General features: G+C 40.3%; 1 protein-coding gene and 1 long non-coding RNA gene across 2 annotated transcripts; one reads left to right on the top strand and one right to left on the bottom strand.

Moving 5' to 3' along the window:
* Positions 1-21783: 21783 nt before the first annotated feature.
* LOC129643456 (transmembrane protein 45A-like) lies at positions 21784-114396 on the top strand. The gene is made up of 6 exons (XM_055567937.1): positions 21784-22084; positions 83563-83754; positions 85096-85308; positions 87132-87316; positions 97531-97676; positions 111112-114396. The coding sequence occupies exons 2-6, from the start codon at positions 83565-83567 to the stop codon at positions 111203-111205; spliced, it is 828 nt and encodes a 275-aa protein (XP_055423912.1). The 5' UTR covers positions 21784-22084; positions 83563-83564; the 3' UTR covers positions 111206-114396.
* LOC129643458 (uncharacterized) lies at positions 111601-121093 on the bottom strand. Its single transcript, XR_008710315.1, has 3 exons — positions 120982-121093; positions 115135-115166; positions 111601-111735 (listed from the first exon to the last, which is right to left on the bottom strand). It is a non-coding gene; the product is annotated as an uncharacterized LOC129643458 (long non-coding RNA).
* Between the last annotated feature and the right edge of the window lie 803 nt (positions 121094-121896).

Raw genomic sequence — 121896 nt, forward strand, 5'->3', positions numbered from 1 at the left:
ATTTCCTTATAGGAACCTATCCTTAAGAAATAATAATTGTGGGATAAAATATTTTTGCATGATGATTTTCCTACAGCTTTGTTTCATTTAAAAACACCATATCATTTTGATATTTGGCAAAACTAATACAATTATGTAAAATTTAAAAATAAAATAAAATTAAAAAAATAAATAAAAACACCATATTAAAACAGCTTAATTAAGGTATAATTGGTATTTAGTAAAAATATGCAGATGACACCACCATTATGGCAGAAAGCGAAGAGGAACTAAAAAGCTTCTCGATGAAAGTGAAAGAGGAGAGTGAAAAAGTTGGCTTAAAGCTCAACATTCAGAAAACTAAGATCATGGCATCTGGTCCCATCGCTTCATGGGAAATAGATGGGGAAACAGTGGAAACAGTGTCAGGCTTTATTTTTTGGGCTCCAAACTGCAATCACCATCACTGCAGATGGTGATTGCAGCCATGAAATTAAAAGATGCTTACTCCTTGGAAGGAAAGTTATGACCAATATAGATAGCATATTAGAAAGCAGAGATATTACTTTGCCAACAAAGGTCCGTCTAGTCAAGGCTTTGTTTTTTTCCAGTGGTCATGTATGGATGTGAGAGTTGGACTGTGAAGAAAGCTGAGCGCCAAAGAATTGATGCTTTTGAACTATGGTGTTGGAGAAGACTCTTGAGAGTCTCTTGGACTGCCAGGAGATCCAACCAGTCCATCCTAAAGGAGACCAGTCTTGGGTGTTCATTGGAAGGACTGATGCTGAGGCTGAAACTCCAATACTTTGGCCACCTCATGTGAAGAGTTGACTCATTGGAAAAGACCCTGATGCTGGGAGGGATTGGGGGCAGGAGGAGAAGGGGACGACAGAGGATGAGATGGCTGGATGGCATCAACGACTTGACGGATGTGAGTTTGGGTGAACTCCGGGAGCTGGTGATGGAGAGGGAGGCCTGGCATGCTGCGATTCATGGTGGACACGACTGAACAACTGAACTGAGCTGAACTGAGGCTATTTAAAGCATACAGTTGCCCATAAAGTGTATTTAAAGTGTATTTAAATACTCTTATTTAAAGTGTATAATTTGATATGTTTTTCATTTTATTACTGTTAAATATTCATAACATAAATTTGCCAGTTATATAAAATTTGACATATATATATATATATATATATATATATATATATATATTCATGCCCCTTTGTAAGAACCTCACTTTTCTCCTTCCCGTAACCTCACCCTGTCCCAGACAACCTCTAGTCTACTTTCTGTCACTATAGATTAACTCATGTTTTCTAAACACGTGTACTAATGAAATCATACAGAACGATTTTTTTTGGTCTGACTTCTTGCACTCTGTGCAATTATTTTGGATTCAGCTGTCTAAATTATTGCTGAATAGTATTTCATTATATAAATGTACCACAGTCTGTTTAATCATTCACCTTGATGGACATTTGGGTTATTTCCAATTCAGTCGTTCAGTCGTCTACAACTCTTTGAGACCCCATGGACTGCAGCATGCTAGGCCTCCCTGTCCATCACCAACTCCCGGAGCATACACAAACGCATGTCCATTGAGTCAGTGACGCCATCCAACCATCTCATCCTCTGTCATCCCTTTCTCCTTCCGCCTTCAATCTTTCCCAGAATCAGGGTCTTTTCCAGTGAATCAGTTCTTCACATTAGGTGGCCAAAGTATTGGAATTTCAGCTTCAGCATCAGTCCTTCCAATGAATATTCAGGACTGATTTTCTTTAGGATGGCCTGGTTGAATCTCCTTGCAGTCCAAGGGACTCTCAAGAGTCTTCTCCAACACCACAGTTCAAAAGCATCAATTCTTTGGCACTCAGTTTTCTTTATAATCCAACTCTCACATCCATACATGACTATTGGAAAAGCCATAGCTTTGACTAGATGGACCTTTGTTGGCAAAGCAATGTCTCTGCTTTTTAATATGCTGTCTAGGTTGATCACAGCTTTTCTTCCAAGGAATAAGCGTCTTTTAATTTCATGGCTATGGTCACCATACACAGTGATTTTGGAGCCCAAGAAAATAAAGTCTCTCACTGTTTCCATTGTTTCCCTTTGCTATGAATTGATAGGACCAGATGCCAATATCTTAATTTTCTGAATGTTGAGTTTTTTTTTAATTTAAATTTATTGAATTGGAGGCTAATTACTTTTCAATATTGTATTGCTTTTGCCATACATCAACATGAATCCACCACGGGTGTACATGTGCTCCCCATCCTGAACCTCCCTCCCATCTCCCTCCCCGTACCATCCCTCTGGGTCATCCCAGTGCACCAGCCCCAAGCATCCTATATCCTGCATCGAACCTGGACTGGTGATTAGTTTCTTATATGATATTATACATGTTTCAATGCCATTCTCCCAAATCATCCCACCCTCCCCCTCTCCCACAGAGTCCAAAAAACTGTTCTATACATCTGTGTCTCTTTTGCTGTCTCGCATACTGGGTTATCATTACCATCTTTCTAAATTCCATATATATGCATTAGTATACTGTATTGGTGTTTTTCATTCTGGCTTACTTCACTCTGTATAATAGGCTCCAGTTTCATCCACCTCATTAGACTGATTCAAATGTATTCTTTTTAATGGCTGAGTAATACTCCATTGTGTATATGTACCACAGCTTTCTTATCCATTCATCTGCTGATGGACATCTAGATTGCTTCCATGTCCTGGCTATTATAAACAGTGCTGCGATGAACACTGGGGTACACGTGTCGCTGAATGTTGAGTTTAAGCCAACTTTTTCACTATCCTCTTTCACTTTCATCAAGAGGCTCTTTGGTTCCTCTTCATTTTCTGCCGTAAGGGCAGTGTCATCTGTGTATCTGAGGTTATTGATATTTCTCCCAGCAATCTTGATTCCAGCTTGTGCTTCATCCAGCCTGGGCATTTTGCATAATGTACTCTGCTTATAAGTTAAATAAACAGGGTGACAACATGCAGCCTTGATATACTCCTTTCCCAATTTGGAATCAGTCTGTTCTATGTCCAGTTCTAACTGTTTTTCTTGACCTTCATACAGATTTCTCAGGAGGCAGGTCAGGTGGTCTGGTATTCCCATCTCTTGAAGAATTTTCCACACTTTGTTGTGATCTACACAGTCAAAGGCTTTGGTGTAGTCAATAAAGCAGAAGTAGATATTTTTCTGGAACTCTCTTGATTTTTTGATGATCCAACGGATGTTGGCAATTTGATCTCTGGTTCTTCTCCCTTTTCTAAATCCAGCTTGAACTTCTGGAAGTTTACGTTTCATGTACTGTTGAAGCCTGGCCTGGAGAATTTTGAACATCACTTTGCTAGTGTGTAAGATGAGTGCCATTGTGTGGTAGTTTGAAGATTCCTTGACGTTGCCATTCTTTGAGACGGGAATGAAAACTGACATTTTCCAGTCCTGTGGCCACTGCTGAGTTTTCCAAATTTACTAGCATATTGAGTGCAGCACTTTCATTAAAGAAGTTCTCACACTGTTGCAAAGTTCTAAGGCCCACAACAGATTACTCAACCTGGGGGTCCAGCAAAGGGACTGAGAACTCCCAGGGACCTTTACTTTGAAGGCCAGTGGGATTTGATCGCAGAACTTCCACAGGACTGGGGAAACACTCTTGGAGGGCACAAACAAAACCTTGTGTACACCAGGACCCAGGAGAAAGGAGCAGTGACCCCACAAGAGACTGAGGCAGATTTGCCCGTGAGTCTCCAGGAGTTTCTGCTGGAGGCGTGGGTCGACAGTGGCCTGCCATGGGGTCAGAAGCACTGACTTCAACAGTCCTGGGAGCTGCGTGCGGGGCATGCTGGCATAAGTCCTTTGAAAGAGGTCACCATTATCACCTGAGGCTAAACTGCAGGGAGGGAACACAGCCACATCCATAAACAGAAAATTGGATTAAAGATTTACTGAGCACAGCACCACCCATCAGAGCAAGACCCAGATTCCCCACAGCCAGTCCCTTCCATTAGGAAACTTCCAGAAGCCTCTTATCCTTATCCTTTAGAGGGCAGACATAATGGAAACCACAGTCACAGAAAACTAACCAAACTGATCACATGGATCACAGCCTTGTCTAACTCAATGAAACTATGAGCTATACCATGAAGGGCCACCCAAGACAGATGGGTCATGATGGAGAGTTCTGACAAAACATGGTCCACTGGAGAAGGGAATGACAAACCACTTCGGTATTCTTGCCTTGAGAACCCCATGAATAATATGAAAAGAAAACAGTATGGACATCCTCAAAAACAAAAACAAAAACAAAAACAAAAATAGAGCTGCTACATGATCCAGCAATTGCACTCCTAAACATATATCCAGACAAAACTATAATTTGAAAAGGTACAGGCCTCCTTATGTGCAAAGCAGCACTATTTACAATGTCTAAGACATGGAAACAACTTAAATGCCCATCAACAGATGAATGGATAAAGATGTGGTACATACTTACAATGGACTATTACTCAACTATTAAACATAACAATATCATTTGCAGCTACATAGGTGGTGCTAGTGGTAAAGAACCTGCCTGCCAAATGCAGGAGATCTAACAGATGTGGTTTGGATCCCTGGGTCCAAAAGATCCCCTGAAGGAGGACCAGGCAACCCACTCCAGTATCCTTGCCTAGAGAATCCCATGGACAGAGGAGCCTGGCGGGCTACAATCCATAGGGTCTCACAGAGTCAGACATGACTGAAGTGACTTAGCACACATGCACACACGCACACATGCACAGGTGGACCTAGAGATTATCATACTAAGTGAAGTAAGTCAGAAGGGGAGAGACAAATACCATATGATGTCACTTATATGTGGAATGTAAAATACGATACAAATGAACATAGCTATGAAACAAAAAAGAGACTCACAGACATAGAGAACAGACTTTGTGGTTGCTGACATGGGGAGGAGAGCTGGGAGAGAGAAGGATAGGGAGTTTTGGATTAGGAGTTGCAAATTATTATATACAGGCTGAAAAAAACAAGGTCCTATTTAATAACCTGTGGAAATGGAATGGAAAAAATATACTCATTTAAAATCAACTATGCTTCAATAAAATTTTTAAAAATGGAGAAATATGAATAAGAAAAAGTCAGTGATCAGGATTGTTAGAGATGAAAGACTCTCCTTACAGGCCAAAGCAGAGTCTGTACAATCAAGCATACTTCCTGCAAAATGTAGAGTGATGCTTTATTTCCAGTGGAAAGGTCAACACAGAAACTTAGAGAAAGTCACTTGATTTTTGAAGACAGACCTTGATAGTTTAAGGGACTTGTTTAGCTGGTTGAACCCAGGACACTGTGTGGGAGGTTGGAGAATCTGAGGTCAGTACTGCCGATTAGCTTGTCTTGCTGCTTGGAGTCCTGTCCAATGTCAGCCTTAGTGAGATGCCAAGATAAACTGAATGGACTTGGTCCCAGTCCCTATTGGTCATGTTATAGACTAGTTGATAGAGTGGCACACTCTTGGGAAAATATGCTCCGAGTGAAGATGGCATTGAAGCAAGGAACAGATTCTTAGGGGAGGCAATTCTCCAAGTATGTCTCAGGTTTCTGCATGTTTTATGAGCAGATATCCCAGACAGTTTTATGAGCAATTATCGTGCTGCTAAGTCTCTTCAGTAGTGTCTGACTCTGTGCGATCCCATAGACGGCAGCCCACCAGGCTCCCCCGTCCCTGGGATTCTCCAGGCAAGAACACTGGAGTGGGTTGCCATTTCCTTGTACAATGCATGAAAGTGAAAAGCGAAAGTGAAGTTGCTCAGTCGTGTCCAACTCTTAGCGACCCCATGGACTGCAGCCTACTAGGCTCCTCTGTCCATGGGATTTTCCAGTCAAGAGTATTGGAGTGGGTTGCCATTGTCCTAGACAATCTGAATGTTCATAGAGGAAACAACTTCAGGAAATATATATAATGTTTCCTTCCAGAGTAGAGTGCATTCTATTCAATAATAAAGATAATATATTCTTCCGGGGCACAGATGGGAAAAGTTTTCTTATAACTCCTGACAAACTATCAGGATTTTCTAAGTTCAGGAACCCACTGCATGTTCAGACGTCAAGTAGCTGTCATCCTGCAGAATTTGGGGTTCTGGGAACCAGCTCAAATGCTATTAATAATATGTGGCTGCCATTATTACTGTGAGTAATAAACTGTCCTTTGCCTTTGACCCAGAAGTCTTATGTTCTTTGTCGTTATTCATGACACTGTGGCCAACTAACTTGTTAGCTTACATGTGGGGTGACATCTCAGAACATGTAGAGTTCTTGACAAGCGCACCATGGTCTATAAGCAATCACCACAGATCCCTGCCAGTCAAGGTTGCTACTCTGATCTTATTCAGATCAGTTGCTCAGTCGTGTCCTACTCTTGGTGACCCCATGAATCGCAGCACGCCAGGCCTCCCTGTCCATTACCAACTCTCTGAATTCACTGAGACTCACGTCCATTGAGTCAGTGATGCCATCCAGCCATCTCATCCTCTGTCATAACCTTCTCCTCTTGCCCCCAATCCCTCCCAGCATCAGAGTCTTTTCCAATGAGTCAACTCTTCGCATGAGGTGGCCAAAGTACTGGAGTTTCAGCTTTAACATAATTTCTTCCAAAGAAATCCCAGGGCTTATCTCCTTCAGAATGGACTGGTTGGATCTCCTTGCAGTCCAAGGGACTCTCAAGAGTCTTCTCCAACACCACAGTTCAAAAGCATCAATTCTTCGGCACTCAGCCTTCTTCACAGTCCAACTCTCACATCCATACATGACCACAGGAAAAATCATAGCCTTGACTAGATGGACTTTTGTTGGCAAAGTAATGTCTCTGTTTTTGAATATGTTATGTATGTATATATATATACATATATATATATATATATACACACACACACACATATACATTTTTTTTGTCTTCCCTGGTGGTTGAGATGGTAAAGAATCTGCCTGTGATGCAGGAGACCCAGGTATAATTCCTGGGTCTGGAAAATCCCCTGGAGAAGAGTATGGCTAACCAGTCCAGTATTTTTGCCTGCAGAATTCCATGGACAGAGGAGCCTGGTGGACGTCCATGGGATCACAAAGAGTTGGACATGATTGAGAAACTAATATTATCACTATATTTATTTATTTATTTATGGCTGTGCTGGGTCCTCATTGAACAGTTCTATGAAGACCTATAAGGCATTCTAGAACTAACATGAGAAAAAGATATCCTTTTCATCATAGGGGACGGGAATGCAAAGTAGGAAGTCAAGAGATACTTGGAGTAACAGGAAAGTTTGATCTTAGAGTACAAAATGAAACAGAGCAAAGGATAACAGAGTTTTGCCAAGAGAACACACTGGTTATAGCAAATACCATCTTCCAACAACACAAGAGAAGACTCTACACGTGGACATTAACAGATGGTCAATACTGAAATCACATGGATTTCATTCTTTCCAGTTGAAGATGGAGAAATGCTATACAGTCAGCAAAAACAAGACTAGGAGCTGACTGTAGCTCGGATCATAAGATCTGTACTGAAAAATTCAGACTTAAAAAGGAGGGAAAACCACTAGACTACTCAGTTCAGTTCAGTGGCTTAGTTGTGTCCGACTCTTTGCGACCCATGAACCGCAGCACTCTAGGCCTCCCTGTCCATCATGAACTGGAGTTCACCCAAACGCATGTCTATTGAGTTGGTGATGCCACCCAACTGTCTGATCCTCTGTCATCCCCTTCTCCTCCTGCCCTCAATCTTTTCCAGCATCAGGGTCTTCTCAAATGAGTCAGCTCTTCGCATCAGGTGGCCAAAGTATTGGAGTTTCAGCTTCAACATCAGTCCTTCCAATGAACACCCAGGAAAGATCTCCTTTAGGATGGACTGGTGGGATCTCTTTGCTGTCCAAGGGACTCTCAAGAGTCTTTTCCAACACCACAGTTCAAAAGCATCAATTCTTCGGCGCTCAGCCTTCTTCACAGTCCAACTCTCACATCCACACATGACCACTGGAAAAACCATAGCCTTGACTAGACGGACGTTTGTTGGCAAAGTAATGTCTCTGCTTTTGAATATGCTATCTAGGTTTGTCATAACTTTCCTTCCAAGGAGTAAGCGTCTTTTAATTTCATGGCTGCAATCACCATCTGCAGTGAGTCTGGAGCCCAAAACAATAAAGTTTACCACTGTTTCCCCATCTATTTGCCATGAAGTGATGGGGCCAGATGCCATGATCTTAGTTTTCTGAATGTTGAGCTTTAAGCCAACATTTTCACTCTCCTCTTTCACTTTCATCAAAAGGCTTTTTAGTTTTTCTTCACATTGTGACATAAGGGTGGTATCATCTGCATATCTGAAGTTATTGATATTTCTCCCGGCAATCTTGATTCCAGCTTGTGCTTCTTCCAGCCCAGCATTTCTCATGATGTACTGTGCATATAAGTTAAATAAGCAGGGTGACAATATACAGCCTTGACATACTCTTATCCTATTTGGAACCAGTCTGTTGTTCCATGTCCAGTTCTACCTGTTGCTTCCTGACCTGCATACAGGTATCTCAAGAGGAAGGTCAGGTGGTCTGGTATTCCCATCTCTTTCAGAATTTTCCACAGTTTATTGTGATCCACACAGTGAAAGGCTTTGGCATAGTCAATAAAGCAGAAATAGATGTTTTTCTGGAACTCTCTTGCTTTTTCCATGATCCAGGGATGTTGGCAATTTGATCTCTGGTTCTTCTGCCTTTTCTAAAACCAGCTTGAACATCTGGAAGTTCACGGTTCACATGTTGCTGAAGCCTGGCTTGGAGAATTTTTTTTAAAAATAAATTTATATTTTAAAAATGTGAAAAAATAAAATAAATGGAAAAAAAGTGTTGTTACTTCATTCCTTTCTATGGTAAAAGTATTCCCTTTTATGAATATGCCACACTTATCTATACATCAGTTGATGGACAGTTGGGTTGTTTCCCTTTCTTTCTTTTTTTTTTTTAAATTTTATTTTATTTTCAAACTTTACAATATTGTATTGGTTCTACCATATATCAAAATGAATCTGCCACAGGTATACATGTGTTCCCCATCCTGAACCCTCCTCCCTCCTCCCTCCCCATACCATCCCTCTGGGTGGTCCCAGTGCACCAGCCCCAAGCAACCAGTATCGTGCATTGAACCTGGACTGGCGACTCGTTTCCTATATGATATTATACATATTTCAATGCCATTCTCCCAAATCATCCCACCCTCTCCCTCTCCCACAGGGTCCAAAAGACTGTTCTATACATCAGTGTCTCTTTTGCTGTCTCGTATACAGGGTTATTGTTACCATCTTTCTAAATTCCATATATATGCATTAGTATACTGTATTGGTGTTTTTCTTTCTGGCTTACTTCACTCTGTATAATAGGCTCCAGCTTCATCCACCTCATTAGAACTAATTCAAATGTATTCTTTTTAATGGCTGAGTAATACTCTATTGTGTATATGTACCACAGCTTTCTTATCCATTCATCTGCTGATGGACATCTAGATTGCTTCCATGTCCTGGCTATTATAAACAGTGCTGCGATGAACATTGGGGTACTCGTGTCTCTTTCAATTCTGGTTTCCTCAGTGTGTATGCCCAGCAGTGGGATTGCTGGATCATAAGGCAGTTCTATTTCCAGTTTTTTTAAGGAATCTCCACACTGTTCTCCATAGTGGCTGTACTAGTTTGCATTCCCACCAACAGTGTAAGAGGGTTCCCTTTTCTCCACACCCTCTCCAGCATTTATTACTTGTAGACTTTTGGATCGCAGCCATTCTGACTGGTGTGAAATGGTACCTCATAGTGGTTTTGATTTGCATTTCTCTGATAATGAGTGATGTTGAGCATCTTTTCATGTGTTTGTTAGCCATCTGTATGTCTTCTTTGGAGAAATGTCTATTTAGTTCTTTGGCCCATTTTTTGATTGGGTCATTTATTTTTCAGGAATTGAGCTGTAGGAGTTGCTTGTATATTTTTGAGATTAGTTGTTTGTCAGTTGCTTCATTTTCTGTTATTTTCTCCCATTCTGAAGGCTGTCTTTTCACCTTGCTAATAGTTTCCTTTGTTGTGCAGAAGCTTTTAAGTTTAATTAGGTCCCATTTGTTTATTTTTGCTTTTATTTCCAATATTCTGGGAGGTGGGTCATAGAGGATTCTGCTGTGATGTATGTCGGAGAGTGTTTTGCCTATGTTCTCCTCTAGGAGTTTTATAGTTTCTGGTCTTACGTTTAGATCTTTAATCCATTTTGAGTTTATTTTTGTGTATGGTGTTAGAAAGTGTTCTAGTTTCATTCTTTTACAAGTGGTTGACCAGTTTCCCCAGCACCACTTGTTAAAGAGATTGTCTTTAATCCATTGTATATTCTTGCCTCCTTTGTCAAAGATAAGGTGTCCATATGTGCGTGGATTTATCTCTGGGCTTTCTATTTTGTTCCATTGATCTATATTTCTGTCTTTGTGCCAGTACCATACTGTCTTCATGACTGTGGCTTTGTAGTAGAGCCTGAAGTCAGGCAGGTTGATTCCTCCAGTTCCATTCTTCTTTCTCAAGATAGCTTTGGCTATTCGAGGTTTTTTGTATTTCCATACAAATTGTGAAATTATTTGTTCTAGCTCTGTGAAGAATACTGTTGGTAGCTTGATAGGGATTGCATTGAATCTATAAATTGCTTTGGGTAGTATACTCATTTTCACTATATTGATTCTTCCAATCCATGAACATGGTATGTTTCTCCATCTATTAGTGTCCTCTTTGATTTCTTTCACCAGTGTTTTATAGTTTTCTATATATAGGTCTTTAGTTTCTTTAGGTAGATATATTCCTAAGTATTTTATTCTTTTCGTTGCAATGGTGAATGGAATTGTTTCCTTAATTTCTCTTTCTGTTTTCTCATTATTAGTGTATAGGAATACAAGGGATTTCTGTGTGTTGATTTTATATCCTGCAACTTTACTATATTCCTTGATTAGCTCTAGTAATTTTCTGGTGGAGTCTTTAGGGTTTTCTATGTAGAGGATCATGTCATCTGCAAACAGGGAGAGTTTTACTTCTTCTTTTCCAATTTGGATTCCTTTTATTTCTTTTTCTGCTCTGATTGCTGTGGCCAAAACTTCCAAAACTATGTTGAATAGTAATGGTGAAAGTGGGCACCCTTGTCTTGTTCCTGACGTTAGAGGAAATGCTTTCAATTTTTCACCCTTGAGGATAATGTTTGCTGTGGGTTTGTCATATATAGCTTTGATTATGTTGAGGTATGTTCCTTCTATTCCTGCTTTCTGGAGAGTTTTTATCATAAATGGATGTTGAATTTTGTCAAAGGCTTTCTCTGCATCTATTGAGATAATCATATGGTTTTTATTTTTCAATTTGTTGATGTGGTGTATTACATTGATTGATTTGCAGATATTGAAGAATCCTTGCATCCCTGGGATAAAGCCCACTTGGTCATGGTGTATGATCTTTTTAATGTGTTGTTGGATTCTGATTGCTAGAATTTTGTTAAGGATTCTTGCATCTATGTTCATCAGTGATATTGGCCTGTAGTTTTCTTTTTTTGTGGGATCTTTGTCAGGTTTTGGTATTAGGGTGATGGTGGCCTCATAGAATGAGTTTGGAAGTTTACCATCCTCTGCAATTTTCTGGAAGAGTTTGAGTAGGATAGGTGTTAGCTCTTCTCTAAATTTTTGGTAGAATTCAGCTGTGAAGCCGTCTGGACTTGGGCTTTTGTTTGCTGGAAGATTTTTGATTGATTACAGTTTCAATTTCTGTGCTTGTGATGGGTCTGTTAAGATTTTCTTTTTTCCTGGTTCAGTTTTGAAAAGTTGTGCTTTTCTAAGAATTTGTCCATTTCTTCCATGTTGTCCATTTTATTGACATATAATTGCTGATAGTAGTCTCTTATGAGCCTTTGTATTTCTGTGTTGTCTGTTGTGATCTCTCCATTTTCATTTCTAATTTTATTGATTTGATTTTTCTCCCTTTGTTTCTTGATGAGTCTGGCTAATGGTTTGTCAATTTTATTTATCCTTCCAAAGAACCAGCTTTTGGCTTTGTTGATTTTTGCTATGGTCTCTTTTGTTTCATTTTGAGCATTACTTTACTAGCGTGTGAGATGAGTGCAATTGTGTGGTAGTTTGAGTAGTCTTTGGCATTGCCTTTCTTTGGCACTGAAATGAAAACTGACCTTTTCCTGTCCTGTGGCCACTGCTGAGTTTTCCAAATTTGCTGGCATATTGAGTGCAGCACTTTCACAGTACCATCTTTTAGGATTTGAAATAGCTCAACTGGAATTCCATCACCTCCACTAGCTTTGTTTGTAGTGATGCTTCCTAAGGGCCCACTTAACTTCGCATTCCAAGATGTCTGGCTCTAGGTGAGTGATCATACTATAGTGATTAACTGGATCTTGAAGATCTTTTGTGTATAGTTCTTCTATGTATTGTTGCCACCTCTTAATATCATATGCTTCTGTTGGGTCCCTACTATTTTTGTCCTTTATTGAACCCATCTTTGCATGAAATGTTCCCATAGTATCTCTAATTTTCTTGAAGAGATCTCTAGTCTTTCCCATTCTATTGTTTTCTTCTATTTCTTTGCATTGATCGCTGAAGAAGGCTTTTTTTTTTTTATCTCTCCTTGCTATTCTTTGGAACTATATGACCGGAATTAAATGCTTTATGACTACAAAGTGGAAGTGACAAATAGATGCAAATAAATAGATCTGATAGAGTGCCTGAAGAACTATGGATGGAGGTTCATAGCATTGTACAGGAGGCGGTGATGAAGACCATCCTCAAGAAAATGAAATGTAAAAAGGAAAAATGGTTGTCTGAGGAGGCCTTACAAATGGGAAAAGAAGAGAAGCAAAAGGCAAAGGAGAAAAGGAAAGATATACCCATTTGAATGCCGAGTTCCAAAGAATAGCAAGGAGATATAAGAAAGCCTTCCTCAGTGATCAATGCAAATAAAAAGAGGAAAACAATAGAACAGGAAAGACTAGAGATATCTTCAAGAAAATTAGAGATACCAAGGGAAATTTCATGCAAAGATGGTCAAAATTAAGGACAGAAATGGTATGGACCTAACAGAAACAGAAGATATTAAGAAAAAGTGGTAAGAACACACAGAAGAACGATACAAAAAAGATTGTTATGACCCAGATAACCACTATGGTGTGATCACTTACCTACAGCCAGACATCCTGGAATGTGAAGTCAAGTGGGCCTTAGTAAGTGTTACTACAAACAAAGCTAATGGAGGTGATAGAATTCCAGCTGAGCTATTTCAAATACTAAAAGATGATGCTATGAACATGCTGCACTCAATAAGCCAGCAAATTTGGAAAACTCAGCAGTGGCCACAGGACTGGAAAAGGTCAGTTTTCATTTCAATCTCAAAGAAAGGTAATGCCAAAGAATGTTCAAACTATGACACAAATGCACTCATGAAACATGCTTAGGAAAGTAATGCTCAAAATTCTCCAAGCCAGGCTTCAACATTACGAGAATCGAGAACTTCCAGATGTTCAAGCTGGATTTAGAGAAAGCTGAGGAAACAGAGATAAAACTGCCAACATCTGTTGGATCATAGGAAAAGCAAGAGAATTCCAGAAAAACTTCTGCTTCATTGCTTCCCTGGTGGCTCAGATGGTAGAGAATCCACCTGCAATGTGGAAGACCTGGGTTCAATCCCCGGGTTGGGAAGGTCCCCTGGAGAAGGGAATAGTTACCCACTTCATTATTATTGACTGGAGAATTCCATGTACTGCATAATCCATGGGGTTGCAAACAGTCAGACACGACTGAGCTGCTGTCACTGCTTCAAATTGACTATACTAAAGCCTTGACTGTGTGGATTACAACAAACTGTGGGAAATTTTTCAAGAGATGAAACTACCAGACTTCTTACCTGCCTCCTGAGAAACTTGTATGTAGGTCAAGAAGCAACAGTTAGAACTGGACATGGAACAATGGACTGGCTCCATATTGAGAAAGGAGTACGTCAAGGCTGTATGTTGTCACCCAGCTTATTTAACCTATATGCAGAGCACATCATGTGAAATACCAGGCTGGATGAAGCGCAAGCTGGGCTAAAGACTGTGGGAGATATATCAATAACCTCAGTTATGCAGGTGATACCACCCTTATGGCAGAAAGTGAAGAAGAAGTAAAGAGCCTCGATGAAAGTGAAAGAGGAGAGTGAAAAGCTGGCTTAAAACTCAACATTCAGAAAACTAAGATCATAGCATTTGGTCCCATCACTTCATGGTAAATAGATGGGGAGACAATGGAAACAGTGAGAGACTTTATTTTCTTGGGCTCCAAAATCCCTGCAGATGGTGACTGCAGCCATGAAATTAAAAGACACTTGCTCCTTGGAAGAAAAGCTATGACCAACCTAGACATCATATTAAAATAGAGAGACATTGCTTTGCCAACAACAGTCCACCTAGTCAAAGCTTTGGTTTTTCCAGTAGTCATGTATGGATGTGAGAGTTGGACCATAAAGAAAGCTGAGTGCCGAAGAATTGATGCTTCTGAGCTGTAATGTTGGAGAATACTCTTGAGAGTCCCTTGGACTGCAAGGAGATCAAACCAGTCAGTCCTCAAGGAAATCAGTCCTGAATATTCATTGGAAGGACTGATGCTGAAGCTGAAGCTCCAATACTTTGGTCACCTGAGGTGAAGAACTGTCTCATTGGAAAAGACCCTGATGCTGGGCAAGATTGAAGGTAGGCGGAAAAGGGGACGACGGAGGATGAGAAGGTTGGAGCCATCACTGACTTGATGGATGTGTGTTTGAGCAAGCTCTGGGAGTTAGTGATGGACAGGGAAGCCTAGCATGCTTCAGTCCATGGGGTGGAAAAAAGTTGGACACAACTGAGCAACTGAACTGAACTGATACTGTTTTCTATTTGTTCCATTCTTTTTTTTTTTTTTTTTTTTTTGGCTGCCCTTTGTAGCTTATGGGATTGTAGTTCCCCAACCAGAGATCAAACCTGGTCCCCAGCAGTGAAAGCACCAAATCCTAACCACTAAACCCCCAGGGAATTTCCCTGTTTTCCATAGTGGCTGCACAGATTTACATTCCCACAAATAGTGTAAAGAGAGTTCCCTTTTCTCCACACCATCTCCAGCATTTATTATTTCTAGACTTTTTGTGATGAACATTCTGACCTATACAAGGTGTTATCTCTTTGTAGTTTTGATTTATCTTTCTCTAATAATAAGTGATGTTGAACATCTTTTCATGTGTCTTTTGGCCATCTGTATTCCTGAACACTGATTTGAAGCTTACTTGAATGACTGAGGATAAAGGTAGTGTCAATCATCATTTCATCTAAAGTAAAAGGGTAAATTTTGCACCATCTTTTTAAATTGGGTAACTCCCATTGTAGGGGAAAAAGTAATGAGTCACTTATCCCTAGAGGAAATTTCTCCAAGTAACAAAGGTAGTCTTGTTTTGAGAGATGTACGTGGTCTATGAGGAACATGGTGATGTTTGGCTAAGCACTTGTAGATCTCTTATGTATATTTTTAAGATGCAAGTCACTGTGTTTTGGAAATGGAGGCAAGTTAATGCCTGGCTTCCACTTCAAGAAGTACGATATTGGGGATGTGTGCAGTGTCCTTGGACCAGGGTTGCTGCCAACTGTTGGAACTGTCCAGAGGAGGGTGGGGGAGTAGAGGTCGACAGAGCTTCCAGGGTGGCTTCTTGACTAATTGGTAAGCCTTAGGGTTCAGGCTAATCCTTTTTTGAGAAGACCACCTGAGAGTAGTCAGTCCAATCTGTTCTATTCATGCTGCTTGCTGAGTGATAGCTTTTCCGTCCCATGAATGACTGAGAATAAGAGTGAAGGGAACATTCAGAGGTATTGACAGGTGTTCCGTGGGGGAAATACTGGAATTGGAGTCATCTATTGCTGTTTTCAGGAGACTTTTGGTAAGGTTAAGGAGAATGGGTATCAAATTGTGGTCAGAGCTGCCTGGCAGGGAATGACAGACTCACAGTGTCACATAAGATGATCACAACAGTTTGGGATGGTTTCATCTATGCCTTTTCCTCAGGGAAAAAGTCTCCAGCACAATTGTGAAAGATGAATGATTAATGTTTCCCCCTTCTCCCTCTGCCCCAGGGTTTCTGATGTTCCTTCTTCTGGCACCGGGGTTGTTGCTCTCCCTCAACCTCTACAAAATCAGTGTGTCTGTTTCAGTAGCTATAACCTCACCTCTTTTCTAATCATGCCCTATTCACATCACATCTTTTATCTAGTGAGTAGGGTGCAAGAGGGACAAGCCCAGTTTTTCTAAAACTTGAGGAGATTCTTACGTCCCTCACGTGGGGATGCATGGGCTATTAGAGGAGAACTCAGTGGGCAGTGTACACAATCAAGCATCCATTATTCTTATGACCTAGGACCATGTCATCCAGTAAGAGAATGCAGGTGGCTGAACTAGAATTAGGTTTGAATCCTCTAGGTCCCCTTTGGGCCAGGCTGTCACCTTGAAGGTATACCAATCTAACTGGCCTAGTGGTGCTGTGAAGAAAAAGGATGCAACATCATGCCCAAGAATAGTCAACCCAGAATTCCAAATTTTCAGAATACTTCTGTGTAACCCTCCACTTATTTCATCTAGAATATTACCCAGAAAGTAAGTGGCTGATAGGAGATCCTCTCTTTCTGGACAGAGCTGTATTCGGTGACCAGACTGCTTAATAAGTTGTGTAAACCAGGAGGAGGTGAGGGAGATAGTCAGAAATCTTTTTTTTTTTTAGTTAAAATTTTTATTTTGAGATAATTATAGATGGATATACTGCTGAAAGAAATAATACAGAGAGACCTCAAGTATTCTTTTTTTTTTTTTTAAAGTTTATTCATTTGGCTGCTCTTGGTCTTAGTTATAGCATGTGGGATCCTTTTTTGTTTGTTTGTTTTTTCCAGCATGTGGGATCTTTAATTTCAGCATATGGGATCCAGTTCCCTGACCAAGGATCGAACCCGGGTCCCCGGGCATTGAAAGCGCAGAAGCTTAGCTACTGGACCACCAGGGAAGATCCAAGATTTCATGTACTCTTTACTCAGTTTCCTCTAACTGTAACATTTTGCATGATTATAGTACAATATCCCAACAACATCCCATGCATATAGTCAAACTAAAAAATTCTTCCAACACCACAAGGATCTTCTACTTTGCCCATTTATATTCACACTCATTTCCCTTCCACCCCACCACCTCTTTAACCCCAGGCAATCATTATTCTGTTTTCCATTTCCATAATTTTGTCATTTCAAGGATGTTATATAAAGAGAATCACAAAGTATGTAAGAAAAGCATCTAGTTTTCCACATTAAGTATAGTGTTGCGTGTGCTCAGTTGTGGCCAACTCTGAGACTACATGGACTGTAGCCCACCGTGCTCTTCTGTTCATCGGATTTTTCCAAACAAGAAAGAATACTGGAGTGGGTTGCCATTTCCTTCTCCAGGGGATCTTCCCAAACCCCGGATTGAACTTACATCTCCTGCATTACAGGCTGATTCTTTACCATAGAGTCACCTGGGAAGCCAAGTATAATGTTAGCTGTGGGTATTTTGTATGTGTTCTTGTGCACATTCTCCTCTCCTTTTTTATTTTTCTGAGCATTTTTCTGATGCTGAATTTTGTTGAAAGTGCTTATTCTACATCGACTGAACAGTTCAGTTAAGTTACTCAGTCATGTCCGACTCTTTGCAACCCCAAGGACTGCAGTGTGCCAGGCCTCCCTGTCCATCACCAACTCCTGTTGGTGATGCCATCCAACTATCTCATCCTCTATTGTTCCCTTTTCATCCCACCCTCAATCTTTCCCAGCATCAGGGTTTTTCCAATGAGTCAGCTCTTCCCATCAGGCAGCCAAAGTACTGGAGTTTCAGCTTCAGCATCAGTCCTTCCAATTAATATTCAGGACTGATCTCCTTTAGGATGGATTGGTTGGATCTTCTTGCAGTCCAAGGGACTCTCAAGAGTCTTCTCCAACACCACAGCTCAGAAGCATCAATTCTTCAATGCTTAGCTTTCTTTATAGTCCAACTATCACGTCCATACATGACTACTGGAGAAAACAAAGCTTTGACTAGATGGACCTTTGCTGGCAAAGTAATGTCTCTGCTTTTTAACATGCTGTCTAGGTTGGTCATAACGTTTCTTCCAAGGAGTAAGTGTCTTTTAATTTCATGGCTGAAGTCACCATCTGCAATGATTTTAGAGCCCCCCAAAATCAAATCTGTCACTGTTTCCATTGTTTCCCCATCTATTTCCCATGAAGTGATAGGGTTGAATACCATGATCTCAGTTTTCTAAATGTTGAGTTTTAAGCCAACTTTTTCACTCTCCTCTTTCACTTTCATCAAGAGGCTATTTAGTTCCTCTTCACTTTCTGCCATAAGAGTGGTGTCACCTGTATATCTTAGGTTATTGATATATCTCCCGCAATCTTGATTCCAGATTGTGCTTCATGCAGCCTGGCATTTCTTATGATGTACTCTGCATATAAGTTAAATAAACAGGGTGACAATATACAGTCTTGATGTACTCCTTTCCCGATTTGGAAACCAGTCTGTTGTTCCATGTCTAGTTTTAACTGTTGCTTCCTGACCTGCATACAGATTTCTCAAGAGGCAGGTCAGGTGGTCTGGTATTCCCATCTCTTGAAGAATTTTTCACAGTTTGTTGTGATCCATGCATCAGCTGATAAATTTGTGTAATTTTTCTTTAGTCTATGAATGTCATGGATATATTGGTTAATTTTTTAATTAGATAAGCCCTGCATCCCTGGGGAAAAAACCCAACTTGCTAATGGTGTATAATAATTTTTATATATTGCTTAGTTCTATTTGCTAATATTTTTGCATCTGTATTCATTAGGGGTATTGATTGGTCTGTTTTCTTTTTTATGCTTTGTTTCTTTGGTTTTGCATCTGAGTTCTGTCTTGCCAAAGTCAGTTGGAAAGGGTTCTTTCCTATTTTCTGAAAGACATAATGTAGATTTGGTGTTAATTCTTCCTTAAACATTTGGTAGAGCTCTTCAGTGAAAACTTCTGGGCCTGGAGATTTCTTCTTTGGGAGTATTTGAATTATGAATTCAATTTCCTTAATTGGTAACAGAGCTATTCAAATTATTTCATATTGAGTGAGTTGTGGGAATTTGTGTTTTTCAAGGAATTGGTTCATTTTATTTAAGTCAAATTTTATGTGTGTAGAGTTGTTGGGAATGTTCCCTTATTTCTTTCTGACGTCTGCAAGGTCTATAGTGAGATCCCTGGTTTTGTTCCTGACATTGATAATTGATGTCTTTTCTCTTTACTTTTTTTGTCAGTCATGCTACCAGTTGTTCATTATATTGATCTTTTCAAAGAACCAGCCCTTAGTTTTTACCTTATTATAGCCTGCTAAAGGTGGAAGTCTAGGACCCAGCTAGACTTTGCTGATGTGGATGTGGGGGAAGCCACACTTTTGTCTGGGGTGTTTGGCTAGAGCATACCCATTATTGTCTAAACTCATCTTGTCTTTCTAGGCTCCTCCTTCCTGGTTCTTTGGCTAAAAACAAAAGACAGCAGTCTTTTGCTAGGGTCCAAGTCTGGATCAAGGAACTCATGATCATGACATTCCTTTGGTCCCTAGATTCTAAGCCTCTCTGCCTTCTTCTTTCAACCCTTCAAAGTTGTTTTATATTTGTTTATATGTAAAGTCAGGGTTTGTGATTGTACTAGCAGGAGAAACAGGGAAACTTGTATCTACTCCATCTTCCTCCCTGGAAGTCTTTTTTTTTTTTTTTTTTAGTAGATTTTTGAGGAAGCTATGTCAGTGGTTAAAAATGTCAGGTGCCTGTTGATGGTAATAAGTGTAGAAGATTGATCATATACCTTGACTGTCAGGCCATTGTTGAATAACTTTTGAATTAAAGGTGTACCATTATCAGATTACAATGTTCCAGAAAGCCGAACTCATGATGAATTTCAAGGGCCAAGCTTCCTTCGTGAGTTTTCTTGACTGCTAGAGTGATTGAGTATTGTGAATCTACTCATGTATTTTTTTTTCCTTGGTGAATGGGACCCTGAATTTTGGAGGGCTTGCAGAGGAGAGATAACATGGAAATCAGGGCTATAAAAACTTGCTGTGTCTGACTAGTCCGTTGTGGCAGACAGACCCTAAGGAGGACTCCAGGCTCTCCACCTCCTGGCATCCAGGAACTTCAGGAGATTGAGACTAGTCTCTAGGAGGCAAGGGCAGCTGCTAGCTGACATCTAGAAAGAAGCAGGGGATGCAGAGCTACAGCCGCAAAGAAATGAAGCCTGCCAACAACCCAAGAGAGCCTGGAAGCAGATTCTTCCCTCCTCGAGCCTCCAGATGAGGATGTATCCTGACAGACACTGTGAGGGCAGCCTTGTGAGATGCTGAGTAGAGAATCCCAGTTAAGCCATGCCTCAACTTCTGACCTTTAAAAACTGCAAGAGTAAATGTGTGGTGTTTCAAGCTACCAAATTTGTGGTAATCTGTTAAACAGCAATAGGTAACAAACAGACCAACCAAGAATACATCATCTACAGAGTGAAAGCTTTGGACATCAGAAGGCAGAGGCACTCATAATAATAAACTCTGACCCAACTACTCCTGGCAAATGGCCTGAAAATTTATGTACGCATGATGTGAACACATATTGGAAACCTTGGTGGTGTGCTATGATAGACTGCCTGGTCTCTATCTTGGTAGCCTCATCTGCAAGTGGAGATAATTTTAATATCTACTTCATAGGGTGGCTGTAAGAATTAAACATGATAATGCAGGTAAAGCAATTTAGTGAAGACCTGGCACAGTTCATGGTGTGTGGCCCAATGAATGTAGCTTTTGCCATCTTAATGTTTCAATGAGGTCACATTGCTGTCAACATCCTCAAATTGTAAAGGTGACTGGTTTGCAGACACTCCCCCCAACTAATCAATCTTTCAACAGTTTCCCCAGGATCAAAGCATCGTTTTGCTGTCCTGTTTACATTCTCACAAAACAACGTTTTTCATTTTCCTACAACTACCATCACCCAGCTGAAACTAACCAAGTCTTCCAAATCTCTCCCATAATCAACTCTGGGCTTTTCTGCAGAAAGAACAACTTCTCTAGTTAATGAGGACTTCAGTGAAGGGTTCATTAAGTTTTTTTCCTCCAACAAAAGAATACTGTCCCCATGAAAAAGGCTCTTGAATTTCATTTTTTGCTCCCTGGATCAAGAGGGGAGAGTGAAGTTCTGAGACGTGGTTTGAGGCCCTTTGGGGGCGTGGGCATTTCGGAGCCCTAGTCCCTTCCACTCGGAAATGTTAGGGATTTAAGTCAGAGCGGGGCGTGCCTATAAATTTCATCCCAAGAACGGGTTAAAATCAAACTGTTTAAAGAAACCAGCCTAACCACCTGAAAGGGTGGGAGTAAAAGGAAGCAGGGCTGGGACTAGTCCTGGTGCGGAAGACCCCTCTCGGCCCCGGCCCCTCCCGGGCCCGCAGTGGCCGCCGAGTGCCACATCAGCACCCGCGCTCCACTTCCAGGTTCTTCGCAAGGATGCAGAGAGCGAGCCCTGGGGGCGGGGGGCGGGGCTTGAGGCTCGCGGGAGTGGCGGGCTGACCCGCCAATAGGCGGCAAGCGAGGAGCCCCGGAGACCAATGAGCTGGAGCTTCTGCTAGCGGCGGCCGCCTAGACTCATGCCCCGCGGGGGAATCAGATGAGACACATCTGGACAGCTGCGCTGGGGAACTGTGCTGCCCCTTCTCGGCGACGTCAGCTGAGCACGTCTCCCACGTTCTCTCCTTGCAGGCACTTATTATTATTCATTTTCCCAATGAAGCAACCTGGAATCCAAGTTTAAAACTTTTCTCCTCTAATGCGAGAGGGGGCCAGATCCCATCCTACTTGTTAAACGTTCTTGGGGCTCTGGGATCCAAAGGACAGAAACAGCAACAACGAAAGCCCAGCCGCTGTCTGATTTAAAACTGGCAAAGTGGGAAAAGTAGTATTGAGTAAGACCGATTTGGGTAAGTTTTGGATACGTGTTGGATATCCTGTTTATCGCTCTGTGATCTCTACCTTGCCTCTTTTCCTATTCTCACTAGCCCTCTCTTCATCAGGGAGAGAATACCGCTTGCTGCCACAAACTGAACAGATTTCGTTTCCTTTACTTCTTTGGTAACACTTTAGTTTTGGGGTCATCTGTATGCTATTTTTAAAAATTTCCTGGGAACCGAAATTTAACTGCTTTCCCGTTAAAAGCCTCTTCTAACTTCAAAGTTGAACTATGGATAACTTTATTTTTCTGTTTTCTTTCCGTGAGAACAGTGTATACATTTGTAGAGCCGGTATTTTTATCCATCCCCAACACTCTATTTTGGTAGAGGATTGAAAAGTTATCTGGGTTATTCACAACTAACAAAACTTTTACTTTCTTTAATAAGATGTTTAATATTAAATTATTTAAATCCTGAATTGTTATAGGTAGTTACTGTTTCAGTTACATGTGAATGAAGCTCAATGTCTTTTCTGTATTCTGCTCATAGTGGTAGGCACAAATTCTTCCTTGATCATTAAAAAACACATTAAATGTGTGTTTAGAGATGTTGTACATCCACTATGTACACCAATAATGTTATATATTAATCGCACTATGTACCACTGTGTACATCAATAATGTTATATTTTGACCACTATGTACAGACCACTATGTACATCCCTATGTACATCAGTAAATAACATCACTGTTATGTATTAATCCCATAATTACATCAAAATAATATTCACAGTGGTTGTTAGATCGTTGTGCTTCCACATAATTCTGATATTTATTTCAGGATTTAGAAATGGAAATATTGGCAAATATTGAGCTAGGTGAATGGCCTGAGGCTCATTCCATATTAGACATCTATAATTGTCTCTGTTTAAGCAATGTTTTAGATTTGAGGCTTTATCAGATATTATTTACTCTTGTGGCATTTGTGGCCAGAATTAATCTTTAATTTCTGACTTAGAAAGCAGTAGGTGCCTTAATTGCAAGTGTGTTTTTGATTCAGAAAAGCATTACACACTGTGAGTGGAAGAGTTGAAGTGGTTTTCAGGGCTGGAGGTTTAGAAGGAACAGTGTTGCAGGGATCAGTATAAAGAGCCAGCTGGTCTGGTTCAATTCAAAACCCTCCTGTTTAATCTTGAGCAAGGTACTCAGCCCATCTTACCTCAGTTCCATCCTCTGTATATGGAGATAATATTACCTATCACCGGCTCCCTTCTCAGCTTCCCCTGCTGCACTTGTTTTCCCAGCCACCGTTCTGACCTCTACACTAGCACCTAGGGTTTACTGAGTGCAGACCAGTTGTTAATGGGGCCTTGTGTATGGCTGTAAGGGAGAGAGAGTCTGGAGAGGAGAGTGAGGTAGAATTTATCAAGCACCTTAGAAAGATCTAGAAAGTTCTGGGAAAGAGAACTTATAGGATGGTTTTATAGAAGGGTTGGCATTTCTGGGAAAGATTTTGACAAACAGCTTTGGTTGAGGGGAAAGGGATCCTAGAACAGAAGGTGGCAGGCATTCTAGGAGGAAGGGAAAGCATGGACAAAAGCATTGAGGCTAGAAAGTGTGACTCTATCCTTAGGACACTGGGTCGTGATAGGGATAATTCATGAGAAGTCAGTAGATGGAAAGATGAAAAGTGGGGGAGGGGGGAGGTAGGAGAGAGTGGTGGGGAGAGCCTGTGGGGAAGGAGAGGCTTGGGAGGTAAGATTGGTAGGAAGTGGCAAGCTGAACTGGCAGCAGTTGCATAGTTGGAGGTGTCTCTGGAATGATCCATCTCGAGTCCAGTTTCTACCCCTTGCCCAGCACACCCTCCCCATCTGTTCCACTGCTTCAGCGACCTCCAACCCACCCCCTTCAGGGCCTTGAAGGACTGCCCAGTGAGTCTGGGTCCCACTCTTGGAATCACTCTTGTGGTGGCTGTCTTGGAGCTCTGCTGAAGTGGTTTGGCATCCTGGATTATTACTCAGGCTACGTTTCAGATGCAGGCTACACTCTAAAATCTTTGACATGGTTGTGATTGTTGCACCCGTCCCCAACCCCCTACACACACAGTGTGTGCCGGAAAGCCCTTTTTCATGTTGCTAACAGAGTCGAGCATTCACATGGTAATATTTATAACCTTATGATGTACAATTGTTGAAGAAGATAAGACCTGTAGTATTCACCTCAGTGGAGAGTCAGTTTGGAGATCTCTGCTGTCTCTTCCTTGAGAAGCACTGAGCTGTGTCAGAGGGAACCCAGGTCTGGCCCTGATGCTGCTGTGGACCACCTGTGTGACCTTGGGCAAGACTGAGCCATTATGGCCGTCTCTGTGCCATCAACTGTTAAAAGATCTCTAAGGCCCCTCTTCCCTTGGATGATTCTTTTATTCTTCTTGCACCCCCTAGAGCCCAAGCCTTAACCACTAGTCTGTGCTGCCTTGGATATAATACATCAGAGCAGCTTTTTTTGTCTATAACAACGGTAGTCAAGAAGTCCATGGAAGGAGGATCACTGGAGGTGGGGGGACCATTTGGAGGAGTGGAGTTGGTACAGTTTCCCAGGGGTGGCCAGAATATCAACATGAGTCTTGTGTACGGATGTGTTGCATGTGCAGACCAGACCGGCCATGTTTTATTGTTGTTCAGTTGCTAAGTTGTGTCCAACTCTGCTACCCCATGAACTACAGCAGATGCCAATCAGCCATCTCATCTGGAGATGTTTTACTTGTTTTTTAGATGGAGTTCATTACAAATAATCATCTGTCTTTTCTTTTTTTAAAATTAAAAAAATTTTTTTTATTTTATTTTTAACTTTACAATATTGTATTGGTTTTGCCATATATCAATATGAATCCACCACAGGTATACACATGTTCCCCATCCTGAACCCTCCTCCCTCCTGCCTCCCCATACCATCCCTCTGGGTTGTCCCAGTGCACCAACCCCAAGCATCCAGTATCGTGCATCGAACCTGGACTGGTGACTCGGTTGAAACATGTATAATATCATATATGTCTTTTCATCTTGATTGAACAGAACTACCATAGACCTCGGGCTTATGGTAGACTTTCAGTAATATCAGGTGACTCATTGTTGCCTTTAAAAAGCTGAAACAGAGTATACAAGCATCAAAAGTAATGATTTCCCCTTTATTTACCTGCCTTCTTCCCTTTCTACTAGTTTTTCCAGAAGTAATTTTGTTAATAGTTTGGTCTGTATCCTTCCAGTCCTTCTCCAAGAGTCTACTCATGGGTGTAGATCTAAACATGAATATAATTTAAAAATATAAATAGAACCACAGTAGTTTTATTTGAAAATACAGAGAAACAATGAAATGTCTGAAGGCTTGTGGAAGAATGGGGCAGATGCCAGGTACACTTTCTATTCCTGTTATTTGTGAATCCTCGTTTGTTTGTTTGTTTTTCTTATTTCTAGAGACACTGTGGTTTTGGGATAATAACTTCACATGGTGAAGGTCAATGTAGGACTATTTGAGGGGTCCTGTTATTAGTCATACCCAGTCTGGATTTGAATTTTGGGAATTCAATCTTAAATTTTTTAATATAGTGAATCAACTTTAAAATATTTCTTGAAAAACAGTTTAATTTTCTTTTCATCTTATTAACTTAATGTAGTCACTCTTTTCAGTCTAGCACACTGACTGAGCACACAGACTTTGGAGTCAGACTGAGTGTTTCAACTTGATACCTGCTTCTTACTAGTGTAAGTCACTTTGTCTTGGAAGTTTTTATTACCTATAAAATGGGGATATCAAAGCCACTAAATGAGAAAATCAGTAGAAAACATTTAGCATGGTGTCTGCATCATACTAAAGCCTATACATGTAAGCAGTTCATTTTTTACTGTGGTAAAAAGCATAACATAAAATTTGGCTTTGTAACCATTTCTAAGTGTATAGTTCAGTGACGTCAAGTACATTCACATTTTTGTGCAATCATCACCACTGTGCATCTCCAGAACTTTTTCATCAAAACGAAACTCTGTCCTCATTAAACCTTAACTCTCTATTACCTTCGCCTGTCCTCTCAGCCTCTGGCAGCAACCATTCTACATTCTTTCTCATGCATCTGACTACTCTAGGTATCTCATATAAGTGAAACTATACAATATTTGTCTTTTTATGACTGGCTTATTTCACTTAGCATATGTCTTCAAGGTTCACCCAGATTATAGTGTCATAATTTGATTTCTTTTTAAAGCTTAATAATTTTTATTTGTACATACATATCACATTTTGTTTATCCAAAACAAATGTTGATGGACATTTGGGTTATTTCCATCTGCAAAGTTAATTTTTTGTGTCAATTTGTCCAGGCTACAGTATCCAGACATTTAGTCAAACATTATTCTAGATATTTAGTGAAGGTATTTTTAGGTTTGAGGCTTTAACCCCATGAGGGCTTCCCTTGTGGCTCAGTGGTAAAGAATCCGCCTGCCAATGCAGAAGCCACAGGAGATGTGGGTTCAATCCCTGAGTGGGGAAGATCCCCCAGAGAAGGAAATGGCAACCCACTCCAGTATTGCTTCAAAATCTCATGGACAGAGAAGCCTGATGGGCTATAATTCATGGGATCCCAAAAGAGTAGGACATGACATAGCAACTAAACAGCAACTACTTGCATAAAATTCAAATGACATCCCTCATTTCCAGGTAGCCCTGTATTAAATTACTATCCTCACACTTTAAATGAACCAAGTATAAAGTTCTGAATTTCACTTTGATATGTCTAGGTATAGACTTAAAAAATTTTTAACAGCTTGTTTTCTTTTGATGTGTCCTTTATATTTGAAGACTCAAATATAAAGTCTTCCTTTAGATCAGAGAGTTGTTCTCCAGTTATTTGAATCTCGCTTCCTCTCTCTATAAGCCAGAAATAATTCAGACTAATGATTGTCAACAGCTGTTACAGGAAGAGGGGGAAAAGCCAGCATAGAGAGAGGCATGTAGTAAGAAGCACATTTAGGACAGATTTAGGGACACTGTGTATTAAATAAATAATGAAAATTTAATAACATTAAAAAATAATGCAGAAGGAAAAATCGTGAAAAATGCTCATGCAAAATCATGTGGTAGCTGAACCTTGAGGACAAAGGCCTGAGGAAGAGGGAGTAATAAGGAGGAGAGAAAGGTTTTGTTGAGAAAGAATGGGGGGGAGGGTACTGGGGTCAGGGACCTAGAAGCTCTTACCTTTAAGCCAGCAGGAAGGAGAACTGACAGCCCAGGGTCTCCATCACTGGTGTCGCTTCTCCTCCTCCTGCTCTGCCCTCAGTTTGTGTGCACCAAGGGCATGAAGACAGACTGTGGGAGAGCAGGGTGATCTGGTTTTTTCCTTGTTGCTTGTGTGACTTTTCCCCTGTTGTTTCCACTGCGGGGAGCAAAAGAATGAATCAATGAGGATGAATGAGATCATCCTCCTGGGGCAAGTGGGAAAACCCCATACATACACTAAGCCTCCTTTTCCTCATCAGAAAAGCAGGCCTTTCTCCCTCTACTTATAAGAGAGGATTCATGAAGTCCTGTATGTAATGGGGCTTCGTGAACTGTATTGTGTTTTATGGAGGAGAGAGGTTATGTGACTGTGATCACACTTTAAAGCTCTTTCTTCACAGAAAGATGCACAAACAACTAATGGCTAAGTGAGTGACAGTTTATTAGGTGTCAGCTCTTCTCAGGGTTCTTCTCGTTGTACCGTCATGGATGCCTTATCGTGTAGAGGCTATTGTGATTTTAGAGATGAGATAACTGAGGCCCAGAGAGGTTAAGTAACTCTTCCAAGGTCACACAGTGATGAAATCAGGATTTAAGCACAGGATAACCTCCTTGCAGTGTCTGAATGCTTTATGCCATGTGTAATATTATCCTCAGGAGTGAAGCACCTGTTGTAGTTGCCACTTTTTGATATTCACCATGGCCTGAAAGGAAATCTGGCTCTGCCTTTATCCACCCATCTCCACCTTGTCCCCTCCTTTCCCAATGCTAATGAAATGTAGTCAGACTTTGGATAAAAAAGTAGGTTCAGGTAGAGGCCATGTGATGATTTGAGGTGTGAGATACTTGTTTTGTTCTTTTATCTACAAGCTCAGGCTTGGACTGGTGCTTCTCTCATGTTCTCCAGTAGCAATAACTTTGCCATTAGTTTCGAAATGAGTGAGATGGCCAATACCAAGTCCCAGAGAAGATGTGTGAGCAACTCTGCTCAAATAGGGCTTCCCTGGTAGCTCAGATGGTAAAGAATTTGCCTGCAATTTAGGAGACAAAGGTTCGATCCTTGAATTGGGAAGATCCCTTGGAGAAGGGAATGGCAACCCACTCCAGTATTTTTGCCTGGAGAATTCCATGGACAGGGGAGTCTGGCAGGCTACAGTCTGTGGGGTCTCAAAGAGTTGGACATGACTGAGTGACTAACACTCACACACTGCTCGAATAATGCAACCTACTTCTCCTCTGATAAACCTGGCCTCATGATGTCCAGATTGTATTTACACCTTATACAAGCCTTTTAGGCTGTTTGTTTCCTTCCCCAGAAATGGGGCTGGTGTGAGTCAGGATAGTACAGGGGATATTCCAATTGCTCTTGAGATTAGAAAATAAAAGATTGATAGTGTGATTGTTGATATTGTTGATGAGAATTCATTGGTGGAGAGCATGACAGTTACTCAGTGAGTTGAGAAGAAACACATCTTCTGGGAAAAAGCTTTGGCTTTGGCCTGGGTGCTTACCATCCAGAGGCTGTCTGTGTGGAGAGAGTCACGAGTCTTTCCTCATCTCACTGTTGCTTTCCAATTTCCAAATGGAGCACTACTGTTGCAGTGAGTGAGAAGGCAGCGGCTCCAAAATTTCTCATGTGGCCATGGAGAGACATGGGTTATACAAAGTATGCTTATATAGCTGGAAGAGGTATTGAAGGGTCAGCATCATTTCAGGCTGGACTTCCAGTATTCTTCTTGCCTTTTAAACCCATTACCTATTTTAATGATTTCCAACTTTTAGAAGAGGATTTTATTGTCTTTTGTTAATGAACTGGCATGGTAATGAAAACAATTCTCATTTTTTTTGGTGTGTGTGTGTCTGCTGATGCTCAGTCGTGTCCAACTCTTTGTGACCCCATGGACTATAGCCCACCAGGATCCTCTGTCTATGGAATTTTCCAGGCAAGGATGTTGGAATGGGTTGCCAGTTCCTACTCCAGGGGATCTTGCCAACCCATGGATCGAACCCACGTCTCTTGCATTGCATCTTCTGCATTTGCAGGCAGATTCTTTATCACTGAGCTACTTGGGAATCCCTTTAGTGGCCAAAAAAAAAAAGTATATTCAATAGTCTGAGGATGTGAAATAGGAATGTGTCTTTTATCAAGCTTTCTAGGAGATTCTTGGGTCAGTGGCTCAAGATCCTCATTTTGAAAAACTCAGGTTAAAGTGGTATCTTTTCTGTGTAATAATATTGGTGTTGAGTGCTAAGTTGACTGAATTTGAAAGAATTTCTGGTTTTGCCCAAGATAGAGTAACAGGGCCAGATTTATTCTTATCCTGAAATAATAAAAAATATCAGATAAAATATATGAAGCAATATATGGGTTTTGAAACACTGGTCATCAGGCAATGGGAGGGCAGTGATATCCAGGAAATTACAAAGATGTGAACAATCCAACTGCTCCAGCTGATCCCTGGGAGACAGTCCAGGCTGAGCCCCAGGTTTAACTCATACTCCTTGAGTTGAGGAGGGGGTGCTGAGAGCCCAGGAAACCAAGGTGTCCAGAGTTCACAGGACTGAGTTCCAGAACCAAGAGACCTGCACAGAGAGGGGTCACTGGAAACATGCGGGAAGGCCCCTCAAGTGTTCATAAGAGTGAGTCAACTACAGGAGTCTGGAGGGTGGCGGGAGGGGTTCAAAGATGAGGGAGAGGGTGGAGAGGAGTTCCCTGCAGTCACAGAAGTCTGGCAATATTGCTTGTTCCCTCTAACCAGATTATAAGACTTATAATTCACGAGTATTGGACAGAACAGTCAGGAAGGTCTGGCCTCAGTAACGGGGAATAGTTAGCCTTAAACTGATCACTGCTCCCGACATGCCTAACAGATCATTAAAAAGTGATACCTGAGAGGATCAGACTGCTCCCAGGTCACCTTCTCATCCCAGAACAGACCTCAAGAATATTTAGAAATATGAAAAAATATCCAGTGCCCCGAAAGACAAAATTCACAATGTCTGGCACCCCAAAATAGTAAAGCAGTTGTGTTTAAAATGAAACACACTGTCCTTGACTGACCTAGAAGTGTATTTCCACACACATTTTTGTACCATTATGAAGTCAAACAGTTGAGTCCATCAGTGTAACATTTTGTACATAACATGCCCTACTCTGCTAAACCATGGTCTGCATTAATATTTATCTTGGCTTCTGAGATAGCAGTTCCTCTTTCATGTCCATTATTGTTTTTTAAAATATGTTTCCTGTGTTTGGTAACTCCAGCTCCTGGCTTATGGGAAGGTAAGCTCAGTCAGTACATCATGTATCTGCCCAAAGCATTGGAGCTTGGAGCAATGGATGGTGAAATGGGGCTAATTCTCTAAGGCTGATGGGTGACTTGGAATCAAACACCATAGAGAGCAGTAAGGGCCAAACCAGGGTGTCCAAGATCTGCTGACCGGTGTAAGGGGTGAGTTCAGCCAGGGTGAATTTCAGCCTCTGAAATTCAACAGGAGTGTACCAGTGTTGTGTTAGGACTGAAGCTGAAGAGTCAGACCTTGACTTTGCTACTTGCAGTTTGAGGTTGGGTTAGTGAGATTACTCTGGGGTCATGCATGAGCTTAATGCTCTATGGGTCCATAACTGACCTCCAGACTTTGAGCCTGGGCTGTCTATTCCTCTGAGATTAGGTAATTTTTAATTTGGTCACCAAGCACCAAGTGTGTTTTGCTGATTCATTGCTGCCTAGAAGTTCAGTCTGACACCCTGTCTTCTGGGTATCTCTTCTTTAATGCTTTGCTACTTGAAGAAACAAGTGTTCTTTAGTTTGGTGCCAAGCACCTTGCCATCCTTTCCCATTCTGCCTGAGCAGATAGGTGACTTTTCTTCTTATAAGTCTCTTGGATGGTGGAAAAGTGTATGTTTCTTAAAACGTTGTGTCCCAGATCAATTTGTAAAAAAGTAAGAAAGCTCTTACTTGAAGATAATGACAAGACATCACTACTATCATCTGATGAAAATGTTACTTTCTTTGAAGGATTGGGGCTAAAGGGTCAGTCTTAGAAAAAACTGGAAGTCAGTTTGTCTTTTAAAGCAGAGGTCTTAAGATCACGTTTTCACCTGAAAAGGAGGCTCTTGATTAGAAGTCCTCCAAAACCTTACTTTTATTCCCAGTGTTGGCTGGACTGTGGGTTGGGTTACTACAGCAGGAATACAGGGATGCATACTAGTCAGTATTCTCATGATCTCTATGATGGTTCTTGTGGCAGAAACAGTTTACTTGCAGTATTTAATGATAATAATAACAGCAGCTGCAGCGTTAGATGGTGGATGGAAAAAGTCTATCACTTTCATTTCCTTTCAATCAGCATTGATCAGAGGAGGATCCGTTTCTCTCTGGTGTTTTCCAGTGAGAGAGATGAGGTGAGCGTGGGTGAGGCTTTCTGTCTTCACTTGATGAGCTTAGACCATTTCCTGTCTTCCTGCACATGTCTGGGACCTTCAGCCTGTTTGCAAGATGTACTCAAGGACAAAGATTGTGGTTTCTGGAGAGAAATGCACAGAAGAACTTGAAATAGTCTAACAGTTGTTAATTGTGGTAGGTGTAACTGGTTTTGTTTTTTGGCATATTGTTGTTGTTGTTGTTCAGACTCTTTGTGACTCCACAGACTGCAACACACCAGGCTCCTCTGTCCTCCACTATGTCCTGGAGTTTGCTGTCCACTGAGTTTGGTTCATGTCCATTGAGTCGGTGATGCTATCTTACCATCTCATCCTCTGTGGTTCCCCTTCTCCTGCCTTCAGTCTTTCCCAGCATCACAGTCTTTTCCAGTGAGTCAACTCTTCACATCAGGTGGGCGACATATTGGAGCTTCAGCTTCAGCATCAGACCTTCCAATGAATATTCTGGGTTGATTTTCTTTAGGTTTTACTGGTTTGATCTCCTTGCAGTCAATGGGACTCCCAAGAGTCTTCTCCAGCACCGCAATTTGAAAGCATCAATTCTTCGGTGCTCAGCCTTCTTTATGGACCAACATCCATTCATGACTACTAGAAAAATCATTAATTTGACTGTAAGGACCTTTGTCAGCAAAGTGATGTCTCTGCTTTTTAATATGATGTCTAGGTTTGTTATAACTTTCCTTCCAAGGAGCAAGTGCCTTTTAATTGCATGGCTGCAGTCACCATCAGTGATGATTTTGGAGACCAAGAAAAGAAAATCTGCCAGTGCTTTCACTTTCTCCCCTTCTATTTGCCATGAAGTGATGGGACCAGATGCCATGATCTTAGTTTTTTTTCTTTCAGATCACACAACTGTATTTTCTATTTGTCTTGTGTATAGACAGGGCCATCTGATTGGTTTAAACCAGTTAAGCCTTCTCTACCACCTCTCTTTTGCCTCTATGGTGAACATAGAGACCATGCGTTGAAGATGGCCTCCAACAGGAATGTGATCTGAATTTCTAAAGCCTTGCTTGAAGGAAAGATGCCCAGGAAAGCCACACAATTGAAAGTGCTTTGTTGTTCTTAATTTGCATAATATGTAACCTTTCACATTAGAAGCTACTTAGTTTTTCTAATGTTGAGTTTGAAGCCAGCTTTTTCACTCTCCTCTTTCACTCTCATCAAGGGGCTCTTTAATTCCTCTTCACTTTCTGCCATTAGACTGATATCATCTGCATCTTTGAGATTGTTGATATTTCTCTCAGCAATCCTGATTCCAGCTTGTGATTTATCCAGCTCAGCATTTCACATGATGTACTCTGGATTTAAGTTAAACATGCAGGGTGACAATATACAGCCTCGACATACTCCTTTCCCAGTTTTGAACCTGACTGTTGTTCCATGTCTAGTTCTAACTGTTGCTTCTTGACCTGCATATAGTATTCTCCAGGAGACAGGAAAGGAGGTCTTTTACTCCCATCTCTTGAAGAATTTTCTTCAGTTTGTTGTTGTCCACACAGTCAAAGGCTTTGGTGTACTCAGTGAAGCAGAAGTAGATGTTTTTCTGGAATTCCCTTGCTTTCTGCATGACCCAGTGAATGTTGGCAGTTTGCTATCTGATTCCTCTGCCTCTTTGAAACCCTGCTTGTACATCTGGAAGCTCTCAGTTCAGGTACTGCTGAAGCTTGGCTTGGAGGATTTTGAGCATAACCTTGATAGCATGTGAAATGAGCACAATTGTATGGTATTTGAGCTTTCTTTGGCATTGCCCTTCTTTGGGGTTGGAATGAAAACTGACATTTTACAGTCCTGTGGCCATTTCTGAGTTTTCCAAATTTGTTGACATATTGAATGCAGCACTTTAACAGCATCCTTTTAGGATTTGAAATAACTCAGCTGGAATTCAGTCACCTCTACTAGCTTTCTTAGTAACAATTCTTCCTAAGGCCCTGTGACTTCACAGTCCAGGATATCCAGCTCTAGATGAGTGACTACACCATCATGGTTATCCGGGTCATAAAGACATTTTTTTGTACAATTCTTCTGTGTATTCTTGCCACCTCTTCTTAATCTCTTTGGCTTCTGTTAGGTCCTTATTCTTTCTGCTTTTGGCATTATTTTTATTTATTTCTGCTTGAGAGATAATGAGTAAGAAAGGGTAGAGTGAGTGGGTCAAAGTACTGTGCCCTGATAAGCAGTTACATTCTGATTGCCTCTCAGATGGGAGTTTATTTTTCCCTGAGATGAGAATCTGCTTGACAATGGGAAACCCTTGAAGCAGGCAGGAGCCTTTGAGTTGCTTCAGTCTCAGTCCTGCTTCCATCTCCCACTTTTGTCTCTGCCCTCTACTCTCATGCTCTTCTGCCAAAACCCATAATTGTCCTTCTGTTGGCAGCTTTCTCCAGGACCTCATTTACCCAGAAACTGCACAGGATTCAGTAGAGGCTAAGTTGGGATTCTTCCCCTCCTGTTTTCTGTGTATATTATTTTGGAGATTGGAAATCAAATTTTCATGCCACTCTAGAAGTCCTTCTTCAAGATTTAAAAAAAATAAATTTATTTATTTTTAATTGAAGGATAGTTGCTTCAAAATATTGTGTTGGCCTCTGCTGTATATCAAGATGAATCAGCCATAGGTATACATATGTCCGCTTCCTCTTGAACCTCCCTCCCACCTCCGACCCCTTTCCACCCCTCGAGGTTGTTACGAAGCCCCAGTTTGAGTTCCCTGAGTCATACAGCAAATTCCCATCAGATATCTATTTCACATATGGTAGTGTATATGCTTCCATGTTACTCTCTCCATTCCTCTCACCTTCCCCTTCCTCTCTACCCTCCACCTGTGTTCATAAGTCTCTTCTCTATGTCTGCATCTCCATTGCTGCCCTGCAAATAGGTTCTTTGCTACCATCTTTCTAGATTCCATATATATGCTTTAATATATAATATTTGTTTTTCTCTTTATGACTTACTTCACTCTGTATAATAGGCTCTAGGTTCATCCACCTCATTAGAACTGACTCAGATATGTGCCTTTTTATAGTTGACTAATATTCCATTGTGTGTGTGTATATATATGTGTGTGTGTGTGTGTGTGTGTGTGTGTGTATATATACCACAGTTTCTGTATCCATGCATCTGTCGATGGACATCTAGGTTGCTTCCATGTCCTAACTATTGTATATAGATCTGCAATGAACACTGGAGTACATGTACCTTTTTCAGTTTTGGTTTTCTCAGGGTATATGCCTAGGGCTTATATGCCTAGGGCTTCCCAGGTGGCTCAGTGGTAAAGAATCTGCCTGCAATGCAGGATCTGCCGGAGACACAGGTTGGATCCCTGGGTTGGAAAGATCCCCTGGAGGAGGAAATGGCAACCCATTCCAGTATTCTAATAGTGGAATTATTGGATCATATGGTAGTTCTACTCCCAGTTTTTTGAGGAATCTCCATACTGTCTTCCATAGTAGCTGTAATCAATTTACATTCCCACCAATAGTGCAAGAGGGTTTCCTTTTCTCTGCACTCTCTCCATTATTTATTGTTTGTGGATTTTTTGATGATAGTCATTCTGACCAGTATGAGGTAATATCACATTGTAGTTTTGATTTGCATTTCTCTAATAATAAGTGATGTTGAGCATCTTTTCATGTTTTTTAGCCATCTGTATGTCTTCTTTGGGGAAATGTCTGTTTAGGTTTTTTTGCCCACTTTCTGATTGGGTTATTTGTTTTTCTGGTATTGAGTTTTATGAGCTGCTTGTATATTTTAGAAATTAACCCTTTGTCAGTTGTTTCATTTACTATTATTTTCTCCCATTATGAGGGTTGTCTTTCCACCTGATTATAGTTTCCTTTTCTGTGCAAAAGTGTTTAAGTTTAATTAGATCCCACTTGTTTATTTTTGTTTTTATTTCCATTACTCTGGGAGGTGGGTCATAGAGAATCTTGCTGTGATTTATGTCATACAGTGTTCTGTCTCTTTTCCTCTAAGAGTTTTATAGTTTCTGGTCCTGCATTTAGGTCTTTAATCCATTTTGAGTTTATCTTTGCATATGGTGTTAGGAAGTATTCTAGTTTCATTCTTTTATATATAGCTTTCCAATTCTCCCAGCACCATTTATTGAAATGACTCTTTTCCCCATTCAAATTCTTGCCTCCTTTGTCAAAGATAAGGTGCCTTTAGGTGTGTGGGTTCATCTCTGGGCTTTTTATATTGTTTCATTGGTCTATATTTCTGATTTTGTGCCAGTACCATACTGTCTTGATGACTGTAGCTTTGTAGTATAGTCTGAAGTCAGGGAGGTTGCATTCCTCCAGCTGCATTCTTTTTTCTCAAGATTGCTTTGCTATTTGGGGTCTTTTGTGTTTCTATACCAATTGTGAAAATTTTTGTTCTAGTTCTTTGAAAAATGCCATTGGTAACTTGATAGGGATCACATTGAATCTGTAAATTACAGTTGGTAGTAGAGTTATTTTCACAGTATTGACTCTTCCAATCTAGGAGCATAGAATATCTCCGCATCTGTTTATGTCATCCTTGATTTCTTTCATCAGTGTCTTACAGTTTTCTGTATACAGCTCTTTTGTCTCCTTAGATAGGTTTATTCCTTGGTATTTTATTCTTTTTGTTGCTATGGTAAATGGGATTGATTACTTAATTTCTCTTTCTAGTGTATAGCAATGCAAATGATTTTTATGTATGGATTTTATATCCTGCAACTTTACTAAATTCACTGATTAGCTCTAGTACTTTATAATATCTTGATAATGTCTTTAGGGTTTTCTATGTATAGTATCATGTCATCTGCAAACAGTGAGGATTTTACTTCTTCTTTTCTAATCTGGATTCCTTTTTAATTTCTTTTTCTTCTCTGATTCCCATAGCTAGGACTTCCTAGCTATGTGTGTTCCTAGCTATAAACAGTGTTGAATAATAGTGGTGAGAGTGGGCACTCTTGTCTAGTTCCTGATCTTAGAAGGAATGCTTTCAGTTTTTCACTGTTGAGAATACTGTTTGCTGTGGGTTTGTTGTCTATCACCTTTATTATGTACAGGTTCCTTCTATGCCCATTTTTTGAAGAGCTTTTATCACAAATGGGTGCTGAATAATGGCAAAAGCTTTTTCTGCATCTCTTGAGATTATCACATAGTTTTCATCTTTTAATTTGTTAATATAGAGTATCACATTGATTGATTTCTGTATATTGAAAAATCCTTGCATCCCTGGGGATAAACCTGACTTGATCATGGTGCATTATCTTTTTAATGTATTGTTGAATTTTCTTTGCTAGAATTTTTTTGAGAATTTTTACATCTGTGTTCATCAGTGATGCTGCTGCTGCTGCTGCTAAGTCGCTTCAGTTGTGTCCGACTCTGTGTGACCCCAGAGACAGCAGCCCACCAGGCTCCCCCGTCCCTGGGATTCTCCAGGCAAGAACACTGGAGTGGGTTGCCATTTCCTTCTCCAATGCATGGAAGTGAAAAGTGAAAGAGAAGTCGCATAGTTGTGTCTGACTCTTTGCGACCCCATGGACTGCAGCCTTCCAGGCTCCTCCATCCATGGGATTTTCCAGGCATGAGTACTGGAGTGGGGTGCCATTGCCTTCTCCCTCATCAGTGATATTGGCCTGCAATTTTCTTTTTTTGTGATGTCATTGTTTGGTTTTGGTATCAGGGTGATGGTGGCTTTGTAGAATGAATTTGGAAGTGTTACTTCCTCTGGAATTTTTGGAAACAGTTTCAGAAGGATAGGGATTAGTTCTTCTCTAAATGTTTGATAGAATTCACCTATGAAGCCATCTGGCCCTGGGCTTTTGTGTTTTGGGGAGATTCTTGATAGCAGTTTTGATTTCAGTGCTTGCAATTGGTTTGTTCATAGTTTCTATTTTTTTCTGGTTCAGTCTCAGAAGGTTAAACTTTTCTAAGAATCTGTCCATTTCTTCCAGGTTGTGTATTTTATTGGCATATAGTTGCTCATAATAGTCTCTTAGGATCCTTTGTATTTCTGTGTTGTCTGTTGTAACCTTTCTTTTTTCATGCCTAATTTTGTTGATTTAATTCTTCTTCCTTTTGTTCTTGATAATTCTGGCTAATGGTTTGTCAATTTTGTTTATATTCTCAAAGAACCAGCTTTTAGTTTTATTAATCTTTACTATTGATTCCTTTATTTCTTTTTCATTTCTTTCTGCTCTGATCTTTGAGCTATCTTTCCTTATACCAGTTCTGGGTTATTTTTGTTCTTCTTTTTCCAGTTATTTTAAGTGTAAAGTTAGGTTATCTATTTGTTGTTTTTCTTGTTTCTTGAGGTAGGAATGTATTGCTCTAAACTTCCCTCTTAGAACTGCTTTTGCTGCATCCTATAGGTTTTGGGTCATCACATTTTTGTTGTCAGTTCTAGGAATTTGTTGATTTCCCTTTTTATTTCTTCAGTAATCTGTTTGTTATTTAGAAATGTATTATTTAATCACTTGTAATTCATATCTAGTCTCATAGTGTTATGGTTAGAAAAGATGCTTGATATGATTTCAATTTTTCTTAAATTTACTGAGGCTTGATTTGTGACCCAAGATGTGGTCTATCCTGAAAAATGTCCTGTGTACACTTGAGAAGAAAGTGTATTCTTCTGCATCTGGTTGGAATGTCCTGAAGATATCAATTAGGTCCATATGATCTAATGAGTTATTTAAGGCTTGTGTTTCCTTATTAATTTTCTGTTTTGATGATCTGTCTTTTGGTGTAAGTAAGTTCCCTACTATAATTGTGTTACTATCAATTTCTCTTTTTATGCCTATTACTGTTTGCCTTATGTATTGATGTGCTCCTATGTTGGGTGCATAAATATTGACAGCTGTTATGTCATCTTCTTGGATTGATCCCTTGATCATTATGTAGTGTCTTTAAGGTCTATTTTGTCTGATATGAAAATTGTCACTCTGACTTTCTTTTGATTTCCATTTGTATTGGAATATATTTCTATCCTCTCACTTTCTGTCTGTATGTGTCTCTAGGTCTGAATTCAGTATTTTTTTTAATATAAATTAAGAGGACCGAATTGTTTTCCTGTCTTGAAAGATATTTTTGAAAAGTTAAAAACAGAGAAAGGTCAACTGGGTGGATGTTTGGATTTTGAGGTATCCTGACACTGGGATGAAATTAGTTCTTCTGAAAAGAAAAAATTGGGGTTGTTGTTTTAAACACCTGCTCCTGTACTTAGAGCACTGTGGTTCTATGTTTCATGGAAGACAGTGTTGACTCTCACACTGAGCACAGTGAAACCTCTGAATTTTCCTTTTGGTGCACATCCTTCACTGATACTGCTGAATCATAAAACACATGGCCAGACTTGGGGGTGGAGTATTGTTAATGTGGGAACTTAGGCCTGAAAAGTACAATTTCAGGAAAATCTGCAATAATATAATTTCTCCTTCATTTTTTGTCACATAATCCCTTTATTTTTCCAAGTTCTAGTTAACAAATAATATTGAGAAGTATCTTCTTTATCATACTCAAACCGAAACGCATCCTTTTCTCTTTTTCCTGTGGGTATGATTTGAGAAGCAATTTATCACGGGCAATTCTGAGTCTATGTCCAATAAGAAAGCAAGAATAAAGGTGAATGAATATTTTTTGGTGTTTTAAGTCATTGGAGAAATGATTAGTGAGTTAGTTTACATCACTGAGCATCTTACTCTTATAGAAAGAGCCATTAGACTAGTATTGGAGAAAGCAGTGGTATCCTTTGCAGAAAGACTCTGGTTTAGTTGAGGTTTCTCCACTGGCCTTCTGTTAGGCTCACCTCCACCTCTAGTCCATCTCATCATTAACCACGTTTCTGAAATTAATGTATTAGAGGGGCCATTTGGTCACAGGATGAGTGAATATTGATTGAGGGTGGTGATGGTGGATGGAAAAGGGAGGGCCTGCTGGTTATTCCAACTGAGAGCCTGAACAACATGAAGAGGGAGAGTTAGCAAAAACACAGAAAGGGAAAAAAGAAACAACTGAGCCAACCTAAAACATTTGTCAGAAATCTTCTTGAAGACTAATTTACTTTCCTTAGCCATATGCTTGGGCTTCCCAGGTGGCTCAGTAGTAAAGAATTCACCTGCAACGTAGTTCAACCCCTGGGTCAGGAAGATCTCCCTGGAGAAGGAAATGGCAACCCACTCCAGGATTCTTGCCTGGGAAATCCCATGGACAGAGGAGCCCATCAGGCTACAGTTCTTGGGGTCACAAAAGAGTCGGACGTGACTTAGCAACTACAACAACAACAGCCATATGGTTGAGTCATATTTTTTGTAACTAATTCTTATAAAATCTAACCATTTCCAATGGCTGATGGACAAAGAAGTCTCTTCCAACTTGTTAGGGTAAAGAGATCTCTTCTTTAACAAATATTATAGGAAATCTTCTGCCTCCAGGCACTCAAATCTCTTACTGGGCCCACCCTGAAAGATTGCTCTTTTCAGATCAATCCAGTTGATTAGGTTAATTGGGGCCCAGTCAATCTTAAATAAATAAATACCAATTACTGGGGGAGAAAGCCTTTTTAAAAATTGAAGTATAGTTGATTTATAATGTTGTGTTAGTTTCTAGTGTACAGCAAAATGATTCAGTTATGTGTATATATGTATATATATATATGCACATTTTTGTCTGTGTGTGTATATATATATATACATATACATACATATGTATGTATATACATATACATGTATGTATATGTATATATATATACACACACACACCTATACAGTAGGACCTTGTTTGTTTTATATTAATATATAATACTTTGTATCTGCTAATCCCAAATTCCTAATTTATCTCTCCCTTCCCTTTCCCTTTTGGTAACCATAAGTTTGTTTTCTATGTCTGTGAGTCTATTTCTGTTTTGTAAAGAAGTTCATTTGTGTCATATTTTAGATTCTACAATAAGTAATATCATATGGTACTTGTCTTCCTCTTTCTGACATATCGTTTACTATGATAGTCTCTACGTCCACCCATGTTGCTGCAGATGGCATTATTTCATTCTTTTTTATGGCTGAATAGTAGTATTCCACCTGGGGCTTCCCTGGTGGTTCAGGTGGTCAAGAATCTTCTTGCAACGCAAGAAACCCAGGTTTGATCCCTGGGTTGGGAATATCCCTGGGTTGCAAAGAGCTGGATATGACTGAATGACTAACGCTACACTAGTATTCCATGGTGTGTATATATAATACATCTTTATCCATTCATTTGTTGATGGACATTTAGGTTGTTTCCATATCTTAGCTATTGTAAATGATGCTGCTATGAACACTGGGCTGCATGTGTCCTTTTGAATCATAGTTTTCTCTGGATATTGCCCACAAGTGGGATTGCAGGATCATATGGTAACTTGTTTTTAGATTTTTAAGTAACCTTCACACTATTATCCATAGTGGCTGCACCAATTTACATTCCCATCAACAATGTAGGAGAGTTCCCTTTTCTCCACATCCTCTCTAGCATTTGTTATTTTATAGACTTTTAAATGATGGATAGTCTGACCAGTGTGAGGTGGCACTTCATTATAGTTTTGATTGGTATTTCTCTGATAATTGAGTATCTAATAGTTGAGTGTGGTTTCCTGTGCCTATTGGCCATTGTATGTCTTCTTTGGAGAAATGTCTATTTAGTCTCCGGAGAAGAAAACTTTTGTGTCTCTAAGGAAACAGCCAATCCCCACGGACAGAGGAGCCTGGAGGGCTACAGTTCATACCAGCATGGAGTGACGCTTCATAGGGACATGGAGCTTTCCAGACACTGCCTAGGTTGGATGATGCCCAGAGCATCTCTTTCAACTGTAGTTTCCATGGAGGTTGCTGAACAACCAGAAGATAAATTCTTTATCTTCAGAGCCAGCTTCATGGTTGTGCAATGTGTACAGTTGTACAGGGTCCAGTTTTAGATGAGAGAGCTTCATTCTTGGTTTAATGCTCTACTATCACTGTTGTGAACATCCCAACAATTTATGAACAAGGGACCCCACATTTTCATTTTGTTTTTGGCCATACAAATCTATTAGCTGTTTCTGCCTCATTCTTCCAGGGTCACTCAGGTGTCACAAAAGGGAGAAAATAAAATCAAGAACCTGTTTGATCACCTTCCTCCAAGTTTATGTATCCAGATACTGCTACCCATTCTTTGATCTTAATTGATGGCATATTTAACCTCCTGTAAGAGGAGATTCTCAGAGATCTCTTTTCCCTTTCTAAAAGCATTTCCATATTGACTTAGAACCTCTAATTAAAAGAATGATTCAGGTCTGGGCAACATGTAGTACTTCCGTACTTGGAAAAGAAGGATTTTCTACATCTCCTTGGTTTACTTTGTTTTATGGTTCTTCGCACAACCTCAATTTCATGGGTGCATTTTACACATAAATGTGTAAAATTTATTTTTTAAGCAAGATCTAAGAAATATTATTGGCTATTGGGTCCAAATACCGAAACCAGCCGCAATGATTGTGAATATTCTTTCCTGAGTTTTCTTAATCTTCATAGGCTGTACACAGGTGAGGGGTGTACCCTGCAGCTTTTTATCTATTTCCCTTGGGTGGGAATGGGTGTGAGTAGCCTGGCTTGGTGGACTGGCCCAGGAGAGAAAAGTGGGGTCATGGGTGGGCCTTATCCCTGTGGAAGCCTCCACTATTTCTGTGGTTACACACTGGCCACCTAAGTTGGACGATGAGAAGTTTCATAGAAATGGTTAGTCAGGAGGCAGAGTTGGTGAGAGTGGGCATAAAGGCTGTAAGTCCTTCTCAGGACCTGGAGAAGCACCTGCTGACGGTGGCTGGGGAGTGCTTCCCTGATTGCCAAGGACAGGGTCTTCTGCTGAGCAGAGAGCGTGCATAGTGGAGTGACACTCAGTCTTGCTCGTCTGATGACATTAATTACAGGGTGTTATGGGCCAGGTTTCTGTAGGTTGAGTGGAGGTGGAGGCCCCTGGCAATGCGTGCCATGCCCAGGGAGAAATGTGTGAGTGGGAGGAAGAAAAAAGGATTTCTCTGGAGCTGTTCCAAGGTTGATGCTGGTGAAAGATGCTTGTCTCTCTCAAGCATTAAAGCAGCATCTGCCAGGATTGTCAGCTACTGAACAGCACATCTTCAACACTCATGATCCATGGGGAGTGTGGGTACAGGTAAAAGAGTAGTAAGTTTTAATATTGTGTTTTCTTACTAGTTGCTTTTGGTGTGCAACTGGATGTGTGTATGTGTGTAAAACTGACAGAAACTTGTCAGGTTATGGTCTATTGATTTTTTTATTCAATTTGGCAAATTTTCAGCATTAACTAAGACATGAAGGCTTTGTTTTAAGGCTTAAAACAAGGCTTTGTTTTGTTTCTTAATCCTTAACCCTTCTGCCTCAAGTCCAAGGTGCTACTCAGACCAAGGATGATGAATGACTATGAAGGGAGAATTGGTTTCACACAGTCAAAAATTAGTTCACCATTTCTATAGTAATCTTTAGTGTAAAAGAGCAAGAACTTTTCATTCACATTGACATCTAACACTTATGTACCAAATTATTATATGCCAAGCACAGTTCTAGAGCCAGAGATTGAGAAGAAAAGAAAAATAGAAAAAATAATCCTACATCCATGAAGCTTTTGTTCGAGTGAGGGGCAACACAATCAATGAAATAGCCAGGGAAGTCTGTAGTAGTTTAGATGGGAATTATTATGGGAAAGTAAAGCAAGAAAAGGGGATGGGGTTTGAGGCACTTAGTAGTTTTCACTAGGATGATCACGAAAGACTCCTTGAGAAAGTTTTTGAGCAAAGACTTAGAGGAGATAATGGGAAGAGCATTTCAAGAAGGAGAAGCAGCAAGTGCAAAGGCTGTAAGGTGGAGGCAAGCCTGGTGTGCAAGGAGAGACAGGGAAGCCAGTGTGGCTGGTGGAGGGGAGGATGAGAAGAGGCTGGAGGAGTGACAGGGGCTAAATCACTTGGGGCTATGAAGAGAAGGGGATGACAGAGGATGAGATGGCTGGATGGCATCACCGACTCGATGGACGTGGGTTTGGGTGGACTCAGGGAGTTGGTGATGGACAGGGAGGCCTGACGTGCTGTGGTTCATGGGGTCGCAAAGAGTCGGACACGACTGAGCGACTGAACTGAACTGAATTGATGAAGTTTCTTGTGAAAACTTGGGCCCAACTTATACTTCAATAGAGTAACACTGGCTCCTATGTTGAGAAAAATGTGAAGGGCAGAGGTGGAAGCAGAGTCCAGTTAGACCATTGTAATAACCCAGACCTATATGAAAGTGGTTACAGGGGTGCAGTAAAGAGTGGACAGCCCTGGGGAATATTTTGGAGATAGAGCCAGCAGAATTTTCTAGTGGGTTAGATGTAAGAAGTGAAAGAGAGGAGTTAAGGATGACTCTACATCATCCTTAACTGTGGTGGGGGCGAGTAACCAGAAAGATGAAGTTGTCATTGAGTGGGGAAAACTAGAGCAGGTCTGGTCTGGGAGGGATGTTAGGAGATCTGTTTTGGATGGTTTGGGATTTGAGGTGTATGTCAGACATCTGAGCTTCCCTGGTGGCTCAGATGGTAAAAGCATCTGCTTGCAATGTGGGAGACCTGGGTTCAATCCTTGGGTCATGAAGATCCCCTGCATAAGGAAATGGCAACCCACTCCAGTACTCTTGCCTGGAAAATTCCATGGATGGAGGAACCTCTTAGGGCTACAGTCCATGGGGTTGCAAAGAGTCGGACAAGTGACTCACTTTTTGTTTTGAAGTGAGCAACTTCACTTTTTCACTTCAGATATTTAAGTGGAGATGCTGAGTGGGAAGCTGGATATGGGAGTCTAGAGTTAAGCAGTGAAGGCTGGGCTAAAGATAGAAATCTAGGAGTGGATATAGTATAGGAGGTGATATAGTATTCATGCTGTGAAGCAGAATGAGATCCCCCAGTACTGAGGGCAGGTAGAAAAGAGTTCTAAAAACTGAGCCTGAGGACTTGCTAATTTTAAGGACCTGTGAGATAGGAGAAAGCAGAAAAGAAGGAGGAACCAGTGAGGAGGAAAAACAGGGGCAGAGTATTTTCCAGCAAAAGGCCCTGATCCAGTCTTTGAATTTCTGCTAGTGGCTCAAGTAAGCTGAGGACAGAATTGGCTATTGAATGCAGCAATTTGGGATCTTTGGGGACTTTGACAAGAGAGCTAGAATCAGGTAAGATCAGTAAAGAAGAGACAGGTTGAAGTAGGGAGAAATGAAGTTGGAGACCATTAAATTGCTACCAGTCTTCCTCACTCCCAATCCAGAAGAAACAAGCCCCTCAACTTCCCATTTTTATGATTTTCTTTATTTTATTTTGCCAACTCTGTTAATCTTTGTAAGTAACCTTCAGTTCTTTTGGAATGGGCTGACAAGCCAGCAAGATGGGATGCTCCCACAGGAGGGAGCCTCTACTGGGGCACAGAGCTTCTTGTTACTTCCCTTCATGTCTGGTGGTAGAAATGTGGCCACTTGTCTGGTCCTGAGGGTGGTGGCGGGGGTGGAGCGGTGGGGGCAGGCACAGCTATGCACACTGCATGATACAGGCCCTTTGAGGAGAATGCATTTGGGTCATGATTTTTGAGGGGGGGCAGGTTGCTCTCATTGCTTCTTGGTGAGGCCACAGGAATAACTGTTTTAGCATCTGTCTTGTTATAGTTGCAGAGAAGGGCAAGATTTGGGATAAACTAGAGGGATTTCGCAGCAGCAGCAGAGGGATTTCAGAGGAGAGCACAAGAGTGAAGGACATGATGTTGAAAGGAGAAAAAAAAATCAGTACATATTGGTGGCTTGTCAGCTGTGGCTCTTGCCCTTTAGGGAGATGAAGATTCATCTCATCCTGCAGAGGCTGACCTACATTTCAAAAGTGACTGTGAAATTTGGCATGTTTGAGGGATACTCCTTTCCTGGCTAGGGCCACAGGATGACTCATCTGGCTTGGATATAGTTGGCTTTTGTTGAGGTACCAGGAGAGCTCCCGTGCAGGGTACTGGACTCAATTCCCAGTAAACAAGAGTATCTCCTGATTCCTCCACTTCCTTCCTGTTGCTTCAGTGAGGCTTCATGACTTTTGGCTCAGGAAATCGTGAGTGATTAGGGAGTACAAAATATGATTTTTTGGTTTTCCTTTAGGACCATGTTAGGATGCTAGTAGATGCCACACACAGGACAAACTGGTGGAGCCCCCTCTTAGCTGCCCCTGCTGGGTTCTGGAAAGTTATGCTGTCTGCTCTGTTGTTTATGTGCTGTTTTACCTTGGGCTTCCCTGGTGGCTCAGACGGTGAAGAATCCACCTGCAATGTGGGTGACTTTGGTTTGGTTGGGAAGATTGCCTGGAGGAGGGCATGGCAACCCACTCCAGTATTCCTGCCTGAAGAATGCCCACGGACAGAGGAGCCTGGAGGGCTACAGTGTATAGGGTCACAAAGAGTTGCACATGACTGAATGACTAAGCAAATACCTGGGGAATCTGGCTTCCCTGGTGGCTCAGATGGTAAAGAATCTACCTACAATGCAGGAGACCCGGTTTCAGCCCCTGGGTCAGGAAGATCCCCTGGGTCAGGAGAAGGGCACAATAGCATACTCCACTATTCTTGCCTGGAGAATCCTGTGTACAGAGGAGCCTGGTGGGCTCCAATCACAGTCCATGTGATTGCAAAGAGTTGGACACGACTGAGTAACTAAGCATGGCTACTTATCTTGGGCATCTACCTGCAGTGCCTTTTTGAAAAATAGAGTTTATTTTTTAGAGAAGTTTTAGGTTTACAGCAAAATTGAACAGAAAGTACAGTGGGTTCTCATACATCTTCTCCCTCAAAACATGCACAGCCCTCTCCACTATTGACATCTCACTCTAGAGAGGTACATTCTGACAAACCTACATTAACACATTATTATTATTCAAAGTCCCTAGTTTGCACTGCGGTTCACTTTTGGTGGTATATGTTCTATGCCTTTTGGCAAATGTATGATGGCAGGTGTCTACCATTATAGAATCATATGTAATAAGTTCATTTCCCTAAACATCTTCGGTGCTCTGCGTGTTCAACCTTCCCACCTTTCTTACCCCTAGTAACCACTGATCTTATTACTCTCTCTATGGTTTTCTAGAATGTCACATAATTGTAATCATGTAGTAAGCAACCTTTTTAGATTGGCTTCTTTCACTTAGTAATACACATTTAAGTTTCTTCCATGACTTTTTGTGGCTTAGCAGTTCATTATTTTTATCACTGAATAGTTTTCCATTGTATGGATGCATCTGTGCATGCTCAATCGCTTCAGTCGTCTCTGACTCTTTGAGACCCTATTGGACTGTAGCCCACCAGGCTCCTCTCTCCATGGGATTCTCCAGGCAAGAATACTGGATTTGGGATGCCATTCCTTCCTCCAGGGCATCTTACTGACCCAGGGATCAAGCCCACGTCTGTCTCCTGCATCTCCTGCATTGCAGGCAGTTTCTTTACCCTGTGAGTCACTTGGGAAGCCCCAGTGTCTGGATGTGTTACACTTGATTATCCATTTACCTACTGAAGGACATCTTTATTGTTTTCAAGTTTTGACAATTATGAATAATTGTTCTAAATATCCATGTGCAGATTTTTGTGTGGACATGCTTTCAGCTTGTTTCGGTAAATACCATGGAGCCTGATGCTGGATCATATGGTAAGAGTATGACTAATTTTTTTAAAAGCTGCCAGATGGTCTTCCAAAGTATCTGTACCATATTGCTTTCCCATCAGCAATGATCAGGAGTTCCTGTTACTCCATGACATCACCAGCCTTTGATGTCAGTGTCGCAGAGACTGGCCATACTAATAGATGTGTAGTGGCACCTCACTGTTGTTTTAGTTTATAATTCCCTAATGGTAGCAGCAGCAGCAGCAATGGCATGGTATTGAGCTCCTTTTCATATGCGTATGTGCCATCTGTGTATCTTACTTTGGTGAAGTGTCTGTTCAGGTCTTTTGCTCACTTTTTAAAAAACATAATTTTATTTATTTATTTTTGACTATGCTGGGTCTTCATTGTTGCACCAGCTTTCTCTAGTTGTGGTATGCAGGCTTCTCATTTTGGTGGTTTCTCTTGTTGGGAGCATGTCTTCTAGTTTGTCCAGGATTCACCATTTGCAGCACACATGGGCTCAGTAATTGTGGCTTCTGGGCTCCAAATCTTTGACTTAATAGTTGTGTTGCATGGGCTTAGTTACTCCACAGCATATGGGATATTCCTGGGCTAGGGAGTGAATCCATGTGTCCTGTATTGACAGGCAGATTCTTTACCACTGAGCCACCAGGGAGGCCCTTTTGCCCACTTTTAAATTTGCTTGTTTGTTTTGTTTTCCTTTCTTTTTTATTAAGATAAAATTGACATATAACATTGTATTAGTTTGGGGCTTCTCCAGTGGCTCAGTGGTAAAGAATCCTCCTGCAATGTAGGTGACAGGGGTTTGTTCCCTGGGTCAGGAAGATCCCCTGGAGAAGGAAATGGCAACCTGCTCCAGTATTCTTGCCTGGGAAATCCCATGGACAGAGAAGTCTGGCAGGCCACAGTCTATGAGTTGCAAGAGTCAGACATGACTTAGCAACTAAACAGCAACTACATAACAACCACAGTATTCATTTTAGGTGTACAAGATAATGATTTGATATATGTATTGGGTTGACCAAAAAGTTTGTTCAGTTTTCTCCATAAGCTATTCTGAGCAACCTTTTTGGCCAACCCGTATATATTAAGAAATGATTACCATAAAAAGGTTAGTTAACAGATCCATCATCACACACAGTTACATACTTTTTGGGGTAGGATGAGAACTTTTAAGACCCACTCTCTATGTAACTTTCAAATAGACACTATTATTAACTACAGTCACCATGCAGGATAATACATCACTTTATTTATCTTGTAGCTGGAAATGTGTACCTTTTGACCACTTTTATTCATTTTATCCCTCCTCTCCAACCAGCCTGTGGCAATAACCAGTCTGTTCTCCATTATCTATGGGTTTGTGGTTTTTTATATTGCACTGCTTGTACTGAGATCGTACAGTATTGATCTTTGTCTCTCTGAATTAACATAGTGCCATCAAAGTCCACCCATCTTGTTGAAAACAGATGTGGTGAGGATTAGCTTTAGCTTCCTAAAGATCTTCACAACCAAGATAATCACCATGCTGTGATTACTCACCTAGAGCCAGACATCCTGGAATGTGAAGTCAAGTGGGTCTTAGAAAGCATCACTACGAACAAAGCTAGTGGAGGTGATGGAATTCCAGTTGAGCTCTTTCAAATCCTAAAAGATGATGCTGTGAAAGTGCTGCACTCAATACGCCAGCAAATTTGGAAAACTCAGCAGTGGCCACAGGACTGGAAAAGGTCAGTTTTCATTCCAATCCCAAAGAAAGGCAATGCCAAAGAATGGCCAAACTACAGCACAATTACACTCATCTCACACACTAGTAAAGTAATGCTTAAATTCTCTAAGCCAGGCTCCAGCAATACGTGAACCATGAACTTCCAGATGTTCAAGCTGGATTTAGAAAAGGCAGAGGAACCAGAGATCAAATTGCCAACATCTGTTGGATCATGGAAAAAGCAGGAGAGTTCCAGAAAAACATCTATTTCTGCTTTATTGACTATGCCAAAGCCTTTGACTGTGTGGATCACAATCAACTGTGGAAAATTCGGAAAGAGATGGGAATACCAGACCACCTGACCTGCCTCTTGACTAACCTGTATGCAGGTCAGGAAGCAACAGTTAGAACTGGACATGGAACAACAGACTGGTTCCCAATAGGAAAAGGAGTACATCAAGGCTATATATTGTCACCCTGCTTATTTAACTTCTATGCAGAGGACATCATGAGAAACGTTGTGTGCCGGGGTCCAGCCCCGGCTGATCCAGGGTCTTCGAAGAAGAGACGGCTAGGCGACCTATTCAAATGTTAATTAGAGATAATAAAGAGTAATAGAATGAGGATAGCTCAGTAGGAAAATTCAGTGGAGAAAAGAAGCTGAGTGGCTTGGTTTATGCAGAAAATCAGTATAACCCATGACACCAGGTTAGCTCTGACCACGGAGGCCGCAGGCGCCCTCTCGAATAGCGGAAGGTGCCCCACCTTAGACACCTTCTCGAGTGGGTCTTAGAAGCCCAGGCAAATAAATGGTCGCAGAGGATATCCACGCTCCAGATGGACACTCAGCTGGAAGTTAAAGGGAAGAATGACATGGGGAGACCAAGCGTTGGTGAGCAAGGCCCATAGCTTTATTTTCAACAGGGGCTTTTATACCCTAAGTTACACATAGAGGATAATAGGGGATGCAAAATCAGCAGTCTTTGATGCTTATCAAAAACCAGGGTTTCTTTCCTGCAGATTTATCGTATACAAATGGTTTAGGTGATTTACATCATCTTCTGGCCAGAGGCCTATTAACATTTTATGACTCTTGACAAGGACTTATCAACAAAGACTTATTTTCTCTAAGAGTAATTATTTTAAGGTTTGGCGCCATCTTCCGAAGATAAGATTACGTTCCTATAGGGTGGATGTGTAATGGGTTTACAAAGGAAAGAATTTACTACCTTAAGGGTCTAAAGTTACTAACACTAAGGCCACTACTTATTTTTTCTACATACCAACTATATTAATTAATGCACATTCAAGGATACAATTCAGGGGATGTGAAAACTTGGCAACAAACATTGGCTCATCAATGAAATCTTTTACTAGTTTTATTCTGACAGTTTCTAATTCTCTGAGAGGCTCTAAGCTATTTGAATATCTTAAGCTTCCCGTGCCTCTGGAGGCTGGGAGACTGTAAACAATCGTATGCATAGCTGTAGGTGTCCGGGTAAACTTGTCAGGCGAGTTAGAGAGCCATCTGAGGGGTTTGGATTTAAACACTCCTAATTGCCCAGGAACTTTATTAATTGGAGCTGTAAGTTAACTCTTTGACAGAGAGAGCGAGATGGTGGTGGGGGACAGCCCCCAGTAAAGTCAGAGGTGAGAGCACAAAGCAATAAAGTAGGCAGACTCTGGTTTTTGGGGGGTAGATGCTCGAGAATATCCGGGGGCACTCCCGAGGCTCGATCCCGCCTTTGCGTATGCCGAGCCCCCTTCCTCATGACCTTTGTCACGAGTGGAATGTCTCTCGCCGGCTCCCGGCAGTTGTGCTGTAAGAAGCACAAGCTGGAATCAAGATTGCTGGGGAAAATATCAACAACCTCAGATATTCCGATGTAACCACCCTTATGGCAGGATCTGAAGAAGAACCAAAGAGCCTCCTGATGAAAGTGAAAGTGGAGAGTGAAAAAGTTGGCTTAAAGCTCAACATTCAGAAAACTAAGATCATAGCATCCGGTCCCATCACTTCATGGCAAATAGATGGGGAAACAGTGGAAACAGTGTCAGACTTTATTTTTCTGGGCTCCAAAATCACTGCAGATGGTGATTGCAGCCATGAAATTAAAAGATGCTTACTCCTTGGAAGGAAAGTTATGACCAACCTAGACAGCATATTGAAAAGCAGAGATATTACTTTGCCAACAAAGGTCCATCTAGTCAAGGCTATGGTTTTTCCAGTGGTCATGTGTGGATGTGAGAGTTGGACTGTGAAGAAATCTGAGCACCAAAGAATTGATGCTTTTGAACTGTGGTGTTGGAGAAGACTCTTGAGAGTCCCTTGGACTGCAAGGAGATCCAACCAGTCCATCCTAAAGGAGATCAGTCCTGGGTGTTCATTGGAGGGACTGATGCTGAAGCTGATACTCCAATACTTTGGCCACCTCATGTGAAGAGTTGACTCATTGGAAAAGACGCTGATGCTGGGAGGGATTGGGGGCAGGAGGAGAAGGGGATGACAGCGGATGAGATGGCTTGATGGCATCACCGACTCGATGGACGTGAGTTTGAGTGAAATCCAGGAGTTGGTGATGGGCAAGGAGGCCTGGCGTGCTGTGATTCATGGGGTCGCAAAGAGTAGGACACGACTGGGTGACTGAACTGAACTGATATGACATCACCCCCACCTTGGCAGAGTTCATTTGGATCTCAGATGTCAGCTGCTGCTTCTGTTTTATTTTTTTTAATGATTAATTTTATCTATTTACTTAGTTAGCTGCTTCTTGGCTAGGGCTTCTATAATGCCATGCTCACTTCAGCACGTACACACAGACCTGTGGGGCTATTGACTCTGTATCTCTTTGTACCAGCTGGGTCTGGCCTTCTGCCCACTCAGGCCACAGCAGAGCGATGGCAGCCGGAACCACTCTGACAGGTGGGACTCTTCTGGCACTTGTGGGGAGTGACCAGAGCCTCCTTGCCACATTTGGCTCCTGTACCCTGGCTCCAGGATACCTCCAAGCCAGTTTATATAAAGAGTATTTCTGATCAGCCTAGTAATGAGGGGGGAGGTGTTTGTTGTCGATTATTTATTGTTTCTGGTTCAGTTGGAGTTCATTAGAAGCCATGCTTTCCTAACGCCTCTAGTCCTCTCTCAGGCAGTGCTGTGTTTCTCTGGTTAGATACCTGCCCAGCAATGTCAAATCCTGGGTTCAGATCTGCCTGCAAGAAGACCAAGGCAGGGAGTTCCCTAGTGGTAGGACTAGTGGTTAGGTTGCCTAGTGGTTAGGACTCTGTGCTTTCACTGCGATGGCCTGGGTTCATCCCTAATCTGGAAATTGAGATTCCGCAAGCAGACCAAGAAAAAAAAGAGGAAAAGGCAAACAGTGCCTGGTGAGTAAGTGTGGGGCATAGGGTAATGACCTGTGTGTGCGCTCAGTTGCTCAGTCATGTCCAACTCTTTGTGTCCCCATGGACTGTAGTCTACCAGGCTTCTCTGTCCCTGGAATTTTCCAGGCAAGAATACTGGAGTGGGTAGTGATTCCCTTCTCTAGGGATCTTCCTGACCCAGGGATTGAACACACGTCTACTGCATTGGCAGGCAGATTTGTTACCACTGAGCCAGCAGCTTCCTGATAATCAAGCCCTCTTCTCTCTCACTTCCTGGCTGGTCCATGATGTTATAATGATAATTTTCATGAGAAATTCCATGAAAGTTTCTGATTCCTAAGACTAATTTCTCTATGCTGGAAGCGAGGGGATGAGTGCCAGGCAGTGGTTGTAGGCTGCCCTGGACCCTGACCTGCTTCTCAGGATGAGGAAAATTGGGCTATTTGGGGATGATATGTCATTCATCTTGATTTGTTTGCTTTTCAGGAGTGTGCCTTTGCTGAGAACATGGGGTTTACTCTTGTGTGGTATTGTTGTTTGGTTCTTTTTAATAGTGTAATACCCTAGTGTGCCATCTTCCAAAGTTTCCAAATTTTCTGGCATATTGAGTGCAACACTTCCACAGCATCATCTTTTTGGATTTGAAATAGCTCAGCTGGAATTCCATCACAACCACTAGCTTTGTTCTTAGTGATGCTTCCTAAGGCCCGCTTGACTTCACATTCCAGGATGTCTGGTTCTAGGTGAGTGATTACACCATCGTGGTTATCTGGGTCATGAAGATCTTTTTTATATAGTTGTTCTGTGTATTGTTGCCACCTCTTCTTAATATCTTCTGCTTCTGTTAGATCCATACCATTTCTGTCTTTCAGTTTGCTCATCTTTACATGAAATGTTTCCTTGCTATCTCTAATTTTCTTGAAGTGATCTCTAGTCTTTCCCATTTTATTCTTTTCTTCTATTTCTTTGCATTGAGCACTGAGGAAGGCTTTCTTATCTCTCCTTGCTGTTCTTTGGAACTTTGCATTCAGATAGGTATAGCTTTCCTTTTCTCCTTTGCCTTTAGCTTCTCTTCTTTTCTCAGCTATTTGTAAGGCCTCCTTAAACAACCATTTTGCCTTTTTGGATTTCTTTTCCTGGGTATGGTCTTGATCACTGCTTCCTGTACAATGTCACAGACCTCCCTCTCCTGTTCTTCAGGCAATCTGTCAACCAGATCTATTCCCATCAAAGTCCACCCATCTTGTTGAAAACAGATGTGGTGAGGATTAGCTTTAGCTTCCTAAAGAGTTTCACAACCAAGACAATCACCATGCTGTGATCACTCACCTAGAGCCAGACATCCTGGAATGTGAAGTCAAGTGGGCCTTAGAAAGCATCACTATGAACAAAGCTAGTGGAGGTGATGGAATTCCAGTGGAGCTATTTCAAATCCTAAAAGATGATGCTGTGAAAGTGCTGCACTCAATAAGCCAGCAAATTTGGAAAACTCAGCAGTGGCCACAGGACTGGAAAAGGTCAGTTTTCATTCCAATCCCAAAGAAAGGCAATGCCAAAGAATGCTCAAACTACAGCACAATTACACTCATCTCACATGCTAGTAAAGTAATGCTCAAAATTCTCCAGGCCAGGCTTCAGCAATACATGAACCGTGAATTTCCAGATGTTCAAGCTGGATTTAGAAAAGGCAGAGGAACCAGAGATCAAGTTGCCAACATCTGTTGGATCATCATAAAAGCAAGAGAGTTCCAGAAAAACATCTATTTCTGCTTTATTGACTATGCCAAAGCCTTTGACTGTGTGGATCACAATCAACTGTGGAAAATTCTGAAAGAGATGGGAATACCAGAGCACCTGACATGCCTCTTGAGAAACCTGTATGCAGGTCAGGAAGCAACAGTTAGAACTGGACATGGAACAACAGACTGGTTCCCAATAGGAAAAGGAGTACATAAAGGCTGTATATTGTCACCCTGCTCATTTAACTTCTATGCAAAGTATATCATGAGAAACGTTGGGCTGGAAGAAGCACAAGCTGGAATCAAGATTGCTGGGAGAAATATCCATAACCTCAGATATGCAGATGACACCACTCGTATGGCAGAAAGTAAAGAGGAACTAAAAAGACTCTTGATGAAAGTGAAAGAGGAGAGTGAAAAAGTTGGCTTAAAGCTTAACATTCAGAAAACTAAGATCATGGGATCCGGTCCCATCACTTCATGGGAAATAGATGGGGAAACAGTGGCTGATTTTATTTTTTGGGGCTCCAAAATCACTGCAGATGGTGATTGCAGCCATGAAATTAAAAGACGCTTACTCCTTGGAAGGAAAGTTATGACCAACCTAGACAGCATATTAAAAAGCAGAGATATTACTTTGCCAACTAAGGTCCATCTTGTCAAGGCTATGGTTTTTCCAGTAGTCATGTATGGATGTGAGAGCTGAACTATAAAGAAATCTGAGCACCGAAGAACTGATGCTTCTGAACTGTGGTATTGGAGAAGACTCTTGAGAGTCCCTTGGACTGCATGGAGATCATACCAGTCCATCCTAAAGGAGATCAGTCCTGGGTGTTCATTGGAAGGACTGATGTTGAAGCTGAAACTCCAATACTTTGGCCACCTGATGCAAAGAGCTGACTCATTGGAGAACACCCTGATGCTGGGAAGGATTGAAGGCAGGAGGAGAAGGGGACAACAGAGGATGAGACGGTTGGTTGGTCTGACAGACTCCATGGAGATGAGTTTGCATAAACTCCAGGAGTTGGTGAGGTACAGGGTAGCCTAATGTGCTGTGGTCCATGGGATAGCGAAGAGTCGGACACAACTGAGCAACTGAAGTGAACTGAACCTGAGGCTAACATAAGGGCTAGTCCCAGCTTTGCTAAATCTTCTGCACAGCTTAGAACAGGAGTCCCTGGTCCATGGCCTGGTAGGAAACAGGCTGCATAGCAGGAGGTGAGTGGTGGGTGATGAAGCTTCATCGGTATGCACAGTCATTCACCATTGCTTGCATTACTGCCTGAGCTCTGCTTCCTGTCAGATTGTTGGCAGATTCGATTCTCATGTGTGTTAGTTGCTCAGTTTTGTCTGACTCTTTGTGACCCAATGGACTGTAGCCCCCCACCCCCACCCCAGACTCCTATGTCCCTGGAATTCTCCAGACAAGAGTACTGGAGTGTGTTGCTCCCTTCTTCGGGGGATCTTCCTCACCCAGGGATTGAACCCAGGTCTCTTGCATTGCAGGCATATTCTTTACCATCTGAGCCATGTAAGATAGAATTTCCTAGATTCTCAGAGGAGAACAATAAATGTAATGTGTTTGAATCATCCCCAAACCATTCCCAGCCCACTGTGGTTCGTGGAAAAATTGTCTTCCATCAAACCGGTCCCTGGTGCCAAAAAGGTTAGGGACTGCTGGCTTAGAATATTACCTCTTATGAAATGTGTGAGGGCATCACCGTGTCCTCCATAGAGGCTGTCTGCTCCTATCACTGTAACCATACCCTGACAGCTGGTCTGTTGGGATGCTGATGTTGCAAGAGCACTCTAGTCCTCTTTTAAGACTATGTGGTACCAGGTATTGCTTCTTATACTCAAACAGGGCTCTAAGCATGCTCAACAGTCCATCCATCATTTATTTACTTAACAACCTATTCAATAAATGCTGGGCAATGAGGATGTAAAGATAAGAGACACAGTTCTTGCTTTTCAGAAGCTCACAGTGTAGTGAGGGAGATCCTAGATATGTAATGATAGCATTCAGAAAAAACTCTGTGAGAGTGTCTTGAACACAGAATAGGGTTCCACACACTTGCAGAGTGAATTAGGGAGATTCCTTGGTTGAGATGAGATGACTGATGAGTTTTTTTTTTGTTCTCTTTCTTCCTCCTCTTTTTCTTGAACTGAGTCATGCAGGATGTGTATTATTGGTTGAAGGAAGGAAGGGTTCCAGGCAGCAGAAAAACTCTATAGAGCTAATGAGGCATGTTAGGGAGTTTGGAATATTTGGAGAACTTTAAATGCCATCATGTTGTTTGGTTATAGCAGAGTCCTAATGAACAGCTGCAATGGGATAAGAATTCCTCTGAAACATGTCTGTAGGAAATATTTCCAGAGATCAAATTGCCAACATCATTGGATCATAGAAAAAGCTAGAGATTTCCAGAAAAACATCTGCTTCATTGACTATGCTAAAACCTTTGACTATGTGGATCAAAACAAACTGGAAAATTCTTCAAGAAATGGGAATACAAAACCACCTTACCTGCCTCCTGAGAAACTGGTATGCAGGTCAAGAAGCAACAGTTAGAACCGGACATGGAACAACGAACTGGTTCCAAATTGGGAAAGCAGTAGGTCAAGGCTGGATATTGGATGTGAGTTTGAGCAAGCTCTGGGAGATGGTGAAGGACAGGGAAGCCTGACATGCTGCAGTCCATGGTGTCACAGAGTCGAACACAACTGAGAGTCTGAACAACAACAATTAACGGCTGCAATGGGATAAGAATTCCTCTGAAATATGTCTGGAGGATGAAGGAGACACTCCCACATTAGCCTGCAATGGTTAGACTATACTTTTGAAATGAGAGAGTATGTGAGATTCAAAATAATACCTTACAGGAGCCCTGAGCTGTCTTACCTGCAGGGAGAAAGTGTAGATAGCAGTGGGGCCTGTTTAGACTTGTTAGGTATGGCTTGTGTGAGTAACGCAGCACAGCTGGGTAAGGGAGACTGGTTCTGAATCTTGCTTCTTTTGCTCAAAAGAGAATGTGATGTGGGCAGAGTTAGTGTCCTCATTTATAGACTGTTCTCAACCTACCTCTCCAGGGTTGATATGAGAATTAAATCACACAATTTATTTATAGGTGAAAGTAAATACCCAGCAAAGGTTAGTTTCTCTTCCCTGTCTTTTTCTCTCTTGCTTTTCTCCATCTTTCTACCCTTCCCAACCTCCTTTTTTCATGAATTAACTTTGTATTAAGAAAGTAGTACATGTAAGCATCCTGCAAGGATCTATATTAATAGTCCATTATAGCAGCCACTAGTCACATGTGTTTAGAGAATGCTTGGCTAATGCCAACTGAGATATGTGGTGAGTTGAAAACTTAATGCAAAAAAGGGAATGTTAGCTAATCTCGTTAATAATTTTTTCTATAGATCATATGTTTAAATGATAACATTTTATATATGTTTGGTTAAATAAAAATGTTATCAAAATTAATTTCACCAGTTTCTTCTTACTTTTAAAAAATGCAGCTACTGGCAATTTAAAATTACATTTTATTCTTAGGGGATAGCATTTTGTGGGCTTTGGGGACTCCGTGGTGAAAAGACAAACTGACTTCGCAGTGCTTATGCCTAGGGGGGAGGTGGAAAACTGCCACTGACAGCTAAAGCAACAACAGAAAGTAAAAAATAAAAAAGTAACAAATGTAAAAGTACATATTGTAAGAAGTATGTAAAGAGAAGGACGCCTGTCTGAGGGAGAGGTGTTTGAGCTGGGCCTCCAGGAAGGCATTTGCCCGTGGCATTTCCAGGCAAAGGTGGGAACACAGCATTCCAGCTGGAAGAAACAGACTGCCAGTCAATATTTACTGAGTCTACCAAACCCCCAGCATGTGGTTGGCAATGGGCAAAGGCTGTGGGGCTGCCAGACACAGGGAGGCTCCATGACTCCTTTGAGCTTGTGGTCTAGAGAGGAGACAGAAGAGACAGGTACGTCAGGGTTCAGGGCTGGGACATGTACTGGCTCTGGAAATGTCTTTCCTCCTCTGTCTCTCCCAGCTTCAGACCATCACTGACCCGCAGCCACAGCTTTGCAGGTCCCCAGAGCCTGTCTGTTCTTCCTTTGGCGGGGAACACTCACTTCTGCTCTTTTACCCCCGTTCCACTGCCCTGTTCTGAGTCAGACTCATCTTGGAAATGAGTGTCTGCAATAGCCTCTTAACCAGTTTCCTCGCCTCCAGCCTCTTGCTCCCTTTAATATCTTCTGTGCATTCCTACCAAATTAATCACCCTGAAATAACATTTAGACTGCAATTTCCCTGCTTCAAAGCTTTTACTAGCTTCCAGATACTGGCAGAGGAGCAGCATGCCTGGAGCTGTGGGCACCTCTGTCTCTCTTTTCACACTTTATCTTTCCTTGTCTGCATAATGACAGCACCCAGAGAAGCAGGGCCTGCAGCAGGATGCGCAGCTGGCCTCAAGTAAGCTTTGAAGCCTCACTTCTAGCCAGCTTACATAATTCCTGCTCCTGCCCCACCTCGCCCTCTGGGCCAGGCATGCTGGAATCCTCTTTGTCCTTCACACACTGAGTTTCATTGTCTCCGTGGAAGGGCAGGTGCATATCAGTAACAGCATGGATTTCAGAGTCAGTGAGATGAGGTTCAAATCCCAGCTCTGCCATTTAACTTCCTGTGAGGACACTTCCAATAAGCTTTGTCTTTTCTAAGCCTTAGTTTCCTCTTACTAATACCAGGAACCTAACTGTAATTTGTACCCCTAAGGGATGGGAGGGTTAAGATTTTGCAGGTGCCTAGTCCATGAGAAGTGAGTGAAGTCTCTCAGTTGTGTCTGACTCTTTGCGACCCCATGGACTGTAGCCTACCAGGCTCCTCTGTCCATGAGATTTCCCAGGCAAGAGTCCTGGAGAGGTTTGCCATTTCCTTCTCCAGGGGATCTTCCCGACCCAGGGATCGAACCCAGGTCTCCCGCATTGTAGGCAGACACTTTACTGTCTGAGCCACCAGGGAAGATCTGGGACGTCCTTAATCCATGCATATTGTTTAAATGAGTGGTAAGCCCATGTATGTGCTGATTAACAGTGGTATCTCCTTTTCTTTCTGTATCCCTAGTGCCAGTTAGCAGCCTCTTTTTAAATGGTGATGGGCTGTAATCTGACTTCTGTGATGTGGGCTGGAAACACTGGATGGGGACATTGAACAGTGGTGTCAAGAAGCTGGATGGACTTCAAGAGACCATCCAGTGTGGAACCCCTGAGGCCCTCTTGTGTGTCCAAGTAGATCCAAAGGAGTTGGTTGAAAAGCATACACACACACACACACACACACACACACACTTTGGGAGTATTATCTAGATGAGGAATCGCTGAAAAAGAGACTTCATTTTCCTTTTCAAAAGATGTAGTATGTAGCAGATTGTCAGCAAGAGAGGAATACAGGATCTTTTCCAGAATTAGTGCAACATAAATATTTATAAAGTGAGAGTACATGAAAGCTAATAAAAAAAGTTAAGTTTTCAACAACTCCTTTATGGAGCTACTGTATAAATGAGGCACAGGGGCACTTTTGATTAAGAAATAGGCACGGTGTAATTCAGAAAAGCATAGGATGTTTAAATAGACATTTGGATATACTCAGAAGTCACAGCCAAGTCAACTGAGATCTCTTACTCAGAGAAACATGCTAATGGATTTCATTCTTAGGGAGAGAGAAATATTCTTGCTTTTTTCCTTCTTATTTTCATGTGGCACTTCACTGACAGTTTCTTCACTAGCTTCATGAGTATTACTTGAGAAAAATAAATGACCCAATCAAAAAATGGGCCAAAGAACTAAACAGACATTTCTCCAAATAAGATGTACAGATGGCTAACAAACATGAAAAGATGCTCAACATCACTCATTATCAGATCAGATCAGATCAGATCAGTCGCTCAGTCATGTCCGACTCTTTGTGACCCCATGATTCGAAGCACGCCAGGCCTCCCTGTCCATCACCAACTCCCGGAGTTCACTCAGACTCACATCCATCGAGTCAGTGATGCCATCCAGCCATCTCATCCTCTGTCGTCCCCTTCTCCTCCTGCCCCCAATCCCTCCCAGCATCAGAGTCTTTTCCAATGAGTCAACTCTTCGCATGAGGTGGCCAAAGTACTGGAGTTTCAGCTTTAGCATCATTCTTTCCAAAGAAATCCCAGGGCTGATCTCCTTCAGAATGGACTGGTTGGATCTCCTTGCAGTCCAAGGGACTCTCAAGAGTCTTCTCCAACACCACAGTTCAAAAGCATCAATTCTTCGGCACTCAGCCTTCTTCACAGTCCAACTCTCACATCCATACATGACCACAGGAAAAGTCATAGCCTTGATTAGACGAACCTTTGTTGGCAAAGTAATGTCTCTGCTTTTGAATATGCTATCTAGGTTGGTCATAACTTTCCTTCCAAGGAGTAAGCGTCTTTTAATTTCATGGCTGCAGTCACCATCTGTAGTGATTTTGGCGCCCAGAAAAATAAAGTCTGACACTGTTTTCACTGTTTCCCCATCTATTTCCCATGAAGTGGTGGGACCGGATGCCATGATCTTCATTTTCTGAATGTTGAGCTTTAAGCCAACTTTTTCACTCTCCACTTTCACTTTCATCAAGAAGCTTTTGAGTTCCTCTTCACTTTCTGCCATAAGGGTGGTGTCATCTGCATATCTGAGGTTATTGATATTTCTTCTGGCAATCTTGATTCCAGTTTGTGTTTCTTCCAGTCCAGTGTTTCTCATGATGTACTCTGTATATAAGTTAAATAAGCAGGGTGACAATATACAGCCTTGATGAACTCCTTTTCCTATTTGGAACCAGTCTGTTGTTCCATGTCCAGTTCTAACTGTTGCTTCCTGATCTGCACACAAATTTCTCAAGAGGCAAGTCAGGTGGTCTGGTATTCCCATCTCTTTCAGAATTTTCCACAGTTTATTGTGATCTACACAGTCAAAGGCTGTGGCATAGTCAATAAAGCAGAAATAGATGTTTTTCTGGAACTCTCTTGCTTTTTCTATGATCCAGCAGATGTTGGCAATTTGATCTCTGGTTCCTCTGCCTTTTCTAAAACCAGCTTGAACATCAGGAAGTTCACAGTTCACATATTGCTGAAGCCTGGCTTGGAGAATTTTGAGCATGCTTTACTAGCGTGTGAGATGAGTGCAATTGTGCGGTAGTTTGAGCATTCTTTGGCATTGCCTCTTTTTGGGATTGGAATGAAAACTGACCTTTTCCAGTCCTGTGGGCACTGCTGAGTTTTCCAAATTTGCTGGCATATTGAGTGCAGCACTTTCACAGCATCATCTTTCAGGATTTGGAATAGCTCAACTGGAATTCCATCACCTCCACTAGCTTTGTTCATAGAGAAATGCAAATCAAAACCACTATGAGGTACCATTTCACACCAGTCAGAATGGCTGTGATCCAAAAGTCTATAACCAATAAGTGCTGGAGAGGGTGTGGAGAAAAGGGAACCCTCTTACACTGTTGGTGGGAATGCAAACTAGTACAGCCACTATGCAGAACAGTGTGGAGATTCCTTAAAAAACTGGAAATAGAACTGCCTTATGACCCAGCAATCCCACTGCTGGGCATACACACCAAGGAAACCAGAATTGAAAGAGACACGTGTACCCCAGTGTTCATCGCAGCACTGTTTATAATAGCCAGGATATGGAAGCAACCTAGATGTCCATCAGCAGATGAATGGATAAGAAAGCTGTGGTACATATACACAATGGAGTATTACTCAGCCATCAAAAAGAATACATTTGAATCAGTTCTAATGAGGTGGATGAAACTAGAACCTATTATACAGAGTGAAGTAAGCCAGAAAGAAAAACACCAATACAGTATACTAATGCATATATATGGAATTTAGAAAGATGGTAACAGTAACCCTGTATACGAGACAGCAAAAGAGACACTGATGTATAGAACAGTCTTTTGGACTCTGTGGGAGAGGGAGAGGGTGGGATGATTTGGGAGAATGGCATTGAAACATTTGTAATATCATATATGAAACGAGTTGCCAGTCCAGGTTCAATGCACGATACTGGATGCTTGGGGCTGGTGCACTGGGACGACCCAGAGGGATGGTACGGGGAGGGAGGAGGGCTCAGGATGGGGAACACATGTATACCTGTAGTGGATTCATTTCGATATATGGCAAAATAAATACAATATTGTAAAGTTAAAAAATAAAATAAAAATTAAAAAAAATAGTGCCTATCCTTGCCTTTATATTTTTATATTCATATATGTGAGTGAGCAATGAATGGTTTGTTTAAGAACAATATGTAAGTTGCATCAAACCATAATTATGTTTTGCAACTTGCAGTTTTCTTTCAACTTAATGCTTTAAAAATCCATCCATGTTGCTAAATATAGATCTAGTGCATTTTATCTTTAAAGAGGTCTTTTTTAACTCTAGTATTCTACATATATGTTGCTTCATGTTATTTTTCCATTTCTCTGTTGATGGATATTCAGGTTATTTCTAATTTCATGTTACTACTACCAATGAAGCAATAATTTTTTTTTGTATATTCAAGGGAACATGTCTAGTCTATGAATTTTTAGGGTACATAGTACATATGGAAGTGTTGGACTGTGGCCAGCAATCTCATTTACACTTCTGGCAGTGTATAAGCATTCCAGTTTCCTCACACTCTCCTCAACACTTGATGTAATAGATCTTTTTTAATTTTGACAAAGTAATAGGTGAAAATATAGCTCTACTTTAAATTTAGTTTTCTTTGATTTCTAGTGATATTGAACATCTTTTCATATGATTATCAGTCACTAAGGTTTTGCCTTGTGTTGAATTGTTTGTTCTTATTCTTGCCCATGGTAGAAGCATATAGGGGAACAGAATTTTTTTTTTCTTTTTAACTGATTCCTGGTTAAAAATTACATTCTGGCTGCTCAGCCTTTGTCGGTTACATTAATTGCCAATGTGTTCTTGGTCATATATTTTTTAACTGTATTTATGGTACATTGTGGTAAAGGTACTATAGACCAAGGGTTGGATATAAAGCCCAGTACTGTTACTTATCACCTGTGTGATTGTGGACATCTTAGTTCTAACTTTGCCTCAAGTTCTTTGTGTATAAAATCAGAGTGACAAGAGTATCCACTGGTGTCTACTTCAGAGGTTTCTTCTGAAGTTTAAATAAGTTAAAATGCAAAGCACTTACTTGAATGGAGGCTGGTATACAGAAAGCAAACAAAATGTTAGCTATTATATGAAACATAGTTTTTAAGGTTATTGTTGCTGTACAAAATAGATTTAAATATTTTTGGCTTTTATACATGATAGATTTCATTTCCATATTGCATAAAATATTCATGGAAATGTAGTATTCAGGAATGGGATAGATCCTAACAAAGTTGTCCAGATTAAGTTTATTTCAGATTCACTGCTTTGTCTCTTCAACATGGGCCTTATTATCTAAAATAGTTGCTAGGGTTCTATCCATCAAAATCGTGTTCCAGATTGCCAGAAGTAAGTGCAGAAGTGTTCATTCTCCCTTTTCAATTAGCTTTATTGAAGTATAATTTACATACAATAAAATTTAGCCATAAATTTTAAGTGTGTAATTTTATGATTTTTGACAAAGTATTTTAGACATTTTTCATTGACATGAGTTGTGAAGCAGCATGAAGCCTAGGTAGGTGCCCAATATGCTACTAGAGATCAGTGGAGAAATAACCCCAGAAAGAATGAAGGGATGGAGCCAAAGCAGAAACAACACCCAGTTGTGGATGTAACTGGTGAAGAAGCAAGGTCCTGTGCTTTAAAGAGCAATATTGCATAGGAACCTGGAATGTTAGGTTCATGAATCAAGGCAAATTGGAAGTGGTCAAACAGGAGATGGCAAGAGTAAACATCGACATTCTAGGAATCAGTGAACTAAGATGGACTGAAATGGGTGAATTTAAGTCAGAGGACCATTATATCTACTACTGTGGGCAGGAATCCCTTAGAAGAAATGGAGTAGCCATCATAGTCAACAAAAGAGTCTGAAATGCAGTACTTGGATGCAATTTCAAAAACGACACAATGATCTCTGTTCATTTCCAATGCAAATCATTCAATATCATGGTAATCCAAGTCTATCCCTCGACGAGTAACACCGAAGAAACTGAAGTTGAACGGTTCTATGAAGACCGACAAGACCTTTTAGAACTAACACCCAAAAAAGATGTCCTTTTCATTATAGGGGACTGGAATGCAAAAGTAGGAAGTCAAGAAACACCTGGAGTTACAGACAAAGTTGGCCTTGGAGTACAGAATGAAGCAGGGCAAAGGCTAATAGAGTTTTGCCAAGAGAATGCACTGGTCATGCAAACACCCTCTTCCAACAACACAAGAGAAGATGCTACACATGGACATCACCAGATGGTCAACACTGAAATCAGATTGATTATATTCTTTGTAGCCAAAGATGGAGAAGCTCTATACAGTCAGCAAAACAAGACCAGGAGCTGACTGTGGCTCAGATCATGAACTCCTTATTGCCAAATTCAGACTTAAATTGAAGAAAATAGGGAAAACCACTAGACCATTCAGGTATGACCTAAATCAAATCCCCTATGATTATACAGTGGAAGTAAGAAATAGATTTAAGGGCCTAGATCTGATAGACAGAGTGCCTGATGAACTATGGATGGAGGTTCATGATATTGTACAGGAGACAGGGATCAAGACCATTCCCAAGAAAAACAAATGCAAAAAAGCAAAATGGCTGTCTGAGGGGGCCTTACAAAGAGCTGTGAGAAGAGAAGTGAAAAGCAAGGGAGAAAAGGAAAGATATACCCATTTGAATGCAGAGTTCTAAAGAATAGCAAGGAGAGATAAGAAAGCCTTCCTTAGTGATCAGTGCAAAGAAATAGAGGAAAACAACAGAATGGGAAAGACTAGAGATCTCTTCAAGAAAATTAGAAGTAGCAAGGCAACATTTCATGGAAAGATGGGTTCAATAAAGGACAGAAATGGTATGGACCTAACAGAAGCAGAAGATATTAAGAAGAGGTGGCAAGAATAACAGAAGAACTGTACAAAAAGGATCTTCACTACCCAGATAATCATGATGGTGTGATCACTCACCTAGAGCCACACATCCTGGAATGCGAAGTCAAGTGGGCCTTAGGAAGCATCACTATGAACAAAGCTAGTGGAGGTGATGGAATTCCAGTGGAGCTATTTCAGATCCTAAAAGATATTGCTGTTAAAGTGCTGCACTCAATATGCCGGCAAATTTGGAAAGCTCAGCAGTGGCCACAGGACTGGAAAAGGTCAGTTTTCATTCCAATCCCAAAGAAAGGCAATACATAAGAATGCTTGAACCACTGCACAATTGCACTCATCTCACACACTAGTAAAGTAATGCTCAAAATTCTCCAAGCCAGGCTTCAACAACACATGAACCGTGAACTTCCAGATGTACAAGCTGGATTTAGAAAAGGCAGAGAAACCAGAGATCAAATTGCCAACATCTGCTGGATCATCGAAAAAGCAAGAGAGTGCCAGAAAAACATCTATTTTTGCTTTATTGACTATGCCAAAGCCTTTGACTATGTGGATTACAATAAACTGTGGAAAATTCTGAAAGAGATGGGAATACCAGACCACCTGACCTGCCTCTTGGGAAATTTGTATGCAGGTCAAGAAGCAATAGTTAGAACTAGACGTGCAACAACAGGCTGGGTTCCAAATAGGAAAAGGAGTACATCAAGGCTGTATATTGTCACCCTGCTTATTTAACTTATATGCAGAGTACATCATTAGAAACACTGAGCTGGAAGAAGCACAAGCTGGAATCAAGATTGCTGGGAGAAATATCAATAACCTCAGATATGCAGATGACAGCACCCTTATGGCAGAAAGTGAAGAAGAACTTTAGAGCCTCTTGATGAAAGTGAAAGAAGAGAGTGAAAAAGTTGGCTTAAAGCTCAACATTCAGAAAATGAAGATCATGGCATCTGGCCCCATCACTTTATGCCAAACAATAGGGAAAGACTGGAAACGGTGGCTGACTTTGTTTTCCTGGGCTCCCAAATCACTGCAGATGGTGATTGAAGCCATGAAATTCAAAGACGCTTACTCCTTGGAAGGAAAGTTATGACCAACCTAGACAGCATATTAAAAAGCAGAGACATTACTTTGTCAACAAAGGTCCATCTAGTCAGGCTATGTTTTTTCCAGTAGTCATCTATGGATGTGAGTTGGACTGTGAAGAAGGCTGAATGCCGAAGAATTGATGCTTTTGAAGTGTGGTGTTGGAGAAGCCTCTTGAGAGTCCCTTGGGCTGCAAGAGGATCCAACCAGTCCATCCTAAAGGAAATCAGTCCTGGGTGTTAATTGGAAGGAATGATATTGAAGCTGAAACGCCAATACTTTGGCCACCTGATGTGAAGAGCTGGCTCATTTGAAAGACCCTGATGCTGGGAAAGATTGAGGGTGGGAGGAGAAGGGGACGACAGAGGATGAGATGGTTGGATGACATCACCGACTCAATGGACATGAGTTTGGGTAAACTTTGGGAGTAGGTGATGGACAGAGAGGCCTGGTGTGCTGCGGTTCATGGGGTTACAAAGAATTGGACACGACTTAGTGACTGAATTGAACTGAATGAAGCCTGGAAATACAGATGACTGCTTTAGATTCTTACCACATCACTAATACTCATCTCAGTGTCTAGACCTTTGTCAAATGATGTTGCACACTACTCAGCCTGGTTTTCTTTTCTGTTGGCATCCTTGTGCATTCTGACTTTGACTATCCTAGTGGATAAATAAATATTGTGGCTATGTTAAAAGCTTCACCTCCTTCACTGGTGCTGATAACTCAGTTATTGATAATCCTAGAGGGAGGATTCCTCTCCCTTCTATGTTTAACCTATGCAAATGTAGTTGATGAAGACTTTCTGATGGGACTATTCAAAAACCTTTTCTAGTCTTTGCCCTGATCTAGGGGGACAGAATAGGATTTGGAATCAGATATATAAAGAACTTGAAATCCTGGCTCTGGTCTTTAATAACTCTGTGCCATAGTGTTGGTTAGTAAATCTCTTGGAGTATCAGTTTCCTCATACCTGTGGTGGAAAGAAGGAGATGACAGAGGTTGAGATGGTTGGATGGCATCACCGACTCAATGGACATGAGTTTGAGTAAACTCTTGGAGTTGGTGAGGGACAGGGAGGCCTGGCGTGCTGCAGTCCATGGGTCGCAAAGAGTTGGACACGACTGAGCAACTAACTGAATTGAACTGTGGTGAAAAGAATATTTCCTTCGGTTTTCTCAAAGAGAGAATAAACAGATACATGAAAAGTTATTTGCACTTTATAGTACATGCTAGCTTCCTACCCCAGAGAAGGCAATGGCACCCCACTCCAGTACTCCTGCCTGGAAAATCCCTTGGACGGAGGAGCCTGGTAGGCTGCAGTCCATGGGGTCGCTGAGAGTCAGACACGACTGAGCGACTTCACTTTCACTTTTCCCTTTCATGCATTGGAGAAGGAAATGGCAACCACTCCAGTGTTCTTGCCTGGAGAATCCCAGGGCCGGGGGAGCCTGGTGGGCTGCTGTCTATGGAGTCACACAGAGTCGGATACGACTGAAGCGACTTAGCAGCAGCAGCAGCTTCCTACCCATATCAGGTGCAACGCTACTAACAAACAATCTAGGCTTCTATATTTGAAGAGTTGGCTACAGGCACATAATGTAACATGGCATTTATTCTTACTTTCTATTTGTCAGTTTTGTTTTTCAAGATGTCTTTAGATTTCCTTATCCTGTCACATAGTTTCAAGTTGAGTGTTCTGTTTGTGATTCTGGATGTTTGAAGAAGAATAATCCATGTGACATGGATGGTTTTAGCTATCTGAACATTGAGAAGGATATGGGAATTAGAACCAGGGGCTTGGGGCTGGTGCACTGGGACGACCCAGAGGGATGGAATGGGGAGGGAGGAGGGAGGAGGGTTCAGGATGGGGAACACATGTATACCTGTGGCGGATTCATTTTGATATTTGGCAAAACTAATACAGTTATGTAAAGTCTAAAAATAAAATAAAATTTAAAAAAAAAAGAAAAGATAAAAGTAAAATGATGTCTTAGTAATGCATGATAAAATAGAGTAAAATAAATAGAATGGCAGCACTCTGGAATGGTTATTGTCACCTGACAGAGCCAGATTAGCATCTGGTTTCAAGAGCAGGTATTGAGCCACACACCATTGCCTAATATGAAGCGTGATGTGAGCAAACACATCAGGACTTAGGTACTTATGGAAGACAAACACCTCTGGGGAATGGTGATGGGGAGGCCACATTTAAATCTGAGTGTCTTTGTGCCTCCTTGCTTGTCCCCCACATACTCTAAGCCTTTGGTCCTCAAAACTCAAGAGTACCTAAAGATCAAGTGGTGAGTAGTTCTTAAAAATGCAGACTTCTGGGCTTCCTCCTGCTGATTGATTTAGTAGATCTGAAGTGAGCCCAGTCTGCCTTTAGTTAGGCACCCTGACTCTTTCTGATACTGTTTGCCACCCAGGCCAGTGTTTCAGGGAGGTGGGGTCCCAGGCAGGAGCTCGTCATTCATTGGCTATTTATTGAGTGCTAACTAGGTGTGAAGCATTCTAGGGGACATGGCCCTTGTTCACCAAGAATTTACACTGAAGGAGGAAATAAGACTTGAATGCAGATAAGGTAGCAGCTGCTGGCTCTGACCAGGTTAGAGTCAGACTGTTGCTTCTTTCTTGTTCACATTTTACTTTGTGCAAGCCTCATATTGGTTTAGAATAATTTAATCTAACTTATTTATTCACCTGTCTCTCAGTTTGTATATTCTGTGAGGGCAAGTGACCTTCACTGTTGACCTACTTAAATGTTTTCCCATCATCTTTTCTTATTTGGAATTGTGGTGTTGGAGAAGACTTTTGAGGGTCCCTTGGACAGCCAGGAGATCAAACCAGTCCATCCTAAAGGAAATCAGTCCTGCATACTCATTTGAAGGACTGATGTTGAAACTGAAACTCCAATACTTTGGCTACCTGATGCGAAGAACTGACTCATTTAAAAAGACCCTGATGCTGGGAAAGATTGAAAGCAGGAGGAGAAGGGGATGACGGAGGATGAGATGGTTGGATGTCATCACCAACATGAGTTTGGGTAAACTTTGGGAGTTGGTGATGGACAGGGAGGCCTGGTGTGCTGCAGTCCATGGGTCACAAAGAGTTGGACACAACTGAGTGACTGAACTGAACTGAACTGAACTTTCTTATTCCTATAACTTTGATTTGGCTGTGACTACCAACTTAAGCACTTGTGCCAGTCTCTTGCTTGATGCCCTGTAAGAAGATGGTTTGTCTGTATCAGACTTGAAATCAGGCTTTATTACGTTACTGCTGCCATGGTCTTTCCTTTTGTTGCCTGTCCATCTTGATAGCCTGGAAGACAGAGGCCAAAGATCAGACATGTTCCCCTGGCTCTGGTTTTCACAGCAGGTGGGACAGGACTGTGGTCATGTGGGTGGGGTGTCAAGGTAAGTCTCATTGGGAAATATTCTGTGGCACAATGTTTGGACTGGAGGTAGGGTGTTTAAAAGGGTGTGGTCCTTAGACGCATAATGCAGGCATTGTGACATATTCTGAAGATTTATCTGCTCAAGTTCAAGGTGGCACATTGATTTAATGTGAGCACATTGGTTTAGTCTCCAAGGAGGAAAACAGGACAATTTTAGATTTAGGCCAGTCAGTATCTGCTTTTCCTTCTTGAGACTGGGACCATTGTAAATTCTATTCTGGGAAAAGAGAATTGCATGGGAGTTGACACTGAGGAAAGTGTGAAGGTAAGGATAATTTAACTACAAAAGTCTTTTAAAACAGTTGAAATTTGGGAGAGAAAGAACTGATATGGAATGATGGAGAATCAAAAAAAATTAAAGCTACATATGCTTATATACACATTGCTTTGAAAATGAAGGCAAATGATAAAATGAGCTCAAGAAATAGCTCAAATTGGTTTATTGTATTGGATTTATAAATGTCTTGATATGAGTCACTAAATAAGATTTAGTAATATTTTATTTTGGTCATGGCTCAAGATGAATTTTTACTTGAAGTTTGGTGGTGGCTGAAGATGAATTTTTAGTTTAAATTTTTCTCCATGGTATTCATTTATATCTGGTTCAGAATCCAATGAGTAAATTTCAGAACCTGTTTCTCGCGACTATTTTCAGTTCTCTCCTCTTTCCATACACAGGCCTGGTCATTGTTTAAGTGGCTTTGTTTAATGGGAATGAACACCTAACACCTGATTTTGCACTTGAGATTTGCCCAGTATTACCCCCAAATGCTAGAGTTTTAAAATATTTCCCTTTTGGGTTGTGAGTGAGTGTTCGTGTATGGCAGGTGTTGGTCAGTAAAATACAGCTAATAGGGGTTTCAGGCATTGTTTCTTGTCTTAGCTTGGGGGATGATGTTTGGTGTCATTAGGAGCAGAGGGTTTTTTCTGGATAGGGAAGGTTATAAATTTTTAGGATTACTGGAAGCTAGAAACCAGTGATTGAATCATGAAGCTCACCACTTTAGGGCCGCCTGAACCTTTATAAGTGGTGCGATCAAGCAGGGAGGATGCTGATGAAGGACCTTCTGGTTTGCTAGCCTGGTGATTTCCCCGGGGTTTCTGCTGGCTGTCTGGCGGGAGTGCTCTGCTTTGTGGAGGAGGGCCCCATGTTCTCCTTCCAAAGGCAACATGTCAGCTTTTGGATTGAGATCTAATTAAACTCTGGATTATTAGGTTTTTACCAGCAATTGCACTTGCAGGCAATAGTAAACCAGGGAACAAAAGACAGATGTACAGGTGGTGGTGTTCTAGAAGTTGACTGGAGTGATGTTTGAGGTTCTGAGTGAGTTTTCTCTCTCCACAATGGAAGTGAAATTAAGTGAGTGCCATTTTTGTTTTTAGGAGCAACTGGGTCTGTTGAGTCCCTTAGCCAGGCAAATATAGCAAGACTGCTTTGACTTCATTTTGTTTGGGTCTTTTAAACAGAAAGATTGGACATTAGAATGTTTCAGATTAAAAGGCTAATGATACAGAAGTTCTATAACTGACATAGGAAAAGGAGTCATTTCTTATCCCACTCTGATCATCTCAAAATCTTTCAACTATTCCCATTGCCTCCCAATCACATCCCAGGGACTGTTCTGAGATATACTGGTTTGTTCAGCCTTTGGGGGTACAAGAATCTGTTAGCTGGTCATGGAGGTAGATTTGGCTTAGAGCTTTACAATTCAGATATTTTCATGCTATTTCTAAAATATGCAATATATTTTATGTGTGTATTCAAAGTATTTATTAGGAAAACCTGAATATTTAAAAGCAACCACAATTTTGGTAACTCTTGTTTGGAACTTCCTTCTTTTTTATCCCTCATATACCAAGAACCTAAAAAAAGAAAAAATGGATGACCCAGGCTCATAACTGCTGAGAGGCCTCAATTACCTGCTTTACAGGCTCTCACAATATAGTGATGAACATACAGGCTAATGGAGAAGGCACATTTCCAGTAACTAATCACACAAAGAATTCATTAAAGTAAGAACTGAGTACTCTGAGAAGGTATAAGAGTGATTCTTTTCTGTCTGTCCATGAGGGAGGATTTTCCAAGTAGACAAAATTCAAGAGGCTAGGGGAAGTCAACCAAGTTTGGGGCAGGAGAGGATTGACAAAGGAAGTAGAGGCAGTAAGTATCAATAACCAATTAGTTTTCAGGGACATAGGTGGACTCTAGGATGACTTTCATATTTTTGGGCTTGAGTAAGTGGATGAGTGGTCATAACTGGAGAAAATTTTATTTTCTGGTAGTGGGTGGTATAAATAAGATAATTAGTTCAATGGAGGTGTTGAATAAATATGTGATCCTGTGTTATAAGAAGAGCTTATTTACTCTTGTTAACTTAGAGCTTCATAGGTCCAGTGGGGAATGGAAGAGTAGATTGGTTCCTGCTTTCAATCTACTTGCAGCTTATACTTTAATTGCAGTCAAGGAGTTAAATAACCACAGAAAATTCTAGTAACCCTCTAAGACAGCAGCAGGAGCAATGGTACAGGCCATACATGAATGATTGCTATGTGAATGGTATAGGTGCTTCTTGCTTTGCTGCAGTTGGTATCCAAGTAGAATTTCTCATCTGGTTTTACTTTTGTTTTACTTTCATGGTTTGAGATGAGTTGAGGATAGCAGGAGCTTGTTTAATAATACTGTGGTTTGTTTGCTTTGAAATGTCTCATTTTATCAGTTAGAAAGTTTGTCTTATTTAAGAAAAGAGGGGGGCTTCCCAGGTGGTAAAGAATTTGTCTCCAGTGCAGGAGATGCAAGAGATGAGAGTTCAATCCTTTGGTCAGACAGATCCCCTGGGGAAGGAAATGACAACCCACTCCAGTATTTTTGCCTGGAGGATTCCATGGACAGAGGAGCCTGGCAGGCTACTGTCCAGCAGGTTGCAAAAAGTTGAATATAATTGAGCACATGAGCCCCATGATCACAACAGAAGAGGAATCTGAGGCCATGAAGGGGTAAATAACTTTCCCAAAGATATGGAGTGGGTAAATGGTAAAGTTGGGATTCAGATCTAGTTTTCTAGATCTTCAGATCTTCCTCAGTTTTTAAAAAATCCTATTTATTTATTTTAACTAAATATATCCCCTATCTCCTAATTTTAGAGATGTATATTGTTTCTAATTTGGTACTTCTATTTCCAGTTAGATGTTTAGGATTAAGTCCTAGAAGTGCATTCCCTGTACCGAGGAATGTAAAAATCTTTAAGATTCCTTTAGAATATATCAGATTCTTTTCCAGAAAAGTTAAAAAAAAAATTTACCGTGTAGGTGTACTTTTCAATCCTATGTAGAAGTATTTTTTAGTCTCTTGTGGCACCCCATTCCAGTACTCTTGTCTGGAAAATCCCATGGATGGAGGAGCATGGTGGGCTGCAGTCCATGGGGTCGCTAAGAATCGGACATGACTGAGCGACTTCACTTTCACTTTTCACTGTCATGCATTGGAGAAGGAAATGGCAACCCACTCCAGTATTCTTGCCTGGAGAATCCCAGGGACGGGGGAGCCTGGTAGGCTGCCGTCTATGGGGTCGCACAGAGTCAGACTTAGCAGCAGCAGCAGCAAGCTATGACAAGTAAGAGGACTCAATAACACTGTGATAAAGATGGTGGTTAGGGTAATGAATCAGTGAATCTGTTAGGGCAGAAAGGAACTCCAGGTGTCAGGTAAGCCACCTCCTTCTTTATTAATTAAGGACCAAGGCTCAGAGAGCTTAAGGGACCTCATCCAGACCACGCCACTCATTAGAGTCAGAGTCTGGATAAGAAGCTCCTCTTTGCACTATGTGGTACACTGAGACAGAGTCTCTAGAATGGTATGGATGATTCAGGGGCTGCTGAAATGTCCGTCTGGGATCTCAGCTGGAGATCTAAGAGACTTTTAGTGTTTTAGTCAGCTTCATAGTTCATCTTTGAAACTTCACGGTTCTGTCAGGAGGATGTGGAAGTAACTCAAAGGAATCTGTCCCAAACCAAGAGGTCCAGCACCCAGCCCTACTGGGCTGGGGAGAATCCTGAAATCCCCCTCTCATGAGTTCTTCTGCACTGATCTATGGTCCGATCCACAGGGATGATTCTGAGTTCTCTCTTTGTTATTCTGTAGAAGGTACATTAGCTTTGAACAAAGGACTGCTCACGTAAACTCATATAATTCAAGACTGATATTCTTTTTTTTTTTTTTTTTTAATTAATTAATTAATTAATTTATTTATTTATTTTTTTACATTTTTTTAAAATTTTATTTTATTTTTAAACTTTACATAACTGTATTAGATTTGCCAAATATCAAAATGAATCCGCCACAGGTATACATGTGTTCCCCATCCTGAGCCCTCCTCCCTCCTCCCTCCCCATTCCATCCCTCTGGGTCGTCCCAGTGCACCAGCCCCAAGCATCCAGTATCGTGCATCGAACCTGGACTGGCAACTCGTTTCATACATGATATTTTACATGTTTCAATGCCATTCTCCCAAATCTTCCCACCCTCTCCCTCTCCCACAGAGTCCATAAGACTGTTCTATACATCAGTGTCTCTTTTGCTGTCTCATACACAGGGTTATTGTTACCATCTTTCTAAATTCCATATATATGCGTTAGTATACTGTATTGGTGTTTTTCTTTCTGGCTTACTTCACTCTGTATAATAGGCTCCAGTTTCATCCACCTCATTAGAACTGATTCAAATGTATTCTTTTTAATGGCTGAATAATACTCCATTGTGTATATGTACCACAGCTTGCTTATCCATTCATCTGCTGATGGACATCTAGGTTGCTTCCATGTCCTGGCTATTATAAACAGTGCTGCGATGAACATTGGGGTACTCGTGTCTCTTTCCCTTCTGGTTTTCTCAGTGTGTATGCCCAGCAGTGGGATTGCTGGATCATAAGGCATGTCTATTTCCAGTTTTTTAAGGAATCTCCACACTGTTCTCCATAGTGGCTGTACTAGTTTGCATTCCCACCAACAGTGTAGGAGGGTTCCCTTTTCTCCACACCCTCTCCAGCATTTATTACTTGTAGACTTTTGGATCGCAGCCATTCTGACTGGTGTGAAATGGTACCTCATAGTGGTTTTTATTTGCATTTCTCTGATAATGAGTGATGTTGAGCATCTTTTCATGTGTTTGTTAGCCATCTGTATGTCTTCTTTGGAGAAATGTCTATTTAGTTCTTTGGCCCATTTTTTGATTGGGTCATTTATTTTTCTGGAGTTGAGCTGTAGGAGTTGCTTGTATATTCTTGAGATTAGTTGTTTGTCAGTTGCTTCATTTGCTATTATCTTCTCCCATTCTGAAGGCTGTCTTTTCACCTTGCTAATAGTTTCCTTTGATGTGCAGAAGCTTTTAAGGTTAATTAGGTCCCATTTGTTTATTTTTGCTTTTATTTCCAATATTCTGGGAGGTGGGTCATAGAGGATCCTGCTGTGATGTATGTCAGAGAGTGTTTTGCCTATGTTCTCCTCTAGGAGTTTTATAGTTTCTGGTCTTACGTTTAGATCTTTAATCCATTTTGAGTTTATTTTTGTGTATGGTGTTAGAAAGTGTTCTAGTTTCATTCTTTTACAAGTGGTTGACCAGATTTCCCAGCACCACTTGTTAAAGAGATTGTCTTTAATCCATTGTATATTCTTGCCTCCTTTGTCGAAGATAAGGTGTCCATATGTGCGTGGATTTATCTCTGGGCTTTCTATTTTGTTCCATTGATCTATATTTCTGTCTTTGTGCCAGTACCATACTGTCTTGATAACTGTGGCTTTGTAGTAGAGCCTGAGGTCAGGTAGGTTGATTCCTCCAGTTCCATTCTTCTTTCTCAAGATCGCTTTGGCTATTCGAGGTTTTTTGTTTTTCCATACAAATTGTGAAATTATTTGTTCTAGCTCTGTGAAGAATGCTGTTGGTAGCTTGATAGGGATTGCATTGAATCTATAGATTGCTTTGGGTAGTATACTCATTTTCACTATATTGATTCTTCCAATCCATGAACATGGTATATTTCTCCATCTGTTAGTGTCCTCTTTGATTTCTTTCACCAGTGTTTTATAGTTTTCTATATATAGGTCTTTAGAATCTTTAGGTAGATATATTCCTAAGTATTTTATTCTTTCCGTTGCAATGGTGAATGGAATTGTTTCCTTAATTTCTCTTTCTGTTTTCTCATTATTAGTGTATAGGAATGCAAGGGATTTCTGTGTGTTGATTTTATATCCTGCAACTTTACTATAGTCATTGATTAGTTCTAGTAATTTTCTGGTGGAGTCTTTAGGGTTTTCTATGTAGAGGATCATGTCATCTGCAAACAGTGAGAGCTTTACTTCTTCTTTTCCAATTTGGATTCCTTTTATTTCTTTTTCTGCTCTGATTGCTGTGGCCAAAACTTCCAAAACTATGTTGAATAGTAATGGTGAAAGTGGGCACCCTTGTCTTGTTCCTGACTTTAGAGGAAATGCTTTCAATTTTTCACCATTGAGGATAATGTTTGCTGTGGGTTTGTCATATATAGCTTTGATTATGTTGAGGTATGTTCCTTCTATTCCTGCTTTCTGGAGAGTTTTGATCATAAATGGATGTTGAATTTTGTCAAAGGCTTTCTCTGCATCTATTGAGATAATCATATGGTTTTTATTTTTCAATTTGTTAATGTGGTGTATTACATTGATTGATTTGTGGATATTGAAGAATCCTTGCATCCCTGGGATAAAGCCCACTTGGTCATGGTGTATGATCTTTTTAATGTGTTGTTGGATTCTGATTGCTAGAATTTTGTTAAGGATTTTTGCATCTATGTTCATCAGTGATATTGGCCTGTAGTTTTCTTTTTTTGTGGGATCTTTGTCAGGTTTTGGTATTAGGGTGATGGTGGCCTCATAGAATGAGTTTGGAAGTTTACCATCCTCTGCAATTTTCTGGAAGAGTTTGAGCAGGATAGGTGTTAGCTCTTCTCTAAATTTTTGGTAGAATTCAGGTGTGTAGCCGTCTGGACCTGGGCTTTTGTTTGCTGGAAGATTTTTGATTACAGTTTCAATTTCCGTGCTTGTGATGGGTCTGTTAAGATTTTCTATTTCTTCCTGATCGAGTTTTGGAAAGTTGTACTTTTCTAAGAATTTGTCCATTTCTTCCTCGTTGTCCATTTTATTGGCATATAATTGTTGATAGTAGTCTCTTATGATCCTTTGTATTTCTGTGTTGTTTGTTGTGATCTCTCCATTTTCATTTCTAATTTTATTGATTTGATTTTTCTCCCTTTGTTTCTTGATGAGTCTGGCTAATGGTTTGTCAATTTTATTTATCCTTTCAAAGAACCAGCTTTTGGTTTTGTTGATTTTTGCTATGGTCTCTTTTGTTTCTTTTGCATTTATTTCTGCTCTAATTTTTAAGATTTCTTTCCTTCTACTAACCCTGGGGTTCTTCATTTCTTCCCTTTCTAGTTGCTTTAGGTGTAGAGTTAGGTTATTTATTTGACTTTTTTCTTGTTTCTTGAGGTGTGCCTGTATTGCTATGAACTTTCCCCTTAGGACTGCTTTTACCGTGTCCCACAGGTTTTGGGTTGTTGTGTTTTCATTTTCATTCATTTCTATGCAAATTTTGATTTCTTTTTTGATTTCTTCTGTGATTTGTTGGTTATTCAGCAGTGTGTTGTTCAGCCTCCATATGTTGGATTTTTTAATAGTTTTTCTCCTGTAATTGAGATCTAATCTTACTGCATTGTGGTCAGAAAAGATGCTTGGAATGATTTCTATTTTTTTGAATTTACCAAGGCTAGCTTTATGGCCCAGGATGTGATCTATCCTGGAGAAGGTTCCATGTGCACTTGAGAAGAAGGTGAAATTCATTGTTTTGGGATGAAATGTCCTATAGATATCAATTAGGTCTAACTGGTCTATTGTATCATTTAAAGTTTGTGTTTCCTTGTTAATTTTCTGTTTAGTTGATCTATCCATAGGTGTGAGTGGGGTATTAAAGTCTCCCACTATTATTGTGTTATTGTTAATTTCTTCTTTCATACTTGTTAGCATTTGTCTTACATACTGCGGTGCTCCCGTGTTGGGTGCATATATATTTATAATTGTTATATCTTCTTCTTGGATTGATCCTTTGATCATTATGTAGTGACCATCTTTGTCTCTTTTCACAGTCTTTGTTTTAAAGTCTATTTTATCTGATATGAGTATTGCTACTCCTGCTTTCTTTTGGTCCCTATTTGCATGGAAAATCTTTTTCCAGCCCTTCACTTTCAGTCTGTATGTGTCCCCTGTTTTGAGGTGGGTCTCTTGTAGACAACATATGCAGGGGTCTTGTTTTTGTATCCATTCAGCCAGTCTTTGTCTTTTGGTTGGGGCATTCAACCCATTTACGTTTAAGGTAATTACTGATAAGTATGACCCCGTTGCCATTTACTTTATTGTTTTGGGTTCGAATTTATACACAATTTTTGTGTTTCCTGTCTAGAGAATATCCTTTAGTATTTGTTGGAGAGCTGGTTTGGTGGTGCAGAATTCTCTCAGCTTTTGCTTGTCTGAAAAGCTTTTGATTTCTCCTTCATACTTGAATGAGATCCTTGCTGGGTACAATAATCTGGGCTGTAGGTTATTTTCTTTCATCATTTTAAGTATGTCTTGCCATTCCCTCCTGGCTTGAAGAGTTTCTATTGAAAGATCAGCTGTTATCCTTATGGGAATTCCCTTGTGTGTTATTTGTTGTTTTTCCCTTGCTGTTTTTAATATTTGTTCTTTGTGTTTGATCTTTGTTAATTTGATTACTATGTGTCTTGGGGTGTTTCGCCTTGGGTTTATCCTGTTTGGGACTCTCTGGGTTTCTTGGACTTGGGTGATTATTTCCTTCCCCATTTTAGGGAAGTTTTCAACTATTATCTCCTCAAGTATTTTCTCATGGTCTTTCTTTTTGTCTTCTTCTTCTGGGATCCCTATGATTCGAATGTTGTAGCGTTTAATACTGTCCTGGAGGTCTCTGAGATTGTCCTCATTTCTTTTAATTCGTTTTTCTTTTATCCTCTCTGATTCATTTATTTCTACCATTCTATCTTCTAATTCACTAATCCTATCTTCTGCCTCTGTTATTCTACTATTTGTTGCCTCCAGAGTGTTTTTAATTTCACTTATTGCATTATTCATTATATATTGACTCTTTTTTATTTCTTCTAAGTCCTTGTTAAACCTTTCTTGCATCTTCTCAATCCTTGCCTCCAGGCTATTTATCTGTGATTCCATTTTGATTTCAAGATTTTGGATCAATTTCACTATCATCATTCGGAATTCTTTATCAGGTAGATTCCCTATCTCTTCCTCTTTGGTTTGGTTTGGTGGGCATTTATCCTGTTCCTTTATCTGCTGGCTATTCCTCTGTCTCTTCATCTTGTTTAAATTGCTGAGTTTGGGGTGTCCTTTCTGTATTCTGGCAGTTTGTGGAGTTCTCTTTATTGTGGCGTTTCCTCGCTGTGTGTGGGTTTGTACAGGTGGCTTGTCAAGGTTTCCTGGTTAGGGAAGCTTGTGTCGATGTTCTGGTGGATGGAACTGTATTTCTTCTCTCTGGAGTGTAATGAAATGTCCAGTAATGAGTTATGAGATGTCTATGGTTTTGGGGTGACTTTGGGCAGCCTGTATCTTGAAGCTCAGGGCTGTGTTCCTTTGTTGCTGGAGAATTTGCTTGTTATGTCTTTCCCTGGAACTTGTTGGCCCTTGTGTGGTGCTTGGTTTCAGTGTCGGTATGGAGGCGTTTGATGAGCTGCTGTCAATTAATGTTCCTTGGAGTCAGGAGTTCCCTGGAGTCAGGGTTTGGACTTAAGCCTCCTACTTCCAGTTATCGGTCTTATTTTTACAGTAGTTTCAAAACTTCTCCTTCTATACAGCACCACTGATAAAACATCTACGTTAAAGATGAAAAGTTTCTCTACTGTGAGGGTCACTCAGAGAGGTTCACAGCGTTACATGGAGAAGAGAAGTGGGAGGAGGGAGTTAGAGGTGACCCAAATGAGATGAGGTGGAATCAATAGTGGAGAGAGTGGGCTATCCAGTAGTCACTTCCTTATGTGCACTCCACAACTGGACCGCTCAGAGATGTTCACGGAGTTATACAGGGAAGAGAAGAAGGAGGCAGGAGACAGAGGTGGCCAGAAGGATAAAAGGGGGAAATGAAAAGGAGGGAGACAGATCCAGCCAGTAATCAGTTCCTTAAGTGTTCTCCACCGTCTGGAACACACAGAAATTCACAGAGTTGGGTAGAGTAGAGAGGGGTTAGGGAGGAGATACAGGTGACCTGGTGGAGAAAATGGAGAGTCCAAAGGGAGAGAGAGCAGTCAAGCCAGTAATCTCGTACACTAGTGAAAAATGGGTCCTGAAGATTGGGTTTTTAAAGGTACAAAATTGGTAACAAATACATAAAAACAAAAATTAGAAATCTAGAGTAGAGTTTGGAATTTCAAAAATGCGATGTTAATGAAAAGAAGAAGGAAAAGAAAGAGAGAAAAAACGAACAAAGAAAAACAAACAAGGTCGTGAAAGTAATAAAGAAACTACAGGTACAAAATTGATAACTAATACCAAAAAGCAAAAATTAAAAATCTAGAGTAGAGTTTGGAATTTCAAAAATACAATGTTAAAAAAAAAAAGAAGAAGAAGAAAAATAAAGAGAGAAAACAAACAAACCAACAAAAACAATGTCGCAAAAATTATAAAGAAAATACAGGTACAAAATTGATATCAAATACCAAAAAGCATAAATTAAAAATCTTGAGTAGAGTTTGGAATTGCAGATATATGATGTTATATAAAAGAAGAAGAGAAAGAAACAGAGGAAAAAAAAAAGTTACAGAAATTATGAAAAAAACTATAGGTACAAAATTGATAGCATATATCAAAAGGCTAAAATTAAAAATCTAGAGTACAGTTTGGAATTTCAAAAATACAATGTTAAAGAAAAGAAGAAAAAGAAAAAAGAAAAAAAAAAAAAAACCACGGTCAAAAAATTATAAAATATATATATGAAGTTTGCTGAAGAAGAAAAAAAAAAATAGGGTCTTTTTTTTTTTTTTTTTTGCAAAGTAATAGTTATAAAAGTGAAAATTAAAGGACAATAGAGGACTTAAAAAATTTTTTTCTTTTTTAATTAAAAAAAAAAAGAAAGAAAGATTGATCGTAAAAATAGTAAAAATATATCTAGGTCTTTCTCTGGTTTTGTTGTGAGTATTGTGGGTTCAGTTCATTTTTGGCAGTTCCTTAGTCCGACTTATATTTCTCAAGATCTATAGGCCCCTTCCTATGTAATCCGTAGTAACCACAGGGTTTTAATCTATGGCCTGTAGCTTCCAAGGCGTTTCCCTCTGTTACAGCTTCTTCTGTTTGCTGGTCTCTTCAGTGTCTGGTTCCCGCCCTGACACAAAGGGGATGGTTGCGGACACTATTTTTTTTTTTTTTTAAATTTAGGCTCACTTGTTCAGCCGCGCTGTGGGAAGGGAGGGAGGGATGCTGCAAACAGGTAACACTGGCGTGCTCTCGCAGTGCCTCAGCCACACTGGGTCTGCCCCCGCTCACGGTGTGTGTAGCCTCCGTGCCCACACTGCTCGGGCTCTAGGTTGTTCCGCCGGGAACAATCAGAGGCCGGCCCTGGGCTGAGCTCCCAGGTCCAAGCTGCTCAGGTTCAGGCACTCGGGTAGTCCTCAGAGGCGCAGACTCGGTTGGGCCTGCGTTTTGTGCTCTTCCCAGATCCGAGCAGCTCAGGTGATGTGTTTGGCGGGCGCCAATGCTGCGACTTATCGCCTCCCCGCCACTCGGTTATCTGGGTGTAAAACCGGCGCACCTTCTCAGGCAGATGTTGACCGTCCAGACCCCCAAGAAGTTTTAGTTAGCAAAGAAGCCTGCTTACAGTTTTATAGATAGTGTCTCTCTGGGGCTGCGATTGCCCCCTTCCAGCTCTGGCTGCCTGTCACCGGAGGGGGAAGGTCTGCGGCCGGCTATCTCTCTTTGCTCAGTCCTTTGTTCCGTGCGCGGGCCTGGCGGTGTCTTAGGTTAGGGCTGGCTTTTCGCGTGGTAGATATCCCACAGTCTGGTTTGCTAGCCCAAATTATTTCGCTCAGATAGCGCTCAGGACATTCGGGCGGATTCTTACTCTAAGGGACACAGCCCGCGCCGCGCTTCCCTGCCCAGCCCCCGCTTGCTAATGCCGTGTGCTGGCGTCTGCGCTGCTTCTCCGCTGGGGGAGTTACCGTAGGGCTCACAATCCGCGATTTTTAATTGTTTATTTTTTTTTCCCCTCCCTTTTATGTTGCCCTCTGTGCTTTCAAAGCTTGGCACAGATTCGGCAGTGAGAGGGTTTCCTGGTGTTTGGAAACTTCTCTCTTTTTAAGACTCCCTTCCCGGGACGGAACTCCGTCCCTCCCTCTTTTGTCTCTTTTTTTGTCTTTTATATTTTTTCCTACCTCCTTTCGAAGAGTTGGGCTGCTTTTCTGGGTGCCTGATGTCCTCTGCCGGCATTCAGAAGTTGTTTTGTGGAATTTACTCGACGTTTAAATGCTCTTTTGATGAATTTGTGGGGGAGAAAGTGTTCTCCCCGTCCTACTCCTCCGCCATCTTGGCTCCTCCTCCTGATATTCTATAATACTGAATTCAAGACATATTTGGTCAAGACCAAAAAAAAAGGGTATTTCTGTTTTTTGTTGCTTGATCATGTAACAATTCAATTCAAGCCTGGTTTTCTCTAGCAGTGACCAAAAAAGGAGGATATTTCTGTTTTTTATTGCTCGATCATATAGCAGTTATGTTTACAGAATTTACAATTTGATTTGGCTTGGTATCCCTCTGAATCTGCTGGATTAAGCTGTTAAATGTCAACTTTTAATGACTTAACTCAATAAAGAGTTGTTTCCTGCAAAAATCTAATGCAATCTGGTTGACTGTCTTCTATGTTGTAGATATGCCATGCCTAGGTTGCCAAAGCAGGGGAAAAACAAGTTAAAGGAGTCACATAAGCTCTTAACTGACTTAACATGAAAGTGACAAATGCCACAATCTGCTGGACAGAACTAGAAGCATGGTTCTGATTAAAATGGAGAGGAGGCTGGGAAAAGTGCGTGGAAGAGTACACAGGTATTTGATGAGCACTAGTGGTCTCTTCCACACACTTGATGTTTGATACTCTGAAATTACCTACTTAAAATTTTTTGTAGGCAATTTCATATCACTTTGAGTTTTAAACATAAAGATAGAACTTTCCTATTACTATCTTTCAAATATGATTAAAGTGTGTTGGCTGAGTACACACTATCACTTTTAAGCGATCTTTTGAGCTCCTTGTTAAAAACAGTGAAAGTTTTTTTAATAATTGTAAGATTTGGATAAGTAATTTCACTTCTCTACACCTGTATCCCAATTGAAAATGTGATTTAACCCCTGATTTGTGGGTATATTGTGAAAATTAGGTTAGAGATCACATGTAAACCAGTAGACACAGTGCCTAGAATAAGGTTAATTGTTCAACCAATGTCTGTCTTTCGTATTGTTGATCTTGTAATTGGTCTATGTCTGTTGACAGTTATACTGGATCCTCTGACTCAGCAGTATATATCTACCATCATCAGAAGATAGTACATAGGAATAAGTGACGTTTTGGCCAAGTTTTGGAAATGAAACACCTTTATCTTCTCTATGTTCTTATTTTGGTAGTTATGGGGAATTTCAAAGGCCATGCTCTCCCTGGATCCTTCTTCTTTATCTTGGGGATTTGGTGGACTATAAAGTGCATTCTGAAATATGCCTTCAAAAAGCAGAAACGGACTTCTTACCTTGATTCCAAAGCATTATTCCGTCGAGCTGAAATGTTGGAAGGAATCGTAATAGTTGGAATGACTTTAACCGGTGAGTGACCCTTTTCTGTGTTCTGTTTGCTTTTTGGGGTATTTTCACATGCAAAGAGAAAATTCAATATCAAAACAAAAAATTGCTAAAATAAATATTTTATTAAAAATACCTGAATACCTATTCTAATTGTAATTTCTACCTGGTATAATTTATTAGAACTTATACTTTATGTTATACAAAGGGCTATTCCTTATGAGTTAGTCATAGCAATTAACTTGCCTGTCCAGTCAAGGTGAATTTTCTTTTTAGATTTAGTTGGAGCCTTTAAGATAATTTTATGTCACTTATTCTGAGGCCTGAAAGAGTTAACTCTATCCAAAACCATTTTTCAAAATGTCATAAAGGTAATCAAGTGATTATGGGAAAGTGTCAATAATAAATTATTGCTGATAGGCTATCCACAGGGTTCAGGTTGAAGAAAACCTTATCTTCTGTGTTCATCCTTTTTGTGTGGTTACTAAATTAGAGACAAAGGTTGGGCCAGATGATTGTAAGGCCTTTCCATTGGTTCTATGATTCTGTAAAAACATTGTGGTTTTTTTTTTAATTTTATTTTATTTTTAAACTTTACATAATTGTATTAGTTTTGCCAAATATCAAAATGAATTAGAGTTCCACTTCAGCCTCTCCTTTATTGAAGGCTGAACTTCCTAATTTTCCTTTAGATTTCTTCATATTTTGTTCATGATGAGAGGTCTTTGCAATGGTCATCCAAGCGTGGATCAACTATTTTTCAAAGAGAGGAATTTTCTTGCCAAATTCTATAGATAAATAAATGAAGCAGCATCTTCAAGAAAGTTTTTCAGAATTTGTGTAACTGGCTAGACTGTATGCTATATCTGTGTGTGCTTTCTCATTTACCCTTAACTGGGGAGAAGCTGAACTCTAGCATTTTAATCCTGAACCAAGCACAACTCACTACCCAAAGATGTACTATGTAAGAAGAGTTAATCAGATGCTATAGGATTAATCTCACAAATCTAAATCTAGAATTACTCAGGATTTATCTAGTCATTAGATTAAAGTAGGAACTAAGGCCATCAGAGGAACTAATCAGGGAACTCTGTGGAACTAAGACCATTAGCTTTGAAGATCTGAAAATAGCTGTCTGATGAAACTCACTATCTTTGACTAAGAATGATTATCCAAACCAATCTTTGAAGTTTCAAAACCAGCCTAAAGAACCAGTGTTCAGCTGTTAGGTAACAGCCCAGATAGAAGAATCAGTGCCATAAAAAGATAATATATTGGGATAAGAAGTAGCCTGGTCCTTCTTCATCTTCCTTTTTCAGTAAAATTGTGGAAAGATGGCTTAAAGTGTGATATATCCCTCTGCAGGCATCCTTGGAGAACAGTTTTTTCCTGGAGGACCACACCTGACCTTGTATGACTACAAAGAGGGTCACTGGGTCCAACTCCTGAGCTGGCAGCATTTTACCATGTACTTCTTCTTTGGGCTGCTGGGTGTAACAAACATCTTATCTTCTACCGTCATTTCACTTCCTGCCTCCTTTAGCAAGTTAATGTTATCAAATGCCTTATTTATGGAGGGTAAGTGTGAATATTTTCATATACCTTTCATTATTCTTGGACATTTGTCTAGCCCTTTACAATAATATTTCTTTTGTGTCCTGGTATAGCCTTGGCCCACAAGGTCATCTGTTTGGTTTGGGCCGTGGTGAGCTATTGAGATGTCCTAGACAGGATGCCAAAGATTTTCCTTCCCTACTGGCTCATTTGGGCTTTCCTGGTGGCTCAGTTCATAAAGAATCTGCCTACAATGCAAGAGACCTGGGTTTGATCCCTGGGTCAGGAAGATCCCCTGGAGAAGGAAATGGCTACCACTCCAATATCCTTGCCTGGAGAATTCAATGGACAGAGGAGGCTGGTAGGCTATAGTCCATGGGGTGACAAAGAGTTGGACATGACTGAATACTAACACACACACACACACACACACTGACTCATTTAGTACAACCAGGCAAACCCAGTCATTCAATGTGTTTTATTCATATTTCACATTTTCTTAAAGAAACACCTACTCCAGTATTCTTGCCTGGAGAATTCCATGGACAGAGGAGCCTACTGGGCTCCAGCCATGGGGCTTGCAGAACTTATCTGTTACGACTAAGCAACGAATCAACAATAATCACAGCCATTGTTTATCTCTGATTTATCCAAGAGATGATCATTATTTCCATTTAGGACATATAAAATTGAGCTGAGAATAGTGAAGCATAAATATCCTCAAACGAGGAGACCACTCACAGTAGAGTAGCTTCCAAATCTAATATTGATATAGTGAAACTCCACCATTACATGATAAACAGGGTCCAAAAAATCTGGTCGCATAAAAATGAAGTCCTAACATTCTTTGTTCCGTTAGCCTCCCTGTTACTCTGTACGGAAACACTGAAAACAAGTATTTAATGATTTGTTTTCATTTATTTTATATGTAAGGGATAGATTGTTCGTAGAACTAGAAAAATCTCCCCATTATCAAGAGATAGTCTTTCCTAATGTCCACTTTGCCTCCCACATCCAAAGGTAAGAGCTTTGGTTGGGCACCAGCCATGATTCTCTTTATCTGAGGGTATTACCATATTTTCAGTGAACATCTTTTCCCCCTCATCTAAATGAAAAGGATGAAACTGAAGCCAGCATCTCTTTCCATGGGATTAAAAAATATAGTTAGTTACTACTTCTTGGGAGCTTCCAGAGAATCTTTATAATACCCATCAAATTCCACTCTTATGACTTGTGTGTATATTTACTGCCTTCAGTGGACTGAATTTCTTAAGGTGAGGGTTTGTCTCATTCATCTGTCTGTTCACCTCAACACCTGTTTCACTGTTCCCTTCATGCTTATTATTCTTATTTTTGCATAAAACATGGCTTTGAAATATAGTTATAGAAAATGTCATGATACAGTGGAGAAGAGAATAAAAGCTGGGGAAGGGGAAAGGAAATTTCAAAGATTCCATCCTAAAGAGGTAGTGATGCCTCCAAAAATGTTGTGTGCTCAGTCATGTCCGACTCTTTTGCCACCCCATGAACCGTAGCCCACCAGGCTCCTTTGTCCATGAGATTTTCCAGGCAAGAGTACTGGAGTAGGCTGCCATTTCCTACTCCAGGTGATCTTCCAGACCCAAGGATGGAATCCACATTTCCTGCACCTCCTGCATTGGCAGGTAGATTCTTTACCACTGTGCCACCTGGGAAGTCCCCCCAAATGTTAGAGGTTTCCAATATTGTAGGAAGCAGTGAGCATCTGATATTTTGGACAAATAAATGTGTGTGTTTATGAAAGTTGTGTATTGAGGGAAACAGTAGTTTCACTGAAAAAGGCAAACAATTTTTTCTGCCTCTGACAGCTTTTGTTTTCTACAATCACATTCATGGCCGGGAAATGTTGGACATCTTTGTGCACAAGCTTCTGGTCTTGGTCGTATTTTCGACGGGCCTGATTGCCTTCATGGAGCTCTTCGCACAGACCAGTATAACTGTGGAACTTCTGCGGACAAGCCTTTTCCTGCTTCAGGGAAGCTGGTTCTGGCAGGTGAGTTGGGGCCTCCAGTCAATGTGCCTGGTGTCGGCACTGATGGCCTTCTCTCTTTGATTGTAGGTGTTGTGCCCTGAAACCCAGAGACTCCCTTCTGATATTCTGCTGGCAGTGAGAATGTGAGCCTTTGAGAGGTGATGCTTAATTGAGGGGCTCAGTGACCCTGGTGGGAATAGTGACAGAGCAGCAGGGAAGGAGGTGGGAGGTGTCCACCTTCATCACACACCTGAATATCCATTTTGTAGGAACTATGAGCTGGTGCTTAGCTGGAAGCAGTTCCTGATGTTAAAGTCACTTAAAGCCTAGTGTGTAATAAGCTTGAGAAACATATGGAAGGCAGGAAAGGGAGGGAATTATGTGTTGAGGAATAAGTATGTGCTGGCCGCTGGACACGACTTTTACATACATATTATTTCATTCTCATTTTGTCCTTGTGTTTAATTTTGTCCTCACGACAACTTGGAAGTCAGATATTATCATCCCCAATTGACTGATAAAGAAGGCTCAGAGAGAGCAAGTTACTTTCCCAGGATCACACAGTAATGGAGCTAGGTTCTAAATGTGGGTCTGTCTGACTCCAAATCCCAGGCATTTTCCATTTTACTGTTGACTCCCTAATCTTGGAGTGTTATTGAAAACATAGTGAACGTCTACTATTCAGCAGGGGTCCCCAACTTCCGGGATCTAATGTCTGATCTGAGCTGGAGCTGATATAATATGAAAAAACATGAAGTACACAATAAATACAATGCACTTGAATTGAACTGAAACTCTCACTTCCTCCACCCTAGTTCATGGAAAAATTGTTTTCCACGAATTTAGTCCCTGTTGCCAAAAAGATTGGGGACTACTATTTTATAGAGACTGATAAGTCATAATCCAATATACATATATAGATATAATGAAAGTCTGGGATGAGAGGTGAATGTGGTTTAATGACAGAAGATTTCTTAAAGGAGATTTTTAGTCACTAAAGTTCAAGGATATGGGATGATGAGGTTCTTCCAGGGATTTGCATTTCAGTGAAGAGTGATAACAATGCCCTGGTGGGCAAGGGGCAGAGAAACATCATGGTCGAAATGGTAGCTAGGAAGGATGTGATATTTAAGCTTGTGGGAGAGTAGAAAGAGCTAGATTCAAGGCGAGTAAAGAGCTAGATTCAAGGGTTATTTTGAAGGAAAAATCATATAGAAAAAGTAAAAAATAGCTTATCATGTGATAAAATGTATAATCAGTAAGTTTAACCAGCTGGTATACAGAAGTTGCATTGTGAGATTATTTATCATCTGTTGGGAAGCTAAATAGAATGGCATGTAAAACCTAATTATGCATTCTGTATCTCTTGATGGGAATACTTTATTATATATTGTGCATGTATTGCTGATCAAAACTAAAAATAAATTTAAAAAAATTCAACAGTGGTAACTTTTGACCAAGATGACAAATGGGTTTATGCTTCAGCAAATCTCCTCTGATTCAAACATATAACAATGATACATAAACTATCAAAAATACCTATGAAATTAAAAAGATATTAAAAAAAGAGAAAAATAAATGAAAGTAAGAGGGTAAAAAATATGTAGTTGCAATTAAACAACCCAAACTAGGGCAAGCCACCGGCGGGCCAGACAGAATAGAAATGCATAGTTGGAGAAGATATGGACTGCAGGCCTATGGACTCCAGGTCTGGGGTAGATATGATGGCTGGTTCTTTGGCTCCAGGGAAACTAAAAGGAAATTAAAAATTCCTCCCAATGTGGGGTAAAGTCAGGCTCTTGGAACTCTTTTTAATTGTATGTTTATGTATTCTCTGTTTCTAATTGCTTCTCATTCAGTTGATCTTTCACTTTCTGATAGAGGTCTGTTAAAATTTTATATTAGTTATGGATTTGTCAATTTCTCCTTATTTTCAGTTTTTTCTTTAATGTCATAAGGTTGTCTTCTCCTTCTCTCTAGTTTTTTTGAGTTGAATATTCACTTATATTTAATTTTTTTACTTTCACATATAATACATCTAAGACTGCATGTGTCCACAGTTGCTTCAGTCATGTCTGATTCTTTGCGACCCTATGGACTATAACCTGCCAGGCTCTTCAGTCCATGGGATTCTCCAGGCAAGAGTACTGGGTTGTCATGCCCTTCTCCAAGGGATCTTTCCAACCCAGGGATTGAGCCCAGGTCTTGCACAACAGGTGGATTCTTTATTGCTGAGCTGCCTGGGAAGCCCCATACCTTTCTATAGAATTCCTTTTCTATATACTACTTTAGCTACCTCCTGTGAGATTTCATGTATGGTAGCTTTCACTCTTGGGAAATTTTGAATGTTGCATTTTCTGTGTGCTTTCCTATTTAATTTATGAGTTATTTAGGAGCGTACTTTTCAGTTTCCCCAAAATATTCTTTCTTTTTTATTATTTATTTGCAATTCTATTGCTTTGTATGTGTTCCCTTTAAAATGTGTTGAGACTGCCTTTGGAATGTAGCCCAATGTCACTGGTAGTAAATGTTCCATGTATTTGAAAAAATAGTATATTCCATCTTTGTTGGGTTGAAGATTCTCCATATATTTACTAAATCAAGTTTTTAAAGAGCTAAATATGCAAATAAAGAAGTTAGAAAGTAAGGAGAAAGGGAGAAACCCAGAGTTGAAAAAAGGAATAATAAAGATAAGCTCAGAATGAATGAAACTATTTAGAGTTTCTTTAATCATTAATGTTTGATTAAATATCTGAGGGAGGAAGCTGTGAGCTTTCATAACTGACCATGCTGCTGCTGCTGCTGCTGCTAAGTCGCTTCAGTCGTGTCCGACTCGGTGTGACCCCATAGACAGCAGCCCACCAGGCTCCCCCATCCCTGGGATTCTCCAGGCCATAGGTTGGCTTAATATCGTTCCTTCTGGCAGAGGAATAATATTTTCATATTTCCCCAAGAGCTTTTCTAAGGAAGAGATTTGAGGTTAGAATCTTTGGTCATAAATCCAAGATCATTTAAAAACTTTCCATCTGTCATTATGCCTAGATTAGTTTGGGACTTAAAGGAAAATGAACATTTGATACCAGTGCAAACACACACACTGGCGGGAAAGGCAGGTTTAACAACAGTATGTCTCCTCCCCTGCCCTCTCCCTGTTAGTTTCCTCTGAAACAAAAATGTTTCAGGGGCTTAGGTGAATTTATTTTGCTTCCATGTTTTGTTGCTATGAATGTTTATGCCCCCAAACTCTATCTCAGGCTAATACTATTACATTATGATTTGCTTTTCAGCATATTTTTTCTCTTGCTACTTCTCCATATGTGATTAATAAACAATATATAGACAAATTAGAGAAAAGTCCACCTGGGTTCTTGGAACCATAAATCTGGAGAGGTGAACAGAATGAGGAAAATACCCACAGTGGCCATTATTTAAAATAGCTCATATATAAATGATTAAGTAATAGACAAACCTGAAGGGAATTCCCTTCCCCACCTATCAAAATGGTTTCCTGAACCACATTACAGCCAAATATATTGTTCTCAAAAGCCTAATCAAAGGCAATTTAGAAAAGGTTAAAAAAAATCTCTCAGGCACATCTATTTATTCCATGAATCATGTTTTCTGAGTCTGTTTGTGAATGAGTATTTGTAAAGCTCACTTTTGCACTTTGTCATTCCCAGTGTGAGAACCACAGTGCAGAGAAAATCAAGGAAAGAGGATGACACACCTGGGAGGGATTTTATTTTGGAAACTCCAAAAAACAGTCGTGACTGTGGCAGGAAGGGAGAAGTCTGTGAGTCCAGGTCAGGCGGACCCAGATCTGAATTCTGGATCTACCATATTAATCACATGACCATAGACTAACTGTTCTGTGTGCTTAAGATTCCTCAACTAAAAAATAGTAATGGTATCTTATGAGACTGTTACTTGAATGAAATGTTCCAACCTGAAAATGCCTCTGCCTTGAGGAGATACTATTAATTCCATAGGAAGAGGGTTGAGAAATCTTCTAGGAGAAGGTGAACTTTAGTTGGGGTTTGAAAGATAAGTGAGAGTCACCAGTGTGTCCAGGTTTGAGCTTTAAGACAGGTGATACTCTTCTGCTCATTTCAGCCTTAGCCCCTGTATTAGTGTACAAGGGCTGCAATAACAAATTCCGACAAGCAGGAAGACTTCACTGTTCTGGGAGATAGAACTAAAAATCAAGTTGTCAGCAGGTTGGTTCTTTCTTGGGGGCCCCAAGGAACAATTTGTCAGTTGCCAGCAATCCTTGGCTTTCCTTGGCCTGTTGGTAGCATAATTCCAATCTCTGCCTCCAGAGTCACACCTGTGTATTTCTGTGTACCTGTGTCTTTACATGGACCTCTTATAAGGGCACTCATCACTGGAAAGTGAAAGTCACTCAGTTGTGTCCAACTCTTTGTGACCCCATGGACTATACAGTTCATGAAATTCTCTAGGCCAGAATCCTGGAGTGGGCAGCCTTCTTCCCAACCCAGGGATCGAACCTAGGTCTCCCACGTTGTAGGTGAATTCTTTACCAGCTGAGCCACAAGGGAAGCCCAAGAATACTGGAGTGGGTAGCCTAGCCTTCTCCATCAGATCTTCCCGACCCAGGAATCAAACCAGGGTCTCCTGCATTGCAGGCAGATTCTTTACCAACTGAGCTATCACAGAAGCCCCACTCATCACTGGATTTATGGCCTATTCTGATCCAATATGACCTCATCTGCATGTCATTTACAAAGACCTTATTTCCAAATGAGGTTACATTCACAGGTATCAGGGGTTAGGACTTCAACATGCCCTTTTAGAAGGAATTATTTAACCCACAACAACCGTTACATCTTCTCTCTGGGAGCTGGAGTTGATCACTCCCCAGGCAGGGGTAGGTGAGTGATGTGAATGGCATTGAAGGAACACAAATGAGACTGATGGGTGGGAACTGGAGAGCTAGTCCTTAAACTAGCTAGGTCATTAAACTCAACCTCCCAAAAGGCCTTTGGTTGACACAGATTTCTCTGTCAACCTCCATGTATTGATGTGAGAGGAAAACATGAGAAGCAGTTCTGACACCATGGTTGAAATGGCTGGGCCCCTTAAACTGAGAATTGACTACATGGTTTGAGTTTCCTTATTGTCATTTCCAAACAGTGAGCACAGAGGAGCTAGAAAGTCTCTCTTTCTTCCAGGGCCTTCAGGGACCTGGGCTCTGATCACTTTGGTTTCCACTGTGAGCTTTCCTTGAAGTATTATAAAGGGGTATTACAAAACACAGATATGTCCAAACAGCAGGCAAAGCAACTGGGTGGCATTCTCCTCCTGGAGTTTATGGGTACTGTAGGCTCAGATCTCTAATTTGATGACTGATCTATCTTTTGTTAATTACTCATCCCTTTAGAATGGAGCCCTGGCCTCATGCAGAGTCCCCAGCTCTTGCAATGATGCAAGTGCCTTTGTGACTGTTTGGAGACCCAGAGGCAGGTTCGCACCTTACTTAGATTTCTTATCTATAAAATAGACACAACAAAAGGAGTCTGTCAGCTTTGATATTTTAGAAAAATTTATGAATGTGACATTGGTTAATAAATAAAGTGCATAGCACCAGTGTAAAAATGAAGGCCTCTGGACTGCTCCACTTGGTCAGGCAGCTACCAACCTGAACGATGAATCAATGGAGAATACATGTTGCTGTTCCTGCTTTGAAATACAGGTCTGGTGTGGCCAGATATTTCTATTTTTAGAAGTAAGCTGAGACTATGGACTTCTGCATGAAGTTCCCTAATTTTTCAAGCATTGTAAATTAATTCAACTTATTTTTAAAAATGTGTAGGGCAGGCAAAGCACATCTGTGATATAGGTGTGGCTCAGGATCTGCCAGTCTATAATCTGTGTTTTAAGGGAGAAAGAGTACCATGTCTTCATGGGACCAACTACTGTCTCAGTACAGATTGTTCAAACTATATCAAACCGCTGAGCTGACTCACTCAGAACCTGGTGTCCAAGCCACTGTCCTTCATATTGCCCCATGGAGAAAGGCTAAATGATGAAAAGAGCGTGTTGGGTAGAAGAAGAAGCACACAGAATTCTGGAGGCAGGCCCTCCTGGCTTGGAACCCTGTTAGTCATTCAGCTGTTTTGTAATATTGGGGACATGACCAAAGTCTCTGAGTTGCAGTTCTACCCTCTGTCATATGGGGATGATGACACCATCTTCTTGGGGGTGGTTGCGAGGATGAGAATTAGGGTGAAGTTTATGTGCCTGAGTGAGGTTATAGTGCCTGACACATGGCAGTACATCTTCCAGGGAGTACCAGTGGCAGTTCTCCTTCCAACTAAAGGGAATCCTTTATTTTTTAAATATTTATCTATTTGGCTGTGCCGAGTCTTAGTTGCAGCACACAGGATCTTCAATCTTTGTTGGGCATTCAGGATCTTGAGTTTCAGCATGCAAACTCTTAGTTGTGACACATGAGATCTAGTTCTGTGACCAGGGATAGAACCCAGACTCCCTGCATTGGGAGCACAGAGTCTTAGCTGCTGGATCACCAGGGAATTCCCTAAAGGGTAACCTTTCAAATGGGAAATAGGAACATGTGATTAAGGCATAACTCTTACTTTTCCCTGATTTATTCATATTACTGGAAATTTCCAACAGAAATGGTTTCATTCAATATTATAAACTAAAATGCTTTTTTTCCCCCCAGTAAGATTACATTTATTAGATTTATGATCAGAAGCAAATTACTAAAGCACCCAATTTTCCAATCTTGTTAATGAGGATAACATTACATTAACTTGGGATAATAATATATTATTGAAGGGCCATAGTAGAGAAACCTCCTAAGCACAGTAACTGACACATAGTTAGCTAATATATGGTAGACTTTTGTACAATTATCCATGTAATTATCTTGGTTTTGTATTTCATTTAGATCTCAAACCTGACATCTGTTCCTCTATCTATCTATGTATCATTTATTTATCTTACTTTTCTTATTGGAGTAAAATTCACATAACAGAATTAAATTCCTCCCTCCCTCTCTTCCTTCCTTGCTTTTTCAGTTTTATTAAAGAATAATTGACATACAGCACTGTATGAGTTTATGATGTACAGCACAATGATGTCATTTACATAATGAAATGATTACCAAAATAAGTTTAGTGACTATCCATTATCTCATGTAGAAACAAAATTAAAGACATTGAAAAAAATTGTTTCCTGTGATAAGAAATCTCAGGATTTACTCTCTTAACTTCCATAACATACAGCAGTGTTAATTATATTGATCACATTGTACATTATATCACTTATTTATCTTATAACTGGAAGTTTGTACCCATTGGCTGCCTTCATCCAATTCCCCTTCCCCCACCTCCCACCTCTGGTAACCACAAATCTGATCTCTTTTTCTATGAGTTTGTTTCTGAAGTGTAACTGACCTAGAGCACTATGTTAGTTCCTCATGCCCAACATAGTGATTTGATATTTATATACATTTCAACATGATCCCTCAGATCTAATATCCGTGTAGTATCTGGATCTAGTATCTGCCACTATACAAAGATATTACATAATTGTTGGCTATATTTCCAACAGTGTACATTTCATACTTGGAACTCATTTGTTCTGTGATTGGAAATTTGTACCTCTAATCTCCCTCAGCAATTCTCTCATCCCTGGAATCTTCTCCCCTCTAGCAACATTTTATGCTTTTTAAAGTGTATAATTCAGCAACATTTAGTACATTCACAGTGTTGTGCAACTCTCACCTCTGTTTAGTTCTAAAATATTTTCATCACCCTGAAAGGAAACCCCAGATCCATTAACCAGTCATTCCCTTTTCTTTTCCTTCCAGTCCCTGGTTACCACTAATTTGCTTTGTTTCTCTATGGTTTACCTATCCCGGTTATTTCATACAAACAGAACTATACAATATATTACCTTTTGTGGCTATCTTCTTTCTCTAACATAATGTTTTCAAGGTTCATCCATGTTGTATTATAAATTAATGTCATTTTTATGGCTGAATAATATTCTGTGGTATGGAAATACCACATTTTGCTTGTTCATTATCAGTTGATGGACAATTGGAATGTTTTCAGCTGTGGCCCTTGTGAATGATGCTGCTTTAAACATTTGTGTAGATGTTTGGATACCTGTTTTCAGTTATTTTGGGTAAATACAGTATCTAGAATGATATTCTACATTTAACTTTTTGAGAAACTGTCTAATTGTTTTCCACATGGCTGTATCATTTTTATGGGCTTCCCAGGTGGTACGGTGGAAAAGAATCTGCCTGTCAATGCAGGAGATGCAAGAGACATGGATTTGGTCCCTGGGTTGGAAAGGTCCTTTAGAGTAGGAAATGACAACCTGTTCCAGTATTCTTGCCTGGAAAATCCCATGGAGAGAGGAGCCTGGAGGGCTACAGTCCACGGGGTCACAAAGAGTCAGACAAGACTGGGCACGCATATATGTATCATTTTACATTCTCAATAGCAAGGTGTAAGGATTCCAATTTCTCCATATCCTTACCGACACTTGTTACTTACTATTATTAATACCATTCTAGAGGGTGTGAAGTGGTATTTCATAGTGGTTTTGATTTGCATTTCTCTAATAACTAATGATGTTTATACTTTTTTTCTTGAGCTTATTGAGGATTTAAACACCTTCTTTGGGGAAACGAGTCTTCAAGTCCTTTGCCCATTAAAATTTTGTTTGGCCTTTTTTTTTTTTTTGGCTTTTTGTTGAGATTTAGGAGTTCTTAATATATTCTAGATATCAATTCCTTATCAGATATATGATTTGCAAAATTTCCTCCTATGCTAAGGGTTGTCTTTTCATTTTCTTGATACTGTCCTTTGATGTGCATAAGTTTTAAATTTTGATGTGTTTTGGTGTCATGTCTAAGAAATCAGTACCAAATCCCAGGACATGGAGCTTTTTCCTTGTGTTTTCTTCTAAGAGTTATGATTTCAGTTATTATATTTAGGTTTTTGATTCATTTTGAGTTTATTTTTATATATGGTGTAATGGTGGTTTATTCACTAAGTTGTGTCTGACTCTTGCGACCCCTGGCTACACTCCATTTATTTAGATCTTCTTTGATCTCTTTCAACAATGTTTTGTAGTTTGCAAGGTACAAATCTTAAGCCTCCCTGCTTAAATTTATTCCCAAATATTTTATTCTTTTCAATGCTATTATTAGTGGAATTGTTTTCCTAACAATTTTTCTGGATTGTTCATTGCATCTTTTGTGTGTTGATTTTGTATCCTGCCAGTGTGCTAAATTTATTTATTAGCTCTAATAGTTTTTTTTGTAGATTCTTTATAATTATATGTATATAAGATCATGTCATTTGTGAATATAGATAGTTTTACTTCTTCCTTTATAATGTGGATGCGCTTTATCAATTTTTCTTGACTAATTGCACTGGCTAGAATTTCTAGTACAGTGTTAAGTAGAATTGGTAAAATAAGAAACCCTTGTCTTGTTCCTGATCTTAGGAGACAAGCTTTCAGTATGAATATAATGTTATCTATGAGCTTTGTTTATTTTATTTTTTATTATTTTTTTAAATTTAAATTTATTTATTTTAATTAGAGGCTAATTACTTTACAATATTGTATTGGTTTTGCTATACATCAACATGAATCCGCAACGGGTGTACAAGTGTTCCCAATCCTGAACCCCCCTCCCACCTCCCTCCCCATACCATCCCTCTGGGTCATATCTTTGACAAAGGAGGCAAGAATATACAATGGAGAAAAGACAATCTCTTTGACAAGTGGTACTGGGAAAACTGGTCAACCACTTGTAAAAGAATGAAACTAGAACACTTTCTAACACCATACACAAAAATAAACTCAAAATGGATTAAAGGCTTTGTTTATTTTAAAACCTGTTTTTCAAAACTCTGACTTTGAAATAATTTAGTGAAGCTGAGCAACTTGGAATCCTAACATATTATCTGAAAGTCCACCAATATCCAGAGATGATTACTATTCATATCTCGAAAATTGATCTATAAATATCCTTAACATTTTCCCAAAAGTATTAACTAGTAGATATTTTCCATTTTAGTAAAACAGGTAGAGTTTCTTATCTGTAGCATCTCAGATAATGGGAGTTATGTTACCATTAATCTTGAAACGAAACATTTTTAACTGCACCATCTTTGGGAATATGGCTGGTACTTCTTAATGTGTGCTCTTGTTTTAAATTACAGATTGGGTTTATCCTTTATCCTCCCAGTGGAGGTCCTGCATGGGATTTAATGGATCATGACAACGTTATGTTTCTCTCCATATGCTTTTGTTGGCATTATGCAACAGCCATTATCATCGTTGGAGCAATTTATGTCTTTGTCACCTGGTAAGTTAGTGCTTTTTGTTCGTGGAAGTTCTATTTTTTGGTATATGATCATCAAGATTCAACAGTACTGAAATTTAAGTTCAAAGAGGTATTTCACTCCTTAGCATTCCACAAAACAGAGTAATATAGCAGAAAATTGTCTATAAACACAGACATTTCCAATAAAAAGAATAAATGCTTGTTTAAAGTTGGAATAGCTCAAAAGTGCCTCTGCTGTGCTCCTAATCTATGCATCACCCTTCAACACACCCTTCTGTGCCTCCATGTCTTTGCATATGCTGTTTTCTTTTCCACATGGTCCTCCCCATACTTGCAGTGAGCCCCCTCCATTTCCCCATGCATACCTCAGTTATGGAATTTCCCAAGCTTGTGGTCATTCTTGACAAACATGTATGTCTCCCATTAAGTTTGAGTATCTGATTAATTTGACATTTATTGCAATCCTTCTAACAGTAAGATTCAGTTAAATGATCCATGTTTTTACAAGGACTTTGATGCACTGTTTCATGATGGATGAGGAGCAATATACAGATTGCTAAGAACCCATATTCTAGCTTTGCTGCTTGTCAGCTATATAACTTAGGGTAGATTATTTAATCACCTTAAATATCAGTTTTGTTGTTTAAAAAATGGAGACCTAAATGAAAATCATGTATTTAAACTGCCTACAACATAATAAGAACTCAATGAAGATTCTTCTTTTTCTTGTCTTTGTTCTTTTTTTTTTCTGGTTCCTGTAATAGATTTCTTTTTAAATTGAAGTTCAGTTGACATGGGGCTTCCCTGGTAGCTCAGCTGGGAAAGAATCCTCCTTCAATGCAGGAGACCCTGGTGCAATTCCTAGGTCAGGAAGATCCCTGGAGAAGGCATAGACTACCACCTCCAGTATTTCTTGGGGATTCCCTGGTGGCTTAGGTGGTAAAGAATCCGCCTGCAATGTGGGAGACCTGGGTTCGACCCCTGGATTGGGAGGATCCCCTGGAGGAGGGCATGGCAACCCACTCCAGTATTCTTCACTGGAGAATCCCCATAGACAGAGAAGCCTGATGGGCTACAGTCCATGGGGTTCCAAAGAGTTGAACACGACTGAGCAACTAAATACAACACAACTGACCCACAACGTTATACAAGTTTCAGGTGTTCAACCTAATGATTCAACTTTTATATACATTGCAAAATGACCACCACAATAAGCCTAGTTATACCCATTCACTTTCATGCATTGGAGAAGGAAATGGCAACCCACTCCAGTGTTCTTGCCTGGAGAATCCCAGGGATGGGGGAGCCTGATGGGCTGCCGTCTATGGGGTCACACAGAGTTGGACACGACTGAAGCGACTTAGCAGCAGCAGCAGCAGCAGCATACCATTTGTCACCATACACATTTACAAACACTTTTTTTCTTGTGATGAGAACTTTTAAGATTTACTTTCTTAGCAACTTTCAAATCTACAATACAATATTATTGATTATAGTCACCATGCTATATATAACATTCCCATGATTTATTTCTTTTATTTTCATGTTTTAACTTTTCATTTCATATCGGAGTACAGTTGGTTAACAAGGCTGTTTTAGTCTCAGGTGTACAACAAGGTGATTCCGTTCTACATATACATGTATCTATTCTTTTTCAAATTCTTTTCCCCATTAGGTTGTTATAGGAAATTGAGCAGAGTTCCCTGTGCTATATAGTAGGACTTTGTTGGTTATCCATTTTAAACATAATAGTGTGTACATGTCAACCCCAAACTCTCTAAATATCCCCCATTCCTCCCCCCATAACCATAAGTTCCTTCTCTAAGTCTGTGAGTCTATGTCTGTTTTGTAAATTAGTTCATTCATGTCCTTTCTTTTTAGATTCCATGTATAAGCAATATTATATGATATTGCTTTCTCTGACTTACTTCACTCAGTATGACAATCTCTAGGTTCATTCATGATGCTGCACAAGGCATTATTTCATTCTTTTGCATGGTTGAGTAATATTCCTTTATATATATGTACCACAATTTTTTTAATCCATTCTTCTGTCTATGGACATTTAGGTTGCTTCCTAAATGTCTTGGTGGTTGTAAATAGTGCTGCAATGAGCATTGAGGTACATGTATCCTTTCGGACTGTGTTTTTCTCTGGGTATATGCCCAGGAGTGGGATTGTAGAATCATATGATAGCTCTATTTTTAGCTTCTTAAGGAACCTGCATACTGTTCTCCATAGTGGCTGCACCAATTCACATTCCCACTGACAGTCTGGGAGGGTTCCCTTCTCTCAACACCCTCTCCAGCATTTATTGTTTGTGGATTTTTTTGATGATGGCCATTCTGACTGGTGTGAGGTGACATGATCATTTCAAGAAGCAGAAAAATCTTTTGACAGAATTCAACACCTATTTATGATTTAAAAAACTCTTCAGAAAGTGTACATAGAGAGTACATTCCTCAACATAATTTGGGTACATCAGTTCAGTTCAGTTCAGTCGCTCAGTTGTGTCCGACTCTTTGCGACCCCATGAATCACAGCACGCCAGGCCTCCCTGTCCATCACCAACTCCTGGAGTTCACTCAAACTCACGTCCGTCGAGTCAGTGATGCCATCCAGCCATGTCATCCTCTGTCGTCCCCTTCTCCTCCTGCCCCCAATCCCTCCCAGCATCAGAGTCTTTTCCAATGAGTCAACTCTTCGCATGAGGTGGCCAAAGTACTGGAGTTTCAGCTTTAGCGTCAGTCCTTCCAATGAACACCCAGGACTGATCTCCCTTAGGATGGACTGGTTGGATCTCCTTGCAGTCCAAGGGACTCTCAAGAGTCTTCTCCAACACCACAGTTCAAAAGCATCAGTTCTTCAGTGCTCAGCTTTCTTCACAGTCCAACTCTCACATCCATACATGACCACTGGAAAAACCATAGCCTTGACTAGACGGACGTTTGTTGGCAAAGTAATGTCTCTGCTTTTGAATATGCTATCTAGGTTGGTCATAACTTTCCTTCCAAGGAGTAAGCGTCTTTTAATTTCATGGCTGCAGTCACCATATGCAGTGATTTTGGAGCCCACAGAAATAAAGTCTGACACTGTTTCCACTGTTTCCTCATCTATTTGCCATGAAGTGATGGGATAGATGCCATGATCTTCGTTTGCTGAATGTTGAGCTTTAGGCCAACTTTTTCACTCTCCTCTTTCACTTTCATCAAGAGGCTCTTTAGTTCCTCTTCACTTTCTGCCCTAAGGGTGGTGTCATCTGCATATCTGAGGTTATTGATATTTCTCCAGGCAATCTTGATTCCAGCTTGTGCTTCATCCAGCCCAGCGTTTCTCATGATGTACTCTGCATACAAGTTAAATAAGCAGGGTGACAATATACAGCCTTGACATACTATTTGGAACCAGTCTGTTGTTCCATGTCCAGTTCTAACTGTTGCTTCTTGACCTGCACATGGGTTTCTCAAGTGGCAGGTCAGGTGGTCTGCTATTCCCATCTCTTTCCGAATTTTCCACAGTTTATTGTGATCTACACAGTCAAAGGCTTTGGCATAGTCAATAAAGCAGAAATAGATGTTTTTCTGGAACTCTCTTGCTTTTTCGATGATCCAGTGGATGTTGGCAATTTGATCTCTGGTTCCTCTGCCTTTTCTAAAACCAGCTTGAACATCTGAAAGTTCACGGTTCACGTATTGCTGAAGCCTGGCTTGGAGAATTTTGAGCATTACTTTACTAGCATGTGAGATGAATACAATTGTGTGGTAGTCTGAGCATTCTTTAGCATTGCCTTTCTTTGGGATTTGGGTACATACCTCAACATAATTTGAGTACATACCTCAAAGGTCATATATGACAAACCTACAGCTAACATTATACTCAACAGTGAAAGGGTAAAGGCATTTCCTTTAAGATCAGGAACAAGAGAAGGATGTCCACTTTTGCCACTTCTATTCAACATAGTTTTGGAAGTCCTAGCTATGGCAATCAGAGAAGAAAAACAAACAGAATCCGAATTGGAAAAAGATGATGTGAAACTGTCATTGTTTGCAGATGACATGATGCTATACACAAAAAATCCTAAAGATGCTATACATAGAAAATCCTAAAGAAAACTACTGGAGCTCATCAATGAATTTGGTCAAGTTGCAGGTCACAAAATTAGTACACATAAATCTGTTGCATTTCTATATACTAACAATGAAAGATCAGAAAGAGAAATTCAAGAAAACAACCCCATTTACCATCTCATTAAGAAGAATAAGTAGGAATAAACCTACTGAAGGAGACACAAGACCTATACTTTGAAAACTATAAGCCTTATTTATTTCATAACTGGGAAGTTTGTGCCTCCTGATACCCTGCATCTATTTATGCCCACCTCTCCACATTCTGGCAACCACCAGTCTGTTCCCTGTATCTATGTGTTTTGTTTATTCATTTGTTTTTCAGATCTCACAGATAACTAAAATCATATGGTATTTTTCTTCCTCTATGCCTTATTTCACTTAGCATAATACCCTTAAGGTCCAGTCCATTCTTTTTTATGGCTGAGCAATATTCTATTACATAAAGTATAAAATAGTATAAACTTATATAAATATCTCAGTCGAGCTAATTTTTGTGTATGATGTAAGACAGTGGTCCAGTTTTACTCTTTTGCATGTGGCTATCCAGTTTTCCCAGCACTATTTTTGTAGAGACTGGCCTTTCTCTACTTTGTATTTGTGCCTTCTTTATTGTAAATTGACTGCCCATATTATGTGTGGGTCTATTTTTAGGCTATCTGTTCTGTGACATGGATCTTTTTATGCCAATATCGTACTGTTTTGATTTTACAACTTCATAGTATAGGCTGAAATCAGAAAGCATGATTCCTCCAGCCTTGTTCTCCTTTGCAAGAGTGCTTAGGCTATTCAGGATCTTTTGTGATTCCATACATATTTTAGGACTGTTTGTTCTATGTCTATGAAAAATACCTTTGGTAATTTGGTAGGGATTGCATTGAATCTATAGATTGTTTGGGGTAATATGGACATTTTAATGATATTCTTCCAATCCATAAGCATGGAATATCTTTCCACTTATTTGTGTCTTCTTCAATTACTTTCATCAGTGTCTTATAGTTTTCAGTACGTAGATCTTTCATCTCCTTAAATTTGTTTGCGTGTATTTTATATTTTATTCTTTTTGATGCCATTTTAAATGGGATATTTTCCTTAACTTTTCTTTCTGATAGTTCATTGTTGGTATATAAAAATATGAGTTTGCACATTAATTTTTTACCCTGCAACTTTACTGAATTTATTGGTTCTGTTTTTTTTGGTGGAGTATTTAGGGTTTTACATTATATATATATATATATATATATATATATATATATATATACACACACACACACATATATATACATACATTATATGTATACATATATATATACATACATTATATATACTATATATATATAGTGGTTTAGTCTCTAAGTTGTGTCCAACTCTTGCAACCCCATGGACTGTAGCCTGTACGGCTCCTCTGTCCATGGGGATTCTCTAGGCAAGAATACTGGAGTGGGTTGCCATTTCCTTCTCCAGGGGATCCTCCTGCCCAGGAATTGAACTCAGGTCTCCTATATTGCAGGCAGATTCTTTACCAACTGAGCTATAAGGGAAGTCATATACATATATATATATATATATATATATATATATATATATAGTATCATGTCATCTGCAAATAGTAACAGTTTTACTTCTTTGCTTTCAATTTATATGCTTTTCTTCCCCTTGCCTAAATGCTCTGAGTTGCAATGCTATTTTGACTAAAAGTGGCAAGAGTAAGCATCATTATCTTGGTCCTGATTTAAAGGAAAAAACCTTCATGATTTCATCACAGAGTATGTTACCTGTGAGCATGTCATATATGGCCTTTATTAGGTTAAGTATTTTCTTTTTATACCCACTTGTTGAGAGGTTTTTTTAATCATAAATGCATCTATTCATATGATTTTAATTATTTTTTGTTAATGTGATGTATCATATTATTGATTTGTGGATGTTGAACCATCCTTGCATCCTTGGAATAAATCCCACTTGATCAGGATACATGATCCTTTTAATGCATTCTTAAATTCAGTCTGCTAATATTTTGTTGAAGATTTTAGCACCTATGTTCATCAGCGATATTAGCCTATAATTTTATTTTCCTGTGTGATATCTTTGTCTGATTTTGGCATCAGGGTAATATTGGCCTTGTGAAATGAGTTTGGGAGCATTCTCTTCTCTTACATTTTTTGAAAGTTTGAGAAGGATAGGTATTTAAATCTTTTTTTAATATTTGTACTGTTTACCAGTGAAACCACCTGGTCTTGGACTTTTCTTCACTGAGAGTTTTTTGTTTGAGATTAGCGTTTCAGTCTTTTTCATAGTAATTGATCTATTCAGATATTTTATTTCATGATGGTTCGGTCTTGGAAGATGTATGTTCCTAGGAATTTATTCATTCAGTTCAGTTCAGTCACTCAGTCGTGTCCGACTCTTTGAGACCCCATGAATCGCAACACGCCAGGCCTCCCTGTCCATCACCAACTCCCGGAGTTCACTCAGACTCACGTCCATCGAGTCAGTGATGCTATCCAGCCATGTCATCCTCTGTCGCCCCCTTCTCCTCCTGCCCCCAATCCCTCCCAGCATCAGGGTCTTTTCCAATGAGTCAACTCTTCGCATGAGGTGGCCAAAGTACTGGAGTTTCAGCTTTAGCATCATTTCTTCCAAAGAAATCCCAGGGCTGATCTCCTTCAGAATGGACTGGTTGGATCTCCTTGTAGTCCAAGGGACTCTCAAGAGTCTTCTCCAACACCACAGTTCAAAAGCATCAATTCTTTGGCGCTCAGCCTTCTTCACAGTCCAACTCTCACATCCATACATGACCACTGGAAAAACCATAGCCTTGACTAGACGGACCTTTGTTGGCAAAGTAATGTCTCTGCTTTTGAATATGCTATCTAGATTGGTCATAACTTTCCTTCCAAGGAGTAAGCGTCTTTTAATTTCATGGCTGCAGTCACCATTCATTACTTCCAGGTTATTCAATCTGTTGGTGTTTAACAGTTCATAATACTTTCTTAATCCTTCATACTTTTTTTTTGGTATCAGTTGCAATTTCTCCTCTTATATTTCTGATTTTATTTATTTACGTCTTCTCTTTTTTTCTTAGGGAGTAAGGCTAAAAGTTTGCCAATTTTATCTTTTCAAAGAACCAGCGGTTTGTTTCATTGATCTTTTCTATTGCTTTTTTAGTCTCTATTTCATTTACTTCTGCTCTGATCTTTATTATTTCCTTCCTCATAATAACTTTGGGCTTTCTTTGTTCATTTTTTCTAGTTCCCTTAGATGTAAAATTTAGGCTGTTTATTTGACTTCTTCTTATTTCTTGAGGTAGACCTGTGTTGCTATAAAGAAATTTCATCTTAGAACTGCTTTTGCTGTCTAGGTTTTGGTATGTTGTATTTCCATTTACACTTATCTCTGGGTATTTTTTAATTTCTCCTTTGATTTCTAACACTGGTGCTAGCAAGTTAGAAAAAGAGTGCAAAAATGGTGGCTGCTAGTGCTGGCACTAGCAAAGTAGAGGCAGAAGAAAGCGAAAATGGAACCTGCCAGTGCTTCCATTCCTGGAGAGAATCCTAACAGATTTCTTCCTTGCTAGTAGATGCTCTAAGGTTAGGAAATCAATTCCACTCATGTATGGTCTAGACACTTTTCAAACTGTGGCTTTTATGTTGTATGGCCAAGTGGGTGAGGCTGCATGCAAGCCCTTTCACAATGGAATCTCTATTCCTTACACCCCTTTGGCTCTTCTCGACATCAGCCCTGTTGGTCTTTCAAAGCCAGATGTTTTGGGGCTCATCTCACCAATGCAAGTCCCAAGCATTTGGGTGCCTGATATAGGGCACAAATTCTTGCTCCTCAGGAAGAAGCTCTGTATCTGTGAGATCTCTTTGATTGTGAGTCTTCACACTGGGGGTGGGGTCTTTGATGGGACCATGTCTCTTGCCTCTTTTACCCATCTCATTGTGAACCTTGTCCTGTGTTGTAGAGGAGCTTTTTCGCTAGTTTTCAGGTCTTTTTTTTTTTTTTTAATAGGGAATTGTTCTTTATGTAGTTGTAGATTTGCTGTGTCCATGGGAGGAGGTGAATTCAGGACCTTCCTAGGCTGCTATCTTGAACCACCTCCCCCACTCACTCTTGTTCTTTTTATTATTCCTCTTGTTCCTGTTCTCCTTCTTCTGTATCAAAAAGTGTATAAGGTATAGACCCTATGGGGAGAGAGAGACAGTTTAAATATAGTATGATAAATGGAAATAGTGTAAGAATAAAGCACTATTGGAACACAGAGGAGGCCTCCTCACAATTGAGAATTAAACTGAAGCTTAAAGGATTGTCGGAATGAAAGAAGCGAGTATGGTTCATTATTATTTCTATTAGCATGGTAGGTAATGCCAAACCACAGTTGGCCTGGCTGATTCCAACTATTAATCATGCAGGCTCCAATCCTTCAGACTTTAGCATTGATTGAATATTGTTCTATATCTATGGTCATCATATAGACATGAGCTGTGTGTGATTATTGAGCACTTGACATGTGCCTGTGCTGTACTTAGTCTCTCAGTCCTGTCCAACTCTTTGCAACCCCATGGATTGTAGTCCACCAGGCTCCTCTGTCCATGGGGAATCTCCAGGCAAGAACACTGGAATGGGTTGCCATGCCCTTCTCCAGGGGATCTTCCCAACCCAGGGATCGAACCCAGGTCTCTTGCATTGCAGGTGGACATGTGCCTACTGCCACATTAATTTTAATTAATTTAAATATTCATATATGCATAGTGATACCATATTGGATAGTACACATCTAGCATGTTCTCTAAATTCCTAAATTACAGTAGCTGATTCTAGACCAGAGGGGTCTCAGACTCTGCCTGAACTAGCTTTCTAGTCCTTTCTCGAGACATTTACCCAGGTTATCTCTCCTGCTCTGTGCTTCTTTGAGCTTCACTGCTAAAGAGCTTTGGTGTTGTGTCTCTGGGTGAGGAAATCTTTTCCTGGTCTAGCTTCCATTATGTCTCTCGTATATTTTGGGTCAGCCTACCTTGATCTGTAGTTACCCCCTACTTGAGGTCTAAGTTTCCTTGGTGGCTAACATGGTAAATAATCCACCTGCAGTGCAGGAGACATGGGGTTCGATCCCTGGGTTGGGAAGATCCCCTGGAGGAGGGCATGGGAACCCACTCCAGTATTCTTGCTGGGAGAATCCCCATGGACAGAGGAGACTGGCGGGCTACAGTCCATAGGGTCGCAGAGTCAGACACAACTGAGCAACTAAGTACAGCATAGTACAGAGGTCTAAGTGCCATGGGTGCTGGCAAATTCTACCTTCTCACTGAGTGATTTCTATTAGTCCTTTTCAGTTCCCTCAAAGCATGTGTATGTGCTGGTGGTTAAGACTCACTCTGTCATTGAGTGAAACTTGACTTCTTCCTCTGTTGTTTTAGGCTGACTTCTGGGCCTCATCTCCTTAGGGGCTGTGCAGCCTCCAAGAATAAAGCCGGCATTCAAGCAATCTCTCTACCCCATGTCAGCTCCCATCCAGAGCCAAAAGAAGACTATTGTCTCTTCCTGTTTCAAAAACCTTCAGACCACTAATGAATCTCTTATCCACCTATAGTTTTCTAGAAACCAGAAGCTCCATGTTTACTGTTTCAGTTGCCTCTCCTTACCCAGAACCTTTGACTTATTGACCACATAGTTACCTCTACCTGGCATATCCTAATTGAATGCTCATCTGTCCTGTGAAAACTTCTGTGATTGTTTTAGTCTTTGCTTATCTCCCTTCATGAGCTTTACAGTACTTTAGTCTCTAATACACATTTTAACAGTTGTGATCTATCTTGTGATATTTACTATTAGCTCAGGTTAGTCTTATCTGCTAACTAGATTGCTCACCTGCAGGAAAAGACCTTTTTTCATATCTCTCACAGCTCTTGTCATACTGTCAAAATTATATAGGTACTCAATAGACACTTATTTCTGTTTTAACAGATCTGTTTCAGAACTACTCAAATAGTGTTCAGTTGTTTGGAAATCACGTTTTATATGCTTTTAAGTTTCACTCTCATATTGCTCTTGAAATATAAGGCCAAGAACTTGTGTTCTAATGTATTTTTATATAACATTAAGCAGTAGCTTAAAGAATATCACGAAGAATAAATACTAACTTTCAGTGAGGTCATATGCAGTTCCTGTAGTCATGAAGAGTTTTGAAAATCTGTTCATCATGGTTTGACTGTGAACTGGATTGTAACTCAGTCACAGCTGATGGGTTTTGAGGACATTCTATCAGAATTTATTTGACAGAGCACTAAGATCACCATGGAAACAAAACTGGGTTATGAAACTCCTACCTCCCAAATCTCTGAAAAATGAAGGCGTGCTTTTCAGCTTTCCAGAACAATGATTTAAGGATTGCCTCATCTAGTCCCATGCCTGCTGTTCTCCTCATGACAGCTCATAGGACAGACCTATCGTTATGAAATCTTTATTGTATTTCATATATAACACCACTGTGGTACAGAACTATTTCAAAAGCCCCTCTGGATGGATGGAGAAATATTACCCATTTTCAGGTTGGTCTTCAAGGAGACGACTCTTGTGAGCCATATTGAAGAACAAAATAGAAATGACCAAATTCATATCAGATTGTACCTTTGCCTTTTGAAAGTTTGATTTCCAGATCGACTCTGGAAGTATACCCAGAGTCTCAGCTCTGCTCTTATATTAACTGAAGAGAACATGTGGTAGCAAAAGCCCAGACATACCCTGACCTTAATTTTCTGCACTTGCATGATTCTAGGAACTAAAAATTATTTGCATTTCCTTTTATTACTCTATCCCCCAATCTGATACCACCCTAATGGCAGAAAGTGAAGAGGAACTAAAGAACCTTTTGATGAAGGTTAAAGAGGAGACCCAAAAAGCTGGCTTAAAACTTAACATTCAAAAGCCTAAGGTCATGGCATCTGGTCCCATTATTTCATGGCAAATAGATGGGGAAAAAATGGAAAAAGTGGAAGATTTTACTTTCTTGGGTTCAAAAATCACTGTGGATGGTGACATGAGATTAAAAGATGAGATTAAAAGCCATGAGATTAAAAGATGCTTGCTCCTTGGAAGAAAAGCTATGACCAACCTAGACAGCATATTAAAAAGCAGAGACATTACTTTGCCAACAAAGGTCTGTAGGGTCAAAGCTATGGTTTTTGCAGTAGTCATGTATGGATGTGAGAGTTGGTCCATAAAGGAAGCTGAATGCTGAAGAATTGATGCTTTCGAACTGTGGTGCTGGAGAAGACTCTTGAGAGTCCCTTGGACAGCAAGGAGATCAAACCAGTCAATCCTAAAGGAAATCAGTCCTGAATATTAATTGGAAGGACTGATGTTGAAGCTGAACCTCCAATACATTGGCCACTTGATATGAAGAGCTAACTCATTGGAAAAGACCCTGATGCTGGGAAAGATTAAGTGCAGGAGGAGAAGGGGGTGACAGAATGAGATGGTTGGATGGCATCACCAACTCAATGGATATGAGTTTGAGCAAACTCCCCGATATAGTGAAGGACAGGGGATCCTGGCATGCTGTAGTCCATGGAGTTGCAAAGAGTTGGATATGACTTATGACTGAACAACAACAGCAACAGATACAGCTCAGAGAGCAGATGTGGGGAACAGGAGGAGTCCTTAGATTCTGTGTTAACAATTAGTTGGTAATAAGTAGACAGTTCTTTATTTTCTAGGAGTCATCAGGAATAAATCGAATGAATGGAGTAACTAATTCCTTTCGTTTAGTGCATATTCAGGTTTTGCAATATGGAGGTGACTGTGTGGGATTAAAAATGACACACTGTCCCAGTTGTCACCTTAGTTAGAAGTATTAGCCTTTCATGATAATAGTGCATTGAAGAGTTGAGGACATTGGGAGCAAGGTCAATGGTTAACTAATTATCAAGCCAAGTGATTTTGAGTAGTTTTTCTTGGCTCTTGATAAGTCAATAGATGTTACTGATACTGCTCCGTTGTGTGTTGGAGGAATTAATGGTGAGTTGCAAGTGACTGAAGAATTATCTCTGGTGGCCACCTGGTGCCAAGAGCCAACTCATTAGAGAAGACCTTGATGCTGGGAAAGATTGAGGGCAGGAGGAGAAGTGGGTGATAGAGGATGAGATGGCTGGATGACATCATCGACTTAATGGACTGAGTTTGAGAAAACTCTGGAGATAGTGAAGGACAGGGAAGCATGGCCTGCTGTAGTGCATGATGTCCCAAAGAGTCTGACATGACTGAGTGGCTGAACAACAGCAACAAGATGAGTAATATAACTCCTGGAAGATTGTTCCACAAGCCCATTAAATCATTAATATGTGGTGAGGCACTGTGTACTAGATATCGTTCTAGACACTGACAAGAGTTAGGGTAGTAAATAAGATGAAGTCTCTGTTCTTAGGAAGTTCATACTCCAGTGCGATCCAGAGCACAAGAAAAAACTAGGTATATTGTGAGGGGTGGGCCAGACCTTCAGTGGGAGAAGAAAGGCAGGAAACAAGTGTATAGATATAGATAGGCTAGTGACATTTTTTCAAAAAATGAGAATGATTTTATTCATCAGTTTGTTTCCATATTGTGTATTTCTGAAAGTTAGCTATGTTTTATTGACATAGTCACAGAGAGATGTCTTCACAAATAATCCTGCACAGGAAAAGCTTTACCTAGTTTTTATTATATCAGAGAACAAAAGAGCCTGCTGAGTTTCTGCCACCAAGAAGTTTCATATCTTCCAATGCCAAAATGATAATTTCCCAACCACACCTACAGATTCTCTTAATCTATGCAAATAGTTAGAATAGAGGTCACTTCTTTCAACTTCTGAATGCATTCAGGCCAATCACATGCAATAGAGCAGCTTGGGGCCAGCACAGAAGCAGCTCTCTGAAGACACAGTAAGGGCTGCAGTACAGCCCAGACTTGACATGGGGCTGGACGTGGGGAAGGAGATGCCTTTGTGTGCTTCCTTCTTAGAGAGGGCTTCTTTAACACACAGCTGAGCTCTTTTGTCTGGGCTTACTTCAGAGAGTCTCTTGCTTGTTTTAGAAATTATTAAAGTTATAAATTTTGAATATGATGCAAACAATCATTACATATTAGAGCTTTATTGTGTCTGTTTGTTCCTATGCAGCTTTAATCCACAAAATGTTCGCAGGTAGCTCCAAAGACAAATAAAAGTGATTTTTATTTTTGGGGGTACCTCTTCCATTTGCACAGATAATTTGGGGTTTGTTGTATTATAGATACAGATAATTTGGGGGTTTAATTTTAAACAGCATAATACGAGATGATTTTCATTCTGTCTTCAGGTTGGTTAAATCTCGATTTACGAGGTTCTGCCCCTCAGAAGTTGGACTCCTGAAAAATGCTGAACGAGAACAAGAATCAGAAGAAGAGATGTGACTTTGATGGGCATCCAGTCTTTCTGGATGAACATTTTCTTCTATTATTATTAGTCACAGATTTGCCTTTTCACCTTTTGTTTGGAAAACAATCAGTTGAGAATGATTCTTGGTGTCATGGTGTTGGGGGCTTGGAGTGGCTCTCCTCAGATTAGCTAAAGTGTGATGCCCCCATTCTGAAAAATATTTGTTTTATTTGCCTTATAGATATATATGCTCAAGGTTCCTGGGCTTACTATCATTTGTAACTCATTATAGATGGAATTTCAATTGATTTATCTTCTTGCTACCTTGAGAAATAAATGAATGCATGGACCTTGGTTCAAACACCTTAGATATTTGTTTTTGTTATTCAACTGTATTCCACCTTTATGTTATGATTCCTTTTCGTGAGACATCTCTTTCTGTAGCACCTGTGTTCTCCCCTGGAAAAAGCAAGCTGGAAGTCATCCTGTGGTGCACTCTCTTAGAGAAGAGAAAAGGGCTGATCCACGGTTATAGAAGGGCACATGGTGAAAAAGCCATGGAAATCTAGGAAAGGAGAGTTAGGACGTTATCCACAGGGGGGAAAAAATCATCACATGCCTTTGTATGGCCACCACGCCATCCACTCTGCTGAAATAACTGAAGGGTTAAAACAAGGAGAAGCCTTTTATGGAATACATGGGTAAACAGTCAGTGCCCCTCCCTCATCAGTAGACTAAGTAGCCCCCAGTGGAGAGTCAGAAATCCTTTCCCATTCTAGCTTTACCATTCACCAGCCTGTAGGGTTTTAACAGTTACCATAACTCTCTGAAGTTAGGGAATTGAATTGGATGAGTCAGCTTCCAGCTGGCATATTTTATGAATCTCGAGGCTCTCAGACAAAATCAAAGCTAATTTAGTACGTATTAGAAAGGCCAGTCTGTGCTGTGACAGAAAAGATAAGGAGCACCGCAGGAGTCTGTGACGGTTAACCTGAATATGAAGGAAAAGAGGCAGTCTAGCAGATAGCTGGAGGTGGCATATGGGCAATTACAACCCAAAGCTCCCTGGCATTCCAGAAGCACTGACAAATCTTGAAATCACCTCAGTCTGGTCTTATCATATGACACTAAGGAGGGAGGTGAGTGGATTCTTTAGGTCAAAGAACTAGATATATTTATTTTTTTCATGTAAGGGCTGAAAAGAGCTGGGGACTTCTTTGGTGGTCCAGTGGCTAAGATGCCATGCTCCCAATGCACAGGGCTTAGATCCCACGTATCACAACTAGGAGTTCACATGCTGCAACTAAAGATCCTGCGTGCCACAATGGTACTGAATACTGCAAATAAGAGCAAAACAAAGAGAGAAGGGAAGGAAGGAAGAGAAGGAATGAAAAGGATAAAAATAATAAAAAGCCGATGTGATTGACTAAAGGTTTATCTTGACCAATGCAATAGACCCTTTCAATAGTACCTTTCTGACATGCGAAATGTTCACACACTGTGGTCCCAGATGATCATGGCATTCTGCCCCATGTGTGTCTTGTATCTTGGGTTTCTTCCCCTAGCCCAGCAAGTTTATATGATTTTGGCAAATTTCTATTTCAAAAGAGTAAGCTATCAACTGCAGTTGCATGAAAATGGCATCCCTGGTACCTAGCCCAGAGCAGGAACTCGAGGATAATTAGCATGAGTGAGATTAAGGCTGGAATTTTGAAAACTAAGTGTAAATATACTACCAGTCTTTATGAGAGAGCAGAAATATCCATTCCTGCAGTTTCTGCACAGAGAGAACACAAGTGAGTTCTCAGAGGAAGAACTTCTAGTTCAGGTCTAAGTTCATAGTTTGGAGCTATCTGCCTCTAGTCCCTGCAATGAGCAATAAATTAAACACCATTATTATAATTTTATGGAATCTTCACCAAAGAAGGGATAAAGGAAGAGCATCCTCCCTTACTTTTGTTTGTATTTTATCTTGACTCTTCCAAAAAACCAGCCTCAATGCCTGAGCTTTTGCCAAACCTCTTCATAGGTATCCCATGCTTGACATGCCATAACCAAGGGAAAGAGACTCTAAATAACTCAGTGCAATATCAACATGGCTGTGGATGTGGTAATACCTCCTCAGCCATTTTTGTGACTTGTAACTGCCTTTTCTTACGAAACTGCAGCCTTGCATGGCACCAACTGCCAGCTCATTGGTGAAGCAGGAGATCAGGTTATGATCCATCTTGGTGTCCTCCTCATCATGTAACTCAGGGCTCATTAGTTAAGGTTGTAGTGATCATATCTCAGATGTGGATTAAGAAGGTGATGCAAGAGTCATGGGGGACTGCAGGAGCAGCCAAAATAAAAGCTGAGAAATGACAAGTTCTCCCAGTACAAGGAGTCAATAGATTTAAAAGCATGAAAAAGAAGTTCATATACAGGGAGAATAAATCCAGAAATTCTATATTGTATCTAATGTGATTTCCAGATTGAGAAGATTCAGAGAATAGAGGACATGCATGAATAATAAAAAAATTTTCTCCTAAATAAATGGCAATAAAGGGAGATGTTTGCTTTAAGTTTGGAGAGGTGCTTCAGGAGATGTACAGAGAATAGTGATTGGATTCCTGGACCAAACCAATAAAAATGAAAAAAGATAAGCCATTCTTATAACTTTAAGTTCATTTTATAAATATTATTATTCTATTTTTAAGTCTAGAAAATTTTAACACTCAGTTTTAAGAAGGCTTTAATGTTTGGGGCACAATTTTAAACTTACTTAGATTTCCCTTTACACTTCTTCACTGTTTTTATGAATTAAATATTTTTATATTCTTCAGCACTTCAATTAACCAACAAATATCCTCAAGTTGTTATTACTACAAATCTAATTTGTTAAGTTTATTAATGTGGTGAAACTTGTTTTCTTAAATATTCCAATTCTGTATAAACTTAATGAGATTGTAACTGAAACTCAAAAGCGTAAATTTGTTGGTCAGTTGCACACTTACGAATTGCGCTTAGACTAATCTGCATGGATAAAATTATTTATAAAATTATAAATACCTAAAATGCTGCACATGCATAGTTCCTTAGGGCACAAATATCAACATTATGATTCCTCTCAATTCTGTACTTAGCTCGACTCTTTCCATGTTAAAATAGACTTACTGTTAAGGAGATGATTTGTTTATGACAAATGATACCAGGAACATCTAGTCTGCTTATTGAGATAAAGGATCCAGTTACTGAATGAGATGTGGTTCTTTTTATTAAAGATATTTTTTGGATGTGGACCATTTTTTAAGTATTTATTGAATTTGGTACAATATTGCTTCTCTTTTATGTTTTGGGTTTTTGGCTGTGAGGCATGTGAGATCTTAGCTCCCCAACTAAGGATTGATCAAACCTGATCAATCCTGCCCTGAAGAGGGCAGTATTCTTGACAGTGACCCTAATGACACATGCTGATTCCTGTTATTTACAATCCTTACATCAAGCTCTTCACACAGGCTGTCTCCAAGACTTGTACAGCACTGGGAAGGCGCTTGCCCAACTGGAGTCATACTTAAAATTACCTGTCTTTTCTGCCTATTCATGAAAACCTGCAACCCCTGCCCAGATTGTCATGTCATTTGACAGGATTTCATTATTCTTTAGCTCTTAAGATATTAACTGTATTTCTTTCTAAGTGTAAAAATTTCTGAACTTGATGTAATCCTGCACTTTTTAACCCATATGTTTCCTATCTGATGAGACTACTTTTTTTTTTTTTAACAGATGTTAAGGTTGATATTCTAATGAATTCTAGGTCACCCTCTTTTAATGATAATTCAGCAGCTCTAAGCTTGGATGTCAGTATTTTTTAGCTTTTAATACTTTAAAAGCAAGGACAACCCTTCTCTGTTCAGTGCTTGTATAAATTTTGGGAGGAATTGGTATGATTAATGCAAAAGGTTAAAATGGAGGAATCTCTTACCTGGTTCTTCTCATGAACTTGAGTTGTTCTGCCTGTTTTCAAATGTCCAAAAGGGAGAATTAAAGATTTTTAATAAGAAACTATGGGATGGAGCCCAATATAATCCCCACCTAATAATTTGTGTGTGAAGCCAAAATACATATAGACTCTAAAACACAGAAATAAGCTCAGCCAAGTAACCAAGGGGCTTAGCAATTTAAGTTGAAACAATTCTCTCATCTGCTCAGAAACTGACTCAGGTTCCCTTGGCGCCTCAGGTCAATTTTAAATAGCCTAAAATTGCACCTAAATTAAATAAAATCAGCTTGAATCTATTTCAGTATGTAGTTATAGAACTTCATATTATCCAACACAACCCCTGTAGCAGTGATCCCCAACTTTTTTGGGCACCAGGGACTGGTTTTGTGGAACACAGTTTTTCCATGGACCTGAGGGAATGGGAGTTGGTTTGGGATGACTCAAGTCATTACATTTATTGTGCACTTTATTTCTGTTATTATTATGCTGTGATATAAAATGAAATAATTATGCCGCTTACCATAAGTGAAAAATCAGGGGGAGCCCTGAGCTTGTTTCCCTCAGCTCAGGTGGTAATGTGAGTGATGGGGAGTGGCTGTAAATACAAATGAAGCCTTGCTGCGCTGCCTGGTTCCTAACGTACCATAGACTGATAACAGGGGTTGCTGCTAAGTTGCTTCAGTCGTGTCCAACTCTGTGCGACCCCATAGACAGCAGCCCACCAGGCTCCCTCGTCCTTGGGATTCTCCAGGCAAGAACACTGGAGTGGGTTGCCATTTCCTTCTCCAAACAGGGGTTGAGGGCCCCTAAAACTTGTTTGTTTTAATTTCCATGTCTATGTTGTATTAACTGCTGCCTCTTCCCTCTTCCTCTTTGCAGCTTAACTTCTGGAGATTCTTTAAGGCCCACTTCAGAGCTTTTCTTTTCTGCTGCTTCATACCACCTTTTTCTGTTTATAAATTCCTACAGTATGGAGCCCGGAGCAGTACAGGATCATAGGCTGTTCAGTCCTCTAATTATCTCTGCACTGAAATGCTTTCCTTTTACTATGTTGTACTTCCCTAAAGGCAGCCACACTCTTTTTTTTTTTTTTGGTCCCTATTGTAGCACCTAAGGAATGTTTCTCAATGGGTAGCATTGAAAGGTGAGCTAGAGGAGTAGGAAGGAGAAAGAAAAATCAAACGAAAATATGGTTTAAAGGAAACAGGCCCCCAAAGTTTGTCTATAGGTGAAGATTCTGAGACCAGATTTAGTGATTTGTCTAAGACTGTGCTGTCAATTAGTGGCTAAGCCCATGATGGGATTTAAATCTCCTGACTCCGGGACAGAGGGCTCTGTCCACTGAAGAGGCTTCATGACTGCACAGTGAATGGTTCAGGTCCTTCTTCAAGGGACCTGCTTCATTCATAAGACCCATTGTCCCCCAGCCCTGCTTTCCACACAAATGTCCGTTCAGGGGAAGAGACTTTGGCTTCTGTTCTAATATGACTGGTGATTTGATTCTGGTCAGAATTATCTTAGTTTGGGTTGCTATTATAGAGCACCATAAACTGGGTAACTTAAACAACAAGTGTTTATTTCTCACAATTCTGGAGTCTGGGAAGTCCAAGATCATGGTACCAGAAGATCTGGTGTCTGGAAATGGCCCACTTCCTGGTGGGAAAGGCAGATCCTCTCTCTCCAGTTTCTTTCTTATAAGGGCATTAATCTCATCGTGAGGGCTCCACCCTGATAACCTAATTGCCTCCCAAAGGCCTTACCACCAAATACCATCACACTGGGATTAGAGTTTCAGCACATGAATTTTGAGGGTACACAAATATTCCGTCCATAGCAAAAATCCAGGAGAGGAATCACCAATACAGGGATGACCAGAACACTCTATTCTTCCCGGCTGATAACCTCCCCTACTCCTAACCCCTTGGAGAAATGTGTCTACATTTACTTCTTATCTGATGTGTCCCCATTGTGGATGAATGGGGAGTACTTAGCAGCAGAAAAAAATAGCAATGATGCTACCCTCTAGTGCAAAGCATGGAAACAACTCATAAGCCCAAATACCATTGTTCACATCTGAAAAGAGGTCTTCCTTTACCAAAGTAACAAACGAGACCACAAGCATTGTTAGAAGAGTTTGAGTTATTTAAAAGTATCTTAGATTTTAATTTATTAGTACTCTAACCCATCGTGATGGGTTGAATTGTATCTCCCCAACTTCATATGTTGAAGTCCTCACCTCCACAACTCAGAATGTGACCTTATTTGGAAATACAGTTGTTGATGTAATTAGTTTAGTTAAGATGAGGTCATACTGGAGTAGGGTAACCCCCAACCCCAATAGACTGATGTCCATATAGAAAGGAATTTGGACGAAGATACACACACAGGGAGAATACCATGTGAACAGGAAGGCACAGACCGAGGTGATGTATCCATAGTCAAGGACTGCCAAAGATGCCAGCAAACCACCAGAAACAAGGAGAGAGGGTTGGAACAGATTCTTTCCCAGCACATTCAGAGGGAGGGAGCATGACCCCACCAATAAGTTGATCTTGGACTTCTAAGCTACCTGACCTATGAGACAATAAATTTCTGTTAAGCCACTCTATTTGTGGTACTTTGTTACAGCAGCCATAGAAAACTAATACATGTTAATGTTAGAGTACTGGACTCTAACATTAGTTTTAAGTTTAATGTTTTAGACTTCAAAATAAGACATGCGTTTGAGCTGGGAAATGGCATGCTGAAGGTTATATGGCAATCCCAGACATGAAAATATGATCCACGTTTTATTACCAGCCATAAAATACATTGTCCTTACTGGGAAAACTGCTGACAAGTTGGCTTGGTTATATATTTATGCTTTTTTTTAATGGCCTCATTCAGGTTGGCAGGTTTCTTTAGTCTTTTTGTTCAGCATTCCTCCGGTATGTGGAGTTTACACTTGTAGAGTAAATCATTTATTAGCAAGTAACTTCTGCATTATTATCTTTTGTATTCTCTAATTTTTTTTTATTTATTTATTTTTATTATTTTATTTTATTTTATTTTTAGACTTTACATAACTGTATTAGTTTTGCCAAATATCAAAATGAATCCGCCACAGGTATACATGTGTTCCCCATCCCGAACCCCCTCCCTCCTCCCTCCCCATTCCATCCCTCTGGGTCGTCCCAGTGCAGATGAATGGATAAGAAAGCTATGGTACATATACACAATGGAGTATTATTCAGCCATTAAAAAGAATACATTTGAATCAGTTCTAATGAGGTGGATGAAACTGGAGCCTATTATACAGAGTGAAGTAAGCCAGAAAGAAAAACACCAATACAGTATACTAACGCATATATATGGAATTTAGAAAGATGGTATTCTCTAATTTTTTATATGCCTGTTGTCTAACTAGATCACAAACCCCTTGAGTAGCATGCACTATTATTAAGCTATCTGGGGATTACAATCCCTATCCTGAAAATCCATGGTGTTTGTTGCAAGATACTTCTGTATTAGCCAAAGTTCTCCAGAAGCAGAACCAATAAGATATATATGTATATAATTAAATAAATTTCTATTGAAATATAGTTATTTACAATGTTGTGTTAGTATCAGGTATACAGCAAAGTGATTCAGTATACATATATAAATAGATATATTCTTTTCTCACATTGTCTTTATTTTTTTTTAATTTTATTTTATTTTTAAACTTTACATAATTGTATTAGTTTTGCCAAATATCAAAATGAATCCGCCACAGGTATACATTGTCTTTAATAATAGTTTATTACAAGATATTGAGTATATATTCCTGTGCTACATAGTAGGTCCTTGTCAGTTGTCTATTTTATATATAATAGTGTGTATATTTTAATCCCAGGCTCCTAATTTATCCATATATATGTGCTTATGTGTGCACGTGTGCATATATATATAATTTATATATTTTAAAAGACTGACTCATTATAAAGGTTGTCAAGCCCAAAATCTACAGGTTGAGTTCCTAAGATTTTAAGAATGCAGGCTGGAAAGGCCACCTCGAAAGAGATGATGATGCAGTTTGAGTTCAAAGTTGGTCTGATGGCAGAATTCCCTCTTCAGTGGAAGTCACTGTTTTTCATTGAGGTCTTCAACTACTTGGATGAAGGTAATCCACTTTACTCAAAGTTTACAGCTGAAAGCATAAATGTCATCTAAAAATACCTTCACAGAAACATCTAGAATAACGTTTGACCAACAAGAGGGTGCCAAGACCTAGCTTTGTTTACACATAAAATGAAACTTAATAGTCACCAGGGAATTCTGTCTCCTTGTATTCATGCCTTTGTGTGGCTCCCTCCAACAGTGAGTCTGGACAGGCCTCATGATTTTCTCTGACCAACAGAATGTGGTAAGAGCATATGTGGTAAATTATGGTCTTACACTTTACCAGGCCTTGCAATTTACCCTGTTGATGTCTTAGAACCCAGCCTGAATGTGAAGAAGACAAGGCTATTCTGTTGGGAAGTCTTCAAGGAGGAGGCCCTGGAGCAGAACAGACCACGAGGTAGAGACAGTCCCAGGCAGTTGGCCTCCCTGGTTATTTCAGCTGAGATCCCAGACATGTGAGAAAGGTCAACCTGGATCCTTGAAGGTGCTATGAAACTTCCAGATGACTCAGCTACATGATCATGTGGAGCAAAGCCATCGTTGCTGAGTCCTGCCCAAATTACCTGATTATAAGCAAGTAAATGATAAAGACCCTGATGCTGGGAAAGATTGAGGGTAGGAGGAGAAGGTGACAACAGAGGATGAGATGGCTGGATGGCATCATCGACTCGATGGACATGGGTTTGGGTGGATTCTGGGACTTGGTGATGGTCAGGGAGGCCTGGTGTGCTGCGGTTCAAGGGGTCACAAAGAGTCAGACACGACTGAGAGACTGGACTGAACTGAACTGAACTGAAATGTTGCTTGTGTTTTAAATCGCTAAGCTTTGGAACGTCCAGTTACACAACAATGGAAACTGATGTTTGCGCCAATGATTTCTGTAAAATAATTATACTAATGGCAAGATTTAGGATCTAGAACATTGTTAAGGTATAAATTATAGTACTATTTGACACAGGACATTAAAAATATTAACTCATCTTGCCTCAACTAAGCTTAACACTTTAAACTATTCATACTATTATTTTTGAGGACTAGCATTTACATGGGACTAGTGTTATCTGGCTGAAGTTCTTGTCTAGTTGCTATAAATTTTGGATTTGCCTTTCACCTGCATCAGAGTTTCTAGAAGGAAAAGAATAAAATTATTCCCACACTATTTTCCCACATTGTTTCTTAACCTAACCCATAGCGGACCGTTTCTCTCTGCTTTGAATCTTGACCACGTACCTGCATCAGCTCACACGTAGGGGATGAAAAAGAGAAGAAATAAAAGAGGAGAAAACAGGAAAGAAATTTAAAAGGAACAGGTCAGAATAAATGGAGAAATTAAGGTTCTGTGGAGCAAGATGAAGAAGTGAATTTAAAACTAAAAAGAGTTCAAGGGTGACTTTTCTTGCATCTTCTGGGGCATGAAGAGGTTAGCTCAGAGTTACATTAATCAGAGTACAGCATCTTCCACATACATTTGAGTTTCATAAGCAACAAACTTCTACTAGTCGTAAGCAAAGTACTTCCCTCTACGAAGCGATCAGCCCTTGAGATCCTATCTGAGACACCTTGCTCTAGGGAGCCTAGGAGGCACCTAATGAGTAAAGACAGAGCAAGGAAAGACAGGAAAGCACAAAGGAAACAAAGGGAGTGACTGGGTAACTTTCTCTTGGCCCAGAAAAGTTTTTTTTATACCTTTTTTTCCTGTCCTCCATTGACCACCAGTTAGAAACTGAGGATGGTAGGGTTGAGTAGATATACAAGTTCAAGGTTTCTCTGTTAGCAATAGCTCAGACTTCAGTAATTAAGGGGTAGCTAATGCCACTGGGAGATTTTACAATTTAGAGGCTCAGCCCTAAGTTATAACAGGTGGGGAAGTTGAGATTGGCCTTTGTCATCAGTACCATGGGAGGTAAGGTTAACAGGTTTCTATGCACTTAACTCTTCGTTGAGGTCACAGTCCAGATGGTAAGGAAATAAAAGGGATTTCAGAACTGCTTGCCACTTCTGGGTATCAACTCATTAAAAATCTAGTTGAATAAATGAATAAGATAAAACAGAATGGTAGTTTTACATGTGACAAAAATATAGGCTCCATTTGCTAGTTTACCACAACTTGATTCCCGCTTTGGGAGAATCTCCCTAAACGGTGATTATCAAACACCTGTGAGCATCAAGTTAGAGGACAAGTCAAAACACAGATTGCTGGGCCTCAACCAGAGTTTCAGATTCAGTAGATTTCCTATTTTATTTAATGGATTATAATATGTTATAAATATCATTCATTTTGATGCTCAAATTATCCCCAATTTGGTAGTAGGGAATCTCTTAATGCTGGAGTTTGTATCCATTTAATATGTAACCATCATTCCTTGCACACCTTTTTTCTTTCTGATCTAAGATATTCTAGGCTCATCTTGGACTTTTCCTGCCCCAGTCTTGGAATTAGCCATTTTCCTAAGGAGCTGTATTCCTTTTAGTGGAAAACTGTGTTTAGAAATCAGGACCTGGGCTTTAGGTGTGCTTATTGCTAATGGGATATAACTGCTTCTAGGCCCCATGAGTGGCTGGAGCTAGAGAATATATGTATATAAATGTGTGATATATATC

The sequence above is a fragment of the Bubalus kerabau genome, chromosome 2 (genome assembly GCF_029407905.1).
Source record: "Bubalus kerabau isolate K-KA32 ecotype Philippines breed swamp buffalo chromosome 2, PCC_UOA_SB_1v2, whole genome shotgun sequence".
In the NCBI taxonomy this organism is placed as follows: Eukaryota; Metazoa; Chordata; class Mammalia; order Artiodactyla; family Bovidae; genus Bubalus; species Bubalus kerabau.

Coding starts and splice junctions, on each gene's coding strand:
- LOC129643456 (XM_055567937.1), top strand. CDS start 83,565: ATGGGGAATTTCAAAGGCCATGCTCTCCCTGGATCCTTCTTCTTTATC. Junction 83,755..85,095: donor AGTTGGAATGACTTTAACCG/GTGAGTGACCCT, acceptor ATCCCTCTGCAG/GCATCCTTGGAGAACAGTTT. Junction 87,317..97,530: donor AGGGAAGCTGGTTCTGGCAG/GTGAGTTGGGGC, acceptor TTTAAATTACAG/ATTGGGTTTATCCTTTATCC.